This window comes from Elephas maximus, chromosome 25 (assembly GCF_024166365.1).
Source record: "Elephas maximus indicus isolate mEleMax1 chromosome 25, mEleMax1 primary haplotype, whole genome shotgun sequence".
Classification (NCBI taxonomy): domain Eukaryota; kingdom Metazoa; phylum Chordata; class Mammalia; order Proboscidea; family Elephantidae; genus Elephas; species Elephas maximus.
Genome location: NC_064843.1, coordinates 44515747 through 44659925, shown reverse-complemented (window position 1 = coordinate 44659925; position 144179 = coordinate 44515747). Strand labels below are relative to the sequence as shown.

General features: G+C 41.8%; 1 protein-coding gene across 1 annotated transcript; it reads left to right on the top strand.

Moving 5' to 3' along the window:
* Nucleotides 1–76808: 76808 nt before the first annotated feature.
* FERMT1 (FERM domain containing kindlin 1) lies at nucleotides 76809–130503 on the top strand. Its single transcript, XM_049868801.1, has 15 exons — nucleotides 76809–77199; nucleotides 82020–82188; nucleotides 92375–92608; nucleotides 96200–96346; nucleotides 98226–98439; nucleotides 100376–100478; nucleotides 112398–112505; nucleotides 112928–113059; nucleotides 115085–115134; nucleotides 119191–119315; nucleotides 120320–120426; nucleotides 121555–121776; nucleotides 122617–122741; nucleotides 126189–126330; nucleotides 127724–130503. Exons 2-15 carry the CDS (start codon nucleotides 82038–82040, stop codon nucleotides 127895–127897), a joined length of 2034 nt encoding a protein of 677 aa, XP_049724758.1. The 5' UTR covers nucleotides 76809–77199; nucleotides 82020–82037; the 3' UTR covers nucleotides 127898–130503.
* Nucleotides 130504–144179: the final 13676 nt, after the last annotated feature.

Sequence of the window (144179 nt, the reverse complement as noted above, 5' to 3'; positions counted from 1 at the left end):
GCAGAATGGAAACATGGGGAAGGCACATGTCATGTGAGGATGGTCTACAAGCCAAAGAAAATGAAGAAACCAAGGAAAGCACAGGGCTACTGACAAGGAAAAAGGACATGGCCAAGACTGTGATTTGGACTTCTAGCCTCCAGGACTGTGAGAAAACAAATTTCTATTCTTTAAAGCCAACAATTTGTGGTATTTCTGCTACAGCAGTACTAGGTAACTAAGACAGCCCCCCAAAGGCCCTGAAGATGCCTTTGCTTTGATTTTCTTTCTCTAGTTCTACCTTAACCCTGCTGCTGCAATGGTTAAGCACTTGGTCAGCAAAAGGTAGGTGGTTCAAACCCACCAGCCACTCCTCAGGAGGAAAGACCTGGCAATCTGCTCCCATAAAGATTACAGCCTATGGGTTGGAAAGGGATGCTGGTGAGGACTGAGATTCTTGGATCAGGTGGACACTTGAGACTATGATGGCATCTCCTCCCTGGAAGGGAGATGAGAGAGTAGAGGGAGTTAGAAGCTGGCGAAATGGACACAAAAAGAGAGAGTGGAGGGAGGGAATGGGCTGTCTCATTAGGGGGAGAGCAATTGGGAGTATGTAGCAAGGTGTGAGAGACTGACTTGATTTGTAAACTTTCACTTAAAAAAAAAAAGCACAATAAAAATTTAAAAAAAATGATTACAGCCTAGGAAACCCTACAGGGCAGTTCTACTCTGTCATATGGTCGATATGAGTCAGAATCGACTCAACGGTACACAACAACAAGAAAGTCCCACCTTATAACCTCTCATGACTCAGTGATCAGCAATGCCATCTGCAAGACTAATCCACAGTGGACACCAGCATTGCAGTTGGTGCTACATAGCTTACCTAATTTACCTAATAAATTTTTGTACTTACACTGATAATAGTATTTGCCATTTTTGAAAGATATTTTTATATATTATACTGTTATATAATATATATAAAAACCTGTTGTCATCGAGTCGATTCCGGCCCATAGCAACCGTATAGGTCAGAGTAGAACTGCCCCATAGTTTCCAAGCAGCACCTGGTGGATTCGAACTGCAGACATTTTGGTTAGGACCCATAGCACTTAACCGCTATGCCACTAGGGTTTCCATAATATATGTAGATATCATATTTTAAAATATAATCATGGTTTGCCAGTGTACTAAGTGCTTGACCGACATTATCTCAGATCACCAGAGCAATCCTATCTTATAAATAGTCCCCATTTTAAAAATGAGGAAACCATGGGTGTAGATAGGAAATAACTTGTCTACATTGACACAATTAATAAGAGGTGAACTGGGGTTGAAATCCATGACTGCACAGCTCCCAAGTTCATATATTTTCCACTACGGTTATGTCATAGAAATCAGAGAGCTTTTTATTTTCCCAATATTTTATTATGAAAATTTTCAATAATTCAGAAAAGTGGAAAGACTTTGACAGTGAACATCCATATATCTACCACCTTAAAAAAAATTAACATTTAACTATACCTTCTTTGTTACATATCTGCCCATCTACCCATCCCTCTATCCATCCATCAATCCACCTTATTCTTGACACATTCCCAAAATAAATTGCAGGCATCAATACATTTCACCCATAAATATTTCAGCATGATACCATTAACTAGAGTTCAATATTTGTTTTTAGCTATTTGTTTCTCTTTTAAGATAAACTTTAAATAAAATTAAATCACAAATTTTAAGTGTACCAGTCAATGAGTTTGACAAATGCCTACACCATCATCAATCCAAACTTCTATGAAAATACAGAACATTTTCATCACCTCAAAAGGCTTCTCATCTTCCTTCTCAGTCAATCCCCACCCCACCCCAGAGGCAACCACTGTTCTTATTTTTTTCTACCATAATTAGTTTGCCTGCCCTTGGAGTGCTTTGTTTAATGCACAGTCCTGGACTTCACCTCAGATCTACTGAAGGAGCACCTTTGTGTATGAAGTTTAGGAATCTGTATATTTGACAAGCTTTCCCGATGATCTTTATGCATGCTAAAGTTTGAGAACCACTGCACTACATCAGTCTAGCTCTTTGTGTGCCAGGTGATGTAATCTTCTATCTTGTTTATGATCTTCCTATATTATGCCACCTAAATGAAACTTTCAGTCCAAGTAATTCTTCTTTGTTTTATTCTCAGTAATCATCTTCACAACAAACTACATCTATTTAAGGTAATAAATAATCTGATTTATATAAGTACCACAGAAAACAAAATGGAGGCCACAATTGTGAACATAAGTTGGCAAAACAATGCCATTACTGGGGAGACAGAAGGAGAAGGGAAAAGAGAAGCAATTGTAGGTCAGTGGAATCTGACTTACAAAAACAAGAAGCAATTCTCTCATTGTAGCATGGGTCAAACACTATCTTCTGGTCAAGAAAAATCAAGTCAGTCAAATATTATCTAGGATATAACAGGATTAATTTAGTAACAAGTAATAAAAATCCAAATGAAATAACTCAAGCAAAAGAAAATTTATTAGCTCATATAATCAAAAAATACAGGAGTAAGAGTGACTTCATCTGAAGAATCAAATATCAATAGTACTGTCTGTATCTGTGTGTGTGTGTGTGTTGGGGGATGTGTATCTTGGCTCTGCTTTCTTCTTCCATATTGCTTCTTTTTAAATGGTGCCAATGTTGACCACCAGCTGTGACAGGCTTACCCACAATGTCTTTAGAGCTCAAAATCTTAAAGGAAAATAGTACCTCCTTCCCAAAAGTTCTCGCAAAACCTTTGTGACCAGGGACTTGTGGTCACATGCCCATCCCTAGAACAAGGGGTGTGATGAGCCTACCTTGAATCAAACAGACCAAGAATCAAAAAATAGTTCAGCAAAGAAAAGTACTATAACCAAAGAAGAAGTAGATGCCGATTAGGCAAAACTGTATATATTGACATTGACTATAAGAAAATCACAAAACTTGCCAACACAAAGTATTAAATGAAGTTAGAGTATTTGCCCTAGAAAAGGAAATACTAAGTGACGTATAAATTTTTTGCTTCAAAAACAGGAATTATCAAAAGACATTGAGGGTGAAAACAAGCAGCATCTCTCTTAGGCCCAGGCAAAAGGGGCCCTGCCCTGGCTTCAGATGGCTCCACATGGCACAAAAATAAACCATTTTTTTAAAAAACATATGGGCACCTCCATCACTCAGGATCAGGCAGATGCTCAGTGATGGCAGTGTGAGATCAGAACTCCAAACATCCGTCCTCGTGATCAACACTGTTCAGACCCCAGAGGATTCATTTTCCCCATCTTTTGCTCTGTTCCCAAAATAGAAGGCAACTGTATCCAAATGCTAAGCAGGTATGTCAGAGTGAGAGGAGGACGAGGATTTGAGAACAGGAGAACTTGGGTAGGTGGGCAGTAAGACAAGTCACTGCGCCCAACACTTCCCCCACCCCCCGCCAGAGATATGAAGGCAACGAATTCTTGCATTTTGAATAATCATTGTCCATATGCCAAGGTGTTTTTCGTTTTGCTTTTGTTTTGCTTCTCCAAAACCAATTCGTAGTTTAAGGAGTATTCATGAAATAGTGTGACGTTTTCAACAGTTGCATAGGCAATGAGGAACATTTTGCGACACTGATTTATATTGCTCTTGAGTTTACATATATGTAGATCTAGATAAAACGTGTGAAGTTTGATACAGATACTTTACACTGGCAGCTAGACAGTCATGCAACACTAGACAGAAAAATAGTTTAAATTTTATATAAACTTAATAAAATTCATCGTGAATTACATTTTTTACAAACTAAAGATGATATTCATTAGTTACAATTTATATTTTTGTCTACTAATTTTAATAGATAATTTTTAATATTTTAGAAGAAAAATAAATTTTGAAAACACATGAGTAAAATTTTAATTTTGCAATTTTTTTACATTTTGGTGAAAATATTAAAATCTTGTATAAGGATTACAATTACATTTTGTTAATCCTTTAGATCACTTCTACCAATTCAATACAAACTTTGTGAAAATCTTGATAAGAGCATAGTGACTTTGCTGAAATGAAGGCAAGAAAAATAAATTTTATAAAAGTAATATAATTTTGTAGCTACTTATTTTATGACTCACCCAAACGTTACTAACTCATCACTAGAATACTCACACATAGGCAATAACAGTTAAACCTGTTATCTTTGATATTTTGCAGACTTTGAGTCATGCTTGTTAAGACAAGACGACAGAACATACTTTAATTAACAGTGTGTTGTCTTGATTTATTATTTCCAGTTCCAGCAACTAAACTAAATGCAGACCAAACTAATACATTTCTCCTCCCTCTATAGATTCAAAAATATGTAGATAAAATATGGAAAGAAGAAAGAGAGAAGAGGAGGGAAGGAGATAGGAGGGAGGGAGCAGAGAAAGAAAGGAAGAAATCTGAAGATATAAGAAATAAAGAGAAATAAGTGCATGTGCTAACACCAAGGCTATATCAAAATCCTTTATACACACTCGCAGCTGGGCAGTAGGATTATATAACCATGAGAAGACAAAGTTACGATCTTAGCGACAGTCAGGCAAGGTACTTCTGAAACACCTGCATAAAAGGGGATAGTGGAAAGGCTGCTCCTTTGTGAAAGGAAACTGAAAGGAAATAAGCATTTCAGCCTAGTGAAGGACCAAGGAAGCTTGTCTTTTTCCAAAATTTTGGGTGAAATGAAAAAGAATTTTCCCATAAGAAATTAAAATGTCAACCTTGCGCAATTCTAGATGTTTATACTATTCAAGTAATGTCAAAATTCCAAACTGGTCAATTAACACAAAATCCCTAATTTGTAGACAGAAGCAAAGCAAAACTCTGATGTAGTCTGTGTACAATACCCACAACCCCACACATGAAATTTTTTAAAACCCTGATGAAAAATCCACACCACATGAGGAAACAATCCACCATCAGAGAAAGTCATCAAATATGACAAGCTAGAATATATATCATACCAAGAATTTGAAATAATAGAATAATCTGAGAAAGATTTGAAAATAAACATATTTTTAATACAGAGTTAAAAGAAGAAATAGAAATTATAATGAAAGATAGAATATTTGGGGGAAAAATAGCTGAAAGATTTAGAAAAAGAACCAATGGCATTGAAATTCAATCTTAAGCCAAAAAAAAAAAACCAAACCATTGCCAGCGAGTCAATTCCAACTTAAAGCAACCCTATCAGACAGAGTAGAACTGCCCCATAGAGTTTCCAAGGAGCGCCTGGTGGATTTGAACTACCGACCATTCAGTTAGTAGCCATAGCACTTAACCACTATGCCACCAGGGTTTCTAAATCTCAACAGAACAGATGGGTTAAAATACAGAATAGTTAAATTGGAAAAAAAAAAAAAAAGATTCAGTATCCTAGAATATAGAACAGAGAGAATTATCCAGAGATAAATAAAAAATATATGAGATATTGAATGACAGGGTAGAATGAGAAGACTTAATGTACATACAATTGAAGTTCCAGAAAGAGAACAGAGGTGATGTTTGAGAAGACAATGACTGAGAATTTTCTAGAATTCATGAAAGACATGAATCCTCGGATTAATAAAGCACAAAAACTTGTAAGCATAAAAAAAATCATAGATATAGTTTTTAAATATTTCAAGTATTAAAAATAAAAACAAATCCATACCTAGATATGTTTTAATAAATGTGAAGAACAAAAGAGACAAGGAGAAAATCTTACAAGAAAAAAGGAGAAGCAGTTACCTACAAAGGAACAATCAGAAGACTTCTCTACTGAAAAAAATAGGTGTCAGGAAACAATGAAAAATATCTTCAAAGTGTTGAAAGAGCCAACTATGGCCTTAAAATTTTGTAACCAACTAACCAATATTTTAAAATGAAAGTGAAACATTCTTTGAAACAAATACATTTTTATTTACTGAAAGCCTAAGAGAATATATTACTCACGCTCATTGAAAAAACTCTTAAGCATTTTCTTAAGTAAAAGGCTAATTGACCCCAAAAGGAAGATGTGAGATACAAGAAGCTATTGCGAACAAAGAAATTGTTGAATACACATTGACTAAAAGAACAGTAATCATAGTGACTAATTTGGGGGTACAGAAAATGTAGAGCTAAAGCATAAACAAAAGAAATCTGAAAAGCCGGAGAGAATAATAATCAGAGTTAATAATTCTAAGGGGCTTGATTTGATCAGAATAAGGGTAGAAACATTGATTGACTTTAAAACCTAACCTAGTAGGTTTTCACATTGATTGACTTTAGGCTTGGTTAAATCAACTCTGCAGGTTTAAAATTTAAGAGTAAGCCCTAAAACCACAGAAATAGAATCTATAGTTTCCAAACTAATAGGGAGGAAAAAGCAGAGAGTAAAGAAAACTCAGCAAAACAGACACCAGAATAAGAAAGAAAAGCTAGGGTATACCAAACATATGAAGGAACGTGATGGAGATAAATTCAAGTGCGACAGTATTCACAATAAATACAAATGGATAAACACACCAGTTAAAAATCAAAGATTTTCAAATTGGGCTTTTAATCAGATGTTCAATCCAACTACATGCAGTTCATGAGATATGTGGTAATATAAATGACAGAAAAATTATGAAAGAAAGGGATGAGAAGAATAAATCAGGGCTTCCAGTTAAACATTACATATTCAAACCAATTATTGATCATAACTTCCTAGTAAAATCCAAAAAAGGAACAAAATAGAAAGACACTCCAGAGTTAACAGGAGAAGAGATGAGAAAAGTCAAGAAGAAGGAAAGCGGATGAATAAGTGTTAATTGACTCAGGAGAGCAGAGAAGGCTGAAGCCTAGCAGCCAGCCTGCAGGAGGTCAGAAGGCAATAGAAGCATGTGACTCACATAGCAGAAACCCAGAAGGGCTTGAAATGGAGTCATCAAGTACCTCGGAAGACCCAGTTAAGGTAGCATTGAAAAGCGTGGTTGAAATTCTGCCTAAGAGACTGATTCCCTCTCTAAAATGCAAGGCCTCTCAACTCTAGCAAAAGATAGACACTGACAGCTGGGTGTCAAACAAAGACTTTAGTTGAAAGTATTTACTAAAAAACCTATAAGAAGCAACATTTTTAACTAAAATATATTAGAAGCATTCCAGGATTAAAAAGCAAGGATTTGTACTATCAACATCGTATCTATTTCAAAGATTTTGGGCTATAACCCAGTGCTTCTAAATCTTTAATGTGCTTAATAATCACCGGAGGATCCAGTTAAGATCAGGATTCTGTAGGTCTGACATATGGCCTGGGATTCTGCATTTCTAACAAGCTCCCAGGTGGTGCCAATGTGACTGCTCTGAGCAGCACACTGGAGTAGCAGTGCTCTAGAACTGAGATGTCCAGTATGATAGGCACTAGTTTCACGTGCTATTTAAATTTATTTAAAGTTAATTAAAATTTATAATTTTGTTCTTTGGTTGTACTACTACATCCCAAGTACTCAATAGCCACGTATGTCTAGTATCTCAATAAGTTCTACTGGTCAGGGCTGATTCTAGAAGACAACATAGCACCATTAAGCATTTTCAGACAGGAGTGTGATACCCGCTAATGAAAACTGTTAATATTTAATACATTGCTTGCTATAAGCCCAAAACTGTTCACAGTAGTTTTAAAATACATCCACAAATTCTTTGCTATTTCATTCTTTATAAGATGGAGCCTAACTCCTTTCTCCTGGAATGTAGCCTCTCTTCCAACGAATAGAATGTTGCAGATGAGATATGCTGGTTATGACTTCTGAGACTAAGTCATAAAACAGCACTGTGGCTTCCTCCTTGCTCTCTCCCTCTTGCAATGTTTGCTCTAGGGGAAACCAGCTGTCATGTCATGAGGACATTCCAACAACACTATAGAGACACCCATGTGATAAGAAACTGAGGCCTCTGGCCAACAGCCATGTGATTGATCTATTTTGGAAATAGATACTCCTCCAACCCCCTCTAGTCAAGATCACTGCATCCCCAGTTGACACTGTGACTGCAATCTCATGAGAGGCCCTGAGCTAAAACTACCCAACTAAATCATTCCTAAATTCCTGACCCATAAAAACTGAGGTAATAAATCCTTGTTGTTTTAAGCTGCTGAATTTTGGAGTAGTTAGTTACATTAGCAATAGATAACTAACATACCATTCTAAGCACTTTACATATTTCAACTCATAAGAACCCTTTAATAGAACCTGTCTTCGTCTTCCCATTTTACAGATGGGGAAAATAAAGCACAGAGGGTTTGATTAAATTGTCTGTGGTCACACAGATAATAGGTATGGGAGTGGGGATTTAAACCCAGGAGGTCTGGATTCAGTGTCTTGATCGTAACCACTACATTGTTCTGTCTCAGGTTAGCCAAACATCTCTGGGTGCAGCGTGAAGGACACTTTCAGGGAGCCACTGAAGGAGAGATGCCTTCCTCGTATCCAGGAGGTCTCCATTCTGGTTCTGGTTCTATATTAGGGTCATGGGGAGCTTTTACCAATGCCAAGATCAATTGAGGCACAGTCTTATGGGATGAGATCTTGTTGTTAGCTGCTATCGAGTTGGCCCCCAACTCATGGTGACCCCAAGTACAACAGAACAAAACACTGACTAGTCCTGGGCCAGCCCCATTAACAATTGTGGATTGGACAATTGTGACCCATATGGTTTCATTGGCTGGTTTTCGGAAGTAGATCACTTCCAGTAGTCTAGAGGCTCCGTTGAAACCCATTCAGCATCATAGCAGCACGCAAGCCTCCACTGACGAACAGACGGTGGCTGCACATGGGTGCACTGGCCAGGAATCAAACCAGGGTCTTGCCCATGGAAGGTGAGGTTTCTTCCACTGAAGCACCATGGCCCTCTGGGGTGGGATATAGGCACTGCAGTTTTTTAAAGCTCTCAGGTGATTCCAATGTGTAGCCAAGGTAGAGAACAAAAAACCGAGAATTTGCATTTCCACCCCAGATACACTGAATCAGAATCTACATTTTAACAAGATCCTCTTGGAGGAGATCCACGGGTACAGCTCTGCTATTTCAAGTGTGGGCCCAGGAACTTGTTAGAATCAGGATCTATATTTCAACAAGATTCCACAGGTGTTTTCACAGCATTAACGTTTGAGAAGCACTGCTCTAATTCCTTCCCCAGGCCAAACCTGGTGATGGGCAAGAGCTGAACATCAAACAGGTTGGCGCATATGGGATTCACTGCAGGAACTGAAATTGTGTGAGTAGAGAACAACTAGGCTTAGCATTTTATGAAGTGGTTCATAAAAATACCAAGAAGACAGGAGGAAAGAAAACTTGAAAAGACAGGTGGGAAACGCAGAAGAGAACAAACAAATTCTCTGTCAAAAAGAAATAAAGAACTCCAGGGGGTGATCAGTATAAATTAGAGTGTCAGAAAAGGACCTGCTTTAAAAGACAAAAATCAAATGAGACAGCAAAATTGCCTCTCGTAGGTTTGAGGCCAGGGTAACACTATACTCACTGTATGGCTTTAGAGGTTTGTAAAAGGAATGTGGAAAACTGCTCTATTCTAGCCCTATCCACCTATAGTAAATAACACGCCAGTAAAGTTAGCAACTTAAAAGGGCACAAAAAGAGGTCATGGTCCCCAGACCCTCTGTTAGCCCAAGACAGGAACCATTCCCAAAGCCAACTCTTCAGAGAGGGATTGGACAGGACTATGGGAAATGATGCTGGTGAAGAGTGAGCTCCTTGGATCAAGTAAACCCAGGAGACTATGTGAGCAGCTCCAGTCTGGAGGGGAGATGAGAAGGCAGAGGGGGTCAGAAGCTGGAAAAATGGACACGAAAATAGCGAGTGGAGGGAAGGAGTGTGCTGTCTTATTAGAGGGAGAGCAACTAGGAATATAAAAAAAATATATAGCAAGGTATATATAAGTTTTTGTATGAGAGGCTGACTTGGTTTGTAAACTTTCACTTAAAGCACAATAAAAATAAATTTTAAAAAGAATCTTCAGATGGGAAGGTTATCCTCGATTATCTGGGTCGGTCCAATGTAATTATAAGGATCCTTATACTAGGTAGACAAGAGGGTCAGCGTCAGAGAAAGTGATTTAACAATGTAAGCACAGAGAGACTTGAAGGTGCCATGCTTCTGGCTTTGAAGATAGAGTAAGGAGACATAAACAAGAAATGGAGGCAGCCCCTAGGAGCTAGAAAAGACAGAGGAAAAGATTTTCCCCTAGAGCCTCCAGAAGGGATTCAGCCCTAATGACACATCATTTTGGACTTCTGACCTCCAGAACTGGAAGATAATAAATTTGTGTTGTTTTAACCCATCAAATTTGTGGTGATTTGTCACTACAGCCATAGGAAACTAATATAAGGCAACCATCCCTCAAGACTTTCTAAGAGGTGGCCAAATGGCTTCAAAATGACTATCAATCCCTGTCACCTACCTCCAGTGGAAGCCTGAAAAAATTAGAAATTTGAAAGAGAGTGTTGGCAGGAATTCATTGGAATAGAAAGCGCTGTGGCTTTGTCTTCTCCCTCCTACCCCAGATCAAGTAAGGAAGAACACCAGTAGAATTCCTCGTAGAGATTGTGGTGCCAATGAGATAGGGAAACAGGCTTCTCACTCCCTAGCAGAAAGCAGAAACAGGTCCACTCGGTGTGGCTACTGGGACAGACCATGATGAAAGAGTTCTTAAGAGAGTATGATATGGTACCAGGAGCTTGGAGTACATACAAATAGAGACAGGTGTCAGGTTTCAGAGCGACTCTACAGGACAGAGTAGAAATGCCCGATATAGTTTCCAAGGAGCACTTGGTGGATTCGAACTGCTGACCTTTTGGTTAGCAGCGGTAGCTCTTAACCACTACGCCACCAGGGTTCCTGTCAGGTTTCTACCAGGAGAAATCTGAAGGGGGTGGGTGCTGATTAAGACTGTCTGCATTGGGTAAAGCAAGAAGAGGTCAGATTTGGGCAATTTTCAGGTCATCTTTTAGTAAGGCAAGATGTATGAGTAGATTGACCAAGGAGATGATATAGAAGATAGCCAGGCTCAAAGCATCTAATGATACCCCAATAAGAGGGCTGGCTTTTTGGAAAAAAGAAAGGCAAGGTGATATACACATCTAGAGGAGTGAGAACAGAAGCTAAGGGTGGATCCCAAGCAAAGAGTGTACCACCAATTTCAGGAATGCAAAGTACAGGAGACCCAGTGAAGTTCTCCAAAGAACCTATGAATATATCCCACAAAAGAACTGGCATTTGTGCACCAGCCACGACAGAAGACATGATGGCCAACAAGTATCAGCCAAGACACTTAGAACACCATCTAAAAAGAAAAAAAAACCTGGAAAATTGGATGGAAGAATAAAATGGTGAAAGAATAAACCATGACTCCTTCCCCTTTTTCAGACCTCGAGCCATGTCATCAGGCCTAGTCTGTAGGAAAAGAACATGTTTTTAATTGAATGCAAGATTGAAAGTATTAATTTAGTTCAGACTACATTTTATAACCCAAAAATGAGATTTCTCCTAGAGATGAAAATGAACAAAAAGCTATGTAATCAGGAGAAGAGGGACTAAGGAAAAAGCAACAAAGAATGTATGAAATCAATGATGGAAGAAAAACAAACCCATTTCCTCTTTTCACTTCCATCGAGTTAGGCTCATTCAATAAACCAACTACATAAGTAAAAAAAAAAAAAAAGTACAAATACCTGCCCATTCTTCTCTTTATGATAGAAAAATAGAATAGAAAATACCAATTACTTTTTTCTATTCTATCTTCCCAATATCACTTGGTCACTAGAAAATAATTTTTTTCAAGACTACCTTTATAGTTATCTAGTATGCTTTCATTTACAAATAACAGAATACTCAACTAAAGACTGCTGAAGCAAATATGAAATTTCATTATTTTACATAACTAAAATTAGGGAAGCTCCAGGATTAATTTAATGACACAATGATGTCATAATTCTCAGTCTGAGATCATCTTGGTTTTCCCCCCTTGTGGTCACAAAATGGTTGCTGAAGCTCTATCATCACATTCTCACTCAACAATGTCCAGGAATACAAACACATTTTTTTCCTTTGGTCTCCTTATAATATCAAAGAAAACATGTCCAGATGTCCCTCAACAGACTTCTCTTCAGGTGTCATTGACTAAAATTGGGTCACATGCCATCCTTAAACCAATCACTGGAAAGAAGAATGAAACTACCATGACTGACTTGGACTTGACAAGATTCAGCCAGTGGGGCCATAAGGAACTGAAGTACATAGCCACCAAATAACATGAATAAAATGTGTTCTCTAAAGACTGAAGTTATAGACTGAAGTTGTCAAGGATTTCATTTTACTTGGATCCACAATCAACAGCCATGGAAACAGCAGTCAAGAAATAAAACGGGAGGCGGAGCCAAGATGGCAGAATAGACAGATGCTTCCGGCGAGCCCTCTTTACAACAAAGACCCAAAAAAACAAGTGAAACGAGTATATTTGTGACAAGCTGGGAGCCCTGAACATCAAAGGCAAGCTTAGACAACGAACTGAGGGGCAGGGGGAGGAAGAGACTGTTCAGAAGTGGAGAGGAGTTACCAGACCCGAATCGCAGGAAGCCCTCAGGCACCATTCCCGGAGTTGCGGAGGTGGGCTGGTACTAGCTTTGGGCCGCAGTTTCCTCACACGAAAGCAGCCATCCACACAGCTCACTCACACCTCCGCAACCTGAGAGGAACAGCGCTCTCAGCAAAAGCTAAGTACTTGCGTATATTTTACCGCACCCCCACCCCCCACCCCCAAGCCAGCTTCGGAGGCTGAATCCATGGGCCTGAAATAGGCCCTGTTGAGCACCTAGAGCCATCCTCCCGGCCTTCGGGAAGGAAAAAACTTGCAACTGGGGGGAAAAGATAATTTGTTAGCTCCATTAACCGGGGAGCTCAGAACAGAAGAGGCTCCTGTCCATGGACTTTGAGCACCTTTCCCTTCTGCATGGACCTGTGTGGGCCTATTTCGGGAGAACAGGCCCTTATTAGCAAACTCCAACCATTTAAGCTGTGCGGTGGAGAGGTGGGTGTTTGATGTTTGACATTGCTTTGCTTATTAAACAGCGTCCTCACCTACCCATAACAGGGACCTAAGGACTGGTAGCTCCACTCAGGTCACCCAGCCACCCATCACAGGGGTCCAAAGATAACTGATACCTCCCAGTCCTTCCAACCAAAAACTTTGGGTGCCCATGGTCCGTCTGCAGAACCCACCCACCTGCATGCTCTAGGGAACAGGGACATGTTTTCCTGAGAGACATTTGGGGGTCAGTTCTCAGCCCCGTGCCTTGTTCAGAGCGTGAACCCCTGCTGCAATCAGATACCGGTATATACGCCAATCACCCCTGCCCCTCTAAGACTGTAGGACAGAGCCTGTACCACACACTTGATGACCAAATACCTGGAAACCTAAGCTGAATTCATAAAAGAAAACTGAATGGACTCCTAGACTGACATACCTGATAACAGCTCTAGACAGCTGGGGACAGGACATCAGAGCTCTAAAGGTGAAAATAATCAAGCTAGCTCACTCAAGGAACCCATAGGGGTATACCAAAACAAAACAAAGCAAGCAGCTACGACACAGTAACCAAGCATAAACTGATACGATAACTTATAGATGGCTTGGAGACAACAGTCAATATCAAGTCACACAAAGAAACAGACCATGATCACCTCAACAGGCTCTCAAAACAAAGAATCCAGGGATTTTCTAGATGAAAGTGCATTCCTAGAATTACCAGATGCAGAATACAGAAGTCTAATATACAGAACCTTTCAAGATATCAGGAACGAACTGAGGCAATACGCAGAACAAGCCAAGGAACACACAGATAAAGCAACTGAAGAAATTAGAAAGATTATTCAGGAACATAATGAAAAGTTTAATGAGCTGGAAAAATCCATAGACAGACAGCAATCAGAAATTCAGAAGATTAGCAATAAAATTACAGAATTAGACAACTCAATAGAAAGAGGAGCAGAATTGAGCAAGTAGAAGCTCCAGTTTCTGAACTCGAAGATAAATCATTTGGCACTAATATATTTGAACAAAAATCCGATAAAAGAATTTTAAAAAATGAAGAAACCTTAAGAATGTGAGACTATCATGAGAAATAACCTACGAGTGATTGGAGTACCAGAACAGGGAGGGATAACAGAAAATACAGAGAGAACTGTTGAAGATTTGCTCTTGGCAGAAAACTTCCCTGATATTGTGAAAGATGAGAAGATATCTATCCAAGATGCTCATCGAACTCCACATAAGGTAGATCTGAAAGAAAAGTCACCAAGACATATTATAATCAAACTTGCCAAAACCAAAGATAAAGAGAGAATTATAAGAGCAACGAGGGATTAATGAAAAGTCACCTACAAAGCAGAGCCAATAAGAATAAGCTCGGACTACTCGACATAAACTATGCAGGTAAGAAGGCAATGGGATGACGTATCTAAAATATTGAAGGAAAAACATTGCCTGCGAAGAATCATATATCCAGCAAAACTGTCTCTTAAATATGAAGGTGAAATTAAGATATTTCCAGATAAACACAAGTTTAGGGAATTCGTAAAAACCAAACCAAAACTACAAGAAATACTAAAGGGAGTTCTTTGGTTAGAAAATCAATAATACCAGGTATCAACCCAAGACTAGAACACTGGGCAGAGCAAACAGAAGTCAACCCAGACAGGGAAATCCAAAAAAACAAAGCAAAATTATTTTTTAAAAAAAAGCTCTAAACAGGGTAACAGCAATGTTATTATATAAAAGAAGACAACATTAAAATAATAAAAAGGGACTAAGAAACGTAATTATACACCTTCCATATGGAGAAGAAGATACGGCGATACAAAGAAATAAAAGTTAGTTTTAAATTTAGAAAAATAGGGGTAAATAATAAGGTAACCACAAAGGTGACAAACTATCCTACTCATCAAAATAAAATACAAGGGAAAAATACAGACTCAGCAGAAACAAAATCAACAAAAACAAATATGAGGAAAGCATAATATATAAAGAAAATCTACTCAGCACATAAAATTAAGTGGGAAAAAGAAACTGTCAACGACACACCAAAAAAAGACATCAAAATGGTAGCACTAAATTCATACCTATCCATAATTACCCTGAATGTAAATGGGCTAGATGCACCAATAAAGAGAGAGAGAGGCAGAATGGATTAAAAAACAAGTCTGTCTATATGCTGCCTACAAGAGGCACACCTTAGACTTAGAGACACAAACAAACTAAAACTCAAAGGATAGAAAAAATATATCAAGCAAACAACAATCAAAAAGGAGCAGGAGTGGCAATATTAATTTCTGACAAAATAGATTTTAAAGTTAAATCCATCAGAAAGGATAAGGAAGGACACTATATAATGATTAAAGGGACAATACACCAAGAAGATATAACCATATTAAACATTTATGCACCCAATGACAGAGCTACAAGATATATAAAACAAACTGTCAGCATTGAAAAGTGAGATAGACAGCTCCACGATAATAGTAGGAGACTTCAACACACCACTTTTGGTGAAGGACAGGACATCCAGAAAGAAGCTCAATAAAGACACGGAAGATCTAAATGCCACAATCAACCAACTTGACCTCGTAGACATATACAGAACACGCCACCCAACAGCAACCAACTATACTTTCTTTTCTAGTACACATGGAACATTCTCTAGAATAGACCACATATTAGGTCATAAAGCAAGCCTTAGCAGAATCCAAAACATTAAAATATTACAAAGCATCTTCTCTGACCATAAGGCCATAAACGTGGAAATCAATAACAGGAAAAGCAGGGAAAAGAAATCAAACGCTTGGAAACTGAACAATACCCTGCTCAAAAAAGACTGGATTATAGAAGACATTAAGGATGGAATATAGAAATTTAGAGAATCCAATGAGAATGAAAACACTTCCTATCAGAACCTTTGGGACACAGCAAAAGCGGTGCTCGGAGGCCAATTTATATCAATAAATGAACACATCCAAAAACAAGAAAGGGCCAAAATCAAAGAATTATCCCTACAACTTCAACAAATAGAAAGAGAGCAACAAATGAAACCCACAGGCACCAGAAGAAAACAAATTATAAAAATTAGAGCTGAACTAAATGAAATAGAAAAAAGAAAAACAATTGAAAGAATTAACAAGACCAAAAGCCGGTTTTTTGAAAAAATCAACAAAATTGATAAACCACTGGCCAAACTACAAAAGAAAAACAGAAGAGGAAGCAAATAACCCAAATAAGAAATGAGATAGGGATATTACAACAGACCCAACTGAAATTAAAAGAATCATATCAGATTACTATGAAAAACTGTACTCAAATTTTAAAACCTAGAAGAAATGGATGAATTCCTAGAAACACGCTACCTAACTAAACTAACACAAACAGAAGTAGAACAACTAAATAGACCCATAACAAAAGAAAAGATTGAAAAGGTAATCAAAAAATTCCCAAAAAAAAAAGCCCTGGTCCGGACAGCTTCACTGCAGAGTTCTACCAAACTTTCAGAGAAGAGTTAACACCACTACTACACCACTACCACCACTACTAAACAAAGGTACTTCAGAGCATAGAAAAGGATGGAATACTACCAAACTCATTCCATGAAGCCACCATATCCCTGATACCAAAACCAGGTAAAGACACCACAAGAAAATTATAGACCTATATCCCTCATGAACGTAGATGCAAAAATACTCAACAAAATTCTAGCCAATAGAATTCAACAACATATCAAAAAGATAACTCACCATGACCAAGTGGGATTCATACCAGGTATGCAGGGATGGTTCAACATTAGAAAAACAATTAATGTAATCCACCACATAAATAAAACAAAAGACAAGAATCACATGATTTTATCAATTGATGCAGAAAAGACATTTGACAAAGTTCAACACTCATTCATGATAAAAACTCTCAGCAAAATACAAATTGAAGGAAAATTCCTCAACATAATGAAGGGCATTTATACAAAGCCAACAGTCAACTTCACCCTTAATGGAGAGAGCCTGAAAGCATTCCCACTGAGATCAGGAACCAGGCAAGGATGCCCTTTATCACCACTCTTATTCAACATTGTGTCGGAGGTCCTAGCCAGAGCAATTAGGCTAGATAAAGAAATAAATGGCACCCAGACTGGCAAAGAAGAATTTAAAGTATCTCTATTTGCAGATGACATGATCTTATACACAGAAAACCCTAAGGAATCCTCCAGAAAACTACTGAAACTAATAGAAGAGTTCAGCAGAGTATCACGTTACAAGATAAACATACAAAAATCAGTTGGATTCCTCTACACCAACAAAAAGAACATCGAAGAGGAAATCACCAAATCAATGCCATTTACAGTAGCCCCCAAGAAGACAAAATGCTTAGGAATAAATCTTACCAGAGATGTAAAAGACTTATACAAAGAAAACTACAGTACACTTCTGCAAGAAATCAAAAGAGACTTACATAAGTGGAAAAACATACCTTGCTCATGGATAGGAAGACAACATTATAAAAATGTCTATTCTACCAAAAGCAATCTATACATTTAATGTAATTCCAATCCAAATCCCAACAACATTCTTTAATGAGATGGAGAAACAAATCACCAACTTCATATGGAAGGGAAAGAGGCCCCGGATAAATAAGGCATTACTGAAAAAGAAGGACAAAGTGGGAGGCCTTACTCTACCTGATTTTAGAACCTATTATACCACCACAGTAGTCAAAACAGCCTGGTACTGGTACAACAACAGATACATGGACCAATGGAACACAATTGAGAATCCAGACATAAATCCATCCACATATGGACAGTTGATATTTGACAAAGGCCCCAAAACAGTTAAATGGGGAAAAGACAGTCTTTTTAACAAAAGGTGCTGGCATAACTGGATATCCATCTGCAAAATAATGAAACAAGACCCATATCTCACTCCATGCACAAAAACTCACTCAAAATGCATCAAAGACCTAAATATAAAATCTAAAACAATAAAGATCTTGGAAGAAAAAATAGGACAACGTTAGGAGCCCTAATACATGGCATAAACAGTGCATAAAACATAAAGAATGCAGAAGAAAAACTAGATAACTGGGAACTCCTAAAAATCAAACACCTATGCTCATCCAAAGACTTCACCAAAAGAGTAAAAAGACTACCTACAGACTGGGAAAAAGTTTTTAGCTATGACATTTCCGATCAGCGCCTGATCTCTAAAATCTACATGATGCTGCAAAAACTCAACTGCAAAAAGACAACCCAATTAAAAAATGAGCAAAAGATATGAGTAGACACTTCACTAAAGAAGATATTCAGTCAGCTAACAGATATATGAGGAAATGTTCACAATCATTAGCCATTAGAAAAATGCAGATCAGAACTACAATGAGATTTCATCTCACTCCAACAAGGCTGGCATTAATCCAAAAAACACAAAATAATGAACTTTGGAGAGGTTGTGGAGAGATTGGAACACTTCTACACTGCTGGTGGGAATGTCAAATGGTACAACCACTTTGGAAATCGATTTGGCGCTTCCTTAAAAAGCTAGAAATAGAACTAGCATATGATCTAGCAATCCCACTCCTTGGAATATATCCTAGAGAAATAAGAGCCTTTACACAAACAGATATATGCACACCCATGTTTATTGCAGCACTGTTTACAATAGCAAAAAGATGGAAGCAACCAAGGTGTCCATCAAAGGATGAATGGATAAATAAATTATGGTGTATTCACACAATGGAATACTAGGCATCAATAAACAACAGTAAGGAAACTGTGAAACGTTTCATAACACGGAGGAACCTGGAAGGCATTATGCTGAGTGAAATTAGTTGCAAAAGGATGAATATTGTATAAGACCACTATTATAAGAACTTGAGAAATAGTTTAAACTGAGAAGAAAACATTCTTTTGTGGTTACGAGAGGGGGGAGGGAGGCAAGTTGGGAGAGGGGCATTCACTAATTAGATAGCAGATAAGAACTACTTTAGGTGACAGGAAAGACAACACACAATACAGGGGAGGTCAGCACAAATGGACTAAACCAAATGCAAAGAAGTTTCCTGAATAAACTGAATGCTTCGAAGGCCAGCATAGCAGGGGTAGGGGTTTGGGGACCACGGTTTCAGGGGACATCTGAGTCAATTGGCATAATAAAATCTATTAACAAAACATCCTGCATCCCACTTTGAAGAGTGGTGTCTGGGGTCTTAAATGCTAACAAGCAGCCATCTAAGATGCATGAATTGGCCTCAACCCACCTGGATCAAAGGAGAATGAAGACCACCAAGGACACAAGGCGATTATGAGCCCAAGAGACAGAAAGGGCCACATGAACCAGCAACTACATCATCCTGAGGCCAGAAGAACTAAATGGGGCCCGGCTACAACCGATGACTGCCCTGACAGGGAACACAACAGAGAACCCCTGAGGGAGCAGGAAAGCAGTGGGATGCAGACCCCAAATTCTCATAAGACCAGACTTAACGGTCTAACTGAGACTGGAAGGACCCCGGTGGTCATGGCCCCCAGACCTTCTGTTGGCCCAGGACAGGAACCATTCCCGAAGCCAACTCTTCAGACATGGATTGGACTGGACAGTGGGTTGGAGAGGGATGCTGGTGAGGAGTGAGCTTCTTGGATCAGGTGGACACTTGAGACTATGTTGGCATCTCCTGCCTGGAGGGGAGATGAGAGGGTGGAGGAGGTAAGAAGCTGGCGAAATGGACACAAAAAGAGAGGGCGGAGGGAGAGAGCGGGTTCTCTCATTAGGGGGAGAGTAATTGGGAGTGTGTAGCCAGGTGTATATGGGTTTTTGTGTGAGAGTGACTTGATTTGTAAACTCTCACTTAAAGCACAATAAAAAAAGTACTAAGTAAAAAAAAAAGGAAACGATGCATTGCATCGGGTAAACCTGCTGCAAAGGACCTCTTTAAAGTATTTAAAAGCAAAGATGTCACCTTAAAGACTAAGGTGCTCCTGACCCAAGCCATAGTATTTTCAATTGCATCTTATGCATGTGAAAGCTGGACAATGAATAAGGAAGACAGAAGAGTTGATGTCTTTGAATTGTGGTGTTGGCGAAGAATATTGAACATACCAAGGACTGCCAAAAGAACGAACAAATCTGTCTTGGAAGAAGTACAACCAGAGTGCTCCTTAGAGGCAAGGATGGCGAGACTGCATGTTACATACTTTGGGCATGTTCAGGAGGGATCAATCCCCGGAGAAGGACATCATGCTTAGCAAAGTATAGGGTGAGCAGAAAAGAGGAAGACCCTCAACGAGGTAGATTGACACAGTGGCTGCAACAATGAGCTCAAACATAACAATTGTAATGATGGCGCAGGACCGGGCAGTGATTCGTTCTGTTGTGCATATGGTCGCCATGAGTCGGAACAAACTCAACGACACCTAACAACAACTGAAGAGGAAGAAGAGACCACTAATAGGCAACCAACACATTACATGATGTAAAGAGGATTATTTGCCCTACTAAATCAAAAGAGGTGCTGTCTCAGGTCAGGTTTCTAGAAGCAGAGCCTGAGGCATGGTTTACTGCAGGAGTGCTCTCAGGAGAAGGGGGGTGAGTATAGCAGCATGGGGCAGGGAAAGTGGCTAAGTAAGGAGAATGTGGTCTCAGCTGGACCTTACCTTCAACCTGATTCTATGGGAGCTCTGGTTCACGAGACATAACACAAAATTTGTTCCTACCTTGAGGAACTCCATTATCGATCAGTCATTGTCTGTGAACTGATAGAAGGGGCATAAACTCCCAGGCAAAGTGACTCCCTTCAAGACTCAATTCCCTGGAGAAGGGAGCAGCTGTGAGCTATCAGCAGCCTCCTCTCATAGAATCTGGGTATGGGTACACTGGTCTAGTAAAGTGAACCTGGGCGGGACACCAACTATGTCCACCATAGTTGCTGTTACTGGAAATGGATCTGAGGAGTAGGAAATTTAACCAGTCTCCGAATGATACTCTTCTCAAGAGACCTGTCACAGTGAGCCACTCTGGTCCCTCCTACAGCAGGACAATCACTGAAAGCAGTGGTCAAGCCCAGACCACTGGGCAAACACTTGCCTTTCCTCTGGAGGAGCCCAAACCTACTAGTGTGTTCCAAGCTCCAGAGCACTTCTCCCCATTACAGCCGGAGTCTCAGATACTTCTTCTAGAACTTTCATAGGATGTGGAACTCAAGATCAAAAGCATTCCCGTAATTCATAACTCTCTGCTGTACCCCTCTGCCCTCTCCTCAGAAGACGCTGCAAGCCATGCTATCAGGATAATGAACTTCAGAAATGCCTGGTTCTGGTTCTCTATGAGGCTTTCAGTGGTTCCATCCTTGAGGCGGAGAGAGCATCTCAGTTTAGAGAGTGGCTTGATTCTTATCTGGTGGGATCAGCCTGAAGCGAGGTGAAGAAGAATCCCCCAGAGCCCGTGGCCTTGTCCCAGGCCTACAGCGTATCATTATCAATCACATTTTCAACAACCCTTCCATTGCCAACACTTTGATAGGAGAAGGTTAAGCAACTTCCACTTCCGAATCTCACTCCAGATTCCTCCTGGGCCAGGGAGAATCGAGTTACAACAATTCCTCTTTTTCATTAGAAATGGAAAAACATTAAAGGATATGGAGACAATGAACAAGTCTTTCCAAATGATCTATTTTATAAGCTATGGATGGAATTGCAACGTACAGATTAATTTCCTCTTAAAGTATAGCCGGATTTCAAAAGTAAGAACAAAGGAGGCCTGAACAAATCAATTTTGGCAGAAGCTAAAACATTTGAAAACAACTAGAATATTCTGGACACAATCTACAGCAGGAAATGGAAGTAATTTTAAAGCCCACTGGCAATTATTATTGGAGAAGCCAGGGCTTCTTAATAAGCAAGCATTGAAAGCAAGAATATATATTTTGTCCTGTATTTTAACTTCCTGCATTTACGCTGTATCCCCCGTGTATGTTGTGAGTTCTTTCCCAGGAAGGTTTGACTCAGGCTCACCCTTGTATACCCCTGTGCCTTGCACACAGAAGGCACTCAATTGATATTTGTTGAATTTATGAGTAAATAAAATCAGCAGAAATTCGGTTAAACCATTTTATGATCTGCCACCACCACCATTAATAGTACAACTTATCACTTACCCAACTAAAAAAAATATTGGAACAAGTCTTCTTAACACTTTAACACCTTCTGTATAAATGACTTGCCAAAAGCAAGCTAAACTGCAAAGCCTTTAAAAGTAAAATCTGTTCCCTCATGCCGTTCAGTATCTGTGAATAATTCCGAGGGGGAAGTGAAATTTGTTACATAAGGATGCCCTCTGCTGGGAAACTCTCTTTTCCACCAAGCACAAAGAACAAACTGCCTTTCTTCACCCGCTCCCCTAGTTTCATGACGAAGGAGAAAAAAAGACCATGGGACTGAGCCTGAGGTCCTAATGTGTCGAAAGGCTCGTAAACTGCAAACACTGAGGAGCGATCCTAGAATACCATCGTTCTTGTTTTAGATAGTCATTTGAAGGTATAGCACCGGGGAAACAAAATCTCGGTAGATAAACTTTGGAGACAAATGTGTTCAGGCCCCAACACTCAGCATTTCTTACGTGCCCAGCTTTATCCCACCAATGTTGTCTTCTTAACTGCCCGATTTTTGCAGATTTGTTTAGGATCAGAAGCAATAAACCCGGTCCCTGGCAGATTTCCGTCTTCAGAAATTATGTTCTGATAATACTTTTTATTTACATTTCAGCTGAAAGGGGGATTGTTCATTTCCTGTCCTGACTGATCTCGGTGATGGCTAGAAGCTAATCATTGTTTCACTTAAATTCTAGGAAGCCCCTTTATTGGACGTTTTCCTCCTCCTCCCAGCCTCCCTCTATGACTTTCTATTCTAGCTGAATGTTGCTGTTGCGTGCCGTTTACTCGATTCTATCATCTCACGCTACAAAAAAAAAAAAAAAGCTACTGCCATCGAGTAGATTCTGACTCACAGCGACCCTATAGGACAGGGTAGAACTGCCCCATAGAGTTTCCAAGGAGTGCCTGGCGGATTTCAACTGCCAACCTGTTGGTTAGCAGCTGTAGCACTTATCCACTACACCACCAGGGTTTCCTGTCTCATACTAGCTCACAGGAAAAGTTCCTAGGAGACATCCTTAGGAAAATCTGTTCACATTTCCCTCTGTTCCACAAGGCTGCTCAGAAATTCTTTCTTCCTGTTAAAACTTGAATGGAGTCCCTGGGTGGTGCAAATAGCTACATACTTTACTACCAGCCAAAAGATTGGTGGTTCGAAATTACCCAGAGGCACCTCAGAAGTCAGCCCTGGAGATCTGCTTCAGAAAGGTCACCACCTTGAAAACCCTATGGAGCAGTTCTACTTTGCCCCACGGAGTCACCATGAGTCAGAATCGACTCAATGGCAACTAAGAACAACATTAAACCTTGAAGGTCCCTGGGTAGTGCAAGCGGCTTGCAATCAGCTGCTAACCTAAAGGTTGGTGGTTTGAACCCACTCAGCAGCTCCGCAGAAGAAAGACTTGGAGATCTGCTTCCATAGAGATTACAGCCAAGAAAATCCTAAGGTGCAGTTCCGCTCTGGAGCACACAGGGTCACCATGAGCTGGCACTGACTTGATGCAATGGGTTTGGGGTTTTGTTTTGTTTTTTAATTAAATCTCGAGGGTCGACCAGCAGCCCAGCGCTCATAGCACTAACCAGAAGAGAGAATGGCTGGGGAACACAGCAGGTGCTGGGGTGGGAAGTAACTTGGATGTGTTGGAGGTGGCTGGGATGGACAATTTCTGACTCAGAAACAGATGCTGAGGCTCAGCGAAAATCTCACATTCATTTTGTGATTTGAATTAGACGAAACAACTGAAGAGCAGCCAGCCAGTCCTCAGGTTGGGACTTCTGCCTCGGGGGCACGCTTCTTCCAGGATACTCTCTCTCCCATCTCTCCTATACCCCTTGCCCCTGAAACTCTTTCTTGCTGCTACTCTGACTCTAGTTCACCCCTCTTCAGTCAAGCTCTTTGGGAAAATGGAGTCAACGGTTGCTTGCAAATCTCCCAGGGAAGGGGCTCAAATTTGTGGTTTCAGTTTGGGTTGCACAAACTTGTACACAGCCTTTTCAATGACTTGTCAGTAGGATTGTCTGGGCAGTCTATTGTCCATCTCCAGAAAACGCCCAGCTGCATGTCCACCAAAACTTCTCACAGAAATATTGAACACCTTTGTGAACATAAGGTCCCGATTCTGGACCACAGTCTCCTCAGGCTCAATACTGGGTTTTATCAGCACACTGGGAATGCATCCACAGTGAAATCCCTTGAGGAATTTTAGAAATTATGTCTAGGCCACACCTAGAGGTTGAGGACCTATATTCCAGATATAAAAGAATATATAAACTCATATTAATCAAGGTCATGATGCTGGTGTATAAAACATCAAGAACATCTTCTCAATTGACGAGAAAACATTGTCATGGGAACAGAAAGACACACATCAATAGGACCATTGCATTCTTCACCTGGTAGCAGACACGTGGGGAGCCAATTCATAATTAGAAGATTGTTCGGAGCTGGCGAAATCAGAACAAGCAGAGTTGAAGGAATCAACTGTACTTAGAGCCTACTGTGTCCACCTCACTGGCAAACAGAACCAGAATGCTGCAACTGGTTACAGAGGTGTTTCTCATACTTCAATGTGCATCTGAAACACCTGGACAGCTAACAGCACACAGAGGCCCAAGCTGGTTGAAGTAGGAGAGGGCTTGGCCTCTAATTTGCCAAGCTCCTCAGGTGATTCTGATACACATCAAAATTTGAGACAGCTAGCGCCATCTGCATTCATATCCACTTAACCCATGGTTTTGCTAATGAGATGGGAAATATTTCAAGTCTCTTGACTAAACCTCCCCCATTCCAGAAGAGTTCCTGGATTAGCACTGCCAACATTTGTCTCTTTAGTTGTCTGTTTCCTACCCTTCGTAAGTGACTAATGCCCCTCTAATCATTAGCTAGGTTAACGCTTTCCAGTTGTCCAGCCTCACCTACTGGGAGCTCTCCCGTCTTTCTCAGGTAGCTTTGCACACCTCTGCTCTGATCTTACACTTAAAACAACTCCCAGAAAACCAAAACCAAACCCATTGCTGTCGAGTCGATTCCAACTGATAGCAACACTATAGGACAGAGTAGAGCTGCCACATAGCGTTTCCAACTAGCAGCTGATGAATTCAAACTGCTGACCTTTTTGGTTAGCCACTGAGCTCTTTAACCACTATGCCACCAGGGCTCCAGGGCTACCTAAATTTCCTTATTTCTAAGTTCTTATGGAATGCCAACAGGGTGGTCACAAAAAGTGTTGCTACTTAACTACTGGAATGAACTTGAAAGCAAAGTTAGAAGGAATCAGCAGTGTACTCATAGCTTTGTATTGAGATAGGGGTGGGGTGTGGGGAGGAAGAGGAGGTCAGTAGCCCGGCCAGAGGGGAGTGAAGTTTCAGCCTGGCCTGAATATCTGCTCACCCCCTCAATCAACATAAAAATCAATCCGTATATGTTCCTGACTAGATTAAAACTCAAATGAATGAGATCAGCCAGAGTAAAACAGTAAAAAAAAAAAAAAAAAACAGTGGGTGCCCTCATTTCCTATTCAAATGTAAAGCTTTTTGAAGGAATGAGAAGCTGAGTTGTTTTATTGTGCTTTGCCAAGTTGCTGCATTCCCAACATTTCCTCATTTCTTGGCCTCACGAAGAGATGCTCAGTGTCATGTTTCATAGAGAAAATAGAAACTAGGTGGGAGCTTCATCATTTCTGCTTTGCTCAATTCTTCCTTCTCTTAACCCCTCCTGTTATAACACAGGAAGTATTTCCCCTTCTAGCAAAAACCAGACATTGCTCTATATGGGTTCTGCAGCCCTCCTGCCTTCTCAGGGTTCTCACTCCATCAGCTATCCCCTCTCTATCTTGCAAATTCAATCTCTGTCTTCCTGGAATCTGCTCTTCAACAACAAAACATGTTCTAGTCTGCCATCTTTAAAAAAATAAACGTCACGGATTGAATGGTGCCCCCAAAAATATGTGTTGTAAACCCTAAGCCCTATTCCTATAGGGAGCCCTGCTAGCAGTGGTTAAGCACTCAGCTGTTAACCAAAAGGTCAGTGGTTCAAACCCACCAGTCACCCCGCAAGAGAAAGATGTGGCAGCCTGCTTCCATAAAGATTTACAGCCTTGGGAACCTTATGGGGCAGTTCTACTCTGTGGTATAGGGTTGCTTTGAGTGGAATTGAATGGGTTTGGACTTTTATTCCTGTGGTTACAATCCCATTTGGGAATGGCTTTTCTTTGTTATGTTAATGAGGCAGTATTCACGTAGGTGTGTCTTCAGTCAGCCTCTTTTGAGATCTAAAAAGAGCAGATTGAGCAAGCAATGAAGCAAGCAAGCAGAGATGAGGGAAGACAGATGAAGATCACCAAGGAACAGAAGCTCAAAGGAGACAAAGGCCTTCCTCCAGAACCTCCTAACTGTGAGAAAATAAATTTGTTTGTTAAAGCCACCCATAGGTGGTATTTGTTACAACAGCTCTAGATAACTAAAACAATAACCCGCTCCTGATTCCCTCCAGCTATTCTTTCTCTCTCCCTTTCTACAGGCAAAATTCTCGAGTTTTCTACATTTGCTGTCATAACTTCCTTACCTCTCATTCACTCTTCAGCCCATTTCAATCAGACTTCCACCCCTTACTCCTCTCCCAGGACTACTCTTGCCAAGTCACCAAGGACCTCCACGTTGCCAAATTCAATGGTCAATTCTTAACTTTCATCACTGTCTTAGTTATCTAAACTCAGTGCCGTCGAGTCAATTCTGACTCATAGCAACCCTATAGGACAGAGTAGAACTGCTCCATAGAGTTTCCAACAAAAATAGCACAAGTGGATGGTTTTAACAAAGAGATATTTATTCTCTCACAGTCCAGGAGGATAGAAGTCCAAATTCAGGGTACCAGCTCCAGGGGAAGGCTTTCTCTCTGTGGACTCTGGGGGAAGGTCGTTATCATCAATCTTCCCTGGTTTAGGAGCTTCTCAGTTCAAGGACCCCAGGTCCCAAGGATGTGCTCACCTCCTAGTTCTTCATTCTTGGTGGTATGAGGTCCCCCTGTCTCTCTGCCTAACTCTCTCTTTTATATCTCAAAAGAGAACAACTCAAGATACAATCCAATCTTGTGGATTGAGTCCTGCCTCATTAACATAACTGCCTCTAATCCTGCCTCATTAACATCATAAAAGAGGTAAGATATACAACACATAGGAAAATCATATCAGATGACAAAATGGTGGACAATCGCACAATACTGGGAATCTTGGCCTAACCAAAGTTGACATACATTTTTGGGGGGCAAAATTCAATCCATAACAGTCGCTATGAATCAACAATCGACTCAACGGCACATAACAACATCTTACCTGACTCAACACCATTTGACACTGTTGCACTCTCTCCTTCTTGAAACACTCTGATATCTGGTCTACCTCCTACTTCTCGGTCTCCTATTCTTCCTCTAACTTAAGTATTCTAGTTCCTCAGGGCTCTGCCCTTGACCCTATAATCTTGGCACTCTGCATTCTCAGCACAGATGTTCTCATTCAACCCCATAACTTTAAAGACCCCATATGTCCAACTGTTCATTTAACATTCTCTACTTAGGTATCAAACTGAGCATGCCCAAAACTGAATTATTGCTCTCCCCACCCCCCCAACCAATCTGCCCCATCTCCATAAATGATAGCTCTATTCACCCAGTTGGTCATGCTGGGGAGCTTGTAGCCTCCTTTTCCTTGTATCACACTGCTGCAGTCTCACTCTCACACACTCTGCTCCAGCCACACAGTGTTCCTTTCACTTTCAAACATGCTAAGTCTTTTCACCTTGGAACTTTTGCACCTACTATTCACTCAGCCTGAAATACTCCTAAACTTTTCCAACTCTAAGTTAATGGCTACTCATTCTTCAGTTTCAAATTAAATGTCACTCCCTCAAACCTTCTCTGAACTTTCAATCAAAATAATGCCCACCTCTGCTTTCTCAGGAAACCCTGGTGGCGTAGTGGTTAAGTGCTATGGCTGCTAACCAAAAGGTCGGCAATTCAAATCCACCATGTGCTCTTTGGAAACTCTATGGGGCACTTCTACTCTGACCTATAGGGTCGGTATGAGTTGGAATCAACTCGATGGCAACGAGTTTCTGCTTTCTCAAGACATCCTATACATTTCCTTCATACCATGGTTTGTGACTGTGTATTGTTTGGGTCATTATATACTTAGTACCTTTTTCCTCACTAGATTTTAAGCTCCATGAAAGCAGAAGAGATGTTTGTAGCTAGCATATAGTAGGTGCTCAGTAAATATTTGTTGAAAGAATAAACACTTTATAAAATGCTTTTCTAAATGTTTCTGAGCAACAAATACTGAACAGTTAATAAATGTGACAAATTTCATGCTAAGTTTACCACAAAATGTATCACTAAAGTGAATATGATTACCTGGGAACAATGAGGAAATGCCATTGTGGTTTCAAAAGATACCAAGTGAACATTTTAAAAGTCATTGCTATCTATACTTGTAAAATCAGACTGGGGACAGTGTCTGACCTCCTCCAACCCCACAAGGGGTAAGGAGAACCAAGATCAACACCCCAGCGCTGATTCTTATGAGGTGGAGGTCAAACATGCCTTCTCTCTCTGCCATTTTTACCGACTCTGACACCAACCGCCCCTCCCACAGCAGTCTCTGCTGGGTCGGTAATTCATTGCAACGGCCACACAGAACTCAACAGAACTCACAGTCAATACTTACCATTATGGGATTTATTAGGGAAGCAACAGTTACAATTCAGGCTCAGGAACACTCAGGATACAGTTCTTCCATCAGGACAGCCTCTTCCCAACCATGCTCTCAGGCTCTCTCTGCTCCTAGGCCTCTGCCCTCAGCTCTTTCTCTCTGTAGGCAGGAAAGCCCACCTCGCCATCTCCTGCTGCTGTGTGTCTGTTACCAGGTCTCTCCTGCCACCGCTTCTCACTATCTTTGGGGTTACAGCTGGCTCTCTCTGTCTCAGTCTCCTGCTTCCAGGAGCTTTTCAGCGCAAGGACCTCTGGTCCAAAGGACACACTCTCCGCTTCTGGGTGTTCTTCCTTGGTGGTGGTGAAGCTGCCGCCATGGAGGCTTCCTCTGCTCCCCCACAGCCCCCTCCACCACCACCACCACCCCCCCCCCGCCTTGCACCCCGCCAAGACGGGATTTCTAGCTGCGCTTGGCCCTACTGCAAAGCGAGGCATAACTGCTGTTTGAATTTGGCGCCAAAATCGCACACATGCGCAAACGGGAATCTCAGCGCATGCGCAGGACCTGCCACTCCGTGGCCCTGGGCCTGAAATTCTGGGAAAAGGAAGATATTCTCTGGCACACAGCTGCACCCGAGGCCATTTGCAAAGTGAAAGTTCCCTTCCTTTGCAAAAGACTCAGCACCTGAATCTCGAAATACTGACATGGGAGAGACCCCGGTGTCAGATTTTGGGCGCCAGTCCCACCCCCTGCAGACTGGAGGGCATAAAAGCTCCAAGCTTCCCTGGGGCTGGAAGCGCATGGTCTTTCCACTGCTAGGCCCCAGGTAGCTCCTTGTTTTCGCAAACAATAAATTCCCACTTTATGTTTCCCTTGCAACTGGTGGTATGGCATCTTATTTCAAACAACTAATAAAGAGGACAACCCTCCTTAGGTTACAGAGGTACGATCCTCCTCTCTGCTCTGGAATTGGCTCTCTTTAAAAGCAAAACTGATGCATCCCTTTGGTGGGCCACAATTGCCCTATCACACAGTCCTGCCCAGTCACCTGGGTGGGAGTTACAAGACCGTGGCTAGAAAGGCCACACACAAAAGTAACCAATCCCACAGGACTGGTAATATTCAACAACAAAGCATGTATGAGTGGGGGGAATGAGTATAATAATAGCTCTTGGGCTCTGCTACTGCCTGCCCCCCAGAAAAACCAGTTGTTGTTGAGTCAGTTTTGACTCGTGGTGACCCCATGTTTTATTACTTGTTTTTATCACTTGATACGTTTATCCAACTCCTCTAAACTTTCAATTCAAATCAACAAAATTTATTATCCTCAGTAATATTGAGCAAACTGTGCTCCCACCCTTAACAAACTTAGACTCTTTTGTAAAAAATAAAACATACCCAGTATATATGGCAAGCCATCACCAAAACATTAATGATGATCATCTCCAGTAGATAGGTGAGACCTCAGAAAACATCAGTTTATATATTGTTTAATTTTTCCCCATGAATATGTATAACCCATAAATTCAGAATAAATAAAGCAATTTTCAATGCAGAAAAAATACAACATATACGCAGGAAATTGTTTAACTACAGGGAAGGTGGTATTTGATTAGTCACCATAGTGATCAAGCAAACATTTTGATAAATGTTTACAAAAGGGCAGGCAATCAGCAGAATTGAGTGGCTGAAGTTTAGAATATTTATTCTCCTGCTGTTCAGAGCAAGGTCTTGAAAGAAAGCAGTCATTATCTCATCATTGGGTTCTACAGGTGCTTATTTGTTTAGATGCTGAAAGAGGGCCTACAAAAGTTCTACAGGGCTTCATGGCTCAATGGACATAAGAGACATAGCTATTCACAAAGTGAGTTCCAATGCTTATGACAAAAAAACCTTAATACAGACACAATTTTGGTGCTAGATGTATAGGCAATTAAAACCAAGATAGAAATTTTAAAATCAACAAAATATTTGCACAATAGAGATGAGAAAATTGCCCAGAAAACAAACAAAAAAGATGAAAAATAGCAGAGAAAATGCAAGAAAATCAAATTATCAGCTCCAGGAAGGGAAAAATATTATCAAATAAATTATTCAGGAACTTTCCCAGAACTGAGAGACATGAGTTTCCTGACTGAAACAGTCCCCCGAGTGCCCATCATAATATAAGTAGGCCTACATCAAAGTATATTGTCACAAATTTTCAAAAATTTGGAGACAGAAGTTTCCAGAGAGGAGGCAGAAAGGTCGTATTTAAAAGATTAGAGTCAGAATGGCATCGGTGTTGTTACCAGCAACAGTGAAATCTAAAAAGCAGTGGAAATGTTTTTCAGTCTAGAATTCTATACCCAACTGTTGACAGGCAGCTCTAGAACGGCACCCAGTGATCCGTGACTCCTGGTATTCATGCCCTTATGTAATCTCCTCCCCTTTAAATATGAGCAGGGCCTACTGACTTGATTCTTATGAATTAAATACAGCAAAAGTGATGGGCTATCACTTCTGGGATTAGATAGGCTTTAGCTCATCTCTCTCACTTGCTTACTCTGATGGAATCCAGCTTCCATTTTATGAGCTGTGAGAGTCCCACGTGGCAAGGGACTGTGGAAGTCCTCCAGCCAACAGCTAGTGAGAAGCTGAAACCCTTAGTCCAACAACCCATGAGGAACTGAATCCTGTGAACTAACACGAATGAGTTTCGAAGCAGACCCTCCCCAAATTAAGCCTTGAGATGACTGTAGCCCCTGCCAATACATTGATTGAAGCCTTGTAAGAGACCCTAAGCCAGGGGACCCAACACACATTCCTGATTCACAGAAATTAGGAGATAATAACTGTGACTATTTAAGCCACTAAATTTTATGGTAATTTGTTACAGAGCAATAGATAATTAATACATAAACCCAATTATCAATCAAGTATGAAGTTAAAATATAGATATTTTCAAACATGCAATGTCTCAAAGAATTTACCTCTCTTGCTCTACCCTTCTTAGGAGGCTACTACAGGATATGCTCCACCAAAACAAGAAATACAAAGACACGGAATCCAGCAAAGAAAGGAACCAACACGAGAGACAGGAAAAAATTTCCCAGGAGGGTTTTGAAAAAAGGAGGAGAAAACAGATCCCAGGACAGCAGCTTAGCTCAGACTGAATGACAAGGATAAAGGGCCCCAGGAGGAATGACTTCAAGGAAAAAGATGACATTGGGAAGTTACCTATCTTTTTTTAATAAATTGAAAGATGAACTGTTCTGGAGGAGAGTTTTGAGTGTATTGGTAATAGATATATAGAAAATTCAGGGGAAAAAGAGAGAGAATGATTAATGTCAAGAAGAAAAGTAACTCAAGAAAATAAATATAATATTGTTGCTGTTGTTAGGTGCCATCAAGTTGGTTCTGACTGTCCAAGGACTGGCCCCTTCTGATAACATGTCCAAAGTACAAGAGACAAATCTCGCCACCCTTGTGTCTAAGAAGCCTTCTGGCTGAACTTCTTCCAAGACAGATTTGATTGTTCTTCTGGCAGTCCATGGTATATTCTTCACCAACACTGTAACTTGAAGGCATCAATTCTTCCGTCTTCCTTGAATATGAAGCAATTGAAAATACCATGGCTTGGGTCAGACACACTTTAGTCCTCAAAGTGACATCTTTGCTTTTCAACACCTTAAAGAGGTCTTTTGCAGCTAATATGCTCAGTGCAATATGTCCTTTGATTTCTTGACTGCTGCTTCCATGGATATTGATTGTGGATCTAAGTAAAATGAAATTCTTGACAACTTCAGTATTTTCTCCATTTATCATGATGCTGCTTATTAGTCCAATCATGAGGATTTTTGATAACAGTATATACATTTCAACTATCAATAATTTAAATAATATTGAGCAATGTTGTTATATGTATTTTGGAAGAATGATCCCTCATATATGAATGCATATGTGTGCACGTGTGTGTGCATGTGTATGAAGGAAAAGAAAATTGAAGACAGCTTAAATCCTCATATTCCACTGTAGGAAATCAGTAGGTAATATCTAAAACTGAAAAAAAAAAATCAAGGTAGAGTTATATATACATGATATTTAGAAATATAAAGGCAAAACTAAAGAAAAAGGTGAACGTGGTCATTTCTGGGAGTTGGAATTGGGGGATAGACAGGAAATGGGTTGTTGTTGTTGTTAGGTGCTGTCTAGTTGGTTTCAGCTCATAGCGACTCTATGTACAACAGAATGAAATACTACCCGGTCCTGTACCATCCTCACAATTGTTGCTATGCTTCAGCCCATTGTTGCAGCCACTTTGTCAATCCATCTCGTTGAAGGTCTTCCTCTTTTTCACTGATTCTCTACTTTACCAAGCATGATGTCCTTCTCCAGGGACTGGTCCCTCCTGATGACATATTCAAAGTATCTGAGACGTAGTCTCACTATCCTTACTTCTAAGGAGCATCCTGGTTGTACATCTTCCAAGACAGATTTGTTCATTCTTTTGGCAGTCCGTGGTGTATCCAATATTCGTCACCAACCACAATTCAAAGGCATCAAATCTTCTTTTGTCTTCCTCATTTGTTGTCCAGATTTCACATGCATATGAGGCGATTGAAAACACCATGGCTTTGATCAGGCATACCTTAGTCCTCAAGATGACATCTTTGCTTTTCAACACTTTAAAGAGGTCTTTTGCAGCAGATTTGCCCAATACAATGTGTCTTTTGATTTCTTGACTGCTGCTTTCATGGGCGTTGATTGTGAATCCAAGTAAAATGAAATCCTTGACAACTTCAATCTATTCTCTGTTTATCATGATGTTGCTTATTAGTCCAGTTGTGAGGATTTTCGTTTCTTTATGTTGAGGTGTAATCCATACCGAAGGCCGTGGTCTTTGATCTCCATCAGTAAGTGCTTCAAGTCCTCTTCACTTTCAGTAAGCAAGGTTGTGTCATCTGCATAACGCAGGTTGTTAATGAGTCTTCCTCCAATCCTGATGCTCCACTCTTCTTCATATAATCCAGCTTCTCAGATTATTTACTCAGCATACAGACTGAAAAGGTATTGTGAAAGGATACAACCTTGACACACACCTTTCCTGACTTTAAACCATGCAGTATCCCCTTTTCTGTTCGAACGACTTCCTCTTGATCCATGTACTGATTCCTCATGGGTACAACTAAGCGTTCTGGAATTCCCATTCTTTGTAATGTTATCCATAATTTGTTATGATCCACAAAGTTGAATGCCTTAACATAGTCAATAAAACACAGGTAAACATCTTTCTGATATTCTCTGCTTTCAGCCAGGATCCATCTGACATCAGTAATGATATCCCTGGTTCCACGTCCTCTTCTAAATCCAGCTTGAATTTCTGGCAGTTCCCTGTCGATATACTGCTACAGCCGTTTTTTAATATCTTCAGCAAAATTTTGCTTGCAGATGGTATTAATGATAAAATGATAGTGTTGGATAATTTCCACATTTGGTTGGATCACCTTTCTTGGGAACAGATAGAGATATGAATCTCTTCCAGTCGGTTGGCCAGGTAGCTGTCTTCCAAATTTCTTGGTGTAGACGTGTGAGCACTTCCAGTGCTGCACCCATTTGTTGAAACATCTTAATTGGTATTCCATCAGTTCCTGGAGACTTGCTTTTCACAAATGCCTTCAGTGCAGTGTGGACTTCTTCCTTCAGTACCATCGGTTCCTGATCATATGTTACCTCCTGAAATGGTTGAATGTCGACCAGTTCTTTTTAGTACAGTAATTCTGAGTATTCCTTCCATCTTCTTTTGATACTTCCTGTGCTGTTTAATATTTCCCCGGTAGAGTCTTTTGGTGTTGCAACTCAAGGCTTGAATTTTTTCTTCAGCTCTTTCACCTTGAAAAATGCTCAGGGTGTTCTTCCCTTTTGGTTTTCTATGTCCAGGTCTTTGCACATGTCATCATCATAATACTTTATCTTCTCGAGCTGCCCTTTGAAATGGTCTGTTCAGCTCTTTTACTTCATCATTTTTTCCTTTTGCCTTAGCTACTCAACACTCAAGAGCAAGTTTCAGAGTCTCTTCTGACATCCATTTAGGTCTTTTCTTTCTCTCTTGTCTTTTTAATGACCTCTTGCTTTCTTCATGTATGATGTCCTTGATGTCATTCCACAACTCGTCTGGTCTTTGGTCATTAGTGTTCAATGTGTCAAATCTATTCTTGAGGTGGTCTCTAAATTCAGGTGGGATATACTCAAGGTCCTACTTTGGCACTCCTGGACTTCTTTTAATTTTCTTCAGTTTCAACTTGAACTTGCATGGGAGTAATTTACGGTCTGATCCACAGTTGGCCCCCGGCCTTGTTCTGACCCGTGATATTGGGCTTTTCCATCATCTCTTTCCTCAGATGTAGTCATTTTGATTCCCATGCATTCCATCTGGTGAGGTCCATGTGTACAGTCACCATTTATGTTGGTGAAAAAAGGTATTTGCAATGAAGAAGTCGTTGGTCTTGCAAAATTCTATCATGCCATCTCTGGCATCGTTTCTATCACCAAGGCCATTTTTTCCAGCTACCTATCCTTCTTTGTTTCCAGTTTTCAAATCCCAATCACCAGTAATTACCAATGCATCCTGATTGCATGTTCGATCAATTTCAGACTGCAGAAGCTGATAAAAATCTTGAATTTCTTCATCTTTGGCCTTAGTCTTTGGTGCATAAATTTGAATAATAGTCGTATTAATTCATCTTTCTTGTAGGCGTATGGATATAATCCTATCATTGACAGTGTTGTACTTCAGGATAGATCTTGAAATGTTCTTTTTGACAATGAATGCAATGCTATTCCTCTTTAAGCTGTCATTCCTAGGACAGTAGACCATATGATTGTCCGATTCGAAATGACCAATACCAGTCCATTTCAGCTCACTAATGCCTAGGATATTCATCTTTATGCGCCCCATTTCATTTTTGACAATTTCCAATTTTCCTAGATTCAAACTTTGTATGTTCCATGTCCTAATTATTAAAAGATGTCTGCAGCTATTTCTTTTCATTTTGAGTCGTGCTACATCAGCAAACGAAGGTCCTGAAAGCTTGACTCCATCCACATCGTTAAGGTTGACTCTACTTTTTTTTTTTTTTTCTACTTTGAGGAGGCAGCTCTTCCCCAGTCATGGTCTGAGTGCCTTCCAACCTGAGGGGTTCATCTTCCAGCACTATATCAGGCAATGTTCTGCTGCTATTCATAAGGTTCTCACTGGCTAATTCCTTTCAGAAGTAGACTGCTGGGTCCTTCTTCCTAGTCTCTTAGTCTGGAAGCTCATCTGAACACTGTCCACCGTGGGTGACCCTGCTAGTATTTAAATACTAGTGGCATAGCTTCCAGCATGGCATAGCTTCCAGCATCATAGCAACACACAAACCCACACAGCATGACAAATTAACAGAAGAGTGGGAGAGGAAAATGGGTAAAGGAGTGTTATTTTTTCTTAAAGTTTTATAAAAATATTTGAAATTTTTAAACTCTATTTGGTAAAAATTTTGATTAAAATATGTATTTTTAAATCATATCTCTAGCCATTTTATTGGAGCAATATCTGAACTAATTAGATTTAAATCTGTGATATCCAGAGCAAGCAAAACCAGCCTCTTAGGAGTTCTTTTACTAGGTATAAATAACCCCCCAAAAAACACACCAAACCTGTTGCCTTTGAGTCCATTCCAACTCATAGCGACCCTACAGGACAGAGTAGAACTGCCCCATAGGGTTTCCAAGGAGTGGCTGGTGGATTCCAACTGCTGACCTTTTGGTTAGCAGCCCAGCTCTTAACCACTGAGCTACGCAGCCTGAAATAGAAACAGCACCAATGACAGCACCAAAACAAAAAACCAAACCCATTGCTTTCCAGTCAATTCCAACTCACAGCAACCCTATAGGACAGAGTATAACAGCCCCATAGGGTTTCCAAGGCTGTAATATTTACAGAAACACCCTCTGAGTTACTGGTGGTTTTGAGCTGCCCACCACCTTCCAGTTACACAGCCAAGCATTTAACCACTATGCCACCAGCACTACTATGGCAGCACCAGGAAATATAAAATAAGGCAATGAGAATTTGTTAGCTATGGCAGGAGGAGTCTCTTAGAGGCTTGGAATCCCATCATTCTGCTGGATGGAGACTCAGATTCGAAGTTTCTGTTCATTCCCATTGGACTGGTTCCATAAATCCCTTCCACTGTTTTCGAATATTCTTTCTATATTTGGAAAGTCCTCACATTATGTTCTCTGAGGCCCCAACATAGGAGTCAGAATTCAAATTTCCAACTTCCCCTGCAACCAAGTCTCCTGCAAGCCTAACAATTCAACGATTAAAGATATCCATGCAAGACCCAGTCTGGAGGAGAGCAACACAAGGAAGTAGACTGTATGTGCAACTTTTGTTTTTGCAGGAATAGACGGCTGTAGAAGCAACCAGCATTTGCTTACTGAAAGATCAAATTTCTACATTTACAGGTGCAATGAAGTCAAAATGTTGGCATTTAAGGCTTTCCAGGGGCACAGCAAGACGTTTTGAGTATAATTCATAGAAGTGTAGTCTTGAATATGTCTCGTAAGCACTGCCAATGATTCTGTAAGAACCAATATCCTTTAATCAATCCCTTTCTGCTTAAACTAGGTAGAATTATATTGCTGGCAATTGTGGTTCATTGATCAAACCAATGACCCTAATTAACGGCATGCCTGTATCCACGCTTTCTGCAATATGACTTTACAACTTTTCCCTTTAAGAGATAGAATCTGTTTTCCCTTCTCTTGTATCCTCTGCACTCACCTTGTGACTTGGTGAGTAGAATATGTGCTAGCTCCAAGCCTAAGCCTCAAGAGGCCTTGCTCACTTGCTCACTTCCATTCTCACTCTTGGAAACCTGCTTCTACCATGAGAACAAGCCTAAGCTAGACTGCTGTGGGATGAGAGAGCATATGAAAGATAGTCCAAGCTGCCTCTCCAAAACCAAGCTACACCAGCCTACAGTTAGCCGACCCCCAAACATGTGAGAAAGGCCAGTCAGAATCACCAGAGGTTTCCACCAGACCCACAGCTGACTTCAGACACAGCAGTGATTCCAGTCATGACCAGAACAAATGCACAGTTGATCAGTAGAGCCTAGAGCAGTAATAAATGATTGTTTAAAGCCACTAAGTTTTGGAATAACTTGTAGTCGATAGAACAACTAAGAACCCTGACTGATATAATAGTTCTCCATACCTGTTCATGATGCTCAACAGGTTGCTGAGGCTTAAAGTAGTTACACATAGAACATCCACTAACCTGTAAGGGGGATTTAACAAGAAGCGTGGTAGGAAAAATTATTTAGATGTTGCGTTCTGTGTTACTTGATGAAGAATCAGATAAAGATGTGTTTCCTGACCTCAAAGCAGAATTATCTAAAGACATCCCTTTGTTTGGAGTTTATTTTGAAAACCTAAGCTCATGGAGGCTATAACTGGGCTGTTGTCATTAACTGCTGTCAAGTTGTTGCCAACTCATGGTGACCCCATGTGATCACCATTGTGATCCATAGAGTTTTCATTTGTTGATTTTTCTGAAGTAGATCACCAGGCCTTCCTTCCCAGTCTGTCTCCATCTGGAAGCTCCAGTACCAGGGCTCCTGGATTCTACAAACATTCCCAAAGAAGGAATGGATGGTGTGGACTTGAACTGTAAGCTTGTTAGTGATCACCACAGGAATCTCTGCAAATGTTTTGTTCTCTGTAAAGTCTCCAGACCTTTACCTGGCCCAGGACAGGATGGGGGTAAAGCTCCAATAATGATAAAGATTTTACTTCTCAACGGCTCAAGGAGACGGGGACTTAGATACAAATTTAAGTTGTTTCTTGAAAAATAGCACAGGCGAAAGGAATTCTCTTTGATAAACTTTCCATCATTTTTTTTTTCCTGCTCTTTAGCTCTGTCTTTAAATATTGTATGCTTTAAGTGAGTATTAAAAAACCTGTTGCCATCGAGTCAATTCCAACTCATAGTGACCCTATAGGGCACAGCAGAACTGCCCCATAGGGTTTCCAAGGAGTGGCTGGTAGATTTGAACTGCCAAACTTCTGGTTAGCAGATGAGCTCTTAACCACTGCTCCACCAAGTATACCAAAACCAAAAACCCACTGCGGTCGAGTCAATTCCGATTCATAGCAACCCTATACGACAGAGTAGAACTGCCCAATAGAGTTTCCAAGGAGCGCCTGGTGGATTCAAACTGCCGATCTCTTGGTTAGCAGCCGTAGCACTTAACCACTACGCCACCAAGGTTTCCCCACCAAGTATACACACAAGAAATTATTCCTTTAAGTAGCTGGCTCCAGTAAACCCATTATTAGCAAATTTCTTTTTCATCACTACCATTCTAGTGTTCCATTCTCAGCCACTGTTTGACTCAGTCCTTTGAAAATACATTTGAATAGAAGTTTGCAACTTTCAAGAAAAGATCAGCTGTTGATATCAATGGTCCCTCACAGTTTTCGTCTTTGTTCTTGGCCTGGTTTTCTCCTTTGAAATCTTATCTTTTCCCTTTGCCCTTTTTTTGCCTGCAAATGAGACATTAATATTACTTTGGGGAATTTGAATCCCAAAATATTGCATTTTGCCTAAAAAAAAAAAATGCTGTCTACTGGTGGGTTCTCACTTTATTTTTTTGTTTGTTTGTTTTCCAATAACTTGGAAGAATTGTTCTAGGTTACCTCCTTTCTTCCACCTGATTGGTCCCTGCCACACCTTCTCCCCTGCTCTCCCACCCCATGACCAGTTTCACATATTTGGCAGCTGGCTTGCTGTTGTAAGTGGCCAAGAACTGGAGACACTCTAACTTAGAATGAATCGTGGATAGTAACAGCACAGGCCCTGGAGTCCCCGGTTCCCACCTTGACTCTTCAGCACTTACTAGCTGAATGGTTTCAGCAAACTTAGCTAACCAATCCTCACCTGAAAATAGGGACAGCAACAGCCTCCAAACGGTTGCTGGGAAGACTGAAATAAGACAAATCTGTGTAAAGTGTTTAGAACTCTGTAAATGCTCAGCTGATCAGCTGGCTACAGAGCCAGTCCTGAAAGCTCTTACACTTTAAATAGCTCAGCTTCCAGAGGTGAGGCCTTGGGTGGACGAGAAGAAAGTGCTTTACGTTTCTTCCAAAAAAAAAAAAAAAAACTTTACAGTCTCTTTATTTAGTAGGCACTGGGAACCATTTCAGACACCTGCAAAGTGACCAAATTCTAGTTCTTCAGTTTGTGGAGACCTGGACGAAGTTAAGAGGACCGTGACTCAGCAGAGTGGCGCTCACTCTGCCAAGTCAGAATGTCACCATTACCAAATCACAGCAGGAAACAGAATCCAGGGTGCCTCAAGTTCAGTGAATTCCAAGCAATTAAAATCGAGAGCAAAGGATTGGGGTTTTAACCAAACATGTTTGTAATGTTTGTCACTGAAGCTGGTTTGCTTTCTGACAGAACCGTAAATAGTTCTGCCATTTCCCAATTTCCAGCTCTCACATTTAAAAAAAAAAATTTTTTTGAGATCAAAACAATAAAAACAGAAAGATCAGAGATGATATATGACAGGATGTTAAGCAACTATGAATGACCTTTTAATACGCACATTCACTTAGTCACTGCTCTCAGATGGTCAGCCCTTCAAGTTGGAATTACAAATAATTCCCTTCATCAGCGAGTCACAAACAACCCACTTATCAAATATTGTCAAATAAATCTGTCACTCATTAGGGGTTACAAGGCATTAGGACATGTGGCAGGCTTCCCAAAGTAACAAGCCCTCCAACATCCTTGACTGTCTCTCAGGAGGAAAAGAAGCAAACGATTGAACACTTGCCGGAGACTTGGAGAAGCCAAAGACTGAGAAAGCAGCCAAGGGGTCGACAGAAGCCAGGAAGGCCAGCTGCAGGCTGCGTGCTCAGCACTTGGCCAACACACATAGAGGCTGTTCAGTTTCAAGACCCACCTGTCACACAGGCTGTGCAGGTGTTGGCTAAACAGTGGCTTTTCGTCTCTGGCCCTTCCATGATTCCTAAAGAGAGAGGATTATAAAAACAGGGGCCAGAACATCCACCTGGAGGCATAGACCCATTGAACTCTTCACCCAGAAGAATCCTAAGAGACCATTTAACCCACTGCCCTTCCCGCTTCATTTAACTCAGGAGAAAATGGCACCCGGAAAAACTCACAGGGGGAGGTAGTGGTTTGGTGACAGTGTTCTCCCCTTCCATGCAGGGGATCCAGGTTCAGTTCCCTGCCAGTGTACCTCATGCACAGTCACTACCCATCCATTCGTGGAGGCTTGCATGTTGCTATGACGCTGAACAGATTTCAGCAGAACTTTCAGACTAAGGTCTACTTCCGGAAAATCAGCCAACGAAAACCCCGTGGATCACAATGGTCTGATTCGCAACTGATCATGGGGATGGCACAGGACCAGGAAGAGTTTTGTTCATTTGTGCATGGGTCACCATGAGCTGCGGGCCAACTTGACAGCAGTTAACAACAAGAAGAAGGATCACAGGATTTTCCTGGGATCGCTGAAGGCAGAGACCAGGATAGAGCCTGGACCTGCTAACCTCAGCCATTTGTTGACAGAAAAGAAACGGAAGAGACACAATCTCTGTCTTAAAGATTTTATCATCTAGATAAATGTGAAGGACCATGCATATAATGAGTGCTGGAAAATGGTTGTGCCCATCCTTTCCATAAAATCAAAAAAACAGTTGCCGTCCAGTCAATTCTGACTCATAGTGACCCTATAGGACAAAGTAGAACTGCCCCATCAAGTTTCCAAGTAGTGGCTGGTGGATTCGAACTGCCAGTCTTTTGGTTAGCAGTCAAATGCTTAACCACTGCACAACCAGGGCCCCATCCTTCCCCTAGGTAAAGAAAAAATTAAATTCTAGCTGATGAATTATCATTTAAACTATTTACTCTCTCAAATCATTTGAAATAGTTTGTTAATCCACATTTTTAACTCAAAATATCTTTTAATTGAAGTAAACTATCAAATCTTTAGAATTTGTTTATAGAATTTTTCTTCAAATTCCAACAGCTGCCATAAAAGAGAAAGTTCCTAACTCTGATTCTCCAAAATAAATCTTAACGTGACCAGTCCAACCAAACATGTTCCAGAGCTGGTACTTGCCACCTGAAATGGTCTTCCAGAAGAGTTTTTGTCTGAAACCTATTTTTTTAACCTTCCTTTTTACAGGTCCCTCGAGCTTGTTTCTTTTTCCCTTCCTGTTAAGCTCTCAAATTATAAGACCATATTGTGCATTCATTTTCTTTCTGACACCCTTACCTCACAGGAGGATTTTTAAGGTGCCACACAACTGTCAGTTTGTCATACTATGCGGGCTTGCATGTTGCTGCGATGCTGGAAGCTATGCCACCAGTATTCAAACACCAGCAGGGTCATCCATGGTGGACAGGTACCAGCTGGGCTTCCAGACTAAGACAGGACTAGGAACAAGGATCTGGTGGTCTACTTCTGAAAAAAATCAGGAGTGAAAACCTTATGAATAGCAGTGGAACATTGTCTGATATACTGCCAGAAGATGAGCCCTTCAGGCTGAAGGGCACTCAAAAAGTAGAGGGTCAGCAAAAAAGAGGAAGACCTTCAACGAGATGGATTAACACAGTGGCTGCAACAACGGGCATAAACATAACAATGATCGTGAGGATGGCACAGGACCAGGCAGGGTTTCATTCTGTTGTACATAGGGTCACTGTGACTCAGAACCAACTCGATAGCACATAACAACAATTGAAAGCATGGGCTTAAGAACCAGTCTCACAGATCTGGATTCCTAACTGGAGGATTTGAATAAGTGAGTCTCAGTTTCCTCATCTGAAAAATGGAGGTAAATATAGAACTTAGCCATAGAGCTTACAACGATTAAATAAAAATAATGCTGCCAATTTTTTGAGAGTTTACTCTGTATCGGGCACGGTGGCAGGCCCTAAGGATGCAGTGATGATGAGTAATGGCCAAAGCCCTCACTGGAACCTACAACAAGAGAGAGACAAGCCCTAAGCAAATGAGCGCATGAAATATGTAAAGAAAATTCATCTCCATGTGAGGCAAAGTGACTGAAGAGGAGAACGATGCCAGTGTGAATTCTGAGGACATGTGAGTAAAGAAAAGCAAAAAAAAACCAAACCCATTACCATTGAGTTGATTCCGACTCATAGCAACCCTATTGTACAGAGTAGAACTGCCCCATAGAGTTTCCAAGGAGCACCTGGTGGATTCGAACTGCCGACATTTGGTGAGCAGACATAGCTCTTAACCACTACACCACCAGGGTTTCTGTGAGTAAAGAAGACAGGATCAAAGGTCCTTATTTCCTTTTCCAGAGGGGCAGGGAGCTGGTGAGCCCCATAATTGTAGATGGATCAAATCAGCATGCATAAGACCTGTTCTTATCTCAACCCCTCCCAGGAAGTTGGTCAAGAGTCCCCCAAAAGTGAAAAGTCTTGAACGGGCCACACCTATTCCCAAACCACACAAAGGAACCAGCCCGTGTTCTCCCTAGCTCCAAAGGAGGTCTGCTGTTTGCCTAAATGACATCACTTGGGGCATCCTTCAGCCCTTTTCCTGCCTTGAGGTGCCTTAAGTAGGAAAATGACACAAATCCAGAAAACAAAGGAGGTGGGAGTAATTGAGACAACAAGAGGCCTAAAAGACTTCCAGAACGGTGGCCCAGGCAGAACTGTGAGAAAATCTGCAAGTACTTCAAAAGTCACCCTCACCAGGAAAGGCTCATAGAAAAAGAGGAAAATCCCAATGTGTGTGTGTGTGTGTGTGTAACAAATATCTGACCTATTCCAATTTGTTTTTAAAAAGTGCTAAATTAAACTTTTAAAAATAAAATACACCCAAATGAAAGAGAACCTGTATTCAACTGCGGGGAGGAGAGATAGTGGGCTTCTTTTGAGCAGAATATCTTCCCATGTCTCTTTCTGTTTCTAATTTCTCTGCTTTCAGACCAGGAAATGTGTTCCAGAGCCTTCAACAGCCCCATTCGAAAGAATTCCCTGGAAGCCAGATCTCGGGAGCTGAATCTGGAGGTCAACCAGTCCTCTGCAGCTGTTCTTGAAAACCCGGAGACATGGAGGGAGGAAAGGCCAGGCAAACGCAGCACTGCCTTAGGTGGACACTACTCTGGGTCCCGGGAATGTCAAGCAGGAGCAAATTCCATGAGCCCAGAGCTCAGGACAAGTGGGTTTTCTTGATAATTCCTGTCAGCCTGTCAACTCTCCTTTAAACTGACAGAATGCGTGTTTCGAATGGCCAGAGGCCAGCCAACACTGGGGCAGAATGAGAGAATAAGAGAGAGAGAAGCCTGAGAGAAACTGGGTCCCAGGCTTTTACAAATGTGGAGCTGAGTATGCGATGGGGGGACAACCCCGGGGGTACAGAGAAGGACATCAGAGACATGAAATGCCACAGAAAGTTGAAGTCTCCTTTCTGCTAAACCAGAGCCTCTGGGTAGAGGGAAGTGGAGTATGGCCATTCTAATACTGACAGGAAGAACTTGTAACTCTGGCAATAACACATTTGTTCTCTCATGACACTTTGGGGCAAGTGCAATCATCCCCATTTCACAGGTAAGGAAAGTGATATCCCCTGAGGCAGAAGGACCTCCCTAAAGCCAGACCCAAGTCTTCTGACCCAATGCCCAAATCCATTGCCATCCAGTCGATCCCGACTGACAGCGACCCTATGGGACAGAGTAGAACTGCTCCATAAAGTTTCCAAAGCTGAAATCTTTACGGAAGCAGACTGCTACATCTTCCTCCTGAGAAGGACTGGTGGGTTTGAATTGTCAACCTTTTAGTTAGCAGCTAAGTGCTTAACCACTGTACCGCCAGGGCTCCCTACCCCATGCCCATGTGATTCATTAGACTGCTCTCATTCTAGGACCTGAACATCTAACCTGATGTGTTTCTCAGGCCTTAGTGTAGTTCTGGTTTCAGTCCCAACATGTAAAGAGCTTAGAAGTCCTCACCCCATACTTACTAGACAAAGCTAGACAAGCTGAAAATCAACAACTTTTCCTGGACCCATCAGAGGACAGTTTCCACGGCAAACCAAAATCTATAAAGATACACATCAAGAGAAACATAGCAACCAAAATCGGCTTACCTGAAGCAGAAGCCACTGGAGCCATAAACTGATAGGGACAATTATTACATGGTAGCTTAGATGAGTTTCTTGGGGCTAAGTATGGACTAGCATGAGAGTGAGAAACTCTTGAAGGATGCAGCTATGGGGGGCCCCATAACTTTTGTGATCCTTCCCTTCTGAAACCCCACCAGATTATCATGGTAAGGAACTAAGAAAGAGCTCCTCATGGCTCTGACAGGGAAAGAAGAAGATTCTGGAATACACCCAGAGCCTTCTCCATAAGCATCGTCAACAAGGGACAGAGCATCAAGGAAATAGATTGGGAATACTGCAGCCAGGAAAGGAGGTAGGAATGGGGGGGGGAGCAATATCACTGGAGGAGGAACAGAAACTCTTGTGAAGGTCGTGGTCCCAAAATACAGGCCCCCTAAAGTCTGAAACTTATTCACAAGCCTATAGAAAACATCCCTTCCCCCACAACCTACCACCAAAAGGCTCCAATATGATAATGGAATTATAGCTGAAAAAGTTACAAGACATAGACTCTCTCTCTCTGCATGTACACAGATACAGAAGCGCCAAAGTGAAGAGGTGAGACAAAAATTAAGACATTAGAAGAAATTGAAGCATTTGGTACCTATATTAATACCAGTTGCCATCAAGTCAGTTCCAATTCATGGTGAGCCCGTGTGTTTCAGAGTAGAACCGCACTTCATAGGATTTTCTATCTTGGAAGTAGCTTACGAGGCCTTTCTTCTGAGGCACCTCTGGGTAGATTCAAACTACCAACCTCTTGGTTAGTAGCTCAATGCTTAGCCATTTGTGCCACCCAGGGACTCCCAGATCATACTATCAGTCTTTTATTCAGATGTAATTGGCAGCATATTTTTTGTTATTTAAATTAAGAAATTCTCAGGCAGGCACGGCCTTTAGTCTTTGGTCACCACTTCCTCCCCTGTCCTATAAGACAGCTACATGTTGTCTACAAGAAACCTACTTTAACTATAAAGACTCATATAGGTTAAAAGTAAAGGGCTGGAGAAAGATATACCACGCTTACACTAATCAAAAGAAAGATCAAGTGGCTATATTAATTTCAAACAATACAGACTTTGTAACAAAGAAGATTATCAGGGACAAAAAGAGAAATTACTTAATGATAAAGAGATCAGTTCTCCAAGAAGGCACAGCAATCCTAAACGTGTATGCACCTAACGGTTGTTGTTGTTTGTGGTTGGGTGCCATCGAGTTGGTTCTGACTCATAACAACCCTATAAGAAAAAGTAGGCAAAATACACATGGCAAAAACTGATAGAAATGCAAGGAGAAATAGAAAAATCCAATATTAAAGTTGAAGACTTCAACACACCTCTTGAATAATTGATAGATCAAGCAGGCAGAAAATTAGTAAGAATACAGATGACCTGACAACCCGATCAATCAACTTGATCTAATTGACATTTATAGAATACTCTATCCAGCACCAGCAGAATACACATTCCTCTCAAGCTCACTCACTGAGATACACTGAGATACTCACTAAGGTAGACCACTACCTGGATCATAAAACATACCGTAACAAATTTAAAATAATAAAAATCGTACAAAATATATTCTAAGACCACAATGGCATTAACTAGAAGTCAGTAACAGAAAGACAGCTAGAAAATCCTCCAAATGTTTAGAAATTAAACAATACACTTCTAAAGAACTCATAGGTCGAAGAAGTTCCAAGGTTATATTTTAAAACAATATTAACTAAGTGAAAACGAAACTACAACTTATCAAAATTTGTAGGATGCAGCTAAAGCCATGCTTAGAGGGAAATTTATAGCATCATTAGTGCATATAATAGAAAAGTAAAATCAATAATGTAAGCTTCTACCTTGGGAAACTAGATAAAGTAGAGCAAATTAAAACTGAATCAAGCGGAAGAAATAAAATAATAAAAAATTAGAGCAAAAATCACCAAAATTGAAAATAGAAAAATAGAGAAAATCAGCAAAACCAAAAGCTGTTTACCAATATCAGAAATGAAAGTGGGGTTATCACTATTAATCCTATGGACATTAAAGGGATAATAAGGAATACTACAAACAACACTATATCCACAAATTTGATAATTTAGATGAAATGGGCCAATTCCTTGAAAACTTAATATGCACGTGAATCTTCTAGGTATCTGATTCAAATGCAGATTCCAATTGAGTAGGTCTGGGGTGGGGCCTGGAATCCTGCATTTCTAACAAATTTCCACGTTATAGTTGAAAATGATAATTACTTGAGCTTTCTTTCGATTAGTGTTAGCATGGCATATCATTCTTTACAAGGAATACTTACCTAATCAAAGCCTCATCGATGTTTGGTAAAAGCATATTAGGCTTGAACATAAAACTTCTACATTCCATTTCTCTCTGTACTTCTAGGCTATTGAAAATAGCTTAGAACTGCCCACTTACATAGCACCTACTGCAGCTGTCTTTATAGATTTTTATGTAGGTCAAGCAAAGTTTTCTCCCAGGATTTTGCAAATGTAGGTCAGAAATTTAAAACCAAAAATCCTTTTGATTTTGAGACTCATCCCTGCCACATCATCAATCTATAGTAGCTGTATTTGTCATGGTCGCTAATGGTTGTAACAAATAACCCCTAAATTTCAGTGGCTTAACACAATATAAATTTATTTCTTGCTTATGTTAATTCCAAAACAGCTGACCCCAACCATTCGGAGTCTCTCCTCAAGGCCAGCATTCAGGAGGACAGACTTTTTCACTCTTGTGGCTCTGCCATCTTCAACACCTGGCCTCTGAAAGTACTTTGGAGATAGTCTCCATTCCAGCCAGCCTTCTAGAAGGGGAAAAGAGCAGGGTGATACTTAAGCAGTGATACAGACCTGCGGCACACAGTAGTTCTATTTGCCTTCCATTGGCCAAAAATTAGTCCTATGCCACACCTAGCTGCAAGAGAGGCCAGGAAATGCAGCCCAGCTGTGTGCCCAGGAGAAGACAGGTTCAGAACATGACTATGCCGTCACCGCCATGTTACCACCTGTCTCTGCGTTATTCGCTCTTCATTCAGGCTTTATCAATGATTCTGTTGCAACCTTCCTTTTTTTTTTTTTGGTTTCTTAAAGATTATCGCCCTTAATGCCTCCCTCTCCATCGCCTCCTGCATCCAATCAGGTCTGGCTAATTTTACCTACTGAACGTGTCTTTAACCTGTCCCCTCTCACTACCAGTACTTGGTCCCTCACCATCTTTCACCTGTCCTATTGCAGAAGTTTCTAAATCAGACCTGAGTCCAATTAGCTTGCCCCTCAAATCCATTTCTACAAGACCTTGATCTGACCTGAATCACTCCCCTGGATAAAACCCTTCAGTGGTTCCCCCACTACCCACAGGAGATGGGAAAAGTTCAAGTTCTCCACCGCAGACTGGAAGCCTCCCACAGCCCAGCTCCTGGCCACTCACCAGCTCACACTCTGTTCAAGGTGTGCTGAGCTGCTTGCCATTCTCCACAGGTCCCTCGATGATCCACATTGCACACCTCTGTTCATGCCACTCCTTCTTCCTGGGACCTTCAAGCCAAGAAAGCCAAGGAATGCCCAGAGCTACAGAAGCTAAAAGAGACAAGGAAGAATCTTCCCTTAGGAGCAGAGAGAGAGAATATTGTTCTACCAACGCCCTGAATTCAGACTTCAAGATTCCAGAACTGTGAGGAAATACATTTTAGGTCTTCAAACTTTGTGACATTTTGTTATGATGAAACTAGGAACCTGAAGCAGATTCCTTCCTCCATCAACTTCCATTCATTCTTCAAAGCACAATTTGTGTCATCTCTGAGAGAGGCCTTGTGAATTATCCCCTGGCACAGATGGAGGTCCTGCACTGACCACATCGTGTGGGAAGTACCTTTTTTCTGCGTCAGATTGCCTCACATGCATTATTGACAACAATGATAACAATAGCTATCTCCAGCTGTTAATGTGTCAAACACTGTCCAAGGTGCTTTGCATGTATGAATTTGTTTACTCTTTACAACATTTCTACAATGTGTCATGATTCCCATTTTACAGATGATGAAACTGAGGTAAGGAAGTGGAAGCAATTTGAATTAGGGACCCTCACTATCAAGCAACAGAGGCCAGATTCAAACTCAACTCATCTTTCTCCAGAGTTTTTGTCCTTTGCACTACATTTAATTATTTTTTTGTTGCTCTTTTCAAAAAGCCCTAGCAATGGTGAGTGTTGTGGATGGAATTGTGTCACCCAAAAACAAGTGTCGACTTGGTTAGGCCATGATTCCCAGTATTGTGTGGTTGTCCTCCATTTTGTGATTGTAACTTTATGCTAAAAATATTAGGGTGGGATTGTAATACCACCCTCACTGAGGTCACCTCCCTGATCCAAGGTAAAGGGAGTTTCCCTGGGGTGTGGCCTGCACCACCTTTTATCTCTCAAGAGATAAAAGGAAAGGGAAGCAAGCAGAGAGTTAGGGACCTCACATTACCAAGAAAGCAGCAACAGGAGCAGACATGTCTTTTGGACCTGGGGTCCCTGCACCTGAGAATATCCTCAACCAAGGGAAGATTGAGGACAAGGACCTTCCTCCAGAGCTGACAAAGAGAGAAAGCCGTCGCCTGGAGCTGACACTCTGAATTCGGACTTGGAACCTATTAGACTGTGAAAGAATAAATTTCTCTTTGTTAAAGCCATCCACTTGTGGTATTTGTGTCACATCAGCACTAGATGATGAAGACAGTGAGATAACAGAGACACATATAAGAAAGTCACCCCTAAAAGTAAACTGTTCAAAAAAAATTCACATTAGGTAAATGTTAAGGAAATTCAAATAATTTCCTTGCCATCAAGTTGATTCTGATCCATGGTGACCCCATGTGTTACAGACTAGAGCTGCTCTTTAGATCACCAGGCCTTTATTCCACAGTGCTGCTGGGTGGGTTTGAACCGCCAACCTGTAGGTTAGTAGTCAGGTGCAAACCATTTGTGCCACTCAGGGACCATAGTTAATAATAATGTATCAATATTGATTCATTACTTGTGACAAATGTCTCATAGTAAGGGAAGGTGTTAACAACAAGGGAAACTGCCTGTGGTATATACTGTCCCTCAACTATCTCTGCAACTTTTCTGTAATTCTCAAAAGATTATGAAATTAAAAATTTATCTTAAAAAATGTACTGCTCCATGCCAAGTTGGTAATAGCAGAATTTCTACAAAGGAGAGCTTCATTTCTTTGGTAAGTCTTCAAGAACTTTGGTTATATTAAGACTTTATTTAAAATGAAATTTTCTACACATAATCTTGTTGGTAATTATATTCTTTATCCAAATTTCCTTGATTTCAGCTTTTAGTATGGGTGCATTTGAGGAAATTTGAAAAAGGAGCAGAGAGACAGAGGAATGGTATGATAATTTTAAAATATGTCCACAAATTCTTTGATACCCCTCCCTTTAAGAGCTGGTACCTAATTCTCCTCCCCTTGAGGATGGGCTCACTTCTAAAGAATAGAGAGTGACATATGTGAAGGTATGACTTCTGAGACTCAGTCATCAAAGGAATCTGGCTTCTGCCTCGCTTTCTTGGCTCACTCACTCTCAAGGACACCTGCCACCATGTTGTAAGAACACTCAGGGAGCCCCATGAAGGGGTCCATGCGGTGAGGAACTGAGGCCTCCTGCCAGAAGTCGGTGAGGACTGAGACTTTCTACCTACAGCCACATGAGCAAGCCATCTCAGAAGATAATCCTCCAGTCCTAGCCAAGCCTTCAGATAACTGCAGCTCCAGCCAAACTTTTGGCCACAACCTCATGACAGATCCAAAGCCAGAACCACCCACTTAAGCCATTCTGAAAGTCCTGGCCCACAGAAAGCATAAGATAACAAACGTTTGTTGTTTAAGCTGCTAAATTTGGGATAATTTGTTATGCAGCAATGGACAACTCCTCAGCTCACCAGCACCCCCACCTCCACCTCAGACAGAACCCTCCTTGTCCGTTCCTTAGTTAAGGTACACGAGCTCCTAACTTACCTTGTAGCACGAACTCGTTTGTCAGTGTACTAATTTCTTACTACTGTTATAACAAATTACCACAAACTCAGTGGCTTAAAACAATACAAGTTTATTATCTTCCAGTTATGGAGGTGGAAAGTCCAAAATGGGTTTCACAGGGTTAAAAATCAAGGTGTTGGCAGGCTGTTTCCTTCTGGAGGCTCCGGAAATCCATTTATTTGCCTTTTCCAGCTTCCAGAAGCTGCCCACACTCCTTGACTTAGGGCCTCCTTCCATCTTCAAAGCCAGTAGTCACATCACTTCGACCTCTGCTCTGTTGTCATATCTTTTCTGACTCTGACACCAACTTGCCTGCCTCCCTCTTTCACTTATAAAGACCCTTGTGATGAGACTGAATCCACCTAAATTACCCAGACTAATCTTCCTATCTCAAAGTCAACTGATCACCAACCTTAATTCTATCTGCTATCTTAATTGCCCCTTGCCCCGTAACATCTACAGGTTCTGGAGGTTGGGACTTGGATATCTTTGTGGCGGGCAGGGGGGGCGCCCACAGAGCCAGTCTGGTGAAGTCTCTGGATCTCTTCCCAGGTCAATGCATTGAAATTCATAAAATAACATACATGGGATTACAAAGAAAACGAATTCCACTGAATACAGGTACCAAAATACTTTTAAGAACAAACTGGTGATATAGGAATATATGCTGTTGCCATGAGTCGGAATCGACTCAACAGCGACTAACAATATATGTACACCCTTATTAACACATTAAATAATAAGATGTAGCAGTGAATTTGATAACTACTTTAATTTCAAAGTAGAGATGAATGTAAATGATATTTCAAAATTATCTGCAATAACATGATATAAGAAAAATCTGTGGCTTCTATTGGTTGCAGAGTCTCAGGTAGTCCCACCATGACTGTGCTTTGTTGCCTACATCCAAAATCAAAGAAAGTTTCAGTTAAAAGTCACCTGTTGCCGTCGAGTCAGTTCCAACCCAATAGTGACCATATAGGACAGGATAGAACTTCCCCATAGGGTCTCCCAGGAGCGGCTGGTGGATTCGAACTGCCAACCTTTTGGTTAGTGGCTGGGCTCTTAACCACTACGGTCCTGTGAAAGATTAGTGATGTGTGTTTTATTTTTTCCCATTGAAATTCACGGACCTCCTTGTTAAGAACCCTTGGTAGAATTAAAGTATTTACTTAACTTTTTAAAAAATAAATAATACTGCAGTGAGTTAAAGTAGGACATTTTCCTCTGCCAATTCCTACGAGCGTCCCTTTTTCAATTCAATTCACGTTTTATAAAGAACCTACTGTGTACAGATACCTTAATATGCTCCCCTCTGGGGGAGGAAAACAACAAAAATAATGGGAGATGAGCGGCAACATGGAAACAAACCAAGGATTCTGAGAATTTCCAGAAAAAAAAATCTGACCTCTAATTTTAAAATGGCCATATTTGTGCTCTAAATCTAATGAAGTCACACTAAGGTGGGGGAAGGGCGAGGAGTAACGATTTGTAAGCATGACAACAGTGACATCTAGTGGGCACTGTGAGGTAAGGCACCTCAGGTGTCTTATCAAATTGCAGATAGAAGCAATCACAGAAAGCCACATTCATTAAAGATCTATTGATTACCTATTATCGATTAGCATCAAGATAAGCCCAGGCCAACAGCCCACTTGTGTTCTTTTTCTTCCCCTGGATCCACCCCACACCATGAGGTACGCATGCACCTCAATCAACAAAAAAACACCTCAGCTAAATCCCAGACACACAGGACAAGAAGAAACCTTGGGTAAGTCACTTAACTTCTCTATGATCTCTTTCCTCATCTGTAAAACGGGGATAAGTATTAACTCACAGGGCTGTCGTGATGTTGAGTTAGTTAATATATGTTGAATTCTTCAATTCTTGCCCAGCAAGTGATAAAATCTACGTAAGTGCTTGTTATTACTATCATTTTCATTGTTGTTATCATTTTATCCCCAAAACAACCCCTCAGAGTAGGTATTATTTTTATCCTCATTCCCACGTTGTAGATGGGGAGCTTGAAAGCGATTGTGTGATACGCTCATTTAGTGAACAACATCGCTGAGATACTTTCAAGTCTTCTGACTTTATAGTCTTATAGAAAATCTCCCCCCAGGGTCCCTGAGAGGTGCAAACAGTTAACGTGCTTAGCTGCTAATCGAAAAGTTTGGAAGTTTGAGTCCATCCAGAGGCATCTCGGATGAAAGGGCTGGCAATCTATGTCTGAAAACTCATTGAAAACCGGTGGAGTACAGTTCTACCCTGACACACATGGGGTCACCACGACTCAGAGTCGACTTGAGGGCAACTGGTTAGGTTTGTTCCATCTTCCTCCATGATATAAGGTGTGCACTGTCTGATAATACTGTCTGATATTATTTAGTCTTTTTATTGCTACACTATTTTAAAATGTATGTCTTCTCACTAGCTAAATTACAATCCCCTTTACATTGCTGTTGTTGTTAAGTGCCATTGAGTCAGTTCTGACTCAAAGCAACCCTGTGTACAACAGAATGAAACACTGCCCAGCCCTGCCATCCTCACAATCGTGGCTATGTTTGAGCCCATTGTTGCAGCCACTGTGTCAATCCATCTCCTTGAGGGTCTTCCTCTCTTTCGCTGACCCTCTACTTTACTAAGCATGATGTCATTCTCCAGGCGCTGGTCCCTCCTTATAACATGTCCAAAGTATGTGAGACGAACGCTCGCCATCCGCACTTCTAAGTAGCATTCTGGCTGTACTTTTTTCCAAGACAAATTTTTTCGTTCTTCTGGCAGTTTGTGGTACATTCAATATTCTTCACCAATACCATAATTACCTTTAAAATTCCTCAGCAAGTCAAGCTCTAGGTACTAAGCAAAGCTTCATTGAATAATAATACTTAATGGGATAAAAATAGGTTTACATTAATCCTTTAAATGAGAAAGTCATTTACAAAACAGCATATACATGAAAACCCCATTGCTGTCAAAAATATTTTCTATATACATTTTTCTACATATAAATTAAAAAAAAATTTTTTTTTAGACAGGAAAAATGAAGAAGTCATATTAAATATTAACAAGGTTATCATGTCTGGGTGGCGAGGAACTTTTACTGCACGTCTGGAAGTTTACCTATGAGGCACCCCAAGATTCAATAGCTGGCTGGTGTGGGAACAGGGGTTCTCTCGCCTCTATCCTCCCCACTGCCCCCTGATGGTTGTCAGGGTCCCAGAAATCACCCCCCAACTGGAAGTGGATTGAGGGCAACTTCTTGAACCCAGAGTGCATATCGGTTACTATCCCCTCATTTGCCATCTGCCCTGTTGTCTCCCAGTTGGGCCCCAGGCTGCCCAATAAAAGCTCACTGTCTGGTGGTATCACCCTTTTTCTGGTGTCTTCTCAGTAAAAGATGATCAGAGGGTTGTAAAGGCAGCTGGAGGTTTGTGGAGGGTGAGTTCTCCCAAAAAGGGGGTAGAAGAACTTGGGAGGTCCTCTGAGGAGAGGAGAGCGAGGTTCCCCACAGGGGGTCTGCAGCCAGGCATTCTAGGTCTTCTCCCACCAACACACATCCTATAATAGAGGAAAAGTGCATTTTAAAAAGCAAATGTTTGTTCATTAAAACGTGCAGGCACACCTCAGAGATATTGCGGGTTTGGTTCCATACCACCACAATAGAGCGAATATGGCGATAAAGCGAGTCACATGGATTTTTTGGTTTCCCAGTGCATATAAAAGTTATGTTTACACTATACTGTAGTCTCTTAAGTGTGCAGTAGCATCAGGTCTAAAAAAGTAATGTACTTGCCTTAACTAAAAAATGCTTTGATTGCTTAAAAATGCCAACCTTTATCTGAGCCTTCAGCGGGTCGTAATCTTTTCACTGGTGGAGGGTCGTACCTTGATGTGGGTGGCTGCTGACTGATCAGGGTGGTGGTTGCTGAAGGTTGGGGTGGCTGTGACGATTTCTCAAAACAAGACAATGATGTTTGCCACATCGATTGACTCTTCCTTTCATGAAAGATTCCTCTGTAGCATGCGATGCCATTTGATAGCATTTTACCCACAATAGAACTTCTTTCAAAATAGAAGTCAGTCCTCTCAAACTCTGCCCAAGCTTTGTCAACTAAGTTTGTGTAATATTCTAAATCCTCTGTCGTCATTTCAACAATGGTCACAGCATCTTCATCAGGAGTACATTCTAGCTCAAGAAACCACTTTCTTTGCTCATCCGTAAGAAGCAACCCTTCATGCGTCAAAGTTTTATAACAAGATTGTAGCAATTCAATCACGTCTTCAGGCTCCACTTCTCATTTTAGTTCACTTGCTATTTCCACCACATCTGCAGTTACTTTCTCCAGTCCTGAACCCCTCAAAGTCACCCATGAGAGTTGGAAGCAACTTCTGCCAAACCCCTGTGAATGTTGATATTTTGACCTCAACCCATGAATCACAAATGTTCTTAATGGTATCTGGAATGACGAATCCTTTCCAGAAGGTTTTCAATTTACTTTGCCCAGATCCATCAGAGAAATCACTATCTATGGCAGCTATAGCCTTAGGAAATATATTTCTTAAATAATAAGAATTGACAGTCGAAATTACTCCTTGATCCATGGGCTGCAGAATGGATGTTGTGTTGGCAGACTTGAAAACAATATTAATCTCCTTGTGCATCTCCATGAGACCTCTGGGGTGACCAGGTGTGTTGTCAGTGAGCAGTAATGTTTTGAAAGGAATCCTTTTTTCTGAGTAGTAGATCTCAACAATGGGCTTAAAATATTCAGTAAACCATGTTGTAAACAGATGGACTGTCATTCAGGCTTTGTTGTTCAAGTTATAGAGCACAGGGAGGGTAGGTTTAGCATAATTCTTAAGGGTCCTAGGATTTTCAGAATGGTAAATGAGCATTGGCTTCAACTTAAAGTCACCAGCTCCATTAGCCCCTAACAAGACAGTCAGCCTGTCCTTTGAAGCTTTGAAGTCAAGGATCGACTTCTCTCTAGCTATGAAAGTCCTAGATGATATCTTCTTCCAGTATGAAGCTGTTTCATCTACACTGAAAACCTGTTGTTCCGCGTAGCCCCCTTCATCAGTTATCTTAGCTAGAGCTGCCGGATAACTTGCTGCAGCTTCTACGTCAGCACTGGCTGCTCACCTTGGACTTTTATATTATGGAGACAGTTTCTTTCCTTAAGCCTCATGAACCAACTCCTGCTAGCTTCAAACTTTTCTTCTGCAGCTTCCTCATTTCTCTTAGCCTTCATAGAATTAAAGAGAGTTAGGGCCTTGCCCTGGATTTGGCTTTGGCTTAAGGGACTGTTTTGGCTGGTTTGATCTTCTACCCAGACTACTAAAACTTTCTCCATATCAACAATAAAGGCTGTTTCCTATCATTCGTGTGTTCACTGGAGTACCAAAACCCAAAACCAAACCCACTGCCGTTGAGTCGATTCCGACTCATAGCGACTCTATAGAACAGGGTAGAACTGACCAATAGAGTTTCCAAGGAGCACCTGGTGGATTCGAACTGCCGACCTCTTGGTTAGCAGCCATAGCACTTAACCACTACACCGCCAGGGTTTCCTGGAGTAGCACCTTTAATTTCCTTCAAGAACTTTTCCTTTGCATTCACAACTTGGCTAACTGTTTGGTGCAAGAAGCCTAGCTTTTGGCCTTTCTCAGCTTTTGACATGCCTTCCTTACTAAGCTTAATAATTTCTAGCTTTTGATTTAAAGTGAGAGACGTGCAACTCTTCCTTTCACTTGAACACTTGGAGGCCATCATAGCGTTATTAATATTGCCATGTCTCAGGGGACACGGAGGCCCAAGGAGAGGGAGAAAGACAGGGGAACGGCAGTCAGTGGGGCAGTCAGAACACATAACATTTATCGATTAAGTTCGCTGTCTTATACGGGATCAGTTCGTGGCGCCCCAAAATAATTACAATAGTAACCTCAAAGATCACTGATGACAGAACACCATAATAGATATAACAATGAAAAAGTTTGAAATATTGTGAGAATTACCAAAATGTGACACAGAGACAAGAAGCAAGCACATTTTGGAAAAATGGTGTGGATAGACTTGCTCAATGCCGGGTTGCCCCAAAGCTTCAATTTATAAAAAGTGCAAAATCTGCAAGGCACAATAAAATGAGGTATGGCTGTATATTGAAAACATACTGCAAGAAGTTGTTTGACTGTCTGGGTGCTGCCAACTTTTGGAGCATTGAGAGAATTGGCTCCCTAGTATTTGTTTTGGCTCTCTGGGAGTTCTTAAAATTAAATCAGCTTTGAATTGTCTATTCTGGATTCTTTAGTCTACGCATCCTCTCAGTTTCCTGGGCTAATTTCCTCCCTCCACTATGGCTGGCATAATACAGCTACAGAAGCCTGTAAAACTATTACATAAAACCTTTCTTAACTTCTAAAATAATGGAACAATACTACAGGCCTCGGCTAGACTTTATGAGGCCACATCCTTGCTTAGCTCCTCCCCTGCCTGTCATGCTTCCCTCATTCTCCCCTGAGATGCTTCTGTCAGTCAATGACATGCTCCCGAATCCCTGTCTCAGCCTCAGCCTCTCAGGCTCCATTACCATCTTTATCCGTAAGGGCTCTCTCTAGTGGGGGGCCTTGACAATTCAATTGTGTGCCTGAGTCCGGGGTCCCATCTCTCTATTCTACGATAGCAATGCCATCAAATGTTCCAGAGTAGGGTATTTTCAGGAAGGACCTATGCTACTGTCCATACCCAGAGGCCACTGCTGGTAGTGGGTTGCGGGGGGGTTCTAGCTTGGAAGAAAATCAGTGTTGAGATGAGGAGGGCAGGGCTGCACAGTGCCATCAGGCCAGCCCCTTAGGTACTGGGTATACCCATGCAAATGAGAGCTTCCCCTCCTCCCTTCTAGCAGTTGTGGCAAGCACACCAGTATGAGTCACTACCCATAAGCAGACCTTGAGAAAAGAATTCAAGTGTAAGTGGTTTATGTGAGAGGTGATCCCAGGAAGCACCTGAAGGGGGTAGGGGAGTGAGACAGGGAAGAGAAGAAGCCACTAATGGGTGTGTTCATAAGCAAGGGAGCCCCTGTGTGGTGTAAATGGTAAACACATTCAGCTTTTAACTGAAAGGTTGGAAGTTCGAGTAAATCCAGAGACACTTCGAAGGAAAGCCCTGATGATATACTTCTGAAAAATCAGTCATTGAAAGCTCTATGGAGCAGAACCAACCAAGATAAAAGGATCAAAACAGAATACTATAAAAATTGTACTCCAACGAATTTGAAAACCTAGAAGAAATGGACAAATTTCCAGAAACACACTACCTACTTAAACTCATACAAATCGAGGTAGAAAATCTAAATAGACCCATAACAAAAGAAGAAATTAAAGATGTCATTAAAAAAAAAAACTCCCAACAACAACAACAAAAAAGCCTCAGCCCAGATGGCTTCACTGGAAAATTCTACCAAAAACATTCAAAAAAGAGTTCACACCAATCCTATTTGAAACTATTCCAGTACATAGAAAAGGAGGAAATACTCCCTAATTCATTCTGTGGAAACAGCATAACCCTGATACCAAACCCTGGCAAAGATAACACAGAAAAAAGAAAATTACAGACCAACATCCCTCATGTGAGCCCTGGTGGCTCAATGGTTAAGGGCTCAGGCTACTAACCAAAAAGTCAGCAGTTTGAATCCACCAGCTGCACCTTGGAAACCCTATGCGGCAGTTCTATTCCATCCTATAGGTTCACTATGAGTCGGAATCGACTCGACGGCACACAACAACAACAATTCCTCATGAATATCAATGCAAAAATTCTCAACAAAATTCTAGCCAATAGAATACAACAGCATATCAAAAAAATAATATATCATGATCAGGTGGGATTGATACCAAGGATGCAAGGTGGTTCAACATTAGAAAATCAGCCAATGTAATTCATCACATAAATAAAACAAAGGAAAAGAGTCACCTAATCATTTCAATCAACACAGAAAAGGCATTTGATAAAATCCAACACCATTTCCTGACAAAACTCTCAGCAAAATAGGAATAGAAGGGAGGTTCCTCAACATAATTAAGGGTATATATGAAAAACAAACAGCCAACATTATTCTCAATGGAAAGAGATTGAAAGCATACCCCTTGAGAATGGGAATGATACAAGGATGCTTATTATCACCATTCTTATTCAATATTGTACTGGAAGTCCTAGCCAGAGCAATAAAGCAAGAAAGAGAAATAAAGGGTATATAAATTATGGTGTTGGCAAAGAATATTGAATATACCTTGGACTGTCAGAAGAATGAACAAACTTATCTTAGAGGAAGCACAGCCAGACTGCTCCTTAAAAGCAAGGATGGCGAGACTTCATATCACATACTTTGGACACATTATAAGGAGAGACCAGTCCCTGGAGAAGGACATCATTCTTGGTTAAGTTGAAGGTCAGTGAAAAAGAGGAAGACCCTGAACAAGATGGATTGACACAGTGGCTGCAACAATGGGCTCAAGCATAACAACAATGTTGAGGATGGTACAGGACTGGACAGTGTTTCATTCTGTTGTATGGCTTCACAGCACATAACAACAACAACAAATTGGCAAGAAGTAAAACTATCACTATTCAAAGATGACGTGATCCTATACATATAAAAGCCCAGAGATTCCACAAGAAAGTTACTGGAACTAATAGAAAAAAAAAAGGGTTCAGCAAAAAGGCAGGGTACAAGACCAACATACAAAAATGAGTTGAGTACCTCTACACTAACTTGATTTCCTGAAATGGAAATCAAGAAAGTAATACCATTTACAATAGCCCCAAAAGGATAAAATACCTACGAATAAATCTAACCAGGGACATAAAATACTTATACAAGGAAAACTACAAAACACTACAGCAAGAAACCAAAAGAGACCTATTTATTTAAATGGAAAAACATCCCACGCTCATGGATTGGAATCCTGTCGTAGTTATCTAGTGCCGCTATAACAGAAATACCACAAGTGGATGGCTTTAACAAAGAGAAGTTTATTCTCTCACAGTCCAGTATGCTAGAAGTCCAAATTCAGGGCACTGGCTCCAGGGGAAGGCTTTCTGTCTCTGCTGGCTCTGGAGGAAGGTCCTCATCACCAGCCTTCCCTTCATCTGGTAGCACTTTAGTGCAGGAATCTAAGGTCCAAAGGACACGCTCTGCTGCTGGCACTGCTTTCTTGGTGGTATGAGATCCCCATGTCTCTCTGCTCATTTCTCTCTTTTATATCTCAAAAGAAATTGGCTTAAGACACTATCTAATCTTTAGACCTCATCAGTATAACTGCCACTGCTCCATCTTATTACATCATAGTGATAGGATTTACAACACACAGGAAATCACATCAGAAGATAAAATGGTAAACAATCATACAAGGGATTCATGACTTATCCAAGTTGACAGATATTTTGGGGGGACGTGATTCAGTCCATGATAAAGACTTAACGTTATGAAAATGTCAATGCTGCCCAAAGTGATCTATAGATATAATGCAATCCCAAACCAAATCCCAACAACATTATTTAATGAAATGGAAAAACTAAACTCTAACTTTATATGGAAAGAAAAGAGGCCCCGAATAGTTAAAGCAATATTGAAAAACAAAGTAGGAGGCCTCACACGTCCCAGTCTCAGAACGTACTATACAACCACAGTAATCAGAACAGCCTGGTACTGGTACAATGACAGACACATAGACCAGTGGAACAGAATTGAGAACCCAGAAGTAAATCCATCCAGCTAGGGACAGCTGATCTTTGACAAAGAGTCAAAGTCCCTTCATTTGGGAAGAGACTGTCTCCTTAACAAATGGTGCTGTCAAACTGGATATCCATTTGCAGAAAAATGAAACAGGATCCATACCTCACACCATACATAAAAACTAACTCAAAATGCATCAAAGACCTAAATGTTAAAGCTAAAACTATAAAGTTCCTGGAAGAGAACATAGGGACAAAGCTAAGGGTCCTAATTTCTGGCATAAATACACTGTCAAGCACAATTAAAAATGAAGAAACAGAAGATAAACTAGGCAACTGGGACCAAATAAAACACTTAGGTTCATCAAAAGATTTTTCCAAAAGAGTAAAAAGAGAACCTGTAGACTGGGAAAAAAGATTTTGGTAACATCATAGCTAACAAGAGTCTAATCTCTAAAATATACAGAAAACTTCAACACCCTAACAACAAAAAGACAAACAGTCCAATCAGTCCAATCAAAAAATGAGCAAAGGACATGAACAGATACTTCATCAAAGAGGACATTCAGGTGGCTAACAAACACATGAAGGGATGCTCACAATCATTAGCAATTACCAAAAAAACCAAACCCTTTGCCGTGGAGTTGATTCTGACTCATAGTGACCCTATAGGACAGAGAAGAACTGCCCCATAAAGTTTCCAAGGAGCACCTAGACGATTCAAACTGCCAACCTTTTGGATAGCAGCTGTAGCTCTTAACCACTATGCCACCAGGGTTTCCCGTTAGCCATTAGAGAGATACAAATCAAAACTACAATGAGATACCATCTCACCCCTGAAAAAATGGTACTGATCAAAAAAACAGAAAACAACAAATGCTGGTGAGGTTGTGGGGAGATTGGAACTCTTATACACTGCTGGTCGGATTAAAAAATGGTACAACCACTACGGAAAACAGCATGGCACTTCCTCAAAAAAACTAGAAATAGGACTACCCAATGACCCAGCAATCCCACTCCTAGGTACGTATCCTAGAGAGAAAAGACCTCTGAAACAAATAGACATATGCACACCCGTGTTCATTGTAGCACTTTTCACGATAGCAAAAAGATGAAAACAACCTAAGTGCCCATCAACACACGAATGGATAAACAAATTGTGGTACATACATACAACAGAATACTACAAAATGATAAAAAATAATGATGAGTCCACAAAATGTCTTATAACATATATGAATCTGGAGGACATTATGCTGAGTGAAATCAAACACAAAAGGACAAATATTGCATAATACCACTTACATAAAAAGTCAGGAATAGGTATACACACAGAAAGAAATTCTTTGATGGTTACCAGGGATGGAAGGAGGAGGGAGAGGGAATCACTTACTAGATAACAGACACGTGTTAATTCTGGTGATGGGAAAGGAAATATACAATATAGGGGAAGTCAGCACAACTTGACCAAGGTAAATGAAGACACTGAGAGGTAAGCAAGAATAAAGGACAACTATGGAGCCTTGGTGGTGAAGCGGTTAAGAGCTAAGGCTACTAACCAAAAAGTTGGCAGTTCGAATCCACCAGACGCTCCTTGGAAACCTTATGGGGCAGTTCTATCTGTCCTATAAGGTTGCTACGAGTCTGAATCGAATCGATGGCAATGGGTTTTTTATGGATTTATGGTAAATGCTATAACATATACAATTATGAAACAACACTAATAAGCAAAACATATGTGGGTGGTTACATAAGTAAATATGAATGTCATTGGGTATGGGAAGGTGTATGGGAATATATGCATGTACATATATATTTGTGGGCATACATATATACATGTTTGTATGTGCTGCATATATATTCATATATACAATAAACCATATACGGGGCATAGACACATCCAACACATGGTGGGATTGATTTACTGAGTTTGAAGTCTCAGGGCTATAGTCTCTTGGGACAAATAAGTCAACTGGCATAACTTAGTTCATAAAGAAAATATTCTGCATCCTAGTTTGGTGAGTAGTACCTGGAGTCTTAAAAGCTTGTGAGCAGCCATCTAAGACACAACTACTGGTCTCTTCCCATCTAGAGCAAAGTAGACTGAGCGAAACCAAAGACTTGAGGAAGAAATTAGTTCACAGGACTAATGGCCCATCCCAAACACAGCCTCTTCTAGCCTGAGACCAGAACTACATGGTGCTCAGCTACCACCACCAACTGTTCTGACCAGGAACACAACGGAAGGTCCCAGTAATGGGAGAAAAATGTAGAACAAACTCAAATTCATAAAAAATACCAGACTTACTGAACTGATAAAGACTAGAGGAACCACTGAGATTATTGCCCTTTTAACCTGGAACTGAAGCCACTCCCGGAGGTCATCTTTCAGCCAAATAATAGATTGGCCTATAAAATACCCAAAAGCAAAGATGTGAAGACAAGAAGGGGCCGGGCAACTGAATGGACAGAAACAGGGAAGGCAGACTAGAAATGGTGAGTGTATTGACACATTGCAAGGACTGTAGCCAATGTCACTTTCTGTATGAATTGTTGAATGGGAATCTAATTTCCTGTGTAAACTTTCACTTAAAACACAATAAAATAAAAATAAAAAAAACTCTATGGACCACAGTTCTACTCTGACACACATGGGGTCACCATGAGTCAGAACTGACTCAACAGCAACCGGACTGGTTCCTGAGCAGGTTACTGCCGTAGACAACTGAGGTTCACTCTCTCTTTGGAACTCTTCAGAACTGTGTGGAACTAATCTCAGTTTTGTCCCACCTGAGAGGGAGGGAGCTGGGGTAGTTATCCACCAACTTCTATCCCTCACTGGTTGAAGGCTGTTCCTGGAGCTGTTAATTCCCCGGCATTCTGGCATGCTCTGCCTTTAGGCCAAGAAAGCTCCTGGCCATAGACCTCTTCAGACAAAGAGCTGCAAATATTTGCAGTAGAAAACCATGGGCACATAAGGGAATAGTAAGTGCCAAGGGGATATTGACTCCCACACTGTCTCATAGTATCCCTGGTTCCTCTTTATTCGTGTATCTTAGTTCATGAGATGGATGAGAAGGATCCAGGATTCAGGGTAGGGGGTAGGAGGTAAAGGTAAGAACTCCTCATTATAGAGCAGATCAGAGTTAAGGTAATTGAGAAAAAAAAAATTTTTTTGAGAAGGAGCCAGAAAATGCTTCCAAGGCATAAAGCACCTGCCTCACCTGTTGGCACTTCAGTTACAGGGGCCCAGAGTAAAAGAGCAGCCTATTGGCCGGGAAGTGGCCTGCACATTCCTAAACCTTCATCCCAGGAGTGAGGATTCAGCAGCACACATGGGTTGGTGCCATGTTTTTGCTGTTCCCATCCATTCTCCCTACTCCTGGCAATAGTGCCCCATTATCCTTTGGAGAACCACCCACCCGTCCAAATATGGCCTTGGTGGGTGGCACATGACATAAGCTGGACCAGCCAGATCTGTACTCCCTGAATTTTGAAACTGGAGCAGACGGACATGAACCCTGAATCCACGTAGAGCCCATTCATCCAAAGAGAGCAGCCTGAAGGGATGCACCAGATCCCTGATCTGCCTTGGTTCCTGTGCTTTCCAAACTGGACTCAGGAGATGTTCCTTGGTTCTGTAAACTATACTCCTTATCATAAATTCCTGTCAATTTTGGTTTTTAAGGCAAAGTTGGTTTATATTGCTTAAAACCAAAGTATCCTAACATTTAGACCCAGTCCTCCAAGACAAAGGGGTAGAGTGTGTGCCAGACCCTACCGATCAACTCTCCCATCTCCCAACCCCATTGCCTGTGAAGGGTGAGCTTGGCAAGAAGAGGCCAAGAGGTTCCTTTGCCAATTTAGATGAAAACAAAAGGCCTTTCCAGTTACCTTTCATTTAACAAGGATACCTGTTTCCATCGATAAGCTTTAATGGGGTTTATCTGTTGGACTGTGTTGAGTCCTTGCCCTAAACTTATCACAGAATTATTGTGAGAATTAAATAGGCAAAGGGGGTTTGAAAGCAAAACAGAAGCTACAAAGCATTATGCAATAGTGAAGGTTGTATCTTTAATTGGGTAGGATCAAGCAAACTTAGATCCAGAAGACCCTCTTCATTTTATAATCAGCCTCCTTACCCTACTTTTTTTTTTCTTTATAAATATTTTTTTGCCTGAAATTATGTTTTATTTGTATTGATGTATTTACTTGTCTATTGTCAGTCTTCCCCACTAGAGGCAAGGCAAGGACTTGATTTCATTCACTACTGTATCCACAGTGCCTGTCTTAGGCTGGGTTCTCTGGAGAAGCAAAACCAGTAAAGCATATGAATAGAGAGAGAGAGAGAGAGAGACAGAGATTTATGTCAAGGAAATGGCTCATGTGACTGTAGAATCTGTAACATCCCAAGTCTGTGGGTCAGGAAAGAGGCTTCTCCTGATTCATGTAGCTGCAGGGGCTAGGGAGCCTAAGATCAGCAGGCCAGAGAGCAAGGCTGTTGCTCACAGGCTGTGAAGATCAACGAATCCCAAGATTGGCAGGCAAGACCACAGGTAACCTGCTAATTCAAGTCCCAAGAACCCGAGGTCAGACGAAAAGGAGCTAGCTGCAGGATCCAGAACAAGCAAAAGCCCCTGAGCCTTGCCAAAATGTCCATCCATACTTGATGCAGGCCACACACCCAAGGAAACTCCTCTCCAACCGATTGGCCACTCAAGCAGATGCCACCATAGGGGCAACCATGCATCAGATCTCAACAGGGAAGCCATCACACTACATGACCACCAAACACTGAGAATCATGGTCCAGCCAAGTTGACACAAAAACTTAACCATCACAGTGCCTGAACAGATGCATAAATGAGCAAGTGAATGAACGAAGCAAGCTCCAAATAAGCTGCTGTGTTAACACTGTGGGCAAATTACTCAGCCTGAGCCTTAATTTCCTCATCATTTAAATAAGGATGATAAAACCTACTTTGTTATGTTATTACAAGAATTAAGATGAACTAAACCTGGCTCCTCAAAGTGTTGTCCACAGACCAGCAGCATCAGCATCAAAGTCACATGGCCAAGCCCAAAGTCAAAGTGCAGCAGTGTACACGCGCCTCCAGTGGGAGGAACTACAAAGTCTCATGGCGATGGGAATGAACGTGTAATTCCAACTTAGGGAGGGCATGAGAAATTGGGAAACAGTGATCAAATCTCCCACACGCCTTTACATCAAGGGCTTTCTTTAAGATGTCCCTGGGTGGTGCAAATGGTTACGTGCTTGGCTACTAACCTAAAGGTTGGCCATTCAAACACCCCCAGAGGCACCATGGAAGAAAGGCCTGGCAATCTGCTTCCGAAAGGTCACAGCCATGAAAACCCTATGAAGTGCAGTTCTACTCTGGCACACATGGGGTTGTCATGAGTCCAGATCAACTCAACGGCAACTGGTAGTGGTCATCGTGGTGAACTCTTCACTGGGCAACAAGAAGCATAAATTTCAGTCTCCCTCTCAGGTCGCCAAGGTTGTCAACTGTATCCATAATCCAAACCTTGTGGTCAGGTAGAAATAAAGACAGAACAACACCAATAATAAGTTTATTAGTATAAATCATAATAACGTTTTAAACACATACTATACATGTATCAAGGAGCCCTGGCAGCACAGTGGTTGAAGCGATTGACTGCTAACCAAAAGGTCAGTAGTTCAAAACCAGCAGCAGCTCTGCGGAAGAAAGATGTGGCAGTCTGCTTCCACAGAGATTCACAGCCTTGGGAACCCTATGGGGTCACTAGGAGTCGGAGTCGGTTCGACGGCAAAGGGTTTGGATATATGTATCAGGTACATGGGCTCTTTCAATTCTCAGAATAGGCCATTAGAAAGGTGCTGCAATTCATTGCAGTCCAACAGCTGATCATACCAGCTTTAGTATGAAATAAAGAGGTAGTTCGTTTTTTCAGTCCAAAATATGGGACTCTCGGTCACCTTGCACCTCAGGCTGGGGCAGACAGAGGTGCAGCCCTGGAATCGTTCTTCAGTGTCCGCTGGCCAACTGGGTGGCTCTGGTTTGGGTATCCCCTCTCTTTTAAGACTCTGTTGAAAGAGGCAAGAGGTGATCAAGATGGCTAACACTGTGAATATTCCCTACCATTTCCCCTGGTATCACAGCCTCACTCAGCTTGTGATCTGCGTCTTTAAAGTACAGCATATGACAGCGTGAGCAGACATTTTGCCACTGCATAACAAGTCATGCACTTTCCAGCCTGCAACGTTTCTGCTCTCTTTGCCCAAAGCCCCACCCGCTTCACTCAGCCAACTCCACTCGTTACTTGCTGCATCCCACTTCAGGTACCAAGTTCTGTGCCAGTCAGGGTTTTTAGGTACAGACAACAGAATAAGCTATGGCTAGTTAACGTAAACAGAAAAATAATTAAGAAAAAAAATCACAAAATTATCGGGATGGCGGGAAATAGAGACTTGAATCAAAGCTTCAAGAGTCAAGAACAATGTTGGCAATGATGCTACAGACCTGGCATGATGAGGGAGCCACCATGACAGCATCTGAACTCAACTTGATTGCACCTGTTACTGCCACCAGCACTGATGCCACTTCTGCATCAGCTTTTTAACCTCACAGCCTCTAGGAAACCATCATGACTGCCACTATTACCGCCCTAAGTCAGTCACCTCTGCCTCCACCCACATCAGGGAAGATGGACGCTCCTAGCACAGTCTGCCTACACACCTTGCTCACTTCCAAGTCAAAGTTATGCCTCAGTGCATCTGAATGATGGCCTGTGTCATATGCCTGTGTGCTTGCTGCAAACCCACTGCCATCAAGTTGATTCCGACTCATAGCATCCCTATAGTACAGAGTAGAGCTGCCCCATAGGGTTTCCAAGGAGCAGCTGGTGGATTTGAACTACTGACCTTTTGGTTAGCAGCTGAGCTCTTAACCACTGTGCCACCAGGGCTCCCACTTGCAGCCAGGGGGTTGGGAATTCAAACTCTGACTTTTACACTGGGATAATAACATGAGGATTTCCACAAATATAGAGAGGTTTTTCAAAGAATGGCGGGCAGTCATGAACATGACTCAGGTATTTTAAAGGGAAAAGAGCCAAATGCAGAACAATGTGTACAGACCGCTATTGCATCTCCACACAGAAGCTATCTCTGGGACATTACACAGGGACCTGGTAACAGCTGTTATCTCCAGGGAAGAAAACATGGCAATCAGGGGTGGAAGGAAGACTTTAATGTTCACTATATACTTCTTCTTTTTTATATACTCTTTGCACCCTTCTGTTTGAGATGGATGGAAAGCAAGAATGAGAGAAGGAAGGAAGGGAGGAAAGGAGGCGGGGAGGGAAGGAGGGAGGGGAGAAATAGGGAAAGAAACCCACCATCCTTGCTTCTGTCATTCTCAACTCTGGACTCAAGGTGGACTCCAGACTCTTCTTTGCCATTCACCATCCTTGCTTCTCTCATTCTCAACTCTGGACTCAAGGTGGACTTCTGACTCTTCTTTGCCATTCCTCATCCTTCTTCACTCGGTGCCTACAGCTACGTCAGGCCATACCCTTTCCACTCTCGCAGGGAGAAAACCTTAGAACTTGCCTGGGCATAGAAACTGCTTGTTGCCCACCCAGCTGGAAAGGAGGGTACAGCTTTAATAGGCACATTCTGCTTCTTTGCACTGAACCCAACAACACGCTCGCCACACATGGCAACGCAACTCCTGTTTTGTGTGTCCCAAAGACTCAGTGCAATAAAAAATACCTTCTAGGTCTCTTTTGCCCAATTTTATAAACTAGCATGTTTCTGGAAACTCTGGTGGTGCAGTGGTTAAATGCTATAGCTGCTAATAAAAGGTCAGCAGTTCGAATCCACCAGGCAGTCGGTCCTTGGAAACTCTGTGGGCCTCTGCTCTGTCCTCTAGGGTTGCTATGAGTCGGAATCAACTCAACAGCAACGCTTATGGGTTTAGCATGTTTCTAAACTGCAGACTTAGAGAAATTCATATTGGATAACACCCTATTTGTTTTGTCAAATAAAACCATCAATCGAGAAAAAAAAAAAAACTTCGCCTTTTTCTCCCTTGAGCAGCTTTCTCCTTCTATCTAAATTAAATGTATACAATGTTTAAAACTTTGAGGGCTCAAGTGGAATGGTAAAGGGGTTAAAGGAAGAAAGCTGCCGGTGCTTCAAGTAGCTAAGACTGCCAAAGCCCCCCTGTGTTCATTTTCCTTTTGTGTTCAGTAAGTAAGGAGCACGGCTGTGTCCATCATCCAGGCCAATCTACTCGGACCTCATATGATAAGGCAAATGCGACTTGCTTTCCTTTTTTTTTTTGCACCGCCCCCCCCACCCCAGACTGATTTCTTTATTGTGGTAAAATAAATTTGCCATTTTAACCATTGTTAAGTGTACCATTCAGTGGCATTAATCACACTCACAATGTGGTGCACCCAGTCACCGCTATTTGTTTCCAAACCTTTTTCATCACCTCAGTGTACCCCTTTAAACAATGACTTCCCGTCCCCCCTCCCCAGTCCACTAATCTACCTTCTGTCTCTGCATTTGCCTGGTCCAGATATTCCACATAAATGGGATCAAACAATATGTGTCCTTTTGTGTCTGGCTTCTTTCACTTCGCGTAATGTGTTCAAGTTCACCCACGTCACAGCATGCATTAGCCCGTCATTCCTTTTTACGGTGGAGTAACAGTCCATTGTATAACTGCACCACGCTTTGTTTATCCATTCATCTGTGGACGAGCACTGAGGTGGTTTCTACCTTCTGGCTATTGTGAATAGTGCTGCTCTAGTGTACTTACTTACCTTTTCCAAGGTACTAATTCACAGGTCAGGATATCAGTAGAAAGGTACCTGATAACAGTGTTTGCGCCATGAACAGGTAAGGTTATGAGGCTGGGAAATATAGGTCCCTTTACCCTGCACTCTATGAGCACAATAACTGTCTGCTAACTGAAAAAAACATCTTCTAGAAATTACAGGTTATTATAAGCAACTGTCAAGCTGTTTTCCAATGCTTCAAGTTCCAGCTCAAAAGCCACCTCCTTTCTGAGGCCCTTTTTTTTCTCCCCACCAGCTGGCACACCTGGTAGAAGTAGGTATCCTCTTTTGTATTCTTAGCATCAGAATTGTAGAGTCTGTCTAGTTCATTTTAGTATTTCAGCATTATTACCGTGTCACATAATGGCTAAATTGATAAATAAGCTAATTAAATTCACTGATTGATTGATACGTATGGACTGATTAAATAACTGACTCAAAGTGTTGATTCTGTTCGTTTTTGGTTTTCAGGGAGAAAGAGGTGAGTACTGTTTGTTTACAGATATATGGAATTTCAAAGTCCAGAATACCCTTCCAAGCCCACTTCTAACCCAGGACCTCGAGGGGTGGGCTGGACCTGTGGCACAGGAATGACAATAACCAGGTAGTGAGTAAAAACTAAACTAAAATAAAAAGCTCAGGACACACAATATGGATGAGACTCACAAACACAAAAAAAGTCTGACGTGAAATAGTACATATGGTCTGATTCCATTTATATAAAATACAAAGGCCAGCAAAATCCATGGTGTTAGAAGTCAGGAGGGTGGTTACCCTTGGTGGGGGGCAGGGGGGTGGTAGTGACTAGAAGGGTCACAAGGGGGCATCTGGAGGCTGGCGGTGGCCTGTTTGTTGATCTGGGTGCTGGTTAGGTATACAGGTGTGTTCAGTCTGTGAAAATACGCCAGGTATATGTTCATGATTTGTGCACTTGTCTGTATATATATTTCAATGGAAAGTTTAAAAATAACTTGGGACGAGCAGAAAGCTTAAAACCAGTTGAATTCTTTAGCACAATACAGATATTTTCAACTAAAAGGAGAAACCACATTGGTGTAAATAGGGCCCTTAATACTTCAAGACCACACACAAGATCTTGAACACAGTCTAGTATCTAATCTGCCGTGAGCAGAGTCTCCAGAAAGCAACATTTAAAACACCTCTTATTTTATTACAATCATAAAATCCTAAATTTACTGAATGCTCAACTCACCTTTTTAAATTAAACTTAAAATAATATTCAAAACTTAGTAATGCCTGAATATGATAAGCTCAAGCAAAAACGGGTTCCCTTTCTAAATTTTAAAACATATTTTTAATAAAAAATTAAATTCAACCTATACAGTTCTTGTTACTTTATTCGTGTTTGTAATTTTTGTGTGAAAACTGAAACCACTCGCTTTTACCTGTTCTTGATTAATGCTCAATTATTGAACCTCATAAATTCAACAGATTAAATTGACTTAACATTTCAAACCATAACCCTAAATTAAATACCTCTGGTGTCCTCCACAGATTTATAAATCTAACAGACTTAGACATTTATAAGACAGATTGACAAATATAGCAAACATCTTCCAAACCGTTCCAAACTACTGACTTACCTAATAAGTTTAAAATGATCAATTTAATAACCAGATTCCCTTGAGTACTTAAACACTGATTACAACATAATTAGAGTAATTATCCCAAGTATTTTTTATGAAAACTATACTTCCACGTATATCAAATGATCTTAACTGGCTAAAAAAGTAAATAAAACAAATTACCACCATAATGAGAAAACATGACTGCGTCTAAACTTACTCCAATTCATTTCTTCATTTCCTCTATGATTATTTTCATGCGTTCCTGTAGCTGGGAGATCAGTCACTTGACTAAAGGCCAGCTGAGGTCATGCAGTTGAAGGTTCAGAACTGAGATGTGATTTCAGTCTCTGGCTTAAGTAACCTATTAGTTGAATGACTGAATTTAAAAAGTCACTCGTGATATCCAAAAAAAGGTAATGGGGGCTGCAGGGAGGAGCCACCGTGTGCATTACACAGGATTTGTTGCTGGCCCAGCAGCCCCCCAGGCCCCTGCTCCCCTGCACACAGGGAACCCCAATGGGTCCAGTACTGAGGAGGGTAAAGCCCTTGAAGAGTCCTGTTCTAGAGCCCGACAAGTAATTGGGATTGGTCTAAATCATTTATAGCAAGCCCATGCCCCTTCACCTGTGATTGGTCTGGCACTGGGCAGGTGATCCCATTCTGGCCAAGGAACCTGAAGGGAAGTCTGGGGTGGAGTGGGGAGTACCCTTCCTAAAATAAAGACAGAGCTTTTCTGAAGAACAGCCTTTGCCCCACCCCTTACTTCCTGCTTGGGATATGTTAGAAGTTGGAGACATTATCTAGCTTAAAATAATCTCCAAAAACTGTGGCAGCCAGAGGCTGCCTCCTAGCTAGTACACCCTTCTTCAGGAAAAATGTTAACTTCAGCACTCATCAACAAACTTGAGGTGAAATCTAGAAGGATGGTAAAATACCTCATTCCCAGAAATAAATTCCGTTGTGCTCACTACCTAATATTGACAGTCTCAATTATAGAAACAGGCTTAACTATAGAGAAAGATGCTTCAGAGCTAATATTCACAAATTTGATATCACTTCCAATGTTCCTTTAAAAGACCCAAAAACCCTGGTGGCATAGTGGTTAAGTGCTACAGCTGCTAACCAAAAGGTCGGCAGTTTGAATCCACCAGGCACTCCTTGGAAACTCTATGGGGCAGTTCTACTCTGTCCTACAGGGTCACTACAAGTCAGAATTGACTCGACGGGTTTGGTTTGGGGTTTAAAAGACCCACAATTTTAGACTTTAAGAATGGCTGCAATATCAGAGGCTTTATGTACTTGATTAAATCCTAAAGCCTGCATTATGGTGCATGAAATTCCACCTGTCTACCCATTTCATCCCCCCACGTGTCTGTCAGTTTGTCGTACTGTGGGGGCTTGTGTGTTGCTGTGATGCTGGAAGCTATGCCACTGGTGTTCAGATACCAGCAGGATCACCCATGGAGGACAGGTTTCAGCTGAGCTTCCAGACTAAGACAGACTAGAAAGAAGGACCCGGCAGTCTACTTCTGAAAAGCATTAGCCAGTGAAAACCTTATGAATAGCAGCAGAACATTGTCTGATATAGTGCTGGAAGATGAGCCCCCCAGGTTGGAAGGCACTCAAAAGATGACTGGGAAAGAGCTGCCTCCTCAAAGTAGAGTCGACCTTAATGACGTGGATGGAGTAAAGCTTTCGGGACCTTCATTTGCTGATGTGGCACAATTCAAAATGAGGAGAAACAGCTGCAAACATCCATTAGTAATCGGAACTTGGAATGTATGAAATATGAATCTAGGAAAATTGGAAATCGTCAAAAATGAAATGGAACGCATAAACATCGATATCCTAGGCATTAGTGAGCTGAAATGGACTGGTATTGGCCATTTTGAATTGGACAATCATATAGTCTACTACACTGGGAATGACAACTTGAAGAGGAATGGTGTTGCATTCATCGTCAAAAAGAACCTTTCAAGATCTATCCTGAAGTACAACGCTGTCAGTGATAGGATAATATCCATACTCCTACAAGGAAATCCAGTTAATACGACTATTATTCAAATTTATGCACCAACCACTAGGGCCAAAGATGAAGAAATAGAAGATTTTTATCAGCTGCTACAGTCTGAAATTGATCGAACATGCAATCAAGATGCATTGATAATTACTGGTGATTGGAATGCAAAAGTTGGAAACAAAGAAGAAGGATCAGTAGTTGGAAAATATGGCCTTGGTGACAGAAACAATGCCGAAGATTGAATGATAGAATTTTGCAAGACCAATGATATCTTCATTGCAAATACCTTCTTTCACCAACATGAACGGCGACTATACACATGGACCTTGCCAGATGGAACACACAGAAATCAAACTGACTACATCTGTGGAAAGAGATGATGGAAAAGCTCAATATCACCAGTCAGAACAAGGCCAGGGGCCGACTGTGGAACAGACCATCAATTGATCATGTGCAAGTTCAAGCTGAACTGAAGAAAATAAGAGCAAGTCCACAAGAGCCAAAATATGACCTTGACTATATCCCACCTGAATTTAGAGACCACCTGAAGAATAGATTTGATGCATTGAACACTAGTGACCGCAGACCAGACAAGTTGTGGAACGACATCAAGGACATCATCCATGAAGAAAGCAAGAGGTCATTGAAAAGACAGGAAAGAAAGAAAAGACCAAGATGGATGTCAGAGGAGACTCTGAAGCCTGCTGTTGAGTGTTGAGCAGCTAAAGCAAAAGGAAGAATTGATGAAGTAAAAGAACTGAACAGAAGATTTCAAAGGGCCTCTCAAGAAGACAAAGTAAAGTATTATAATGACATGTGCAAACAGCTAGAGATGGAAAACCAAAAGGGAAGAACACGCTCAGCGTTTCTCAAGCTGAAAGAACTGAAGAAAAAATTCAAGCCTCGAGTTGCAATAGTGAAGGATTCTATGGGGAAAATATTAAACGACGCAGGAAGCATCAAAAGAAGATGGAAGGAATGCAGAGTCATTATATCAAAAAGAATTAGTCGATATTCAACCATTTCAAGAGGTGGCATATGATCAGGAACCGATGGTACTGGAGGCAGAAGTCCAAGCTGCTGAAGGCACTGGCGAAAAACAAGGCTCCAGGAATTGATGGGATATCAATTGAGATGTTTCAACAAACAAATGCGGCGCTGGAGATGCTCACTCGTCTATGCCAAGAAATATGAAAGGCAGCTTCCTGGCCAACTGACTGGAAGAGATCCATATTTATGCCTATTCCCAAGAAAGGTCATCCAACCAAATGTGGAAATTATAGAACAATGTCATTAATGTCACACGCAAGCAAAATTTTGCTGAAGATCTTTCAAAAAGGGCTGCAGCAGTATATCAACAGGGAACTGCCAGAAATTCAGACCAGTTTCAGAAGAGGACGTGGAACCAGAGATATCATTGCTGATGTCAGATGGATCCTGGCTGAAAGCAGAGAATACCAGAAGGATGTTTCCCTGTGTTTTACTGACTATGCAAAGGCATTCAACTGTGTGGATCATAACATACTATGGATAACACTGCAAAGAATGGGAATTCCAGAACCCTTAATTGTGCTCATGAGGAGCCTTGATATAGATGAAGAGGCAGTTGTTCGGACAGAACAAAGGGATACTGATTGGTTTAAAGTCAGGAAAGGTGTGCGTCAGGGTTGTATTCTTTCACCATACCTATTTAATCTGTATGCTGAACAAATAATACGAGAAGCAGGACTATATGAAGAAGAACCGGGTATCAGGATTGGAGGAAGACTCATTAGCAGCCTGCGTTATGCAGATGACACAACTTTGCTTGCTGAAAATGAAGAGGACTTGAAGCACTTACTAATGAAGATCAAAGACCACAGCCTTCAGTATGGATTGCACTTCAACATGAAGAAAACAAAAATCCTCACAAGTGGACCAAAGAGCAACATCATGGTAAACGGAGAAAAGATTGAAGTTGTCAAGGATTTCATTTTACTTGGATCCGCAATCAAGAGCCATGGAAACAGCAGTCGAGAAATCAAAAGACTCATTGCATTGGGTAAATCTGCTGCAAAGGACCTCTTCCAAGTGTTGAAGAGCAAAGATGTCACCCTGAAGACTAAGGTGCGCCTGACCCAAGCCGTGGTATTTTCAATTGCATCATATGCATGTGAAAGCTGGACAATGAATAAGGAAGACCGAAGAAGAGTTGATGCCTTTGAATTGTGTTGGCGAAGAATATTGAATATACCATGGACTGCCAAAAGAACGAACAAATCTATCTTGGAAGAAGTGCAGCCAGAATGCTCCTTAGAGGCAAGGATGGCGAGACTGCTTCTTACATACTTTGGACATAACAGGAGGGATCAGTCCCTGGAGAAGGACATCATGCTTGGCAGAGTACAGGGTCAGAAGAAAAGAGGAAGACCCTCAACAAGGTGGATTGTCACAGTGGCTACAACAAAGAGCTCAAGCATAATAACGATTGTAAGGATGGCACAGGACTCGGCAGTGTTTCGTTCTGTTGTGCATAGGGTCACTATGAGTCAGAACCAACTGGATGGCACCTAACAACAACCCATTTCATGGGCCCTGGTGAAGCAGTGGTTAAGAGTTCAGGCTGCTAACCAAAAGATCAGCAGTTGGAATCCACCAGCTGCTCCTTGGAAACCCTATGGCACAGTTCTACTCAGTCCTGTAGGGTCACTATGAGTTGAAATCAACTCCACAGCAACAGGTTTGGTTTTCGGTCCTAATTTCCATGTCTGCATCCTTGGAAACTCTATGGGGCAGTTCTACTCTGTCCTACAGGGTCGCTATGAATCGGAATCCACTCGACGGCACTGGGTTTTGGGGGTCATTATTAACCGCTGTACCCTCAGAGCACCACTCCATGCCTGGTAAGCACTCAACAAACTTGAGATACAGGAATGAAGGAGGCTGGCAGAGGTGGTGTAAACTGCCCAAGGTCGCCCATCCTTCCTGGGTGGTCCAGGAAGTAAATCCGACAGGAAGGCGACCTGCCAGGGCTAGACTGTGATCTGAAGGTGAGCCACCGCGGGCGAGGCCCAGGCTTTGGCCCCGGGCACTGGTGTTGGGTCAACAGTTGCCTTTCATTGTCTGTGTCTCCTAGGCACCTCACCCTTCTCCAGGCGTTTACATCACCATCTTACTCAGAGATGAATCGCTTTGTTTCTTCCACCTACGCAAACACGGCTCCAGGGCTTTTCAAAGTGGCGACGCTTGTAGCCGGAAGGCGGGAGTCTCCGGGAGAGGACGCGTCCCCGGGTGGGATGATTGATCTACCTGGAGGGCGGGGGAAGTGACAGGTCTTAAAACACCGATTGTCCCGGGCGGGCGGGCAGGCCTCAGGGAACCGGGAAAGCTGGAGGCGGCCCAGGAAGGGTGGGTGATCGTCCGTCCTGCGTTCTCCAGCCACCCCTACCCCCCCACCCCCACCCCAGCCGCTTAGCAGCCCTTCGGCCACTCTGCGCCCTTAAAAACCCTGCGGACGGCGCCTCCTCTCGGGGACGAGACCCAGCAGGCCCCGGCTGGGCGTGCCCTCGCCTGCACCGCCGAGCGCTGGCCTGGCCCGGCCGCCGGGGGCCACGGAGGGCGGAGACGGTGCACCCGGCGCAGAGCGCGTGGCTGGGGTTGGGCGCCGAGCTCCGCGGGAGGTCCCGGCTGCTGCGCCCCCAGCGACCAGCCCTCGCCGCAGCCAGTGCAGGGCAGAAAGCCCCGCGACTGTGCGCCCCCGCCGGGCCTGGCCTGGCCTGGCCTCTGCTCAGATCTCTAGGGGCGCACCCCTCCACCTGCTCTGCTGAGAGACTGGGCGCCACAGGCTCCCCCGAAAGGAGGTGGGTGTTAAGGGGCGACAGCGGAGGGTGGGGCCGGAGGGCGAAGACGGAGGCGAGGGGAGGCTGTGATGACTCCTGAGACCCCTGCCCCTCCTTTCTGCAGTCCCTTGCACTTAGATGGCTGTTGACTTTAAAACAATTCTGTCAGGGTGTTGATCCCCTTCTCCGACCCTACTGGAAGCTTTCTATCTATCCACCCATTGTCGCCCCCCCCCCCGGCCCCAGGGCCCCTGCACAACTGCAAAATACAAGATCGAGTGGTCTTAGAACACTGAGCACCCTCTGATCCTTCTAGCATTTTCTATAAAGGGCAGGTGGAGGCGGGCGGCTGGGCTTCATCAGGGGAGGCGCGACTGCCCTTCTGCTTTGCTTCTTGCCCTGGTCTCCTGAGTCGTGCTTTCTTTGTTAGAGTTTGCTGCTCTCTCTCCAAGCAAGTAACAGCTTGTAGAGATGAGAAGGAATGTGGGAAAACTAGAATTATATAACTTTAGCCTGAATTTCGTTGTAAGGGAATCACCATGTATTATTGCCTGATTGAGAAGTGTTTTGATCACCCAGACTGGGATAAGAAAAGGTGTTGTGTCTGAATGCCCATGAAAGGAGCAGTAGGGAGTGGCCTTAAAAGAAAGATTATTTTCTTTATGTACAACAAATTTTTAATAACTGAACCTCAAATGGCAGTAGAAATTGTAAGCATGTTAAAGTCAAGCAGTTCAATGCCATGTTAGGAGTTTAACTATGAAGGTGGTATTTTTACTGTCTTCAAAAGATTTGTGTTAATAGAAGTGCTAAGTAAGGGCTACAGAGAGTTTAGCTCATGTGGTTGTAATTGTTTTATTTCATATTACCCTTGCAAAATTTATCAAGAACATGTCCCACTGTGGTAGTTGAGATTTGGGAATTAGAAAGACCAGGGTTTGAGTCTGGACTCCACCATCTAACTTCCTGTGTGACTTCAGACAAGTTTTCTAACCTCGCTGAGCTTAAGTTTTCTTATTTCTAAATGAAGTTGCTGAGAGGGTGAAGGCCATAACACAAAGACAGTAGTTAGCGCTATATGTACGCAGCCCAGTAAGCCGTAATAAAAGATACCAAAAACCATTGCAGTCAAGTGGATTCCGACTGATAGCTGCCGGCAAGTCAATTCTGACTGATAGTGATCCTGTAGGACAAAGTAGACTGCCCCATAGGGTTTCCAAGGCTGTATATCTTTATGGAAGCAGACTGCCACATCTTTCTCCAGTGCAGCAGCTGGTAGAATCGAACTGTTGACAGCAGCCACGTGCTTTAACCACTGCACCACCAGGGCTCCTCCTTCAAAAGGGTGTCAAACCCTGACCTCCTGCATGTCAATAGGGGATACTCACCACTATACTAATAAGGATGATAATAAATGGTAGCCAAGGCTAATGAGGGCAACAGTTAGGACCAGTACCACACAGCCCAGGCAAGAGGTTCCCAGGAGCTCCTCTGTGCCCTGGGAGGTATATTTGTTACATTGTTGGAATGATTCTCCTTGTTAAAACATAAAGAGCTATTTCTAAATTCTTGAGTTTGATTCGAGCAAATAAAATCTGTCCTAAACGTGTTCACTGGGCAGTATTCAATGTATCTATTTTGTGTATTTCAAGATTCTCTTAGGCTTACAAATGTGCCCAGTTTCAAATGAACACAAAACTAGTATGAGACTGGTTATTTAATTACTGTATATATTATTTAAAATGGTAGTCTTCAGATGTCATGATGGTCCCTGGCTTAATACTGATTCTGGAAGATTGAAGGGAGGAACTGAGTTCCAGAGCTACTTTGTGTGTGTGTGTGTGTGTGTGTGTATGTTTAGCTGTGTATATTTTCAACATCAAAAACAAAAAATTCCCCCTGTACTCTACCAGCAACCTTAGACCAAACCTACTTCTGCACCCTCAAGGTCTGCTTCCCTGGCCTGATGCCCCTTTCTTCTTCATTCCCTGGGTTCCAGCCACACTGGCCAAGCGCCCTCCTATTTCAGAATTTTGCACATGCCGTTCCCTCTACCTGGAGACCTTCCAGCTCCCTTCTCCTGCCCACCTTGTCCTGATTAAACATTACTCAGAACCTGCAGCCCCCGGGAAAACCTTCCCCACTGCCCTGAACAGGTAATGTCTCCCTAAATACACACTTCCCAGAGCCCTGTGGCGAAGCGGTTAAGAGATCGGCTGCTAAGCAAAAGGTCAGCAGTTTGAATCCACCAGCCAATCCTTGGAAACCTTATGGGGCAGTTCTAGTCTGTCTTATAGGGTCGCTATGAGTCAGATTGACTCAACAGCAACAGGTTTGGTTTTTGGTTTAATACACATTCCCATGACTTCACGTGCTTTTAATTAACATCACCTCCCTGACTAGACACAGTGGCTGCGACAGTGAGCTCAAGCATTACAACGACTGTGACGGTGCAGGACCAGGCAGTGTTTCATTCTGTTGTACATAGGGCTGGTATGAGACTGAACTGACTCGACAGCATCTAACAACAACCTGACTAGACGGTTTCAGGGAGATAAGGGAGCCTGGGGCATAGTAAGACCTCAAAAAGAATTTGGGGAATAAATTAAATGAATGGGGTGAAGGGTCCCTTAGAGCTGGGCTTCTGCACGTCTCCAAGTTGTCTGTAGTACAAAGGCGTGGAATGCTCCCCATGCCTGGGGCTCCAGGCGTTGGCTTCTAATCATGAAATTTCTCTGATATCTAGTGTTTTATTCTTAAAATTAAATTTTTTAAGAGAGATTGTTGAATTCCTTTTTTAAAAAAAACCCGGCCTCTAAGCCATTGCATGTGCTGTTCCTTTTTTTTTTTTTTTAATTGTGCTTTAGATGAAGGTTTACAGAGCAAAGTAGTTTCTCATTAAACAATTAATACACATTGTTTTGTGACACTGGTTGCCAATCCCATGACATGTCAACACTCTCCCTCCTCGACCTTGAGTTCCCTGTTACCAACTTTCCTGTCCCCTCCTGCCTTCTAGTCCTTGCCCCAGGGCTAGTGTACCCAGTTAGTCTTGTTTTGTTTTATGGGCCTGTCCAATCTTTGGCTGGAAGGTGAACCTCAGGAGTGACTTCAGTACTGAGTTAAAAGGGTATCCTGGGGCCATTGTCTCAGGGTTTCTCCAGTCTCCGTTGGACCAGTAAGTCTCGTCTTTTTTTGTGAGTTAGAATTTTGTTCTACATTTTTCTCCAGCTCTGTCCAGGACCCTCTATTGTGATCCCTGTCAGAGCAGTCAGTGGTGGTAGCCAGGAACCCCAGAGCTACTTTTTCACTTGGCTATTGCGACTCCAAGTGTGAGCCACAGACCAGCAGCGCCTGAAGCTTGTTAAAAATGCAGTCTCAGCCCCAACCCCTGGCTTACTCAAAGTCTGCATTTTAACAAAAGTCTCTTTCCTGTGCTCAATCCAGTTGAAAAGCCCTGTTTTAGGAATTTGAGCACACTGATGTGTATGAGAAATAAAACCAGTTGCTGGCTAGTCAGTTCTGACTCATAGCAACCCCAGGTGTTAAGATTAGAACTGTGCTCTGTAGCGTTTTCATTGGCTGATTTTTTGGATATAGATTGCCAGGCCTTTCTTCTGAGGTGCCTCTGGGTGGACGTTAACTTCCGGGTTAGCACCTAAGCATGGTAACTGTTTGTGCCACCCAGGGACTCCAAAATAGGCTTTATGAAAACATGGGTTTTTCATAATGTGTCTTTACATAATCAAGTGAGAAAGTATTGTAATCATTTAAATGACTGATCTATATTTTAAATTTTATAACAGCCAGGAAAGGCAGTGTCATTTACCTTCTGTTTAAAAATAAGCAAGGGCTAACATGTCAAGTTTTGTTAAGTTCTGCCAACTTTGAATTCTGGTGTTTCTATTACCCCCTGAAATATTTCGGTTTTGATACTGCATAGCTCCTTTCATTCTAGCTCCTTCTATGAGGAGAAAATTACAGGTTTGAAGTTTTCACCCCCATGAGTACTTTGAAGAGTGGGTTTTTTATGCCCATCACTCCTGTTTTTAAGTCTCTTCTCAAAGTTGTATCAAAAAATCTAATTGATGCATGTATTTATCGACCCTTATATGATATAAAACAGTACCTGAATTAAGTTAAATACATGGCAATAATTACTAATGACCTGTGCCTTTATATACATGTAAGGAAAAACTAAATATGATGACTGAAACAGAAATTATTTTACCCTTTTTTACTTTTTTAAGTTTTTATGCCAGAAGATGCTGCCATCAATATTTATAGCAGGAATATAATAATGCATATTACTGGAGATCGAGATACAGATAGAGATTTTCTTTATATCCTTTTTTTAAAGTGAACTTTATTGAGATATAACTTATAAAATGCATAGAACTGTACATTTAAACTGTGCATTTTATTGTATATACGTTATACCTCAATAAAGTTGATTTTTTAATAAAAGATATCTTTGAGAATTGCCACAGTTCATTGCATATTGCTGAAATAGTTCAGAGAAGGTCAAGAAAAGTAATAGAGAAAATGAAGATTGATGCATTGGGTGGATACAGAAAAGAAATGGCTACGTAACTGGTCCTCGAAAGAGAAAGTACATAAATTTTAGATGATTGGAGATCAGTTGTATAAGACTTTTTGACTTTAAAGTTAAGATGCTGGATTTAATGTATGGGGCATTGGGAACCTATGGGGTTTTTTAAGAGGAGGCTAAAATGAAGAACATGAAAAAAAAAAAGAAAACCTTTGGTATGCAGAGTCTATTGGCAAGTTCCATTTTCCTTCCTCACATTCCGGCCAATGTCTGTTTCTTTATTCGGCAGGCATCTGCATTTGCCACAATGCTGTCGTCCAGTGACTTTGCGTCTGCTTCCTGGGAGCTCGTGGTCCGAGTTGACCGTCCAAATGAAGAGGAACAGAGAGACGTCACACTGAGAGTGTCTGGAGACCTGCATATTGGTGGAGTGATGCTCAAGTTAGTAGAACAAATGAGTAAGTTACTCTCTCTTTATGGTTTCTCTATATTTGACAACTTCTCTGCTGCATCACCACTAATTCACCATTATGGATTGAACTGCGTCCCCCAAAACTGTGTGTCAACTTGGCTAGGCAGTGATTCCCAGTATTGTGTGGTTGTCCGCCATTTTGTGATCTGATGTGATTTTACTCTGTGTTGTAAATCTTAATCTCTATGATGCTAATAAGGTGGGATTAGAAGCAGTTATGTTAATAAGACAGGACTTGATCTACAGGATTAGGCTGTATCTTGAGTCAGTCTCTTTTTGAGATAAAAGAGAGAATCTAGAAGAGAGGAGAGGGACCTCATTACCACCAAGCAAGAAGAACCTAGAGCAGAGCGTATCCTTTGGATTCAGGGTCCCAGCACAGAGAAGCTTCTAGACCCAGGGGAATATTGATAACGAGGGCCTTCCCCCAGAGCCAACAGAGAGAGAAAGCCTTCCCCTGGAGCTGGCACCCTGAATTCAGACTTTAAGCCTCCTAAAGTGTGAGAGAATAAACATCTGTTTGTTAAGCCATCTACTTGTGGTATTTTGTTACAGCAGCACTAGATAAATAAGACACTCACAGATCTAAGTTGTTCTAAATATCTCCAGAAATGGAAAAACTCATCTTCTAAGAGCAGCCTATATCATCTTCTGATAAATATAATATTTAGATTGTCCTCAAACCTTGCTTGTATCCAAGAGTCAATCTCTCCAATTTCATCTACCAGCGAAAAAAAAAAATTTTTTTTTTAATCCTATAGCCCTAGTGGCACAGTGGTTAAGACCTTGGCTGCTAACCAAAAGGTCAGCAGTTCAAATCCACCATCCGCTCCTTGGAAACCCTATGGGGCCGTTCTAGTCTGTTCTATAGGATCGCTATGAGTAAGAATCGATTTGACAGCAACATATTTTATAATCATTTATGGAATCCCTGAGTGGCACCAAAGGGTCAGGTCCTCTGCTGCTAACTGAAAGGTTGGAGGCTCAAATCCACCCAGAGGCACCTGAGAAGAAAGGCCTGGTGATCTACTTCGAAAAAATCAGCCATTGAAAAACCTATGGAGCACAGCTCTATTCAGACTCACATGGGTTGCCATGAGACAGACCCAACTCGACAGCAACGGGTTTTTAATCATTTATAAGCAACCAAGTTTTACAACCTTATTTGTCTCATTATCCATCTGTAATGGCCAGAGAGCAAGCTCCCCTAGGGAGAAGAAGAGAAGTACAGGAGCCTGCAAGAGCTTAAATTGATTAACTACCCTTGCAAAACCTTGAGTGAATGGTGGTAAATTAAAGCTCGCCAGTAGGTATGATGCCATATTTCCACAAGGACTGGTGACATCTAGGATGACAGTCAGTGGCATCACGTTAGACTACTGTGTGGATTCTCTGTTAATACTTCCAATTACTCAGTGATAAAGTCTACTTAGTGTTAGTACGTCTTTTAACACTTTACTATTTATTACTCTTCTGTTTAGAGAGAGGAGTCTTCAGGGTCAGATTCTTCTCCTCAGGGGTCAACATTATCAAGCTAGAATTTAATAATTTTTTAAATTTATTTTTACCTTCTATTTATGGCTGTTGGTGTTTCATTTACACTTGAGACAGAGATTTTGTTTGTCTGTTTTAAGTACGACTTTATCATTTCTACCATTTTATTTAAGTGTACTTAAATAAAGTGGTAAAAATGATTAAGCACTAACAGAAAGGTTAGCGGTTCAAGTCCACCCAGAGGAGCCTCAGAAGAAAACCCTGGTGATCTGCTTCTGAAAGGTCCCAGCCATGGAAATCCCTATGGATCTCACTTCCACTCTGCAGTACATGGAGTCACCATGCGTCAGAATCCAGCAGCTGGTTTAATTTGAGTAAAACCTACGTACAGAATTTCCAGAAAGCCCTCTAACCACCACCCAGATCCAGAAATTGAGCATGACCAGTGCCCCCTCCCTCAACTCCCACACCTGACACTGCCCAGTCACCCACTAAGGATAGCCACTATCCTGACTTCTGACACCACAGAAATAATGTTGCTTGTTTTTGAACTTTATGTGAGTACAATTACACAGGATGAACTCTCACGTGCCTGCTTCCTTTCACTAAGTGTTATGTTTGTGGGATTTATTCGTATTGTTGTATATAGTTTTGGCTTCTTTCTTTTCATGGCTGTGTAATATTCCATTGTATGACTGTGCCACAATTCATTTATCCATTTACCGACTGACAGGCACTTGGTGTGCTTCCATTTTGGAGGCTCTGACAGATCGGGCTCCTGTCATACATGTCTTTTGGTGAACATACGTACATATTCCTGTCTCACAGAGAGCTGGGGGCAGAATTGCTGGATCATAGGGTTTTCCAAAGTGGTTGTATCAGTTTATCCTTCTACTGACAGCATATGAGAAAAAGTTTTTCTAGTTAAAAAAAAAAAAGAAGACATTTAAAGAAAAATAGCAAATAAATAAAAATACCAGTAGCTCTTAATTTAGCAAAATAAAGTCTTGAAGATTCTACTTGAATAAGATTAAGACTAGGTTTTGTAGAAAGCGCTCAGTGGTAGCCATTAACTGTGTGACCTTGTACTGGTTGTTTCACGTCAGTGGGCCTCGTTTTACTGTTAACAAAAAGGGTTGAACTAAAAGCTGCTAAGCTGCCCTTTGAGCTCTGTGATTCTCTGTTTTTATGTGACTGTTTCCAGGAGGACACAGCAGAAATCCTAGTATGCAAAATGACTGTGACCTTTTCCTTAACTCCATCACTTCTCCAGTGCGTGATTCCCTCTGATTCCTCTGGGTGCCAAGCATCCGTTCTGAATGCCATTCTCCGCTGTGTGTATCATACTGAGCCCCTTTTTATGTCCCTGGGGGCAGCATCAGGCTCTGAAACCTTCCTCTTCTGACCTGTTCAGTGGAGGCATACAGCATTCAGTGATGTAGCCCAAATTGTTGTTGTTAGGTTCCGTCGAGTCGCCTCCAACTCATAGCAACCCTATGCACAACAGAACAAAACAGTGCCTGGTCCTGCACCATCCTTACAGTCATTGTTATGCTTGAGCTCATTGTTGCAGCCGCCGCATCAATCCACCTCATTGAGGGTCTTCCTCTTTTCCACTGACCCTGTACTTTGCCAAGCATGACATCCCTCTCCAGGGACTGACCCCTCTTGACAACATGTCCAAAGTATGTAAGACGCAGTCTCGCCATCCTTGCCTCTAAGGAGCATTCTGGCTGCACTTCTTCCAAGACAGATTTGTTTGTTCTTTTGGCAGTCCATGGTATATTCAATATTCTTCACCAGCACCACAATTCAAAGGCATCAGTTCTTCCCCAGTCTTCTTTTTTCATTGTCCAGCTTTCACATGCATATGATGTGATTGAAAATACCACAACTTGGGTCAGGCGCACTTTAGTCTTCAAGGTGACATCTTCGCTTTTCAACACCTTAAAGAGGTCCTTTGCAGCAGATTTACCTAATGCAGTGTGTCTTTTGATTTTTTGACTGCTGCTTCCATGGCTGTTGATTGTGAATCCAGGTAAAATGAAATCCTTGACAACTTCAATCTTTTCTCCATTTATCATGATATTGCTCATTGGTCCAGTTGTGAGGATTTTTGTTTTCTTCATGTTGAGGTACAATCCACACTGAAGGCTGTGGTCTTTGATCTTCATTAGTAAGTGCTTCAAGTCCTCTTCACTTTCAGCAAGCGAGGTTGTGTCATCTGCATAACGCAGGTTGTTAATGAGTCTTCCTCCAATCCTGATGCCCCTTTCTTCTTCATATAGTCCAGCTTCTCGGATTATTTGCTCAGCATACAGATTGAATAGGTATGGTGAAAGGATACAACACTGAGACATACCTTTCCCTACTTTAAACCAATCAATATCCCCTTGTTCTGTCCGAACAACCACCTCTTGATCTATGTAAAGGTTCCTTATGAGCACAATTAAGTGTTCTGGAATTCCCATTCTTCGCAATATTATCCATAATTTGTTATGATCCACACAGTTGAATGCCTTTGCATAGTCAATAAAACACAGGCAAACATCCTTCTGGTATTCTCTGCTTTCAGCCAGGATCCATCTGACATCAGCAATGATATCCCTGGTTCCACGCCCTCTTCTGAAACCGGCCTGAATTTCTGGCAGTTCCCTGTCGATATCCTGCTGTAGCCGTTTTTGAATGATCTTTTGAATGATTTTGCTTGCGTGTGACATTAATGACATTGTTCTATAATTTCCACATTCGGTTGGATCACCTTTCTTGGGAATAGGCATAAATATGGATCTCTTCCAGTCAGTTGGCTGGGAAGCTGTCTTCCATATTTCTTGGCATAGACGAGTGAGCACCTCCAGCGCTGCATCTGTTTGTTGAAACATCTCAGTTGATACTCCATCAATTCCTGGAGCCTTGTTTTTCGCCAATGCCTTCAGAGCAGCTTGGACTTCCTCCTTCAGTACCATTGGTTCCTGATGATGTTGCCCAGATTAGTCATGTGGTAATCAAGCTGCATCACCCTGATTCATGGCAACTGATGGTTTTGCAGAAATTTGAATGGTTGCTATTCTTCCAGGATGACTTGAACTCAGTGCTGGCCTTAGCTGCTTAGGTAGCACCCCAAACCACCCATCCTAACTAAGACAGATTACTTTTTTTTTTAATTTTTTTATTATACTTTAGATGAAGGTTTACAGAACTAGCTTCTCATTAAACAGTTTGTACATATATTGTTTTATGAAATTGGTTAACAACCCCACGGCATGTCAGCACTCTCCCTTCTCAGCCCTGGTTTCCCTGTGAACAGCTTTCCTGTTCCCTCCTGCCTTCTCGGCCTTGCCCCTGGGCGGGTGTGCCCCTTTAGTCTCATTTTGTTTTATGGCCCTGTCTAATCTTTGGCTGAAGGGTGAACCGCAGGAGTGACTTCATTACTGAGCTGAAAGGATGTCTGGGAGCCAGACTTTCAGGGTCTCTCCAGACTCTGTCAGGCCAGAAAGTCTCATTTTTCTTTTTGAGTTGGAATTTTGTTCTACATTTTTCTCCAGCTCTGTCCAGGACCCTTTGTTGTGATCCCAAGACAGATTACTTTTCATAAGAAGGATTCTACCCAGGAAGAAAATGTGTGTGCAGGCATTTGGACAATTCCAGCTATATTATTTCTAGAGCTACCTAGTTGGTCATAAAAGAAACAGTAAGCCTCCAGGTAGGAGGTGAAGTAAGCTACCTTATGTACCAACTGTCAAGTCATTTCTCCAGTGCTTGTCCAGGAATAAAGCAGAAAGAAGTAGGGACCGGGCATGCCCACATAGCTTGACAAGACCCCATTGGCTCAAGACCATTCGCTTTATTTGTTTACAGTGAATCCTGTGTAAATAGACAGATTTTGTTAACACATTTTTGCCTCTGGAGAAATTTTCTGTCAGCCACAAGACAAGTTCTTTAAAATAGTTCCAGGGCAGTTTATTGTGTCTACTGCTTTTTAAAGGATCCCAAAGCCAAACCAAATCAAACCCATGGCTGTCAAGTCAATTCCAACTCATGGAGACCCCAGTTGGAGTAGAACTGCTCCATAGAGTTTTCTTGGCTATAATCTTTATGGAAGATTACTGGGCAAATCTTTCTTGGTGCTGCTGAGTGCATTTAAACCACCCACCTTCAGGTTAGCAGTGTAGCACAAACCATGTGTGCCATTCTACAGGGAGTCATACTGATTTCCAAGAGGCAAAGTTATTGAAGAGAGTAGGCTAGAGCTGTTGACTTGCGAACCACAAGATTGGCAAGTGGTCTGATGAATATTCTACAGCACCTGTGGGAAAGCTGGCCTTTTGCATGTGGCTGATTTAGGTAAGCAGTTTACTGTCCTCCCAAGTCCCAATCTTTATTCTCTACTCAACAGGAAGACAATTTCTAACAGTAAATCCACTAAGCGGATAATCATTGGTAGCAAGCTGCTCTTCCTCAGCAGATGTACGTGTTATTTTCTCCTCCCTCCTCCCCTTTGGTTCCTGCCCGGGCCTGCCACCTGCCAGGGGCATCCACGGACATATTCTGGAGACCTGCTGGGGCAGTCAGGAGTCAAGCGCTCACCACAATGATCTGTCACGGTGGGCGCCTTCTGGGGTAACAGTAATGTTCTGCTTCTTGATCTGGGTGGCGATTTCATAGGTGTCTGCTTTCTGATTATTTGTTAAACTGTACAAATAGGTTTTATGTACTTTTCCTTATGACTATAATATTTCACACAAGAAAAATTTTTAGCTAAAAAAAAAATCTGTCATGTGTTTAAAATGATCAAACTATGCATTAACCCATTACCGTTGAGTCAATTCTGACTTGTAGCAATCCTATAGGACAGAGTAGAACTGCCCCACAGGGTTTCCAAAGAGCAGCTGGTGGATTCGAACTGCCAACCTTTTGGCTAGCAGCCGAGCTCTGAACCACTGTGTCCCCAGGGCTCCAGAACTATGCATTAGTCACCAACAAATTGGTGTGTTCATGATGACTAGAAGATAGCCTGGCTTTTTGAGTTAAAATTACTAGCTGGGTTTCCTCAGGCAAATTACTTAACTTCCCTGAGTCTCAGGCCCTCCCTTATGGAATGAGGATAAAATCTGTCTTTCAGAAGGTGTGGAAAATCCTGTAAGCAGTCAAGAACAGAAAACAGACAGGAAAGAGAGGCCCCTCTCCCTCTACCAGCCTTGTAATCACATTCTATCATACCAGCCCCATCAGCAAAGCCTAACAGGGAGCAGCTGACAGAGCAGGAATGCAGTTTGCAGGGTCCCGGCCCAGGACCACAGGTGGGTTTGAAGCTAAAAAATTATAAGACCAGTTGCCATCAAGCTGGACTGACTCCTGGTGACTCCATGTGTGTCAGAGTAGAACTGTGCTCCATAGGGTTTTCAATGGCTGATTCTTCTTCTGGAGTAGATTTCCAGGCCTTTCTCTCAAAGCACCTGTGGGTGGACTCAAACCTCCAGCCTTCTGATTAGCAGCCGAGCATGTTGACTGTTTGCACCACCCAAGGACCCCTAAGAGATTGTAGCCTCATCTAATTGATGGTGGGAGGGAATGGTAGAGATATACAACTCATTATCGTGTTTTCATATGAGTGACAGGAATGGAAATGTCACCACCAGTAGAATGGAAAAGTACAGATGAACTTGGTTTTTCTCCAGTCTACTGGCCATCACAGTTATGAAGGACTCAGGTAAACCCAACCTGTCAGACAGCAGATCCCTATGCCGAGTGAAGAGAGCCACATCCTGTCCCTCAGAGGTTCTCGACACTGTGGCTGTAGAAGGCCATTTAATATGAGCAGATTGGTGAGGAGCTGGGTGGTTGGGGTCTGCCAGGCACTGGGCAGAGACTCATTCTCTGTGTCCTAAGTCCGTCCTACCCGAGTTTCTCTGAGCCTGGACAGGGGTCCTGCCAATGCAGACCTTAATAAAACACCTCCTAACTTCTTTTTCTTACAAGAAGCTTACACATAGAAAACCCAAAGGTTTCTAACAGATTTCACCAAAAGTGGATTGTGGCTGTGCCTCCTCTCTTTCTGCCTGCGTTCGCCCCTCCTTCTCCATCCCTTTCCAGTGGTGTCCATTCATCATGTATTGATTGAATGACCACTAGATAGAGAACACTCTGTCACCACCGTGGACTAAAGTCTATGACAGGTCCGTGGAATTAAACCAAAAGTCTAATTGGAGAGACAAGAATGGTGTGGCCTGAAGAAGGCAGAGACAATTAATAAGCAAACAGCACTTGGTATTGACTATATTTCTCCCGCTCAGTCAGAAAAAATGCAGACATTGAGATAGTCCAAGTTTTCTTGGAGATGTATTTGAATTAAATGTAGGTGGGAGTGCAGGGACATACGATGCTGAACAGGTTTCAGCAGAGCTTTCAGACTAAGACAGACTAGAAGGAAAGTCCTGGGTATCTATTTTTGAAAATCAGCCAGTGAAAACCCTACAGATCATAGCAGTCCGACCCTGGTCGCCACAAGTCAGAGTTGACTCAATGACAGCTAACAACAACAATGATCAACATGAGTGAAAACACCAAGGGAGAAACAAGCATATTGTCCTTGGACACATCCATGTGGCTGGGGCAGGGCTGGCACTCTGGGTAGTGGAGGGCAGGGCTGGGGCATGTGGGGTTGAATCGTATTACAGATGCCCTTGGAAACCACTTGTTGCAGAAGGCACTAGGGAGCCACAGAGTGTTCTTAGTTAGAGAAATGTCCCAGAAGTGGTGTCTAAGAGAGACTGAGAGAAAACTAGTTTAAAAATCTTTCTTGTAGTCAAGGTGTAAACTGATGTAAGCCTGTTTGTGAAATTGAGTGTGGGAGCAAATGAAGACACCCTGATATGAAAATGCTGTATAATGAAAGCTCGTGGCATCTGGGAATAAAGAGGAAATGAGCCCAAAGTTGACACCAATTTTAAACATGGAAGGGAGATTGAAAAGCGGCTCCAGCATCGATGAAGGGAAAAGATTGAACTTTGATGCCAGCATCGAAGGAGGGGAAAGATTCGACCCTGATGCTGATGTTGAGAGAGAGCAGATTCAATTCTGATTTCAGTGTAGGCACTTTGGAAACTGAGAATATAGTGGTACTGATAAGATTTGCATTTTTACTGTGAAGAACAATATTTCAGCTTTAGAATTCTTCTCTGTGGATTTTGTTGGGGCTCTTGATATTCACCTGTCGTCCAGTGGTGTGAGGATGCATTTCTATGGGAGAAATAAACCTGATTAAACAAAGCCAAATCCTTATATCCTTTCCAGAAAGGGCCATGGCACTAAAGGATTTTTAGGACGAGAACTTTAGGGTTTTATTATGAACAAAACTTTTTATGTTTCTGTTCCTTCCATTAGATATGAACAATGATAAGGTTCAGTCACTATTTCCTACCTGCCTTACATTAATTAGAGACTTTGGAGGGAAGCCAAGAACTGTTGAACCTTGGGTTATAAAAAGGGTACCTGAGTGGTGCAAATGATTAACACACTCGGCTACTAGCCGAAAGGTTGGAAGTTCGAGTCCACCCAGAGGCACCTCAGAAGAAGGACCTGGTGATCTACTTTTGAAAAACCAGTTATTGAAAACCCTACGGAGCACATTTCCACCCCGACACACAAGGGTCACCATAAGTTGGAGCTGGCTCGATGGCAACGAGTTTGGGTTGTAAAATGAGGCAGGGAGATGGAGATCGGTTATTTCAGCTTTTGCATACTGTAAAAATGGGATGGTGGCGGCCGGGTCTGACCTCCTCTAACTTCACGGAGGGGAAGGAGAATCAAGATGAACAGCCCAAGGCTGATTCCTACGAGGCCAAGGTGAGACATGCCTCCTCTCTCCACCGTCTTTACCAATTCTGACACCATCGCACTCTCTACTTCTCTGCTGGGTTTGATAATTCGTGCAATGACCACACAGAACTCAAAGACAATACTTACGATTATGGAATTTATTAGGGAAGTAAGAGGTTACAATTCAGGAACATCCAGGATACAATTCTTCCAGCAGGACAGCCTCTTTTTCAGCTGTGCCCACAGGTACGCCTCTCTGGCCCTCAGCCTCTGCCCTGGTTGGGCAAATTCTATAAAGCTCTTTTAGCTCTACCTATAAGTGTCCAAAGGCAGCCCACTCTGCCAGTAAGCCTCGCCTGAAGGCGCTCAGCCCTAGCTCCATGGGTCAGCAAACCTAGCTCCGCCAAGTGCCCAGGGGTACCCTACTCCACCAGCAAGCCTCCTGCTCAAAGGCACTTAGCTTTCTCACTCAATGGGCCAGGAAGCCCACTGTGCTGTCTCCTGCTGCCATTTGTCTGCCACTGCTTCTCGCCATCTTCAGAGTCACACCTGTCTCTCTTTCTCTGTTTTCTGGTTTCTCTGTCTCCAGGGTTCAAAGGATGCAATCCACTCCTGGCTGTTCTTCCTTAGTGATTGTTAGATCCTCTCCCTGCTCTTTCAAGCCTAGCAGGATGGCAAAAGTGACCGATCCCGTTGGTGGGCCACAATCACCTGGATGGGAGTTACAAGACCATGGCGAGAAAGGCCATACGAAAGTGATCCACCACACTGAACATACAACGAAACTGACTTTGGTGTGCAAGGATTCTTGACGCGTGGCTATCTCTTCTTCTATGTAATTGTGTTTTCCATTTTTGCAGACATATCCCAAGACTGGTCAGACTTTGCTCTTTGGTGGGAACAAAAGCATTGCTGGCTTCTGAAAACCCACTGGACCCTGGACAAATGTGGAGTCCAGGCAGATGCAAAGCTTCTCTTCACCCCTCAGCATAAAACGCTTCGCCTGCGACTGCCAAATGTGAAGACAGTGAGACTGCGAGTCAGCTTCTCAGCTGTGGTTTTTAAAGCTGTCAGTGATATCTGCAGAACGTTGAGTGAGTACACTGGATGTCTCCTGTGCCCTTTAGACTCTCAGCAAAGGAGTCCAGGAAAAGTGTGTGTGCTTCTGCCCCCCTCAAGCAGTTGGCTTTGGAGACCGCTCCCCTTACTATTAGGAAGCACACTTTTTAAGCCCAGTTCTTGATTTTTAGTCATTTAAGTGGATTTAAACCAAATGAAATATGATTGGGATCAATCAGATTCATTTCCACAAAGCCCAAAACTATTTCAAAAGAGATTTGTAAATTAAATAGAAAAATCTATTAAGATTACTGCTCCCTCCCAAAAAATATAATCATTTCTCCAAGCCATACCAAGATCATTAGTACACTTAAGGCAAACACGAATGAGTTCCATTAGATCTTTCATCACTGTAGAGGACGTGTGTCTTGATTACAACTTTATTACGTGTGAGATAATGGTGTTGCAGTGTCTTAACTGCTCATTCACACTTGGCTCCAGTAAATAGCTCTGTCCACCAAAATCATTTGTGGAGTTTATTTTAAGTAGAAGAGCACATTTAAATTATGGATTGAAATCTCATTATTACGGATTGATATCCCAAAGTTTAACAGTCATTAGGGACAACATGACCCAAACCATTTCTTCTCTGTAGGGACTTTCATGCAGAAAACCTTGAACTGCGAAGGTGCTCTTATTTTATTTTTGGTTCCGAGTCCACAATTCAGCATTCGAACACAGAATAGATCATATATGAGTAGTGATCTGTCTTGTCTGTTAAGTTACAGACTTCTTCATTCATTCAATGCATACTTATTGAGCACCTACTTTGTGCCAGCCATTGTGATGAATCCAGATTATATCCAGTGCCGTCGAGTCGATGAAGCTAGGGATATATTATCAGTGAAAAAAGCCAAATATCTCTGCCCTGTGAATGGTCTGACTGAGACTAGAATGACCTTGGAGGTCATGGCCCCCAGACCTTCTGTTAGCCCAAGACAAGAACCATTCCCAAAGCCAACTATTCAGACAGGGATTGGACTGGACTATGGGATAGACAATGATACTGGTGAAGAATGAGCTTCTTGGATCAAGTAGACACGAGACTATGTTGGCATCTCCTGTCTGAAGGGGAGATGAGAGGGTAGAGAGGGTCAGAAGCTAGCTGAATGGGCTCGTAAAGAAGTAGAGGAGGGAAGGAGTGTGGTGTCTCATTAGGGGGAGAGCAATTAGTAGTATATAGCAAGGAGTTTATAAATTTTTGTATGAGAGTCCAACTTGATTTGTAAACTTTCACGTAAAGCACAATAAAAATTTTTTTAAAATCTCTGCCCTGTTAGAATGGACTGCCATGGATCACCATTCTGGTTTAATGCTTATTCGGTAATAGAACTGTTTTCTTAAAGAAAAAAGAAGAGAATGTATGATGTTAAAAGGGGATACGTGGTAGAGGAAAAATGGAATAGAATAAGCAGGATTGGGAGTGGTGGTGTTGGGTAGCGGGGACTGATATGGCATTAAGGAGGGAGAAAACTAAAACCGTTTCCTGAGCATGTTTGTATTTATAGCACCCAGCACAATGTCTGGCACACACAACTGCTCCATAACTGTTTGTTGACTGAACAAGTAAAAGTACATCTTTCATTACAGAATACAACCAGCAGAGGTGTCCCTGATACTTGATGTACAAATGACAAGCCCAGGACACTTTGTCTTCACTAATACTCTAAAACAAGTAGAGGATTAAATGAGATTGCATATTCCACACACTACAGTGGAAGGGAAGCACACATCATGACTGGGGCATCAAACTTGATGTTTTGAAATAAATGGAAACAGACATTCTTCTTTTTTCCTGCATGGTTGTTCTGAAGGACTCAAGTTGGCATTTCTAATAATTGCTTTTTATATCTAATCCAAAAACCAAAAAAACCCTTTGCCATCGAGTTGTTTCCGACTCACAGTGACCCTATAGGACAGAGTATAACTGCCCCGCAGAGTTTCCAAGGAGCACCTGATGGATTCAAACTGCTGACCTTTTGGTTAGCAGCCGCAGCATGTAACCACTATTCCACCAGGGTTTCCAGTTGAAGCTAAATCAAATTTAACTGTATAATGGTTTTTACCTTGAAGAAAAGACAAGACACAAATCTTTGGGCTTGGAGATAGAGATTTGTTTGTTTTATTTTTAATGCTTCCACTGGAAATTTTGGTTCATCACCAGGTTTTGTACATAAATTATGCCTTTGGGCCGATCACAGGTACCTGTTGCAACCTGACTATCAGACGTCCTTGGTTACTGGGGAGAGAATCAGGCTGAGCTGCTTGTCTCGGTGTGTGAACTGTGAAAATGGGAAGACCTAATGGAATTAGTGCATTTACCTCCAGTATAGCTGCCCGGAGACCCTAAAACATGCGAATTCCTTGGCTTTAACCTGGGATCATAGCAGCTCAGTGTGGTGAATGGTTATCAGGAGTTCTGATTGGCAGTTGTATTTGATTGATGGGGGGAAATAGGGTTCATCTTCTTAGTTTGGGTGCCCCAGGAGCAGAACCTCAGGTAAGGATCAAGTACAAATAGTTTATTTGGGAGGTGAGGCCAGGAAATACTAGTTGGGGGTATGAAGAAGTGACACAGGGAAGAGAAGGCCACCAATAAGAGTATGTCACCAACCAAGGTACACTGTGGGCACGTGGTGACCTCTGGGAGATGCACCTCAGAGCTGTCCCACCTGAGGGCTTAGGGAGTTGGAGAGCATCAATTTCCTGAACTTGTGGCGTGTTCCATGCATATGTGGGCAGAGTGGACTTTGGTGGCCAGAACAAGTCCTCAGGCAGAGAGATGCGTATTCTAGCTGCCATAGGAAGTCTGGCCAGAGTGCCCAAAATGGTGAGAGCCCAGAAGAGATGAGCAAGGCCCTGACAGTGTCTGCCACAGGGGTGAAGTTAGCTCCTGGGCAGTGTTTAATAGTAAGTCTTTCTGAATATCTGGTCCATAAAGAAAAGATGGGGCACTGGGTTGTTTAACCAAAACCAAACCAGTTGCGGTTGATTCTGACTTGTGGCAATCCCATGCGATGGAACTGTGCCCCATAGTGTTTTCAGCTGGCTGATTTTTTGGCAGTAGATTGCCAGGCCTTTCTTCCAAGGCACCTCTGGGTAGACTCAGACCACCAACCTTTCATTTAACAGCAATCACATTAACCGTTTATACCACCCAGGGACTCCTTGGTTGTTTAGAAAACTTAAAAAGAAAAGAAATTGGTGGTGATGGGGAAAGAAAATACCAAAATGCTGGTAGTGTTCAAGCTGAGTGATGAGCACATGGAAGAATTATACCATTGCCTTTGCTTTTGTTAGTTTCATAGTAAGTTAGAAAACAAACTATCAATTTTACTAGACTGACTCTTCCCCCACTTTTCGATACACACCCCCCCATCACCTACCCATTTTGGGAGTCTGTTCTCCTCCTAGTTCTTCAAAAGGGGTGCAGTTTAGTTCCTTTACGTCTCAAGAGTCTCCTGAGAAATGGTTTCAAGTGCACACACTGACTTTGAATCTTAGAAGGAATTTTCTTTTCAGTTTTCTTCTATCTTTTTTATTGTTCTTATTTTATTTCTTCTAAGATATTAGAAGACCAGAAGAACTTTCCTTGTTAAAGCCTTCTGGTGATTATTTTAAAAAGAAAAAGAAGAAAGACAAAAATAATAAGGAGCCCATAACTGAAGATATTTTGAACCTCGAGAGTTCTCCAACAGCTTCAGGTTCACCAGGTAAGATACTTGACAAGTGTTTTGTTGTCTTAGTTTGTAGATGTATGTCTTAGTCTTGTAGTGCTGCCATGACAGAAATAACAAGTGGATGGCTTTAACAAAGAGAAATTAATTTTCTCACAGTCTAGCAGGTTACAAGTCCAAATTCAGTGTGTCGGCTCCAGGGGAAGGCTTTCTCTCTCTGTCAGCTCGGGAGGAAGGTCCTTGTCCTCAATCTTCCCCTGGTCAAGTAGCTTCTCAGGTGCAGGGACCCTGTGTCCAAAGGACGCGCTCTGCTCTTGGTGCTGCTTTTTTGGTGATATGAGGTCCCCAACTCCCTGCTTGCTTCCCTTTCCTTTTATCTCCTGAGAGATAGAAGGTGGTGCTGGCCACACCCCGGGAAAGCTCCCTTTACCTTGGATCAAGGAGGTGACCTGAGTGAGGGTGGTGTTACAATTCCACCCTAATCCTTTTAACATAAAATTACAATCACAAAATGGAGGACAACCACGCAATACTGGGAGTCATGGCCTAACCAAGTTGATACACACATTTTTGGGGGGACATAATTCAATCCATGACAATGTAGAATTTCTTAAAACCCAAGAAGAAAATTTTTGTCAAATAAAGAAGGAAGACTAAAACTTCAGGATTGCTGTGATGAGGAAAGGATATCCAATTAAGTTTAGCAGTAACAATTTTTCAAACATTTTTTCAACAAGGTATTCTTTTTTTCCTTTCTTTTTTTTTTATTGTGCTTAAGATGAAGGTTTACGGAGCAAATTAGTTTCTCATTAAACAGTTAATACACATATTGTTCTGCCACATTGGTTGCCAACCCCATGATAAGTCAACACTCTCCCCTTCTCGACCTTAGGTTCCCCATTTCCAGCTTTCCTGTCCCCTCCTGTCTTCTCGTCCTTGCGCCTGGGCTGGTGTATCCATTTAGTCCCATTTTGTTTTATGGGCCTGTCTAATCTTTGGCTTAAGGGTAAACCTCAGGAGTGACTTCATTACTGAACTAAAAGGGTGGCCGGGAGCCATACTCTCAGGGTTTCTCCAGTCTCTGTCAGACCAGTAAGTCTGCTCTTTTTTTCAACAAGGTATTCTTGATAATTTATTATTTTACTTGATTATGTCTCTGAATAATGCAAAATTTTTGTACAACTGACCATCAATTTGGGGTAAAATGATGATACTTAGAAAAGAGTTAAGTTGTGTCAGTCAGTTACACTTCTTTTTTTCTGATTCTGTCTGTGTGCAATTCTTTGCTGAACTCAATTTTGCATTGGGCATGTAAAGGGAGGGCAGGTAGAAATTCTAGAGTGGTATTATCCCTTTCTTTTTATATCAAAGGAAGCAAATCTCTAGTTTGCTTGCAACATTGAGGACTTTCTTGCATCCTGTATTCCAATGCAAAGAACAAAGGAGGTATTTGTACTTTTCTTATGTAAATTAGAGCCAAGTGATTTATAAATCATTAACTGGCTGGGTTCTTAAAATTGGCAGGAGCTGCTATTTGTTTAAAGGGTTTGTCCAAAAACATTATGTACATGAAGTCTGTGAGGTGTCCAGTTCTCTATAGTACCAAGGCTCCTTGATAAAATAAGAGAACTTCTTTACTTATTGGGAAGGAGATGGTCCCCACATTTGTCTAGGTTGATATTTGGGAGCTTTTACAGCCTTTGAGTTCACAAACTTTCCAAGCACTAAATATACCAGCAAGGGCTTTCCCTGTGTATCACTTCTCTCCCCACCAGCCATGACTCATCTGGTTATTTTAACGGTGAAAGCATTTAAATTCTAAATTCGTTTAAATATAAGCAATGTTAGTACGTAGTTTTCTAAAGATTCTTACTCCCTGAATCTCATGTTAGAGTGTGGTCTCTTTACCTTGCAGTAAGTCCTGGTTTATACAGTAAAACCATGACACCTGTGTATGATCCCGTCAGTGGAACACCAGCATCATCCACCATGACTTGGTTCAGTGACAGCCCTTTGACCGAACAAAACTGCAGCGTCCTTGCGTTCAGCCAGCCCACCCAGTCACCAGAAGCACTTGCTGATATGTACCAGCCTCGGTCTCTGGTTGATAAAGCCAAACTAAACGCAGGGTAAGCTCCATTATGCCTGTCTCTGAACTGATATTGAAGAAATAAGAGATGCTACAGAAATAGGGGGGGCAGTGTTTAATTTTTACATTAATATGCCTGAGGATCATACACTGTCGGCACTGGGATGCCTGAGGATCATACACTGTTAGCAAAAATCTGTACTAATTTTAGCAACAAAAGAGAAAATATATGACCTTTGGTCACTTTAGTACATTTAAAATTTTGACAGAGTCCCTGGGTGGTACAAATGGTTAACACACTTGACTGCTTACCAAGAGGTTGGAAGTTTGAGTCTACCCAGAGGCACCTTGGAAGAAAGGCCTAGCAGTCTACTTCTGAAAAATCACCCACTAAAAAAAACTCTATGGAGGATGGTTCTACTCTGACCCACATGGGGGTCCTCATGAGTTGGCATCAGCTTGATGGCAACTTTTTTTTTTCTTTTTTAAAGTATGACAAAATTTATGTGGAAATGCTGAAAGTGTTCTGGTAACTCAATGGGTTACTATATTTGAAGACTAACTCATTGCACCTGCAGGTGTACGGAGTGTATTTTGTGGGATGTAGAGCTGCTTATACATGTGTTGGTCCCCACAGGTCAGCAGAGGAGACCAAGGTGGACCACCTGGCCCACATTGTGCTGTAGAACACCACTTCTCTCTTTAGGTGTTCTAATGAGCAAGTCCATGAGCTGTGTGTGAAGTGGTCTCAGAAATACACCAAAACTATTTCTCAAACCACCATTTCTTTTGCTCTGGATTGCTTACCAAATAAAATCTAACTTGTTAGCAACATTCAGTTCCCTATAAGATGTGGTCCCAGCAGATGTCTCTATATCCTACTGTGGCCTTGTATGCCCCATTCCACGCTGGTGCATACTCACTGTTTCAGTTTCTCCCTTGCCTCCATGTCTTTGCTCTGCTCCTGGACTCTTCTCCTTTCTGCCTTCTCTATTGGTAAATCCCTATTTGTCATTCAAGACGCTACTCATATGTGGTGCTTCTCAGATATCACTGTCACGATCAGTCACTTCTTTGTAGTTCTGTTCTTGCCCCAATGTTGCATTGTTGCTTTATTAAGAGGTTTGGTCTCCTCACTGGACTATCAGTTCCTTTAGGATGGAGATTATGTCTTGGTCATCTTTGGTCCCCCAGAGGCCTAAAATAATAAAAATTAAAGACATTCTTATTCAGTGATATTGGGTGACATTCATCCCCATCTTGTTTTGTTTTTAACTTTTAATCTCCACTCCTCACCGTTATCCAGTTTTTGTTTTGTTTTCACCTCTGGAACTGTGCTGTCCAGCACAGGAGCCACTAGCCACATGTGGATATTTACATACAAATATGAATTTAAAATTAAATTTAAAATGTGTCACTAACTACATTTTTAAATGTTCAATAGGCACCTGTGGATAATGGCTACCATACTGTACGGCACAGATATAGAACATTCACATTATTCCAGAAAGTCCTATTGGACACTAGACAATAGTTCTGTTAGAGAACAATAGTTCTAACACACTAGAGCAAGTTCTGTTTCTCCAGACAATAAGACAGAGCCAGCTTTGGGGTCAACCACTTGGTGTAGCGGGGAGAGACAACGCGGGGAGTCAGGAAATACAAATTCTCATTTTGGCTCCACCGCGAGGTGTGTGACCTTAAACACGTCACTAATGTCGCTGAGACTCTGTTTCCTCATCTGTAAAACTGAGATCATAAGGACTGTCCTGGCTCTTTTACTGGGTTACTTTAAAGTGCACTGAGAAAAAATATAGGTATGGAAAGCATTTTGAAAACTATAAAGTAAAATGCAAATATAAGCATTATGAAGTACTCTCACCTACTGGTTTTGGTTGTTGTCCTTACTCTGACTTTGTTCAAGGCTCTATATATAAAACTGATTGACCTTTAAAACTCATTCTATTGCTTTCTAGTTGGCTAGACTCCTCGCGCTCCCTTATGGAACAAGGGATCCAGGAGGATGAGCAGCTGCTGTTACGATTTAAATATTACACTTTCTTTGACTTGAATCCCAAAGTAAGATCCTTTTTCTCTTTCTTTTTTTTTTTTTTTTAATGTGAATGCATAATATATGCAATAGAGTCATTTCATTATCAACATTGAGATTAAATTATCTGTGTGATATTCTGTCTACCTCTGCAGGGTTAGGCTGATAACTGACATACTAATCTCTGAATTTTTATCTTTTGGTTTCTGGTGAGCATGGTAAGCTGCCGTTGATCTAGCAAGAGTCTCTAGGAGTCTTTTAGGAAGGTCTTCATGCCCAGCAAGGTACACACTGCTCCTCTCCATTCACAGGAACAAAGGAACAAAAGGAGAGCAGCCCACAGAGCTGGAGCCCTTAACACTTAGGGAGGAAAGGGGTTGTCAGGGCCCAAGGCTAAGGGCAGGTTCTCATAAACAAGCCAAGACCACATGATGATGCAGACAGGACTCCCCACCGCAGTGCTCAGTTCCCCACTGGTGATAAGAAAGAGGGATTATCTATATAAATGACCCCAGATGGTTACCAAATCCCTTTTTTTCTTTTTAAGTGCACATCACCTACCTGAAATTTATTAGGACAACTAATGAGTGGTGAAATAAGTCCTTTGAATGTCTGTCCCTTCCTTGCCTTTTGTAGAGTTGTGAGTCAGCAGTTAAATGACCCAGATGTCAAACATGTAAACTGAGTAACCAGTGCTCTGCACACTCAGGGTGACTTCATTATATTGTTCCCATCCCAGTTTTGTCCTTGTTGCTTTTGTTCCTTTACTGCCTTGGGCCAAGTTTTCTGTGCAGACACTTTTCTCATTGACAGCAGTATTTTTGCCTCTCGTGGCATTGTCTTCTCTGTGGTCCTGTTTTTAAGTCTGGTCTTCCAAGATCCACCATACAAATAGGAGCTAAATTGTATGATGAAGACTAGGCAGCTTCTGATTTCAGAGGGAAGAAGTATGCAGGACGTAGGACCAAAGTACCAGGTGCTGATAAAAATCTCAGGTATATAAAAGTGCTAAGACAAAACACTTTTAAAAGAATACACATAAAATATCCAGAATCCATAAAATAAAAGACCTGTACATTTTAATAATAAATGAACACTTTATGCCTCACCAAAAAAAATGATAAAATAAAAAAGTCTTTGCAACATGTATTACAAACAAAAGGCTAATTTCCCTAATATATAAAGAGCTCTTACAAGTCAATAAAGAAGACCAACAACCCAATAGAACAGGCAAAGGATGTGAACACATAGTTCACATAAAAGGAACTACAAATGACTTTTAACTTTATGTCAGATTGGCAAAGACCAAAAACTTTCACACACTATCTTAGCAAAAGTATGGGGAAACAGGCTCTCTTATATACCGTTTGTAGGTCAAAGTACAAATTAACCTAGCCACTATGGAAGGCAATTTGGCAATAGCTATAAAAATTACAATCCTTAATTACCAAATTACAATAGGTTTGACCCAGCAAATCCACCACACTAGGTATTTATACCACAGTTATACATGCAAATTGATATGTATTTACACAAAGACAGTTCTTAGTACATTATTTGTGGTAGTAAAGACTGGAAACCAGCTTCTTGGATCAAGTAGACACTTGAGGCTATGTTGGCATCTCCTATTTGGAGAGGAGATGAGAGGGCAGAGGGGGTCAGAAGCTGGCAGAATGGACACGAAAATAGAGAGCAAAGGGAAGGAACGGGCTGTCTCTTTAGGGGGAGAGCAATTAGGAGTATACAGCAAGGTATATATAAATTTTTGTATGAGAGACTGACTTGATTTGTAAACTTTCACTTAAAGCACAATAAAAATTTTTAAAAACTACAATGAGAAAAAAAAAGATTGGAAACCACCTAAATGCTCATCAATAAGGAATTAAATACATTATGGTATGCATACAGTGTTGTTGCTAAAAAGAATGAATCAGCTCTCGACATGGAACATATTCAGGACACATTATTGAATGCAAAAAAAAAACAAAATGCAAGAGAGTCCATAGAGAACAAGGAAGGGAGGGAAACTTTATTGTATACCCTTTTGTTCCTTTTGAATTCATTCAAAATGAATTAATTCATCATATATTCTTTTGCCCCTTTCAAATGTGTTCCAAATGTATACATTTTTAAAACCTTTTTATAACTCTGATAGTTCATAGCACTTTTTAAATGTTCAGCAGAGAAAAGGCACACCACTTTGAGTAAGAGGCCTGGAGCATACTGAAAGTTGCTACCCTGGCTACTTTGAAAGCTTAAGTGATTAAATAGAAATAGCAACTCCTTCCTGAGCACATGAAAGCTACTGTAGTTAGGAAAACAGCTTTGGTTTTGTTCTTTGTTTGCTTTGCTGGTGGCTGGGATTAGGGTCCCTGATGATATAACTGACTGCATGGTGAGAAAACAGGGATGAAAGGAGTGGAGGTGCTACCAGACTTGGAGTTCCTATTTGCACTTAATCAGGAGACAAAAATCTAGGGCCAAAGAAAGGGCATGGGTAGCCAATCCCCACCAGAGGAAAAGTGTGTTTCTAGGTTGCTGGAGGGAGTCTTTCAGTGCTGCAAATGGTTAATGAGCTCGACCGCTCACTGAAAGTTGGAAGTTTGAGTCACAGAAAGGCCTGATGATCTACTTCCGAAAAATCAGCCATTGGAAACCCTATGGGGGGACCAAGATGGTGGCTTAGTCAGACACACCACGTTGCCCCTCTACAGCAAAGATCCAAGAAACCAAGTAAAACAGTTACAGATGAGAATCCTGGAACCCTGAGCACTGAATGAAAGGATAAAGAACTAGATCAAACACCAGCTGGAAGAACAAGCTGAACAAAAACAGCGAACAAGGAGAGGAAACGAACGGAGGTGTCCTGCCAACCAGCTGGCACAGTGTGACCATCTTGAAACAAAGCCAGCAGTGATCCCAGGTGAGGAGCACAGGAAGACAACTTCACAGAACTCCCAGTAGGAAAGAGAGAAACTTTGTAGACATACCTGGAATGAAGCAAGGTGAGCAGGACATGAACTAGAGTTAAGGAGGCAAACTACAGGAAAGAGGGCAAGAGCTTCAGGGATCTGGCATCCACAGAACTGGGAGGGATCCAGGATCCAGAGATAGGGCGACTCTTCAACAGCGGTTCCTTTAGGGAGCATTAAGGTGGGAGGCATGCACAGAGTAGTAGATCAATAAAGAGACACCAGGAGGTCCCCCACCTGACTGGACGCCAGACAGCTCCCCCTCCTTGCATTTGAAGAAAAAAGAAGATGCAAGTAAACAAAATAAGAAATGAGATGGGTGACATTACAACAGAACCAACTGAAATAAAAAGGCTCATAACAGAGTACTATGAAAAACTGTACTCCAACAAATTGGAAAACCTAGAAGAAATGGACACGTTTCTAGAAACACACTACCTACCCAAACTAACACAAACTGAGGTAAAAAATCTGAACAGACTCATTGCAAAAAAAGAAATCAAGGAGGTCATTAAAAAAAAACTCCAAAACAAACAAAAAGCCCTCGCCCAGTTGGCTTTACTGGAGAATTCTGCCAAACATTCAGAGAAGTGTTAACGCCAATACTACTCAAACTGTTCCAGAACGTAGAGAAGAAGGGAATACCCCTGAATTCATTTCGTGAAGCCAGCATAACCTTGATACCAAAGCCAGACAAAAACATCACTAATACAGAAAGGGCGTTTGGTAAAATCCAACACCCATTCCTGATAAAAACTCTCAGCAAAATAGGAATAGAAGGGAAATTCCTCCACATAATTAAGGGCATATATATTAAATCAACAGCCAACATTATTCTCAATGGAGAGAGACTAAAAGCAATCCCCTTGAGAACAGGAACCAGACAATGATGTCCTTTAACACCACTCTTATTCAATATTGTACTGGAAGTCCTAACTAGAGCAATAATGCAAGAAAGAGAAATAAATTGGTAAGGAAGAAGTAAAACTATCCATATTCACAGATTACATGATTATAAACATAAAAATCCCCCAGAGACTCCACAAAAAAGCTACTGGAACTAATAGAAGGATTCAACAAAGTGGCAGGGTACAAGATCAACATACAAAAATCAGCTAGATTCTTCTACACTAACAAAGAGAATTCCAAAAAGGAAATCAGGAAAACAATACCATTTACATTAGCCCTCAAAAAGATAAAATACATAGGAATAAATCTAACTAGGAATTTAAAAGACTTATACAAAGAAAACTACAAAACACTACTGCAAGAAACCTACATAAATAGAAAAACATAATATGCTCCTGGATATGAAGACTTAACATTGTGAAAATGTCAATACTACTCAAAGCGATCTACAAATATAATGCAATTCCAATTCAAATTCCAACAACATTAGTTAATGAGATGGAAAAACTGATTACCAACTTTAGATGGAAAGGAATGCATTATTGAAAAAGAACAAAGCAGGAGGCCTCACACTCCCCAATCTCAGAACCTCCTGTACAGCCACAGTAGTCAAAACAGCCTGGTACTGGTACAACGATAGACACATAGATCAAAGGAACAGAATTGAGAACCCAGAAGTAAATCCATCCACCTATGGGTAGCTGATCTTTGACAAAGGGTCGAAGTCCATTAAATGGTGAAGAAAAAGTCTCTTTAACAAATGGTGCTGGCAAAACTGGATATCCATTTGCAGAAAAATGAAACAAGATCCATGCCTCACACCATACACAAAAATTAACTCAAAATGGATCAAAGACTTAAAAGTAAAACCTAAAACTAAAGATCATGAAAGAAAAAGTAGGGACAACTAGGACACTAATCTATGGCATAAATAGAATGCCAAATATAACTAAAAATGCACAAACACCAGAAGATAAACTAGATAACAGGAATCTTCTAAAAGTTAAACACTTAGGCTCATCAAAAGACTTCACAAAAGAAGTAAAAAGAGAACCAACAGACCAGGAAATTTTTTGGCTATGACATATCCAACAAGGGTCTAATCTCTAAAATGTATAGAAAACTTCAACACCTCAACAACAAAAAGACAATCCAATTTAAAAGTGAGCAAAGGACATGAACAGACACTTCACCAAAGAAGACATTTAAGTGGCTAACAAACACATGAAGGATTCTCTCAATCATTAGCCATTAGAGAAATGCAAATCAAAACTACAATGAGATACTCTCTCACCCTGGTGATAATGGCACTGATCAAAAAACAGAAAACAACAAATGCTGGCGATGTTGTGGGACATGGTAGGAATGTTAAATGGTAACACCGCTATGGAAAATGGTCTGGCGCTTCCTCAAAAAGCTAGTAATAGAATTCCCATATGATCCAGCAATCCCATTCCTATATATATATATATCTCCTAGAGAAATAACAGCCATAACTCAAACAGATGTATGCACGCCCACATTCATTGCAGCCTTATTCACTGTAGTAAAAAGATGGAAACGACCTGAATGCCATCAACAGATGAATGGATAAACAGATTGTAGTACAAACGCACAATGGAATACTATGCAACAATGAAGAATAATGATGAGTCCGCGTAACATCTTATAACATGGATGAATCAGGAAGACATTATGCTGAGTGAAATAAGTCAGTCACAAATACCGTAGGACTATTATAAATTTAAACACAGAAAGAAACATTCTTTGATGGTTACCAAGGGAGGGAAGGAGAATCACTAACTAGACAGTAGCCGAGTGTTAATTCTGGTGAAGGGAAAGGCAATACACAATAAGAGGGAAGTCAGCACAACCTGACCAAGGCAAAGGAAGACACTGAGAGGTACACAAGAATAAAGGGCCACTAAAAAAATAAAAAATATATAAAAATTTTTTTTTTATGGTAAATGCTATAACATGTACAATCCTGCAACATCCGTAATAACAAACAATAATTTCTGAGTAGATACATAGATTAATATGTATGCTAAATAGGCGAGGGAGGTCGTACAGGAGTAGACCTGCGTACATATATAGGTACGGTTGTGGGTATTTCTACATACATATTTGTAAATGCTGTATATATACTCATATATAATAGCACACACAGGGGGCACAGTTATAGAAACTGCTTAGACATTGGGACTGAACTCCTGGACTTGAAGGCTAAGGACCATAGTCTCGGGGGACATCTAGGTCAACTGGCAAAACACAGTTCATAAAGCAGCATTCTACATCCTAGCCTGATGAGTAGCGTCTGGGGTCTTAAAAGCTTGCAAGCAGCCGTCTAAGATGCAACTGTTAAATATTGGTCTCTTCCCTCCTAGAGGAAAAGAGATCGAAGATAACCAAAGACACAAGGAAGCAATTAGTCCAAAGGACTAATGGCCCACAAGAACCACAGCCTCCTCTAGTCTGAGACCAGAAGAACCTGTGGTGCCCAGCTACCACTACTGACCACTCTGACCAGGATTACAGTAGAAGGTCCCAGTTAGAGTGGTAAAAAATGTAGAACAAAATTCAAATAAAAAAAAAAAAAACAGACTTACTGGTCTGAAAGAAACTGGAGGAACCCCTGAGACTACTACCCTAAGACAACCTTCTAACTTGAAACTGAAGACACTCCCAGAGGCCACCTTTCTGTCAAATCGTGGACAGGGCTATAAAGTAAACAACATCACCCATGAAGAATGTGCTTCTTAGAACAATCAACTATACAACACGAAAAGGGCAACATTTGCCCGAAATCAAAGATAAGACGTCAGGGAGGGACATGAAAACCGGACTACCCTATTTTTATATTTTTACACAAATATATGTTTGTTTGCCAACTGTGCCCTCCCCACCCACCTCGAGATATTTTTGAAAGTGTGCTCTGCTAATTTTTTTATAGCAACATGTAAAAAAATTGGCATAGTGGTGCTTATGAAATACCTCAAAGGGGGAGGGTGCAGCTGGCAAATAAACGTAGAAGGCATGCATTATTTGCCTAAAAATGCGGTAATGGAAATGAGGAAATGGGGAGAGTGCTGACACATGCGCAGGGATTGCAACCAATGTCGCCGAACAATTTGTGTAAGAATTTTTGATTGGAAAACTAATTTGCTATGTAAACTGTCTTAGTCATCTAGTGCTGCTCTAACCGAAATACCACAAGTAGATGGCTTTAACAGAGAAATTTGTTCTCTCAAAGCCTGTCTAGTAGGCTACAAGTCCAAATTCGGGGCACCAGCTCCAGGGGAAGGCTTTCTGTCTCTGTCGCCTCTGGAGGAGCGTCCTCATCGTCAGTCTTCCCTTGGTCTAGGAGCATCTCAGCGCAGGAACCTCAGGTCCAAAGGACACGCTCTGCTCCCGGTGCTGCTCTCTTCGTGGTATGAGGTCCCCATGTCTCTCTGCTCGCTTCTCTCTTTTATATCTCAAAAGAGATTGGCTTATGACACTATCTAATCTTGTAGATCTTATTAATATAAGTGCCACTAATCCATCTCATTACATCATAGTGATAGGATTTACAACATATTAGGAAGTCAGATGACAAAATGGTAGACAATCATACAATACTGGGAATCATGACCCAGCCAAGCTGACAGATACTTTGAGGGGACACAATTCCATCCATGACATAAACTTTTACCTAATGCATAATAAAATGTTAAAAAAAAGAAAACACCGTGGGGCACAGTTCTATTCTGACACGCATAGGGTCGCCATGAGTTAGGTCACTGGAGAACCCAATCAAGAGTGCTCAGAGTTTAGAAAAACTTATCAAGATAACTGTTAATGACCTGTGAAAGATCGGGAACCTCCTGATGCCCCAGTGCCTGGGGGAGTGTGAACAAGTCTCCCCGGAGAAAGCTTACAGCTCTAAGCTCTGCTGGATGCTACAGAGAAATCCTGGGTTACCTGAGTGAGACAGGGCTTATTCTGTATCTAGTTATGACATCTTATTCTAATCCTTTTTTTATGATGTTAATTTCTAAATGTAGGTAACTATTATTTAGGTCTAATTATTTCAAAAAAACAAAAACAAAACAAAACAAAACCCATTGCCGTCATCGATTCCGACTTATAGCGACCCTACAGGACAGGGTAGAACTGCCCCATAGAGTTTCCAAGGAGTGGCTGGTGGATTCAAACTGCCGACCTTTTGCTTAGCAGCCATAGCTCTTAACCACTATGCCACCAGGGTTTCCAATTACTTCAAAGAACTGTTTTATTTGGCATGGGGGTAGTACGGTCAGATGCAGAAGCTTTGGGTAAAATTTTTAAATCTTTACTGACTGCCATTGGGAGAAAAAGCCTTATTGGGTGATTAAACTTACTGAAACCGCTGCCATATTAGGATCGTACACACTGTGACTGACTGACTGACAAGTAGACAGACAAGACAGCTATGACAGTTTGTTAATCGAGTTTAACTTTCAGTGGCTACATGTAGTATTTAAATGTTATCTTTAAACTGTGAATTAAGCAGGGATCTTTTGGGAGTTCACTGCTTGTTTTTTTGTTGCTGTTTTTATTTGTTTGGGGGGGGTTGCTGGTATGCCTCGAGTGTGTGGGTTTTTTGTTTGTTTCTTTAGTTGTCATCTCTTTTTATTGCAGTATAATTTACATACCATGAAATTTACTCATTGAAATTGTACTCCATTGTAATACATGGATTTTTGGTAAGTTTGTACAGGTGTGCAACTATCACCTCAATTCAGTTTTAGAACACTTTCATCACCCAAAAAACTCTCCTCATGGCCATTTGCAGTCAGTCCCTACTCCCAGCCCCAAGTAACCACTGGTCTACTTTGGCTCTGGATTTGCCTTTTCTAGAAATTTCCTATAAATGGAGCCACACAACATGTATTTTTTTGTATCTAGACTCTTTCACTTGGCTTGATGTGTTGGGGGTTCATCTGTGTTGGTGCGGGTATCAGTAGTTCATTCCTGTTTATTGCTGAGTGAGGTCCCATTATAAGGATGTGCCCCGTTTTGTTTATCCATTCACCAGGTGAGGGACGTTGGATTGTTTCCAGTTTCTGCTACTATACATGATGCCGCTATGAACATTCTCACATGTGTTATGTTTTGATTGGTTGTTGGAGGATTCCAGGCCAGCTTCTGGACTGTTCTGTGACATCTAGCAAGGCTCACAAAACAATGACCGACTTTCTGAAGATTCTTATTATCCCAGCCTCCTGAATACCACACACTTAGTTTTGCACTCGACTTCCTTTCCTAGCAGCTTTAGAAATGTTGAGACTGAGCATGGCTGTGCAACAGGGCACATTTCCACACTCACCTGACAGCAGTGCTATTTACTGGTTTGGGCTTACTTAGGATTTTCATATTTCTGTATCACCTTTTTTCTTAGTATGCATAAGGTTAAATGCAAAAGGAAAAACAAACTCATGCTAATCAACCCATGATAAGTCTGTTTAGGTACTCTGAGTATCCGTCTATTTCTTCTCCATGTTTTCTTCAGCGTTGTTAGTTTATTTTCTTAAAAGGTTGTAAGTAAGATGTATACTCACTGCAAGAAGAAAACAAACATAAAAAGGAATTATTTGGAATAAAAATGGAAAATAGTCCTTGACTATGACTTTTCTCTCAAAGGCAGCCCCAGGTAATAGCTTGATGATTAACCATCCTTGCAGACCTTTTTCACACATTTATAAGCATTTCGAAACCCATATTCAGGAGATTTTTTTCCCAGGTAAATGGAATCGTTTATTTCCTTTGTAGCTTGCTTCTGTTTATACCGTAATATATAATGGCTGGCTTTTCATGCCAGTGTGTATAAATCAGACTCATTTTTTTTAACCACTGCATAATAATCAAAGGAAAGGCTAAACCATAGTTTAGCAGACCTGTGGGATGCTTGCAATTGTTGCTATTTCAAAAAAATACGACTGTTCTTGTACTAATATTTTTGATAAACTTGTATTTCTTTAGAATATTAACCTTAGAAGTACCCAAAGGGCAAAAGGATTTAAATATTTAAAGGTACCACCAAATTGCCTTCTGATGTGAAAGTGCCAATTTGCCCACATCTTCACCAGCACCAGATATTATTAATACAGAAAATTTGGGCAAGTCCAGCAGAATTCATTTGAATTCTCTGATTATTAATGAGGTTGAGCATCTTTTCTAGTGTCCAAGTGGCCATTGTAGTTTCTTCTGTGAATTACCTGTTTATATCTTTACCCCATTTCCTATTGATTTATGGGCATACTAAGTATATTATAGATATTCTCTTTTATATTTATTTAAAATATTTCATTTCAAGCTGTATCTTGTCTTATAAACTTGAAACCTTCTTTAGGGTATTTTTCACCTTTAAATATATTTAATTTTAGATGATCAAATCTATCAGTCTTATGCATTATAACTTTTAGGCTTTCTGCCTTGATTAGAAAGTCTTTCCCTATCCAAAGATTATGAAACATATTTTCCCATGTTTCCTTCTAATAATAATTCTGTTTCTTATGTTTAGATTTTTTATTACAGCTTTATTGAGATATAGTTCATATACCATACGTCTTACCCATTTAACGTGTATAGTCTAGTGGTTTTTAGCATATTCACAAATTTCTGCAACCATCACCGCTGTCTAATTTCAGAACACCTTCATCAGCCCAACAAGAAACCCCTGCTCATTAGCAGTCAGTTCCCATTTCCTGCCAACCCTTCTAGCTCTAGGTAGCTGCCAGTCTACTTTCTGTCTCCATGGATTTACCTATTCTATACACTTTATATAAATGGAACCATACGATGTGTGGTCCTTTGTGACGGGCTTCTTTATTTAGCATAATGTTTCCAAGGTTCATTCATGTTGTAGCGTGTATCAGGACTACATTTCTTTTTATTGCCAAACAATATTCCATTGCATGGATATACCACATTTTACCCATTTATCAGTCAATGGACATTTGGGTTGTTTTCACTTTTGAGCTATTAGGAATAATGCTGTGAGCATGAGTGTACATGTTTTCATGTGGACATTATCTTTGTATTTCTTTTGGATATATAGGTAGAAGTGAAATTGCTGAGTCATCTGGTAACCCTTTGTTTAACTTTTGAGGAACTGCCAGACTGTTTTCCAAAGTGGCTACACCATTTTACATTCCCATCAGTAGCATATGGGAGTTCTATTTTCCACATCCTTGCCAACACGTGTTACTGTCTGTCTTTTAGATTATAGCCATCTAGGTGGCTGTGAAGTGGCATATCATTTTGGTTTTGTATTTTTAGATTTTTAATCCATCTGTAATATCTGTTTTTTAGATGGCATAAGCTTTTTTTTTTTTTTTTTTTTGGTTTGGCTATTTTTACCCCCAAATGGCCAGGCATTTTCAAAACTATTTATAGTTCATTCTTCCCTACCTATGTAAAATGCCATTTTTATATTAAATGTATATACATAGATCTGTTTCTAAATGTTGTTTATTGGTATTTTTGTCTCTTGTACCAATACCACACAATTTTAATCACCACAACTTTATAGTATGTTTCAATGTCTGGGAAGACAAGTGCTTCCCCCAACATTGTTCTTCTTTTTCAAAATTTCTTAGCAATACTTGAACATTGTCTCTTCAGCTTAATTTGAGAATCAGCTTATATAAAGTTCCATTAAAATCCCTCTCTGACTCTGATCGGGGTCACATTGGATTTACAGCTCAGCTTAGGGTATCTCTTCTCCTTTATATCACTTGTCACATAAACCATTTTCACTGCCTGCTTTTACTACCCATAGACATTTGATAAAAAACAGGAAGAATAAGAATCTCAGATGGGTCAATTTGGTTCTTTGAGGAGGTTCTAAAAAAATATTTGGGGAAAGAGAGTTTTGAATTCGGAACCAAAATGAGGCAGCAGTGAGAAGACAGAGGTATCTCTTTCAGTTACTTGAACTAAAGCTCACTGCCTCTGATTAACAGGCAATGGCCTGTTATCCCAGAATGTTTGTATTGTGGAATATAAATACGGCCTCCCACACCCACCTGTTTCTTTCTGTAGTATGATGCTGTCCGGATAAACCAACTCTATGAACAAGCCAGGTGGGCCATTCTCTTAGAAGAAATTGACTGTACAGAGGAAGAAATGTTGATCTTTGCAGCACTCCAGGTACGGAACGTCAAGGCCTTTTCTCTGGCAGGAGACAAAGCAAGAGTGTTCTGGTTCACATTTTGGTTTTTTTTCACACTGTTTTTTCTTTGACAAAAGAGGTGAGAATGAGGGCAGCAGATTTAAATGTAAAATGCCCCTCCTGGTTCACATATGTGCACATAATATAAGGCATTAGTCTTCCAGTCCTGATCTCTTCCCCATGACAAGCACAGTTGGGATGGGGAAGAACCAAGTGTCAACATGACCAGCCATAAATCTTAGAACTATTCCGATTAGAATGTCATTTTCCACATGCATTTCAGGAGATGCTCAGTATTTGTGACCGTGAGTTATTAGAGGGAAACTGTCTTCAAAGAGGAAGAAATGGCTAATGGATTCATTTGTGTTTATAACGTCTGCAACTTCTGTTTTCATTGCAGTATCATATTAGCAAACTCTCGTTGTCCACTGAAATACAGGATTTTACAAATGAGACTGAGGCTGATGAAGTAGAAGCAGCACTTTCTAATTTGGAAGTTACCCTCGAAGGTGGAAAAACAGATAACACTTTGGTATGGGCTTATCCGATTAACTCAAAATTGTGGCTTTGTTCAGACTGATTGACAAATACAGATGGAACTATTTTCTGGCTTAAAAATAAGACAATATTTAGTCTGATTTTGAAAAAAAAAAAAAAGGAAATATTCTCTTTATCTGACCAAAGCTTAAACCTAGTAAGAACTGACTAAATTTGCTCAACTTAGCTTTGTAAGGGACTTTAAAACCAAATCAGTCCAGTTACTGTCAAGTCAGCTTCAACTCATGGTAACCCCTTGTAGGTCAGAGGACAGCAGTGCTCTATAGGGTTTTCAATGGCCAATTTTTCAAAAGCACTTCACCAAGCCTTTCTTCCGAGTTGCCTCTGGGCGGACCTTTTGGTAAGCAGCCAAGCATGCTAACCTTTGCACCACCCAGGGGTGTAAGGGACTATGAGCCATTTTTATTATATTAATGACAATACTTTTGTATTGTATGTCTTCCTAGGGTAAAGTTGACATGGTGTGAGAGCAACACTGCTGAAGGCCCCTGTTCACTAGTGTGGGACATAGAATTGGTCCCTTAAGTCTAGAAAGAACTGCCCTTCTATTGCATGGAACAGCTGTGAGAATAGAGCATCTTAACACAAAAAAGGCTTTGCAGATACAAAGCCTTAATATCTATTTGCCTATTGATAAATTGCAACCAGGCAAGGTAGAAGTGAGAGCTTTTTTCATACATCATTGTAAAAACTTCTGAATCTTTTTGACTTCAGGAAATAAACAGAAGGCTTCCAATGAAACATAAACAAAGCTGTGTTTTATCATCCCTTGTTCCTTATCCAGGAGCCCTGGTGGTGCAGTTGCTAAAGCACTCGACTGCTATCTGAAAGGTTGGCAATTCAAACCTACCAGTCGTTCAGCAGGAGAAAGATGAGGCAGTCTGTGTCCGTAAAGATTTACAGCCTTGGAAACCCTATAGGGCAGTTCTACTCTGCCCTATTGGGTCGATATGAGTTAGAATCCACTCCAGTGGATTTGGTTTTCTTTTTGTTGTTGTTGTTATTGTTGTTGGTTTGTGCCTGATCCATGAAATGTGGAAGAATACCAGCTTTATAGTCGGAATGTTCCCTGTTTGATGCATTCCTTGGGTGCCACCCTTTTGTTGTAATTGAACCTAAGTAGTACCGATAGATTAGAATGAGTCACTGTATTCTTATGCATTTAATGTGTGTTCCCTTATCATTAAATACCTTAGAATAGGAAACCAGTATCATACAAAAGCAAATGCTTAATACAAACGTAACACCAAGATTCAGAGCCCTGTCTCTCATTTATAGCAGACATGGGCCCCATGACACTGGAGTTATCTTTGGTCTACTTCCCCCACTGAACAGACACAACGGGACAATGATGCTTCTTAGAATAAATGGAATTTCCCTTCCTCCCTCCCAGATATTTTTATATGACATTAAACAATAGGCTTTTCAGTTTGAAAATAGGCCCCAACCTGCACAGCAAAATGAACTTTGAACCAGGTTCCTTTTGAGAGTTTAATCAGTGAACTAGATATAGCTAGAGTTACCCACCCTACTGTAAAAAGTGTAAAATATTTTGCTTATCTATAAAAGTAGTTGTTTCTAACTCAGATTTTTAACTTGAATAGTATGTACAAGGAATACTTGGTCAATTTCCTAATCTTTTTTTCTTTCTTTCATTTTTTGTAATATATGACCATGAGTCAGAATCGACTCAACAGCAATGGGTTTAATGGGTACAGCTTAACAAAGTCACTGCCCATTAGAACTTGACCAGCCACCCCAGAAGCCCTTCCACGTGACCCACCCCACTCCCAACCCTTCCTCATTCCCATCGAGTTTAACGGCTTGATATGTGGTTAGTGTGACTAAGGAACTGAATTTTTCATTTTATTTAATTTCACTTAGTTTGAAGGGAAATAGGTATATTTGGTGAGTGGCACTGTATTGGAAAGTGCAGGTATAGAATATCAGCACTACCTATGAAATGACTCCTTATAAAATATTATTTGTTTTTCTTTAGGAGGACATTACTGATATCCCTAAACTTGCAGATAATCTCAAATTATTTAGGTGAGTAGCCCTAAAGGGGGGAAGGGGCCACTCATAACAAAGTCTTGCAAGTAAAGAGCCTGGGAGTTTAAATTGCACATCCATTAGGCAGATTCCTGGTTCAGTGGTAAGAGCTTAGGCTTTGGCATCAGATAGCGTCGTTGAATTCTAGCGCCGCAGCACACACTAGCTGGGTGACCTTGGGCAATGTCCTTACATCTAGGTTTTCTGGTCTATAAAATGGGGAGATATCTCCTCTTGGGTTTGTTGGGAGGATTAAATAAAGTAATGCACATACAGCATTTAACATGGCGCCTGCCTCATAGTACACACTCAGTAAATGGTGTGTATAAACCTGGTTGGTGTCAGCAAAATGAACGTATGGGCCAGACTAGAGTTCCCGTTAGGGTCCATTTGGGAGACTCAGGATTCTGACACCATTTGAAGGCTCTTTCATAGTTTAAAAATCAATCATATCTAGAACTTTGGTCCTGGACTTATAGGGGGTTGTCATCTTATTTTATCTACTTTAGCCTATGAGTGTTTGCAATGAACTCTCCAGTCACCTCAGGTTGACATGGAACTGTTTAAAAGGCAGAGCAGTTTTTTTCAGGGAAATAAGGGACTGCCACATTTATGATGGTGCCAGGGTGTGTTAGGATGAAAGGAATAAGACTGCTTTGAAGTTCTATCGGTTACTTTTTGTCACTTTATGGTTTGTTGACTTTTCTTAACAAACCGACACTTCACTCAAGGCAGCTGGCTTCAAGAGAAACACAGGTTGCTTTTGATAAGACAGGATGCAAAGAAAGACTTGGGAAGAATGAACAGTGGTAAAGGCATAAATAAGAAACAAGTGTCTAAAGGTTACAGTATTTGTCACTCAGTTTCTACAGGTTTTTTGTTTTGTTTTGTTTTTTGTTTTTAATCCCAAGATGTGATCTCAAAAAATAGGGTCATAATATAGCTTCTGTGACATAAGTAATTGCAGTCATAAATTATTCACATTGTTATATTCAGAGCTGCAGAATAATGTAACAATTCAAATCCACAAATACATCTTTCCAAAGTATTAATAATTGTTCTGTAAAGAAATGGAGTCATCATATTATCTATATGCAGCAAATCCAGCTCTTCATAAACAAAACTATGACAACCCCTTTCCTATAAATGAAGGAGATGATATTGTGGAGTCAACCCCTACATCCACATCAGCCATGCTACTCTGAAATATTATAGGCTTTTTGGTGTGAGTGTTAATACTCAAACTCACAAAGTTACCCTTGTATGTGGCCAACGGACACTTCATCTACCAAAGGTCTGAAGATGTCAAATTTAATATACAGTATGGTTCAGGAAAGAAGGAAGGGGTGAAGGAAAGGAGAGTGGAGCTCTATTAGGTGTGTGATTTTTAGCAGGCCCTGCATTTGCCTGGGCCTCTTTTCTTATCAGTATAAGAGCATTGGACTAGTCCTTTGATTTTCAGGGCTTTTTGTTTGTTTGTTTCCCCTTTAACAATAAAGCTCTTTTTTCCTAAACAACATCTTCTATTGAACCCACTGTATAAATAGTAGACTTCAGGGTTCCAGCAACATGGATCTGATGTAATGCAAACCCCAATCTGGCTATAAATACATAGGAATGCTGGATGAAATAAAAGAATTGCAGATAACAAATGGAACTTGATGTAAGACTAGGAAATCCCAACTTGCAGAAAATAAAGAGGAAACCCAGTTCTACTAATGAAGCCTCAGCAGCCCAGGCGAATCTGGGACATGGACATAGGTATGGGGATGGAATTTTAATCCCGGTGTAAGGATAGGAAGTGAAGTTTGGGGCCGATAAAGTAGCAGCCAGAACTGAAGTCCCTATCTGAAGGTGGAACCTTGCAAGAGCTTCTCTGTGAAGCTTATCCCTGAGTGGGGTTCTATGTGGAGAAATGAAAAGTCCCTCTTGAGAAATTAGAACTAAGGCCTGTGCCACACACCAATATGGATCTAAATGTAAGTGTCCTATATGAGGATTCCAACCTGAAAAATAAAATAGAAACTAATCCAGACCCACAAAACCTATGACATCCTAGCAAATACAACTGCAGAAACATTCAGAGGGAAATATCCACAACCTAGTATTCATGGGCTACCTACAGAAACCACTAGCTCCTTACAAAAATGAGCACCCGATAAAAATTACTGACACCATAAGAAAGAGAAAGCAGACCCCACAAACGAGAGGATTACAGTTTCAATAATTTTAGGTAATAGAACAACCTGGAGGAACCATAAAATAAGGACATTTAAAATCATCAGCTAAATTAAAAAACAGAAATTTTAATAAAAGAGAAAAAGCAGTATTGAAAAGAAATGGAAAGGAAATTCTAGAAGTAAAAACATAATCACAGAAATTTAAAATTCAGTAGACACCTTAAACATTAAGTTAAAAGACACAGTTGAGAACACAGAAAGGTAGAAATGGAAAATAGGGTATAGACTAAAAAGGCCCAACATATGTCTACTAGGGGCTCCAGAAGAAAGAATGAGGGTGTGTGCTTTTAAGAATGCATGAGAATTTTCCATAATGTTTGAAGCCAGTATCCTTAAATTAAGGAATCACAGATCCCAGCCATAATAAATCAAACAGATCCACATCTCGATGAAGTCAACTGCTGACAAGATAAAATCTTTAAAATCAGGGAGAAAAGGCAGATTTGCCACAGAAGAGCCACACCTAGACGGGCTGCAGACTTTTATCGGCAACCAAGAGTCTGCAAGAGATCTTCAGAATGCTAAGGAAGATAACAGTCAATCTGGAATTTTATGTCCCTCTGAACTACCTTTCAAAATTCAACTTTTTGTGAACCTGTAAAAGATAAACCAATTACTCTAGTAAATTGTGCCACCAGGGCTCCAGTAAATTACATGTTGGATGAAAAATAATAATTGATGCGAAAACTGTAAGGTATAACTACTATTACTTTAGAACAAATAAAAGGACTCCACAATAATATTATAGAGGCCACACACAGAATTCATTCATCTCATCATTTAGAGAAGGCCACTCCTCTGGCATGAGAAATCCTGATCAGCCTCCAAGGCCAGAATTCTTCTACTACCTGCCTTGCCTTTGGCACCCCTGGCCTTGTATAACCCAGGTACAAAAGGTTGCTAGCCCTCACTGCTGGGTATCTTCCCCCAAAATATATTTTTTTAATAGCTGTGGATTTTGGTGATTTCTGTTGCACACTGGTACTTCTCAGGTGGTTTCTCTTAAAAGTCAAGAGGAAGCTACAGAAAAGGGTGTTTACTTTCATGTCTGATGACTGAAAGCTTGTGCTGACCATATCCACAGCTTTTTCAGGTCCCAGAAGTATGCTGGAATTTCAAATGTCACTAGATTCATATATATTTTTTACATCCTCCTCCAGTTACTGTAGAATCGATTCCAACTCACAGCAATCCATGTGTGTCAGAGAAGAATTGCACTCCATAGGGTTTTCAGTGGCTGATTTTTTCGAAGTAGATTACAGGTCTTTCTTTCAAGGTGCCTCTTGGTGGACTCGAACCTCTAACCTTTCAGTTAGCAGCCAAGTGTGTTAATCATTGGTACTAGCCAGGGACTCACATACGTAACAGTAATTTATTGAGCCCTTAGCGATGCACTGTGCTGCACACTTTACATAGATGACCTCATTCAATTCTCATAAAAGCCCTGTGAGTTAGAGACTTACTATCCCCATTATACACAGGCAGGAAGTGCGGCCCAGACAGATGAAGCATTTGCCAGAGTCACACATTTGATCAGCAGCAGAGCCAGGATGTGGACCCAGGTGGTCCTCTATGTCTCATGTCAAAAGCCCATTTCTACTTTCTAACTGCAGACCTTTTGGTTAGCAGCCAAACACATAACCACTGCGCCACCAGGGCTCCCTAGAAATGAGTTAGCAATTTGAAAATTGTTTTTAAAAATACAGTATGTTGTTTGCAAGGACCTCTAGAGAACCTTGATTTGCTTGAAATTTGCAATATGTTCTGCATTTCTGGATGGCTGTTTAAATACTTACTATATTTTAATTTGCAGGCCCAAGAAGCTAATATTAAAAGCTTTCAAACAGTATTGGTTTGTCTTTAAAGACACATCTATAGCCTACTTTAAAAATAAGGAACTTGAACAAGGAGAACCAGTAGAAAAACTAAATCTTAGAGGTAAGAGTGGCTAATGTCCTGCATCTTTCTGTCTTTGTCGTGACTCAGCAAGCAGATTAAAGGCAAGACTCCTACACAATGAAGCAAGGTTTAATTCTAGAGGAATGTCTATATGTCACTATTTCAAAATGGCAGCCTGCATCCAGTTCCTATTCCTCCTGAAATATGAGCTTTGAGTGTGGTATAGGAAATGTGGTTATTTGCCTCCAGCTGTCCCTTCTTTCCCATTGTGCCCAACCAAGTCCTACGGAACATTGATAATTGATGTCCATAGTGTAGCATACGAGGCATTGTAGGAGCCTGAAAAGCTTTCTGAATCCAGGAAGAGTTATGTTTAATTCAGTGTCACTTTAACGCCTACCCTAATTTCTGAAAGGGACTGTGAGAGTACTGGTAACTCTCTATTTAAACAGAAATATTTAATTAACTAACCAGTACACTCAATTCCCTTATCATGGTGGCAACCTGAGAATTCCCTCTGCTTTTGTTTCAAGTTTACGTTCATAATAGTTCCTGTGAGTTAGGTTAGCCAATACCTACTTTAGAAATTGAATTCAAGATAATCATAATAGGAAATCATTTTTCTTTGCCCATGTTAATTGCTCGTAAACCAAAAACCCATTGGGGTCGAGTCAATTCCAACTTCTAGCGACCCTATAGAACAGAGTAGAATGGCCCCATAGGGTTTCTAGGGCTGTACTCTTTACAGAAACTGACTGCCCGTCTTTTTCCTGTGGAGCAGCTGGGGAGTTTGAACCACCAGCCTTTCAGTTAACAGCTGAGTGCTTAACCACTGCACCACCAGTGTTTCTAATATCCTTCTAATATCTCATAAGTCTTATTACAGTATCATTAATTGATGTAATCAGCTTGCTCCTCCATTTTTCAGAAGAAAACCAAACCTGAGGGACTAATGTTTGAAGTCTTTATTTTAGATGCTCATCTGGTATTTGTATGACAAATGTGTCAGAAACTCACTTCTGTCCCTGCCTTTGGTCATTCAGGCTGTGAAGTTGTGCCGGATGTAAATGTAGCAGGGAGAAAATTTGGAATCAAGTTACTAATCCCCGTTGCTGATGGTATGAATGAGGTGTATCTGAAATGTGACCATGTAAGTAAAACCACAAAAAATGTTAAGTCACTTCATCCTTTTTTAAAACTAAGGGCAAAACACATAAGGTGTTTTCTCAAATCAGAGCACTCTTGTATCGGTCAGCTATTGCTTTGTAACAAACCACCACAAAATCACAATGGTATATAGTAGTAAACATCTGCAGGTGACTGGTGTCAGCTGGGCAAATTTGCTTCCAGTCTCAGGTCTGGTGAGGCTTGGCTTCTTGCTGCGGGTTGGGCTCATGGCTATGCCGTGTATGCTGGGTCCCAGGCTGCCTGGAGAAAGCCCTTCTCATAGCAATGGCAGAAGCGCAAGAGGGCAATTGGAAACACAGAAGGCCTCTTAAGGCTTAGGCTTGAAATTGTCACCCTGTCAATTATACCTACAGTCCATTGGCCAAAGCAAGTTACATGACTGAGCTCAAAACCAAGGGCAGGGAATTACACTCTGGCTGTAGTAGGAGGGACTGTAAAGTTACATGGCAAAGAGCATGGGAGGGCGAAGATTGAGGGCAATAATTCAATCTGCCGTAGTTGCTTTGAAGAATTCTACTGTTCAACTGCACCCACTCCACGTCTCTGAGGTCCAAAATGAGCACACACATTAAAGAACAATAGAAGCCACCACTGACTGATTCAGATCCTATCAATGGCCCTGATTTCTACCTGGGGAGTCAGATCTTTACTAAGGATGGGGTAGAGTAGGAGTAACACAGGAAACCAGTTAATGATTTCTTCTGTCATATGAAAAATGGAAATATAGTAGGCATCAAGGAAGGCTCTCTGGTAGTTTGGATTTTCACCTGCCTGTGCTCCGTATGATTCTCCTTTATGTCCTTGGTTCATCTTTAAATGCAAAGTACAGAATTTATCAAAGCCAACATTCCAATCAGCTAGCCCCTTAGCATCTAGAAACTCAACACAAGACTCAAAAACTGTTGTTGGGTGTTAAATTAGGTGACTGACAGCCACTCAAAATGGGCATGCAGCGTCACATCTTTTCTTTTGGAAAGATGGAAGGAGATGGCTTTGTACTGTAATGGGGACCAAGCCCAAGTTCTGCTCTGTTCCCAGCTGGTGGCTTTGCACTTGAACTTGTTTCTCAGCCCTCTCATGCTTGCTGCAGGAGAATCAATACGCCCGATGGATGGCTGCCTGCATCTTGGCATCAAAGGGCAAAACCATGGCAGACAGCTCCTACCAACCAGAGGTCCTCAGCATCCTTTCATTACTGAGAATGAAAAACCGGAGCTCAGCATCTCCAACAGCTTCCAGTGTCGAGAGCATGGACATGAACCCAGAATGCTTTGTGTCTCCTCGGTGTGCAAAAAAACACAAAGCTAAACAGGTGCCACTTATCTTGTTGGGGCAATTGTTTGCAGTGAATGTTTTGTGTTCCAAGATAAAATCTGGTTAAGGGCATCATCTTGGAAAATCAGTTGATAAGGAAATGTGAATATGGACTGGATATTAGATGATATTAAGAAATTATTGTTAATTTTGCAAGGGGTGACTGGACTGCTAACTGAACAGGGTGATATTCCTAGATTGAATTTAATTAAGAATAAAATTATTTAGTACCCACAAATTAAAAATCAAATTTATGCTGTCATGAGAGTAAGTTAGGGGTCCCTGGGTGCCACCAACGGTTAAGCACTGACCGAAAGGTTGACAGTTCAAACTCACCCAGAGGCACCTTGGAAGAAAGGCCTGGCAATCTGCTTCCCAAAAGTCCCAGCCATGAAAACCCTGTGGATCACAGTTCTACTCTGAAGCACATGGTGTTACCATGAGTTGGAAGCGACTTGACAGCAACTGGTAAGATCTGAACTGTGTGACTGTGTAACCGGTGGATTACACAGAGGAAATGATTCAGGTAGAACCACTGCCCATGGACACCTTCGGAGAGAGAGACCCCCCCCCCCAGCCCTCTCCATCTGCATGCTTCCAAGGAGAAGCTTATGTGCTGGTGGATCTTGTTCCTGCCTGTCACCAGTGATGTTCATGTCCTGTAGAAGAAAGAGAGAAGGAATGAATGGATGAAGATGAATTGTCTTTGTGGAACTGCACCTGGGTCCTGCCACTTTTTTTTTTTTTTTTTCATCACTGGGGATCTGGCACTAATGGGGTGATTACAGAGTAGTCATTATATATTGAGGAAAGTTTGATGTCTCCTGCTTTTGCTCAGTTGGCAGCCCGGATCTTGGAAGCCCACCAGAACGTGGCCCAGATGCCCCTAGTCGAAGCCAAGCTGCGGTTCATCCAGGCATGGCAGTCTCTACCTGAGTTCGGGCTCACCTACTACCTCGTCAGGTGACTACCATGTTCTCTTGGCTCTCTCACGTACCCTTCGATTTTCAGTGATTTGCCTGGAGCCAACTTTATTCTTGGTCTAGAGTGCAGAACTCTTTTCATTTTAGAATGCTGCCCTTCCATGAATGGCCCAAACACTGTTGTTGCGCATAAAAGTCTTCCATTTCTTCTGCTCAAGGTGCCAGCACCCGTGAAAGTCAGCTAAGTGTAAGAAGAGAAATTTCACATTTTTAAAATAAGATATGGCTCTTTTAGGATAACTATATTTTCAAAGCCAGAGGGAGGACATCATCTATTGATTTTATGAAATCTGTGACTTCCTGTCATCTCAGGGTCCTCCCTCCCTTTTATGGTTCACATACCGTCTCTCATGGTGTGACTCGGCAGCATTTTTAGGTTTCTACACAAAAAGGCCTCAACAAACCCTGTGCCTTCTCTTCACCCAGCCTTATCAGATAGAGACCCTATTCCCATTGGTCTCTAAATATTTCTAGGCCATAAGGGCCCTTGTGTGGCCCACCTAGTGCCCCCCACCTTCGGTTTTATAGATAAGAATACTGAGATACAGAAAAATAGATTTCATGACTTGTCCAATTTCACCTCCAAGTCAGGGGCACAGAACCCCGTGTCCTCATTAATAATCCCCATTGAGCAGGATGGGTCCTCCCAACCAAATAAAACAAATGGGTCCCCCAAATATCTCCACAGCATGCTCATAAATCAAATTTTATTTTTTTAATTCAATAAGGAAGATTAATGTTTAAGGAAAATCTACACTTAATCCTGAATTAAAGAAAGTACCTTCCCTCTTTCTCATTTTGCAACTCAGGGATTGGAAGGTGGGTCTGTTTTAAAGAATTAACATGCAGGAAAGTACAGTTTTCATTTGTTTTCTTGGCTCTTTCCAAAGATCTGGCTTCTCCTACCCCTTCTAGCAGGGGACTCTATTCCAACCCTTCTATTCGCTGAAAAATCTCTTCTAATATCCATCCCCAATGCTTGTCCCAGACATGTGACTTCTTCTGCTTTATTTCACCCAGTGTAAAGGCCAGAGAGGGTAAAGTTGTGTTGGAAACCTGCCCATGAGCATGTGCACATGTGTGCATGTATGCGTACACACACTCAGCTATAACTCTCAAGTCAGCCTGGCACAGTGGAAAGAACATGGGCTCTTGAGCCAACCAGGTCCAGCGTCCAGTCCCACCTCAGCCAACTACTAGCTCTCTGACCTCGGGCATTTTAATTAACCTCACATCCTCCTCCATTGCTGTCCCATCTCTGCCCCTCTGTACAGTACAACTCCTTGAAAGCAATGTATGTACCGACTGTTTATACGCACTGTCTCCAATTCCTTTCTTCCATTCTTTCCCGCGTGCATACCATTCAGGCTTTCTCCCCTGCTATTCCCCCAAAGCTGCTCTTGTCAAGGTTTCCCATGACCTTCACTTTGCTGAATGCAGTGGTCAGTTCCCAGTCCTCAGCAGCATTTGGACACTGAATCAACCCCTCCTCCTTGACGTATTTGCTTTTCTTGGCTTCCAAGACAGCAGAATTTCCTGGTTTCCCATCTCCCGCACCTCACTAGCCAATTCTCTTGGCCTCCTTTGTTTGTTCTTTCTCATCTTCCCAACCTCTCAATACAGAGTGCACAGACGTCAGACCTTAAATACTCCTTTTCTCAATCTGTACTCACCCTCTTGGGGCTCAGCCATTCTGTTGAATTTATTTTTATGCTGATTACCTTGAGGTGTATATCTTGAGTCCAGAAGTCTCTCTTGGACTGCAGACTCATAAATCTGACTGTCTATTTAACATCTTCTCTTGGACGTCAAATGAGTATCTCAGCGTGGCATGTCCAAAACTCTGATCTTTCCCCTTAAACCTGCTCCCTCTGCATTCTTCCACAAGTCTGTAAATGGCAACTTCTTCTAGATGCTTAGGACAATTCCCTTGGGGTCATTCTTGACTCCTCTCTTTCTCATATCTCACATCCTACCCATCAACAAATCCTGCTGGCTCTACCTTCAGAATATACCCAGTGTCTGCCTACTTTTCACCATTGCCTCCGCACCACTGTGGTCCAGACCACCATCATATCTCCCCTGGATCCTTGTTAGAGTGATCCTACCTGGTCTCCCTGCTTCCATTGTTGCCTCTAAGTTTTCTATTTAGCAGAGAGAATGATCCTATCAAAATATAAGCCAGATCGTGTTTACTCCTCTGCTCAAAACCATCCAAAGGCTTTCTCTCTCACCCAGAGAAAAAGATAAATGCTTCAACATCCTATAAGACCTTCGCCCTCTAACCTATGTTCCTTTCCCTTCCTTCACTACGTCCAGCCACCTGACCTTCTTGTAGGTCCTCGAGCATGCCCTTTGCCTGGAATACTCTGTCCTTCAATATCCATGTGGCTCAGTCCCTCACCACTGTTGCTGGATTAGGGTCCGTGCCCTGGAGCAGTCGAGCCAATGAAACATACTCCAAGTCAGAAAGAGTGAAAAAGTTTATTAAGGAAATGTATACATTACCGGGGACCCAGCAGCAACACAGGCTGTCTCTGTGGAGGCCCTAAGAGCAATTTTGCATTACAGTTTATATAGAATCTTATAAGGGTCACAAGTGTCTTTGTAGTCCCCGGATGGCCTGGCCTGAGGAGTTATTCATTCCAAGATAATAACAAAAGACTCTTTATCAGAAATACATACCAGATACCTGGGCTCTCATTTTCCAGTGGGGGTTGTAAGTCACAGGTGGTCAAACAGAACAAAAGGTTATTTGTATCAGTTTAAAACAAAGAACAAAGTCATTAACAGACGTATGTGAAGGAGGAGGAAGAAGAAAAACTTACAGGTTCATCATGGCGTTAGTTATGTTAAGCTTTCAGTCACCCATTTTGAAAAAGGAGAAAACACCTGAGGAGTATTGGGGTCACACCACCGTCATCAGTTCCTGATCAAATGTCACCTTCTTACTGGTGAGGCCTTCCCTGACCTCCCTTTTTAAAACTGTAACAACCTCTTCCCCAGTATTCCCTGCCTTCTCTGCTTTTTCTTCATGACCTAGTGGTGTATATAGTTCACTTATTCGTGACCCTCTCCCCTGACTAGCGTATAAGCGCCATGAAGTCAGGAATTTCCTCAATTTAGTTCACTGCTGTATCCCTAGTACCTAGAAGAGTCTGGCACACAGATGATACTAATTTTTGATTAAAATTGATTTGACTCCCTCTGATTTTGTTTTCTCCTGATGTCAATTTCACCTAAAGAATGTTTGCAGGGGAGCTCTAATCCTCTCCTTTCTTCATATTCTCACAATAAAAATGCCCTCCTGTGAAAAGTTAACCCCTCAGTGTCCATTAGAAATGTTGGTATTTTCTTTAAGGAGCTGTATGTTAATGAGCATCACAAGAAACAGCTGTTTCCTTAATGAATATTATCATTTCTCCAGATTTAAAGGAAGCAAGAAAGATGATATTCTGGGAGTTTCATATAACAGGTTGATTAGAATCGACGCAGCCACCGGGATTCCCATTACAACATGGAGATTCACAAACATGAAACAGTGGAATGTAAACTGGGAAATCCGTCAGGTAAAATGCAAGTTTTTGGTATTCAGCATTGAGGGTATAAATATTCACTCAGAATTGCAAATTGTTCTGATAGTAAAGGGGTGTTCTTATATTTAGAACAAACCACCAGCATGTGGTAATTGGTAAAATAATCACACACAACTCTGGGAAATTCTCTAACAAGCGCAGCTCAAATGCTTTTGAATGAACACCACAAGGTGGCCTAGTCTACAGAGACTCTCCGTACTGATGTAAAAGTGCCAATCAGTTTGCTTAATTCTCACCTACTCAGCATAAGGTCATATAAGACTTAGGCTGGTAATTACTTAGCAGAAACTACCTGAGATGTAACTGTCATACCTGAAAAAGGCCTGATCTGACTGGCTGCCAAGAGTTCTGGCTGGTTGAGGACTCAGAGGCTCAATTGGCTACCTGAAGAGCATTCTGGTTTGACTTACTCTTTAGGGAAGCAGGTATGGTGCTCAGGGAGGATTGAGCAAAGCTTAGCCTCTTGAGTTTGGGAGCCCACAATCCCTAGGCCTGTGTTACAGCCTGCCATTGTTTTCCATCCCAGGAACTAAATTCAGGCCAAGTACATATCATGGAAAATTCTAGGTGAAGTTTGTCATCTCAGCATCCTCCTCATTTAAAATATTCTGATGTTGCCAATATAAAATCTATTTCTCCTCATTCCTTTGACATTCTCATTTTTTCCAGCAGAAAACCATCAACCATAGAGTGATGGTAAGACTCACACTTTTTTCAAGAATCCTGGATTCCTTTCTCAGTGGTGCTGTTAATCACCTGGGAACTTGTTTGTCGCATAAAAATCTGGTATTAGATGACTTCTAAGCCAGTGATTCGAAAACCTCAATGCATGTTAGAATCACCAGCTTTAACAATCCCACTGCACAGGGCACACCCCAGACCAGCTAATCCGAATCTTTAAGAGTAGGAGCCGGGCATCAGTAATTTTTGAAGTTCCACAAGCAATTCCAATGGACAGCTAAGGCTGGGTACCAGTGAAGTCTCAGTGTCTTCTACATCTTAAGAGTTTATGACTTTCAGCTGGGATGGGGTGAGGGGCAATGGCCATAGGAAAATTCAGGTGGGCCCTTTATTCTCTGTTAAAGAGTCTGAAAAACATCCTGCCCCTCAACACAAGGAGTGCTTGGGAAGTTCTTAAATGTAAATGAGAAAGAGAGGTTGAGAATATGTGTTAGTACTGTTTTGCCAAGTGTATGGCAAAGTGATGCCACAAGAGGGTGCAGTAGGAGCAGAGAGATCTTTTCTCTAAGTGTTTACTGAGGGAGCGTGGTTTCATTCCTTCGCTCCCTCCCCAGGACCATCCTGGTAGAACGGCTTCTTTCTCATCCTTCCTTGTCAAAGGATAACCTTAGCCCTCCTCTTCCAGGTGGCTATCGAGTTCGACCAGAATGTCTCCATTGCGTTCACCTGCCTGAGTGCAGATTGCAAGGTCGTGCATGAGTACATCGGGGGCTACATTTTCTTGTCCACCCGATCCAAGGACCAGAATGAAACGCTCGATGAGGATCTGTTCCACAAATTGACTGGCGGTCAGGAGTGAAGCAAAGTGGGCCTACCAGGCCTGCACAAATGGCAAGCAAAGGGTGCTCCTGCCTGGGCAGGTGGGTCCCCCAGCTTGCACGGTGTGTAGATTCCGGAATCACAGATAGTACATAGTCATTGCTAGTCACCCAGACCCTCGCCTCAGCTGAAACACACCTATTAGCACATCCATTCCCTTATTTTGCTTTGTGCTACAAGTGGTGGAAGGGGCCTCAGTAGCCTTTTCTGTAAAATGAGTAGGCGGGAGAGACAGTGATATTCTAAGATAGCTTAAGGGTCCAGCATTTAGCTACAACTCTGTGACTTGAAGAACCTGTCGAGTATATGGCTAGAAGTTGCCCAGGTGCTTATGTTTCACTGCTAAGTCAGTGGAGAAGATGTAGGTAAAAATCACATGTAGCAAGTACAAATCTTATTCCACAAACTCAGGTATAAAAAGAAATGTCCTTCATTAATTGAACTACTTTTATCTCCCATCTTGTCAAAAGGGCAGAGGGAGTCCACACAGCTTCTACCTGGGGGGATGTGGTCACCTGGTACCAGTTGTCAACCAGGAGCCAGAGCAGCACAGTTCAGTGTCATCAGTGTCAACCAGGAGCCAGAGCAGCACAGTTCAGAGTCATCAGTCCACAATGACATCTGCCAAGGTGACCACTGGCCCATCAGGTCTTGGCCATCAGTCCTCTTGGGCTACCATTCCCACCCACAAGCCCCATTCCACTCCTAGGGATCCCTCGACCACTTCTAAGTCCATCTTGAATACATGGGTGACACAGGGGTGCAGGGGAAACCATTCCTCAACCCAGATCCGTGTCTCACCTGCTTCTACTCAGGGTTGGGGCTCAGAAGGATAGACACCATTCTCTCGGTTCATAAAAACCACCTCCTAGCATTGGGAATTCCGATCAAGACTCCATCTCCGCTATGGTCTGAGGTCAGGGAGAGATGGGCAAGACACAGGGCAGGCCCATTCTCAAAGACTACCATGTTCAAGGTCTGACAGCTTCTCCGCTGTCCTTGTCTTAGGGGTCTTAGGCTGGTCTTGGTGGCGGGGGACCATCACTCTTTATTACTCCTCAGTGTTTTTCTGGATTTGATGTTTGTATTTATATGACTCCTGCCCTTTCCCCCAAAGGCCTTTGGCTTTTGTAAGTCAAAGGCCATGCATTGATAGACTTTTTTTCCTCTGCTTCTTGCTGTGCCATCCCTGCCTTGAGACCATGAGCCTGGGCCAATTAACAGCTATATGAATTATTTTTTGTGGTTTGTTAGTGGCGAGAGGGCTCAGCTTTGAAGAGGTAAAAAAGAATATCGGGGTAGAGGGAAATATCAGATAATATTTTATTGTTTTTGTAAATGCTTTCCCGTAGCACAAGGAACTTGGGTCGCCTGGGTAATCTGTTTCCATTTTGGAGTTCTCTTAGGACTCACTCCTGCAGGTGGCCTGGCCTGAGCTCAGAGGAATACCTGTTTGCCTGCAAACATCAGCTGCTGCTTTATTTCCCAACAAAGCCATTTGGGAAGAGATTCTCAGAAATTCTAAGGGCTACCTAGAGGCAGCCTTGGCTAGGGACCCCCATGTCCTGAGCCAGAAGCTGTCATCTTTCAGCCTCTCCTTAGAGGTGAATGTTAGTAGAACTTCCCCAGGCACCAGCTAAACTTCTGAGGCCTAATTTAAAGCTAGGAAGTGGCTTCCAAACCCAAACCCATTGCTGACGAGTCGATTCCTACTCATTGCAACCCTATGGGGCAGAGTAGAACTGCCCCATAGGATTTCCAAGGAGCAGCTGGTAGATTCTGACTGCCAACCTCTTGGTCAGCAGCTGAGCTCTTAACCACTGCGCCACCAGGGTTCCAGGAAGTGGCTTGGGCACTTGGAAAATCTGGTTCACACCATAAAGCACTAAATTTGATCTGTTTCATATACAAAAAAAAAAAAAAATACCCTTGTGTCCATTTAGGCTGATGGCGACCCCATGTATGTCGAAGCAGAACTGTGATCCATAAAGTTTTCAATGGCTGGTCTTTTGGAGGTAGATCGCCAGGCCTTTCTTCCAAGGTATCTCTGGGTAGACTCGAACCTCCAACCTTCCCATTGGCAGCCACGCATATTAACCATTTGCACCAACCAACGACTCCACTTTACAGAGAAACTCATGCTAGGTGTACTGTGTTGAACTTGGTGTGGGTCATTTCTCTATGCTAGTTGGGTCTTTAAGATTATGTTGGGCCCTACATTAAAATAATGCCCCTTGATGTTGAATTGTACCTGCTTGCTGCCTACTACAGCTCTGCGTAAATTTACGAAAGCTAAACTTTCAGTTCAGCCCTCTTCCTTTTTAGCTGTCTGACATTTCCAAGAAAATGCTCTAAGGAGTTGACTGGCTTTAACTAAATTCTCTCGGTTGATTACAACTTTCAAGGATGCATTTCATCTGGGATTACACAGTGACGTCCCAAAGGAATAAGCAAGTGTGACTTTGGAGAAGAAAACCTTAAATGCTGCTGCTCCAAAGGGCCACTTAAGGACTTTAAATACACTGTGGTGCAAAAGCTCATTTAACTTTTTATGCTGAAATTTTGAATTAATGTGTGCAAAACCATCTGCTTTCGTTTCTACATTGAATGCAGAAATCTGTATTTTTTTTATTATTTTATAAGACTTTTTAATTAAAAGGTTTGTATTGATTTGAGGACTGTCTAGTCATGTCGTCTCCAACCTGTGTGTCTAGAAAGGTGAATATTTTCTCCATTATGAAAAAGGAGGGCAACTTTCACTTCAACGTATGCTTCTCCTCACAATTCCAAGAGTAGAGCCCATTCTTCCAGGTGGTGCAAGGAACAGCGGGTAAGCTGGGTCCTCGAGACAGACTGAGAAACCTCACTTAGGCATTGCTTTCAAATCTTTCTCACTGAACCTGTCCCCAGGTTCCCTGACATATCCTGCCCTTTCTTGAGCTCTCCTTGTCCCTTTCCAGGTCTACCAGTGACCAGTTGTTGTGGAGTTAATTCCAACCCATGGAGACCTCATCTGTGTCAGAGCAGACCTGCACTCCTTAGGGTTTTCACAAGTAGATTGCCAGGACTTTCCTGTGAGGTGCCTCTGGCTAGACTTGATCTGCCAGCCATTTGGTTAGCAGCCCAGTGTGTTAACCATTTATACCACCCAGGGACTACTTTTTTTGGGGGGGGGGGAAGAGCACAAGAGAACAAAGAAAATACTCTCCAGCAAAGGAACAGCGATTTTGATGGCCAAAGGTCAAGGGCCCATCTTTGTTTGCCATGGAGTTGACGCCAACACATGGCAACCTGGTGCTCAGCAAGTAGAAATAGGCAATTTATAGATGTATCTCTGCACAGCCTCACATCAACCCAGAGAGGGTAAGAACTGCTTGCTTTCTCATTTTACAAAGGAGAAAATGGGCTTAGAAGGTGAAGTAACCTGCCCAGGGTCACACTGCCAGTAAGCAGTGGAACCGGGATTCAAACCAGGGTTGTCTTAACTCCAGAGACCACTGCGCTTAGCCCAGCAGCCCCACTGTTCCTTCCCAGTCCTGCTCAACCTTGAAGTGCTTGTCCCCACCCACTTCAGGCTCCCCCTCAGCCCAGTGTCCCAATATCAGGCTCACTCTGGTAGGAGAGGGTGGGGGTTGTTAGGGACAGTGACTGGATCAACAAGGTCTGGGAGCGGAGAAAGGACGAGCTTCAAGGTTATGTCTTTTTGATTCTGAGAAAGATTTCATTTCAGTCCCAAGGTCAAAAAACAAAGAAAGGAGAAGGCTTCCATGTGAAAGCTTATCTTTTAGTTGTAGGCACTAGAAGCCAAGATATTTTGCAAGGCTTATTTTCTGAAATTGCATTAAAAATATTTTTTTAATTCACTTATAAAGGCTTGTTTTTTCTTCGGTACACTTAGTATCTCTATAGCAGTTTTCACTGCTTTCCCTCACAAACATGGGACTGTCCTACCTCACCCCTTTCCCCTTCCAGCACCCCAGAGTCTCTTGGGGGAGCTTCCTTTTTGCGATTTCCCCCATTTTCCCCTTCACGTCACCTAGCTCCCAGGGCTGTTGAGTCCTAGAAATCATGGATTGAAAAGCTGAACGTCGGCACCTGTCCCGCTCTTGTGTTCAAGTTTCCCCATCTCCTTTCTCAACATCTCACTGAAGCCATGTGGAATGCTAAGTGTTGTTTATCAAAAGAGAAAAAATCAGCTTGTCCCCATTCTCTGTCCTGTCCTCTCAAATGTCTGTGCTGGCCCTGAATTCTCAGGGTCTTTGGGATAGTAGGCTTTCAGATTTCTTTAGATCAGAATCCCTTTTAGCAGATGAAATCTTAGTTGGGACCCTAAAAATCCAGCCATCCCCAAGCCCCAGAGCTCCATGGAACCCAGTTTGGGTACCACCAGATTAGTCTGGAAAAAGCCTGGGGCAACCTCCCCACGTCCGCATTCCTCTTGCGCACAAATCCCATGTTCCTTGGAAGAACCTCCTTAAGAAACACAAACAGAATAGGAATTAGACGTTTCTCTTTAGACCTGCTAACAGTCACAGAAGAAATAAAACCACAATGTTCTCTAGAAGCAAGGATGGCGAAACTGCATCTTGCTTACCTTGGACATTTCATCAGGGAAAACTAACCCCAAGAGAAGGGCATCACGTTTAGCAAAGTGGAGAGTCACCACAAATGAGGGAAATCCTCAATGACGTGGATTGACACAATCGCCCCAACAGTGGACTCAAACATACCAATGATGGTGAATATGGCACAGGGCCAGGCAACATTTCGTTCTGCTACGTATGAGGTGCTGTGAGTCGGAGCTGACTTCACAGCAGCTAACAACTTCAGACCTGCTAACACTCCTGGCTAACGAATGTGGAAAAGATTCTTTTTGACTAAACAGATTTACTTCCTTCCACTGACTCACTACGTGACCTTGAGAATACTCATCATTCCCCTGTGTGTCTCAGATTCTTCAGTTGCTACAGAGGAAAAATCCCACAGCCACTCCTCCTCATGGGCAGATCCTGTCTGGGAACTTGGCAGGATATTTTTTCTCTTCTTCATCCTGGAAAAGTTGGGAAGTGAGGCCTTTGGCTGTGCTCTGAAACCCCTGGGATGCAACAGTGGGCCCTGCAGAGGAGGTGTTTAGACTTCAGAGCAGAATCCCTCTTTGCTAGAGGAAATCTTAGTTGGGACCCTAAAAACAAAGCCATCCCTGAGCCCAGAGTTCTACATAATCCAGTCTGGGTTCCACAACCCAGTTTTCGGAGAGGAACCCAGGGCCTCAAGCCTGTATGTATCTCTGATTCAAGATCTGTTATAAGAGGCTTTGGTGACCCCAAACAGGGGCTTGACAAAGAAGGCAAATGAGGTTCTCTAAAAAGAAAAAAAAAGTACTACCTGGAGGCAAGAATACAAGGTTGAACAGCACCTGGGGCCAGGGCTAAACATGTAGGCCCAGTGTTGGTGATGGTGGCTGGTTCTGGCCCATCACATAGCTGGTCAGGGATGCCCTACTCATGTTCACTACGTTTATGAGGAGAGAACAAGGACATCTTCTGGGCAACACTACAGAAGATCGAGGACCAGTGCTGTAATGGTGGGGTGTTTAGAAGGAGGGCTGGGGATGGAGGTCTGATGACGTGCTTACAAAATCCAGGGGCTTGCCTGAGTCTCTGCTACCACCTAACTTCCTTAAAGTTTCCCAAATTTATTAGGCAGGCCAGCACATGTGACTAATGTTATCTAAAAACAATGTCTGAATCATGGTGTTTTTTTCTCATACTTAAAAAGCCCACACACCCAACTTCAGAATGGCCTTTTGGAAATCACCCGATTAAGGACTCCTAGGCCATTGCCGTTGAGGGTTAAATACAAAAAGCCAAACCAGTTGCCGTCAAGTCGACTGACTCTTGGTGACCCCACGAGTCAGAGTAGAACCGTGCTCCATAAAGTTTTCAACAGCTGTGATCTTTCAGAAGTAGATGGTCAGGGCTTTCTTCCAAGGAACCTCTGGGTGGGTTCAAACCACCAACCTTTTAGTTAGCAGCCAAGCACTCAACCATTTGTGCCACCCAGGGACTCCTGATACCCAGCATTAAACCCGCACTGATTGCAACTTGAGGCCTTGCTACTCAAAGTGTGGTCCTTAGACCAATAGCATTTGTCAGAAATGCAGACTCTCACAGGGCCGGAGATAGGACGTGGCAAGCGAGGCAGTTAGGGCATAAAATGTAAGGAAAAGTTCACTCTCAGGGCTGTGCAAGTACATTCTAGGGGCTTCCTTGCCTCACCCAAGTCCCAGCCCTGAGGCCACCCCAGACTTTCTAAATCAGAGTCTGCATTTTCACAAGCCCCTCAACTGATTTGGGTGCACCTCGAAGTTTAAGAACCTCTGGCCTAAGAGATGTGGCTTGGATTTGGCAGGGAGGATGGCAAACACTGGACGAACTGCCAAGGAAGAGTCTAGATTCCATCGACTGTGCAAGCCAGAGTTTTCACAGCTTTAAAAACAGGGATGCCACCTTCCCTGCTATGCCATTGGGCTATTGGAAGGAAAATATGAAACAATGATGGGAAAAAAAAAATTAACTACAAAATGCATTGCAAATGTAAGGTACTATTTAAACCAAACCAAACCCGTTACCGTCGAGTTGATTCTGACTCATGGCGACCCTATCTATAGGACAGGGTAGAACTGCCCCACAGGGTTTTCAAGGAGCGGCTGGTGGATTCAAACTGCCAGCCTTTTGGTTAACAGCCAAATGCTTAACCATTGTGCCATTATTTCAGAGTGTATATATTCAATTATAAAAGTATTTTATGTGCTTGTATTTCAAAGATAGGTGATAGTGTGGATTATTGTGCAGCGAATATATGCCCCCTTTCTCCTCCCACGGGGCAATGTATATACCCTACCCCTTTGATGCTGGGCTTGGCCATGTGACTTTCTTTGGCCAGAGGACATGATACAAGCAGAATCCTCAAACGTGCTTGTGCCATTTTGCCTGGCCTCTGGCACTGCTGCCATCCACTGTGAGAACAGGGGCCCCCAGGTAATCACTGCCCCTTCATCCAGAGCCTCAGAATGAGATGCAGCAGCAGCGCCCAACTCAACCCACAGCCTGGAGCCAAGGACAACAGATCAGCCAACCTGAGTGTGGGAGTAAACGCTTCTAACTGCTGCCACTAAATTTCATTTGTGAAAGAGCTGACTGATACAATATCCCAAGAATTAAAATAAGAAATCTATCCACATTAACACTCTCCTAAGACATGTACCATCAGTATTGTGGAGTGTGTCTTTCCACGCTTTATACCATCCTGTATCCTGGTTTGGGTTTTTGTTTGTTCGTTTTTTAAGCAAACATAACTTTTCTGTTGTATGTAAGATACAGAGATACAGGTTGTTTGGTTTTTTTATTGTGGTAAAATATATATAACAAAACATTTGCAAATTCAGTTTTTACATGTGCAATTCAGTGAGATTATGTTCATAAGGTTTACGCAATCAACACTGTTTCCAGATTATTCCACCACCATTAACAGAAACTCAGTGCCCCTACGCAGTGACTCCCTATTGTTGTATTTTTAATAAAGTATCTATTAAGCCACTCCAGGTTCATGGAAATGGATTAATTAATTCATGAGATATTCACTGAACAAAAAGAACAACGTAATCTATTTACTGACTGCCAACCCAACGCACGGCACGGGGCTATGATCCTGCCCTAAAACAGCTTACAAGGCTTGACGCAGAATGCAATGCCTCATCTTTTTATTTTATTTTGTAGGTCTTTTTCTTTTTTTCTTTTTTTTTAATTAGGCTCTACAGGAAAGCTAGACCTGCACCAAAGCTATATGGGAGCATCTATGCAGTAACCCGGTTTCCTGTCTGCTCACATTTTTTTTCCTACCCCTTTGCAAAATATAACTGGCACCATTCTCAATATGATGAACTGGAATTGGCCCCAAAGCCTCTGAAACTTAAATCATGCAACTTTTTTACTGTAAACTATAAGAAAAAGTTTGCCATTTTAACTATTTTTAAGCGTTCAATTCAGTGACATTAATTACTTTGTGTAACCATCACCCCTATCCATTTCTGAAAGCTTCACATCACCCCAAACAAAAACTCAGTACCCTTCGGCAATAACTCCTAACCCCTCCTCCGCCCACTAACAGACTTCTATCTCTGCATTTGCCTGTTCTAGATATTTCATGTGAGTGGGATCATATAATATTTGTTCTTTTGTGACTGACTTATTTCACTCAGCATATTTTCAGTGTTATCCACATGGTAGCAAGTATCAGAACGTCATACCTTCTGATGGATGAATACTATTCCACTGTATGGGTATACCACATTTTGTTCATCCGTTCATCTGCTGATGGACATGCCTCATATATTAAGATATTTTCTTACTTGCTCATCTGAGCCCATCCAATAAATTCTCTTAACAGATTGTGAATTTGATACTGTTTTCACCATAGCCAAAAGCTAAAAGCATCAGCCTAATCAAGAAGGGAAACCGGAAAAACAATACCAAAACCCAAAACCAAACCCAGTGCCATCGAGTTGATTCTGACTCATAGCAACCCTATAGGACAGAGTAGAACTGCCCCATAGAGTTTCCAAGGAGCGCCTGGCAGATTTGAACTGCCGATGTTTTGGTTAGCAGCCGTAGCGCTTAACCACTACACCACCAGGGTTTCTGGAAAAACAATAGTAGAGGAAAATTTAAGCCCCAGTCTTAGAGTGTGTGTCTACGTATCTCCTCATCTGTAAAAAATCATTTTCCCTCGTTGCTGTTGAGTTGACTCCAACTCCTGGCAACCCGGTGTGTGACAGAGTAGAACTGCCCCATAGGGTTTTCTTGGCTGTAACCTTTACAGAAGCAGATAGCCAGGCCTTTCTTCTGCACCAGCACTGGGTAGGTTCAAGCCATCAACCCTTACATTAGTAGTTGAGCACAAACTGCGTCACCTAGGAAACTTCATCTATAAAATAATAAGGGTGTTGAATTGTGTGGTTTCTTATAGCGTTTGGGGCTCCAATATTGTTTCATTAGGGTCTACTTTCCACCACAATTAGCAGGCATTCTCCGCCTCCTCCCATGTAACAACCTGAGACCTTGGTACCATGTATGTGCTTCTCCTGGAATGCTGGTGTCCCTCTGCCAACACTACTCCCACTACTGGTGTCAGGCCAGACAGTTACATAACTCAATTTCAGGGAGTATTGACAGGCTGCCACAGCAGTAAAGGACACCTCAGAGCAAGAGGGACACCAAGAGGTTAAGTGGCTATGCAAGCAATGTTAGAACAAGTGAAGTCAGGCTTCCACCTCCCCACAAGGCAGTCTCAACAATATCACATGGCTCATCACTGGTCTAAAAGTAGCCCTGGTGGCACAACAGCTAAGCACTTGGCGGCTAACTGAAAGGTTGGCAGTTCGAACCCACTCAGCAGCTCCATGGGAGAAAGACGTGGCGATCTGCTCCCTTGAAAACCCTATAGGGCAGTTTTACTCTGCCATATGGGGTCACTATGAGTCAAAAATCAACTCCATGGCACCCAGCAACAACATCACTGGTCTATATGAACCCCATGAATTCTCCCAATCTCATCCTCTGGGTGAGGTAGGTATTATTAGTCTCATTGCACAAATTTGAAAATGGGCAGTGGTGTGGTGGTAAACATTTAAAAAACTTAGGGGGCAAGGGGCTTGGATTTATAGCATGTGCCAATTTCCAAGGTGTAAATTCTCCACCATGACCAACTTCAAGCTACCAAAATGATGTCATAAGACATCATGGGTTGGTTGATGTGCAAAACTGGCTTGCCCTTGCTTCAATTCAGTTCACTGGAACCGTGACACAGAGAGGTTAAGCAACCTGTAAAGGTCACTCAGCTAGTATGTGGGGAGTTGGAATTTGAACTCAGACCTTCTGATTCCAGAGCTGTGCTATTCAGCACTACTCTTGATATTCCTATGTGAACAAGGCCTCCTGATGTTGTCCTTATTTGTGATAATGTTCCTATGCTGGTTTTTGTCAGAATATATTTGGCTTTGGCCTACAAAACTCCATAGACATTTTATTCTCCAATTATTTTACACTAGATTTCAAATGCAAGCATAGTGAAAACTTCTATTAAACATCTTTAGATCCTTGTAAACTTACACTAAAACAATAAAATTTAAAAATTAAAACATCTTCCGATCTTAACTGCTGGCCTGCTTCTTCTGTATGACGTATGTTTTGCAGTTCTGGGTCAGAGGTAGGGTAAGCAAAGGCAGGAAAGAGTTGTCTTTTTCCCAACAGAGAAAACAGGAAACCATGACTGGCAACACCCCCATCCCAACCCACACTCCATCCGGCTGACTCAGTTCTCCTCATTGCAGATAAATGAGTTTACAGCCCGTCCAGCCCGTGGCCAAATCCTGCCAGGGGCACTTTTCCTCAGGGGCTGAGCTCCGTGTTTACAAGCTGAGTGAAACGTTCTTGTCCTGACCTTTTCCTCCCTTTAGAAATGGTCCGTAGAGTCAGGTAGACACCAGGAGAGCCAATGGGCAGCCAAACACTTGGCCAGAAGCTGTTGAAAATCCATCGCTTGTAACACAAGAAAATTCACTCCAGGATAAGCCTGTTCGGGTAGGTAACATACATCGGCACCGTCAGTCTGATGGGAGACCACGGACATTGTGAGGCATACCTTGCCTAGCCAGCCCTTGTATCCGCGGATTCCGTATCTGCGGATTCAACCAACTCACATAGAAAACATGGTAGGGGGGGGTGGCGGTGCTCAATGGCCATGAGGGCAACGGAGGGCAGCTCAGGGCCAGACAGGGCAGCTCAAGGCCAGACAGGGCGAGTTCCGCCGGAGGAACAGTATGCGCCTGTGAAGGAAACAGCTCCAGGGAGACGGAGGCAGCCGCCCCCACAATGAATGGGGTCGCGAAGGTACAGGAGCATGTTTGCACAGACGTCTAGGTCTGGAAAGGAACAGTATGCGCCTGTGAAGGAAACAGCTCCAGGGAGACGGAGGCAGCCGCCCCCACAATGAATGGGGTCGCGAAGGTACAGGAGCATGTTTGCACAGACGTCTAGGTCTGGAAAGGCAGAACAAAGCTGACAAGCCCAGCACAGAGCACTCTCTGCACCGTGTAGGTGTGGGGCCCAAAGTTCACAGGACCTCCTGCCTGAAGGACCCGGAGCTCGAGGGTGGCCTGCGGCGGGAGGCCCGGTGCGACTGTCCTCCAAAGTGTCTGCTTTGATCCAGTGCGTCACGGCCGCGCCAGCCTAACCCGACCATCGGGATTCCACTTCAGAGTGAAAATGTTCGTTCCTATGCTACGTAAAAAATTTAAATATATACATATATGTGCATATATATATATATATATAATCTCCATTTTTATATAAGGGACTTGAGCATCCATGGATTTTGGCATCGCGGGGGCCCTGGAACCAATCCGCCCCACTCCCCGTGGATAATGAGGGAGGACTATGTTCACATATTTTAAAAACACTGTAGGGCCTAAATGAGGGCAGTGGTGGCTTAGTGATCCAATCCTCAGATTCGGTAGGAGAGACCCAGTTTCGATTCCCAGCCAATGGACCTCGTGCGCAGACACCACCCATCTGTCAGTGGAGGCTTGCGTGTTGCTATGATGCTGAACGGGTTTTAGCAGAGCTTCCACAGTAAGACAGACTATAAAGAAAGGCCTGCCAATCTACTTCTGAAAATCAGTGAAGGCCATATGAATCACAATGGTATAATCCCTTTATTCATAAGCTCATTGGGAGTCAGTAGCCAGCTCAACAGCAGCTAACAACAACGGGTTACAAATGTCTGACTTTCAGACAACCTCTAGTTACCAACCAACCTGGTAAAGCCTCTCAGGAAAAAATTGACTTGGTGTTTGACCCGGGCTCCCACGCACAGTCTCGCGCTTCTGCCGCGTGCACAGATGCTACAGCAGATCCTTGGGCAGCTGCTGACAGCAGCCAGGCCTCTGCGACATGGTGCACCCAGCCTTGGCCTGCAGCAGCGAGCAGAGAGCCCGCATGCACCTGCCTCCATCGGAGCTCAGAAATGGCTCAGCCCCTCCTTCTGAGTGCCCTAAGCACCGCTGCTTGGCTCTGCATGACGGGCCTGTAGGTGGTGCTGCCCATGCTTGTTCCCAGTACAACAGGTCAGTGCACTGCGCTGGGCACACAGCCGGGCCCTGCCTAACTCAGCCCTACCCCATCCCGCGGGGCCCTCCTCTCTGTGCAGCCCCGTGCCATCATGGCACCTCTCTGTGTTTCTTTGTCCCCCACGTTACACATGTGGGATTTCACTATTGCAGCAATTCTTGTCCTTTTGGTGGCTGGAAAGGGGAGAGGGGTGGAGGCCGTCTTAGATTCCTGACGTCCATATGTTCATATATAGTTTCCTGTCGGTGGAGAACTTCGGACTTGGGTTTCCCTAAGCGTTCTCTTCCCAACACTTAAGCCCCAGCTCACTCTTACCTCATTCTTGGACTTTTCCTTGCATCCCAAGGCAGGGGCCTCATAGTTTTGGCAGAGGGGTCGACAGGACCGGTGAGGAGGTGATGGAGGAATGATCTGTCTGACCCCAATACCTTCCTACCCCTGTCCCCCAACCTTCCCTGCCGCTGCTGAGGAGGGTTCAAAACCCAGCAGAAATTCAGTGCGATGGTACAACCTAGATTTTTTAGTTCAAAGTCTACAATAGGGTATCTAATTGGTCTCAAAGATTTTACAGAAGACATTCTTCTGAGTATTTTGGGTAATGTTAGCCCTTTAGGTATCTCTTCTCTTTAACTTTTCAACTGTGGAGAAGGTACATACAATGGTTGGAATAACAAAGGGACGCTACTTTGCTACACACATCAAAACATTATTATTATTACTGTATCATGTTAAATATGTTTAAGTATATCATTAATGTTTTTTATGCATATAAAGGTACACTATATACTACACACTAAACAAACATTTGACTAGCTGATTTTAGGTACCAATCGTACCTAAGCGTGCCAAACTTATGTACAAAATCAACTTAAAGACAGATTTAGGAGCTCATTGTAATCCGGGGACTGTCTATACTGAGTTTCAGTTTAAGGTGAAGGAAAAATCACATTGATTAAGGGTAGGGTTACACACCAGATTATTGTAATTGTTATCAGTAAGTTGTACACTTGTGAAAAGATAAATTGGCAAAAAAATATGTCTTGTGATAGATATATTACAAGAACAACAACAACAACAGAAGAGTAGCTGCTGAACCCACCTGGAGCAAAGGAGAATGAAGATCACCAAAGACACAAGGTAATTATGAGCCCAAGAGACAGAAAGGGCCACATAAACCAGAGACTACATCAGCCTGAGACCAGAAGAACTAGATGGTGCCTGCTACAACCGGCTACTGCTCTGACAGGGAACACAACAGAGAACCCCTGAGGGAGCAGGAGAACAGTGGGATGCAGACCTCAAATTGTCATAAAAAGACCAGACTTAGTGGTCTGACTGAGACTAGGAGCATGCCGGTGGTCATGGTCCCCAGACCTTCTGTTAGCCCAAGACAGGAACCATTCCCAAAGCCAACTCTTCAGACAGGGATTGGACTGGACAATGGGATAGAAAATGATACTGGTGAAGTATGAGCTTCTTGGATCAAGTAGACACATGAGACTATGTTGGCATCTCTTGTCTGGAGGGGAGATGAGACGGCAGAGGGGGTCAGAAGCTGGCCAAATGGACAAGAAAAGAGAGAGTGGAGAGAAGGAGTGTGCTGTCTCATTAGGGGAATAGCAATTAGGAGTATATAGCAACATGTATATGAATTTTTGTATGAGAGACTGACTTGATTTGTAAACTTTCGCTTAAAGCACAGTAAAAAAAAAAAAAAGAGTAGCTGCTGAACCTGCTTATGTACAACCAAACACCTCATGAATTTGGTTCTTTGGTTTGAAGGTCATCCCAGTTAATTGGCCTAATAATGTGTTTAGTGCTTCTGTTCTACCTCCTAGTTGATAGCATAGTGCCAGGGGTTTTAAAAGCTTGCAGGCGGCCATCCGAGGCATGATAATTAATCTCTCTTAGCTTGGAGCCACAGAGGAAGAAGGAGAGTTGGAGAACAGGAGGAAGAAATAGAATGTGTGGCTAACTGCCTCCTTTGCGTGAAACAGAAGAATAGGGTGGTACCCAGCTGCCATTACAGAACATTTTGATCAAAAATTCTATAGAAGTATCCAGATAAAAGTGGGAAAATGCAGAACAGAATTGCAAATTTTCGTGGACTCCTGGCTTTCTGGAGCCATGGAGGCTGGATGAACTCCTGAAACTACTGCTCTGAGAAAATCTTTGAAACTTAAACCAAAAATATCTCCTGAAGTCTTCTTAAAACCAAACGATAGTTTAGCTTAACTAGTAAAAAATTGTTTGCCTTGAGTATTACGCTCTTTTAAGAGCTATCCACAGGTAGTCCCAGACTTATGTTGGGGTTCCCTTCCGGCAACTCTCTCGTAAGTCGGTTCTGACTTAAGTCAAATAACTCTTTTTTTTTTTTTTTTTAGTTTTCATTATTATTGGCTTTTATCATCAGTATCTTTATAAATTCAATCTTTATTTGTCTTTGGGAGTTGGAAACATTACATATAAATTTACAGAGAATGATAGCATCAGCAAGTTACACATTGCAACACTGTGTATAGTACATATTACTAACTATAAGAAGTACTGCCCCAAAAGAAAGATGGTAGTAAGTACAGTTCCTCATAGCTCAAATACATCAGAAGTCAGGGACTACTGGTATATGGGATCAAATTGACACCAGCAACTCGAAAGATTAGATTGAAACCTTAGGGGGCAGTGAGTTTATGTTAATGGGGGAGGAACAACTCAGAAAAAACAGGGTGAGAATGGCTGCACAACTCAAAGAATGTAATCCATGTCACTGAATTTTACACGTAGAAACTTGAATTGCTGTATGTTTTGCTGTGTATATTCTCAGTAATAACAAAAATAAAATAAAATATTTTAAAATAAGAGAGTTCTATCAATGAGAATTAAGTTTGGCTGCAAGTGACAGAAAACCCAAAATAATAGTGGCTCAAACAAAAGACAGACGTTTTCCCTCTTCTACCAAAAACTCCTCAGGTAGGTACGCCCAGGTCAATAAGGCATGTGAACCGTATCAGAAACCCACATTCTTTTATCTTTCTGCTCCACCATGTGTAGCTTTACTCCCAAAGTCATCTCATGGTCCAAGATGGCTGCTTTGGCTCTAGCCGTTATGCCATATGGACTCAGATAGCTTCAAAAGCTAGTGCCTTCAGAATAGAACTGTATTCCATAGGATTTACAATGGCTGATTTTTCAAAAGTAGGTCACCAGGCCTTTCTTCCAAGGAGCCTCTGGGTGGACTCGAACCTCCAGCCTTTCAGTTAGCAGCCAAGCTCATTAACTGTTTGCACCACCCAGGGACTCCAGGTAGCTTCAAGGGAGGTTGAACTGTTTGGTCTCTATTCTAAATAGTCAAGGGCTCAACTAGAAGTTAGGGTTATTTTACTGAGGAAGATGGTGAGAATAGATATTGCGGGACGTATACCTATCTCTGCCATAAGCATCTGCTATGTGTTAAGCACTATGCTAGCTGCTAAGAATAACATCGAACAGAGCTTATAATCTAGCAAGTCAGATAGATCTAAGCAAATAATTCTATAATATTGTATAATAAGCATTATGCTTGAGATGGTAAAAAGACATATAAGAACAAATAGGAAAGAGTAATTAATTTTGTTAGAGTCAAGGGAAGATCAAGGAAGATTTCCTAGCAGAGGGGACCTTTAAACTTGGCCTTGAAGGATGAGTAAGAGTTTGCCAAGTGTAGAGAAGGGCAGAAATTAGGTTAAACTTGGCTGAGGAGCCTACGGTGGGAAGAGAGCCAATGAATGCTCTTATCATGATGTGCCATGACCAAATTTCCATTTTAGAAACAGAAGTCTGACAGTTGATGGAGGATGGTTGGAAGGATGCTCACGCAAGAAGCTGGAGGGTCAGTTCAGAGACTATTCTGATTGCCCAGTTAAAAGACACTGAGGAATATAAGCATATGTTTATGTATATGCACGTATGTGTCTGCATGCACATATATTTATATATACAATAAAGCACTTATAGGGCACAAATACGGATACTTCTTAGTCATAACCAAATACGTCACATGATTGGTTTTCTGGGTTTAAAAGATTAGGACCATAGTTT

Coding starts and splice junctions, on each gene's coding strand:
- FERMT1 (XM_049868801.1), top strand. CDS start 82,038: ATGCTGTCGTCCAGTGACTTTGCGTCTGCTTCCTGGGAGCTCGTGGTC. Junction 98,440..100,375: donor AAAGCCAAACTAAACGCAGG/GTAAGCTCCATT, acceptor ATTGCTTTCTAG/TTGGCTAGACTCCTCGCGCT. Junction 112,506..112,927: donor TGATCTTTGCAGCACTCCAG/GTACGGAACGTC, acceptor TTTTCATTGCAG/TATCATATTAGCAAACTCTC.